Here is a 115,476-nt window from a genome sequence, read left to right as displayed (position 1 = left end):
TGTTATACAGCCCGGGAGTGTCTGTTTTTCGACGGAATATTACCGTTCTTGAAATTTAGCTTGTGTGTGTTAGGTACAGGGTGTTTATGTTTCAGGATATTCTCCACAGAGTAATGACGCCTACTCAGGGACATTTATATAATAACTAGCTGATCCCGCAAACGTTGTTTTGTATAAAAAATTGATATTTTAATTTACAAATAAAAAATAAGGGTTGATCGTAGAGGGGTGAAAATTAATGGTTGTATATATTCTTGTATGCTGTATCATAAAAAAATAAAAACAAAAAAATTCGTTAAAAAAATAAAATTTTTTTTTTAAGTGTGAACAACCTTTATCACTTAGGGGTATAGAAAATAGATAGAAGCCGATTCTCAGACCTACTGAATACGCATATAAAATTTGGTAAAAAATCAGTCAAGCCGTTTCAGAGGAGTTCAAGTTCGAACACCGTGACACGAGAATTTTATATATTAGATAAATTTTATTTCATAATCTAGTGAGTCCATACAATATAAGTAAGTCTAATGACTTCAATGATTCAAATTTAAATTCTAGGCTATTAAGGGTTAATACCCTTAATAGCCTAGAATTTAAATTTTGATACCAATCTTTTAAACCGAATGTTCACATTACTAATTTTTTTTATAGGTTGGCTGTACGTATTTTACTGTTGTATAATATTCTTTCCAAAGAAATTAAAAAAAAATCTGTTTTTCCCTTCATCTAGACCCTTCAGCAAACACAGTAATATTAAAAAAATCACTTTCGTAAATGAGGCTATTAAGGGTTAAAATAATTTACTTATAGACTATATTAGTTATAGATTAGTATAGCATACAGATAACTATGACATATTTTAAAAAAAGTCGCTTTATATAAAAACTTATTTAAGATATTTTTTTTAATAGTTGTGGATATTTTGTTATTCACACTCTTCTGCTGGTGTATCCAGTGGTTACCAAAACCACTTCTGTGTAAATCACGCTATTATGATTGCTTTCAAAGTATTATGTGTTATGGAATAATATAGTTTGATAATTCTGCTATAAATACCGTTTTAATGCAGCAGAAGAAAGCTATTTGAGCTATTTATAATTCAAGACAGTGTCTTCAAATTAAAAAAAAACAATTAAAATATTGACTGTTGTTTTTCGAAACGTGTCGTCTTCGTATATATCAGTGATTCCCAAAGTGGTCTATATCGACCCCTAGGGGTCTATGACAACATGCATGGGGTCTACGTCAAAAAAGAAAAAAAATTTGGGTGTCCACGATAGTGGATCACAACACATACATTCAATTAATAAATGTATAAATTAACATGTGTTTTTATTTTAAGTTTTTAACACTAAACTTCACTACAGTTAATTTTGAGTAGTTTTAATATAAATGTATAAATTATCATTTGTTTTTACTTTAAGTTTTTAACACTAAACTTCACTGTAGTTAGAAATTTACAGGAAATCAATATCAGGTAAGTAGGGGGTCTACCCAACACGGAAAAACATGGCAAGGGGTCTACGACACAAAAAAGTTTGAGGAACTCTGGTATACATATAGATGTCCACTGACATTGGCCTTCCCCAAAGATATCTATGTGCGATATACCACAATCGCCACATTTGGCAGGCAGGTTGGCGATCGCAGTGTGGTATTATGGTACGCAGAGGACGATGCTGTTCATCCTCTGGAAACTTGTGAGCAATCCTTATCAGCCAATGGATGCCCACTGAAAGACATAGGTCTTCCCCAAAGATATCTATGGGCGATATACCACAATCGCCACGCTTGGTAAGCGGATTGGGGATCGCAGTGTAGTATTATGGTACGCAGAGGACGTTGCTGTTCATCCTATGGAAACTTGTGAGCAATCCTTTTCACCCAATGGATGTCCACTGAAAGACATAGGTCTTCCCCAAAAGATATCTATGGGCGATATACCACAATCGCCACACTTGGCAGGCGGGTTGGCGATCGCAGTGTGGTATTATGGTACGCAGAGAACGCTGCTGTTCATCTTCTAGAAACTTGTGAGCAATCCTTATCAGCCAATGGATGTCCACTGCAAGGGATAGGCCACCATCTATAATCGCCACGAGGTCCTGTCCTGCTCTTCCTGCATCCTGCGACCTTATGTCAAAGACCAGCAGGTGTGAGGGGTGGTCGTCTGTACAGGTCCCTTGTCCCGTAATAGATAATTCGATGTAAAGAAAAACACTTGCCTGATAGTTAAACTTATATAATATCACAGAACAATAAATCTCAATCTGAGTTACAAATATTTCCTTTGTTGAACAAGTTGAGCGGTTGGAGCGACACGTCCGCTCGGTGGCGCGGCGCGTCAGAGAGTGGGCGAGTTGTATCGAGTGTAAGAAGAGGCATGCAAACAGAGAGAGAGAACGCATGTTCATAGATAATAAATTTGGGTGCGTTCAAATGAAGTCGGTGATCCAATAACTAAAGATACATACCCTCACCACATTGTTAAATGAATTTATCCTCAAATAACACTGTCCGCTGTGATAATGACACTTAAATAGCTGCTCATTCTTCCATTCAGTCTCCTGCAGCAGGTATTGGTACTTAGCATATGCTGAATTAATTGTCTGGCATAAACCTTCTTCAGTCATAACTGGTATCCATTGGATCTGATAGAAGAATATATTTTGGTACTCTTTTTTTACGTACAACCTGACGATGGAAATATGTAGTAGGGATGGAACTAGTAAATACTGGATTGTTATGAGCGTTGTTGAAATATATTAACACGTTGAGTGCCAAGTGGTTTCATAGCGACTTCCCCGTCAGGCGACACGCGCAATACTGGCCAAAATAGAATATTCTCGATGGAAATTTCAATACGTATTTGCTCCATTGTTTTTTAATTTAGTATTCATTTCATTATTACCTTATTTTAATAAAATCCATTAAAATTTACTGTAAAATGTAAAATTTTTACATTTATAATCAGTCACCGGTGACTGACGCGACCTAAACGGAAATATCGATGTCAGTCATCGGTGACTGACGCGTCCTAGACAGAAAGGTCGGTGTCAGTCACCGGTCGCTGACTGGGCCTAAACAGAAAGGTTCGTGTCAGTCACCGGTGACTGGCTTGGCCTAAAAGCTACGATCGGCGTCAGTCACTGGTGACTGGCATGACCCAAACGGAAAGATAGGTGTCAGTCATCGGTGACTGGCGTGGCACTAAACGTGTTAAGAGACTTAGTAAACACTGTAACATTGAAAGAAGTGAGAAAAAAAATTGTTTTCGTAAATATTAAACGTAATTATAATAACAAAGGCACGGACGTCAATATCTGTGGAATAAAGATATTAACAAAAGACAGAGAGGGAGGCAGTATTTTCAAGTGACGAAAAAATATCAACCGGATCATCACATGAAAATTCGTATTTTCGGAATACGAAGGACAATGTTTTAGCATTTACAAGATATTTTTTGAGATCTCTAATTATTTTGTAAGCTAGGCCTTTTTTAGGACCTATTCGCCGCATTAAAAAAGTTTTCCAATTAACCATTATGGTTTTAAAATAGTTTTAAGTGTATATTTATGGGTTTATGGCTATAATCTTTGACTCAATTTAGCTATTCAGTCAACCTTTAAGGCATATCTGTTCATAGATCTAGATGAAAGTAGGTTTACATAACATAAAATATTCGAAAGAGAAAGAAAGATGGAACTGTAGTGTGAAAGAACGGAGAGAAAGATATTATAAAGTATGGAAGAAGATAATAGAAATAAAAAAAACAAATGTGAAATAAAATAAAGAATTATAAATCCCTGTTCCCACATAAATAGGGGTGGAACGAAAGGTCCGTAACAACGGATGCCATTAGAAAAAACAACATACTGTAAGCTTTCCGATAAATAATGCAAATATATAATTTATTCATTAATTTCCAAAAAACTTAAAGAAATATCTAAAAAAAGAAGTGTAATAATATTGCTACATAAAAAGCCGCCATATGTGAAAGTTCCCGCGGACGTTGTCACAACGCTTAACCGTTTGTTTGTTCGTCTCGCTCACTCGTACGGCGTGCACTATACGCGCTCTTGCTTGCGCCTTGGCAGGTTGCCAAGGCGCAGCACGTGCGCCCGCGGCCGTTGCAGTTCTCGGGGAGTCGGATTTGAACTAGGGAACGATGCGCAATCGCTCGTAGGCGCATTATTCATTTTCCGGGCACAAATTATGTTAATTATTCAATAAACGTTTTTCCACATCACAGAAGTTATTATATATATTATGCCCGTCATACTTATGAGTCGACATATTCCATAGTGATTGGCCCAGAGTCAATCTAATAAGTATTTACTCTATCATTTCAAATTTTTTTACTGGGAAGTGTGCCTGTTAAACAATAACCTAAGAATAAGGTATAATATATTATTTTCAGCGATCCTGCAAGTCTTTGTCTAAAATCTAGAATTTTCTAGGATATTTCTTACTATTCTTTCGTAATTTAAAAACGAATAGGATAGATCATTGAACTTTCCGCCATGACACTTTTGGGAAAAGGATAGACGCATAAACATCATTACAAATAATTATGGCGCAATATGCAAAATGTTTTTTTTTTTCAATTTAATAAATGGAATTCTTAATATTTGCGTTTTAACGACATGGAGCCAATAACTGGATCGGAGCCAACGACTGTAGCTTTTACTTTAGGATTACTGTAAAACATATGGCAACACTTTTAGAAATTAATTAAGATGGCGGCAATGGTTATTTGACACAGTTAACTTGCAGTGAAATTTTATTTCTCACCTATTAACGCACGCATTTTATCGCATGGGAACGCAATAAATACAGTAAATATATCCGAAGAGCCAATATATATACTATAAAATGTATATTTTTCAATTCGAACATTATATAGAAACTAACCTCTTTGTTAATCTGTGACGTCGTGACAGCTAACGTCATGCTGGGATCCATCATTATTACAACCCACGCATTATTTGTGCGCATGGGAACGTAATAAAAACAGTAAATATATCCGAAGAGCCAATATACATACTATAAAATGTATATTTTTCAATTCGAACATTATATAGAAACCAACCTCTTTGTTAATCTGTGACGTCGTGACAGCTAACGTCATGTTGGGAATGACAGCTCGCGCCAATTTCAACAGATCAACACCGTTGACGGAATCGTCGTTCTGGTAGCGCCAGAAATTCTGCAGGTTCGTTCTGAACGAAACATCGGCGACTTGCTCCACGAATCCGTAGTAGTATTGAAAGCGTTCGGAATCCGAATCCTCGGTCACGTTCCATATTCTGGTGATGAAACTTTTAATTAAGAGTATAAATTATGACAGCTGATGCTCACTGCAAGGCAGGTCCCCCTTTCTCTTTACTAAATCCAAGTTAACCCTTTTACTGGAAGATATAAATCAATGCTCTCCAGCCACTTCCCAACCTTCAATATGTCATCAATCCACCCAATGAGCTAACAACTCACTCCGCGACGGAGGAGAGTTTTAGTCAGTACGAGTCTGACACAGCCTGGGCCCTCCATTCCCAGGCATCCTATGCAGGATTTCCCCCCTCCATCTAGAAATTGTTAATATAAATAGTCGCTCTAACTATGTTTGAGAAAACCTTGTAACTAAAACTTAAAATAAATACATTTAAAAACTTTTAAGTTAAACGGTTTTTTGATACCCGTATTGTGGTGGTTGTGGAAAAATATGTACCTAGTCCGCCATATTGGAATGGCGTCCATCTTGAATTTTAAATTTTCTCATAATCATCATGTTTTACTAGTGTAGCCCTTTCATTTGATACCCATATTAAGGGGTTAAGGAAAAATATGTAATCCGCCAATTTGCATCGGCGGCCATCTTAGATTTATAATGTTATTGATTTTATTATATTGTATTGTTATCTATAATTAAATGTGTGTACCAAATTTCAGATCAATCTGACAACGGGAAGGTGCTTAAATTTCAATTTCTAATTTTGACCTAAATAAATTCCGTACGGGTCGAACTAAATAAAACCGTTTTAAAAACTACTCACTACGCGATTTTTCGGATATGCCAGGTTAAATTTAGAACATACATTTCGATTTCAAAAACAAACTTCCTGTTGTATAAACTCTTGAAGTTATTTTCAAGTACCTTTCCATTCTTTTATAAGCGACGCTATATATATAATGTCCAATATAAAGTTATTTCTTGCAGTTGACAAGACTTATACACGAAACTCTTTTCGTCAAATGCGTATCGATTTTGAGGAAGGACTATACCTTGTTGAGAGCATTCACACACAACTTTAAATAAAAAACTTTAAATATTTTTCCAAAAAATCGTGGAAAAGATATAATGAAATCGAATATACATGTACAAGTATTTATAAAAAGAACACCACACCAAAAACAAATTCAAATTAAGAATTAAAATTATTTTTGCAACAATCTCCGCATTATTATATTACCAGCGTGCATCTTTATTAAAATTAGAAAAAATCAATATATATATAATATGTGCACAAAGTTGGAACAATTCTTTCGTTAACAAAGTCAAAATAACAGAGATCCGGTTCTCTTTTTTCTTCACTCCGTTTTAATGTCACCAAATATTTTTCAATGTATTGGCGCGAAAATAAAAATGACAGATTCCAAATTCAAAAGTAATATTTTGTTTGTTTTAATTTATAATAACATTTATGGCCAGATAAATTCTCAGAAAATCGAGTACACAAAACATAAATAAAATCGCTAAAATTTTAATAAACTGTTCATTTACATATTAATTTTTTTTTCGCGATTCGTGCTACACTAAAAATGTAGATTAAAAAAGGGACTATCAAAAAATTATGAGCATGTAAAAAAAATTGTGACCTATTTTGTTTTAAAAAAAAGTTATTGTTGAAAAACATTAAAAAGGTATTTAATAATGTCTACCTTTCAATTTCTCGTCTTGCAAGTTCGGGGTGGACTCGCTCGAGGAAGCAGGCAGTTATTGCTGGGAAGGTTGTCCACCAGGCCCGATAGTCATGTTGCAGGGAAACCACCACTGGTTCCGACTTATATCGCAAGAACTGGTTTAAACCACAGTAAACAGCCCCGCCAAAGGCACTTACGGTTAACAAAAACCACAGCAACCTGAAGTAGATCGTTAAAATAAACAGACCTTTCTAAACACATTTCGTACAAGTTTTAAAAAAGTGAATAACCTTTTCTGTTTAGATCTATTTGGTTTAAAATTCAATTGGATTGTAGTTAAAAGACTAATGAATATAGTCCTGGGATCTTTACCGCCAGGCTAATATTCAAGATAGTTAATAGGTTTTTATATTTATAAAATCTTACGTTAACTAACTGGCCGGATATAATTTAAGGGCTAAAAAAAAGAAAAATATCAAACAGACGTCAAAGATTTGTCTTGCAAAATTATGAGCGTGTTGGAAGATTAAAATCAAATCATATACCTTTCTATATAGTGAAAATTGGCAGTGACAGTATGTTTCAATCCGTGTAGACTTGTCTCCTTGCAGAACTGGACGTATGCTGAACGGGCAGCGGTCATGGAGGACTTCTTCGACGCCATCGTTGACTTCATACGGGTGCGCCAGCTTAATATTGCGGTAGGTTTGTCTAGATTCTTGTGCGTGGCTCTCGTGGTCTCGTTTTGGTCTGACACGACCGCCTCACGTGGGTCAGACACCGCCCGTCGACTGCCTCCGTGACCCATCACGAATGTTCCACTGAATCCTTTGTATAGTCAACTGTAATTGTTTTAAATATCACTTGTAAATAGATTAGTGATATAAATATGTTTGTGAAAATTATGCATGACTCTAATGGGTCTCGTTTTGGTCAGACACGACCGCCTCACGTGGGTGAGACACGGCCCGTCCACTGCCTCCGTGACCCATCACGAATGTTCCACTGAATCGTTTGTATAGTAAACTGTAATTGTTTTAAAATTGTGAATAGAATAGGTGGAGTGATTTAAATATCTGTTTGTGTAAATTATGCATGGCTCTAATGGGGCAATAGGTCTCGTTTTGGTCAGACACGACCGCCTCAAGTGGGTCAGACACTGTCGGTTGACTGTCGCCGTGACCCATTACTAATATGCCACGAAAACTATTTTGATTTCGGGAACTGTTGTGTTTTCATATAAATTTTAATGGAGATATCAAAGCCTTCCGATATAACCTAACAATATGTGTATGTATTATTTTCCTCGTCTATTGGTCTCGTTCCATCTTCGTACTTTTGGAGCAATGTTTTAATTTTCAATAACTTTTTCATTTACTTTTTTGTCATTTTTACCCTCTCTCTGTCATCCTTCACAATTTCTTTCATTTTTTCCTATTTCTCATATGTGTATCTAAATCAATTAACTAAGGTATATGATGGGTGACGTAATTAGGCAAAACAAAACCGTGTAACAATAAGTGTGGCGTGGGATAGGCGATGCTTGAATGTAATGTGGGTGAATGCTGTATGTTGAATGCATGCTGATTGATAAAAATTGTGAAGGATGAGAGAGGGAATGTGAAAATAGGAGGGATTATATCCCTGTCTCGAAAACGAGATGCAGGGAGGAGTGTTTTTAAAACATATAAGAAATTACAGGTAGAATAGTTATATTGTGAGAGCGGAGTACCGTCAGGGTATGTCATATAGAGCTGATATCACCACCGTTCTTTCAATGATAATGTATCTAACCTTAAACTTTTTTGACCACGTCACGCTTGTCTATCGACTGCCGAGATTGATCACGTCCCTGCCACAAAACCCTGGGTATTTTATTTAGAGTTCAGTTGAAAAAGCTCGCGTTTGATTTTCTACATATATCTGTGAACAATTTTCAAGCATGAACATCTGATATAGATATGCAAATTGTTAATCTAAATGTTAATTTAGTTTTATTTATTATACCAATTATTAAGTGACAGTTTGATGTGACTGACATTGACATCACTTACCTTATGTTTAATTGTATTGTAGACGAAATTTTCTGATTATTGAAACGCGTATGTGTCGAATAATCGTGGTGGTATCAACTAGATTGACCGTGGAATTGTATTTGATCGCAGATCGACATCGTATATACAGGATGATTTGTCATAGGAGTGAAAGATTTTAATGAATTGAATTTATAGTGGCATACATATGACATTTATATATTGAATATACATGGCATTGTTTATCAGGTCAGTTACTATACAGGGTGATTTTTTTGGCATTTTTTTTAAATCCGTTACCGTAAGGCAGGGACGTTACAATCTCAGTTTATTTCCTTTCTTTCTTTACAGTATCTTTGATGCTTTATCTTTCCTTTTATATATAAAACTCCCATTCCTTTAACATTCTTGTCTCCTTTGATATACAGACTATAAGGTTTTATGGGTGAATGTATAGGTTATTTTTTAGTAAATTTCTTGTAACCTTTGACGTAGTATATGTACAATCACTCATTATAAAGTGATCACTCTGAAATATGTTACATTAATTAATTTTTTCTATTCTAATGCGACGGGTCAGTAACTTTTTGCAGCACAAAATCTGCAGGGACATATAGTAAATAATAATTAATTTTAAAAGTAAAACGAATTTTGTAAATGCTTTTTATTCAAAACTTTCATTCAATGCTTTTTTATTACACCGCGTCTACCGTCTTTTCGTCACCCTGGATTGTTCTTCTACTATACTAAGTACATTGTTAAGGTAACCTCAAAAAACTGTTAGGTGTTTGTAGCGGGGAATACGAGATTCAAGTTGATTGATGTCAATATCATGATGTCAATATTGTGATGTCAATATTGTGATGTCAATATCGTGATGTCAATATTGTGATGTCAATATCATGATGTCAATATTGTGATGTCAATATCGTGATGTCAATATTGTGATGTCAATATCATGATGTCAAAATAATGATGTCAATATCATTATGTCAATATTGTGATGTCAATATCGTGATGTCAATATCTTGGTGTCAATATCACTATGTCAATATTGTGATGTCAATATCACGATGTCATTAATAATCGTACTTTTCTGGCATTGTGATCACGTACACATGTGGTCACCACACTAAAATACCACACTGTGATCGCCAACTCGCCTCCCAACTGTGGCGAGTATAGTATATCCCCCCCAAAGATATTATGGGAAGCCTATGCCATGCAATGGGCTGAAATGTCAATAAGAGATATATGTTGACTCTTATAAATCTTGTACACTTACGAATCACCCTGTAGATATGTAATGGTTGCATTTATTCACAATCGATGGAATCCATTACAGTCCATTAAGAAAACTTTAAGCATTTACGTCGACCCCAAACAATGGGGTCCATTTTTGATATCTTTGCAATTATATGCTTTTGTAACATTAATATTAAGTAAATTTTTTATGTTGTTGTAATGGAATAGGCGTTTGTCTTCCATCTCACCTGATGGAAAGTGTAGATGAAGACGAAGGTGGTACACGCCAATCCAAAAGAAACTGTTCACTCTACTCTTAAAGGTTCCAGAGTTCAATTCATCAGGAAAAACAGACCCAGGCAGATTGTTCTATATCTTGGCGACTCTCACCAAAAACGAGCTGTCAAACTGTTTATTTCGACTTTTGGGTATGTCAACAACGTGTGGATGAAACTTTTGCCTGCGCCTAGTAGTTCGATAAAGGTATGGAGATGGCTCAATCAGTTCCAAAAGAGCCTTCGAGCACTCTCCTATGTTTATCCTATAAAAAACAGATAAGCTGTTAACTCGAAGATGCTCAAGGGTGTGTAGTCTGCTATTTGAGAGATTTTCGTTGTTAATTAGTCTACGGGCGCTTTGGTCAATTGAGTGCAAAACTTCCAGATGATATTTGGCAACGTTTTGACCCTTTTTATTTATTTATATATATATATATTTATATATGTATGTATAATTCGCTATACATACCTGTAAGGACAGTGGTGGGGCTGACAATGGAACCGCTGCATATTTGCTTGTACGGCCTGAATCGCTTGGTATAGATGGTGACCGTCCATGGTGGTGATGATGGAGTTTTCGAATCACCCGTTATGATGATATCATTTTCACTCGGCATTAAACCACACTCTGATATAAACGATATAGGTTTTGTATTATTTTAATTTCACTGTCATATCTACTGTTTATTTATATATATATATATATATATATATATATATATATATATATATATATATATATATATATGTTCCATATTTATTAGCGTCCGTGCCCTTGATATTACAATTACTTTTTTTTATTAGTATAGCACCTGTGACTCTCTGTACAGGACATCGCGTCATTTACAATAGAACAAAACACTACTCATCACACCACAACACACGTTCCCAGGGCCGCCAGCTTCCTAACCGCGAACAGCGTGGACGAACCGAGGTTGGATCCGGATCCATCCTCGGCTCGCCTGCGGTCCACGCTGCCGCACCAAGCCGCATACACAACATCAACACTACACAGCTCTACTCGGGTAGAGCGGTTCACTTGCGAACGTCATCGTACAACTGGAACGCGTCTGTGCAGCTTCTGTTTTGTTTTTAAGTTCACGGACCCTTCCGCACCGTGAACTCAGTTCTGATGAAGCCGTAAAAGCCTTCGGGCTAACAGCATCAACAAACGAAACCAAGCAAGCGGTTTGCAAAGTATCATCATATGGTGATTTGTAAAAAATTTAAACAGATGAATGTATACCTCATTTGCTGTCGATTACTGTATGGTACACTCTTTATATATCAATGGTTACAATAATAAAAACTTTATAATATAATAGTAACAGAGCGGAGGGGCCGCTCCGTGAACTCAGTCCAGATGAAGGTGTGAAAGCCTCTGGGCTGTCAACATCTCCTTCACCCGAAACCAAGCAATCTTAGAGTATTTCTTAACTTAAATCTTAAGTTATTAAATCATTGAGTCGCTCTAAGCTACTAACACTAGGCTATGAATGCTTTATACCAGGGGTGTTCAAACTGCGGCTCGCGAGCCACATGCGGCCCTTTGAACGAATATTTTTGGCTATAGTATTGTCGAATTATTTCAATATTTAAATTTATATAACCCATGTCAGCTGCAAGGAAATCGAAACAAATTACTGGTGTTAATAATTATTATTATTATTGCAGCACAAAATTAGCGAAATACAAACACCGATCGTAATTAACTAACCGGCGTTTAAAGTATTCTTAGGAGTGCTGTCATATACGTGTGCATATATCTAACTTCAATACACGTATTTAGTATTTTTTCATATAATTTTATTAAAAATGATTTTTGTAAAAAAAAACGTTCTTTTGCGCGTTTTAAATGCGTATTTAATTGCGGCACGCAACAATTTTAAATGTCATCAAATAGCTCCCTCTATCAAAGAAGCCGCCATCTTATGAGAAGTACAACAAACTCAGTGGAGTTTGTAGTTTTTTTATGATTACATAGTAAAAACAAATAATTTCTAAAAATATTTATTATGAATATAGTCTGAAATACTGTAAAATATCTTTTAACACAGCCTTTGGTTGATAAATTTGTGTAATTTACTTAGAAATAAATTTATCGCGTCGGTGGCTTGGTAAAATCGTATACATTATATAATACGAATGAATGAGACGCTTTATGGAGCCTGAAAGCCTTATATAATGTTGACGAGGATCACCATTTGTCTTTCATCATTTCCGAGCAGCTGACATGGGTTATATTAATTTAAATATTGAAATAATTAGACAATCGGAGACAAAAATAATCGTTCAAAGAGCCGCAGTTTGACCACCCCTTGTAAAAATAGTCATTAACACGTTCACTGCGGCTTGAGGCTGATTCAGCCTCATGGTAGACTTTGCACTGGTGCGGCGCGTAAAACTCGTGTTATCTCTCTAGTGCGGCGGCTGTTTACACTCAACCGTATGAGGTATGACAAAGACAAATATAGCTTTCTTTATGTCTGCGAAGCATTGACTCAATATTGTAAAAAAAATGATTGAAACATGAGGCAGAAAAGGCCTCAACCGCACTACTAGGAAGTTCAGCTTGAGGCTGATTCGACCTCAGCCGCACCAGATGAAAGTTCTTCAAAATTGGGCCCGCAGTGAACGTGTTAAGTGTTACTGACTTTTGACTCTCCCCAGATCGCAGCGCTGTTGAGTATAGTGTACGTGGCTTATCAGTACCGAAACACCATCTTCAAGTTTCCGTGCGAGGAAGAAGACGTCGGAGACCATCGGACTCGGCTGTCCAGATCTCGTTCCAGGTATATACTGTATTTTATTTGATATATAATTTTAAAGGTTAGGTTAGGTTAGGTTAAGTTAGGTTAGGTATTTTTGAAGGTTATATATCCAGGTTTGATGACAAACTCGCCTGATACAATGCGTCGATGTGGTCGAAGATGAAGGATGAAAACTCGATAAGTGCCTGTTCACCCTAGGAAGTCGGTATATAGTTCCATACTTGTGCTGTGAGGATCAGAAAGAAGAAAACGCTTGGTACGCTTAGTGTACACTGTGTGGCAGCATCAAATTCTTCTACCAGAGCGTTTTGTTTTTTATATGGCCCCCGCTATTGGGGGCCTCTCGTACCCCTAACTTTTTGGGATTAGGGACTTTATTGTTCAATATTTTTTTTTCAGTCTTTTCTTTATTTATCACTCTCTTTAACGCGTCACAATATCTTTCATTCTTTACTTTTGTCCTTCACAATATCTTTCGTTTTGCTCTTTTATACCTTCTTTCTTTCGTCGCCTTTCTTCCATCATCTTCTTACTCTGAGGTGGCTAGGTACATTTTATTTATTTTTATTCTTTAATTTTATCTTACATTTAATTTATTTACACATTTATTTTACTTTATTAATTCTTTATTACACATTTCTTTTTTTATTTCATATTATTAGTTGACAATTTATTTTGTGCAGAGTTTATTAAGTGGCTTATTATATACAGTTTTGTTTCTTTCAACCGTATCCAGTGGCGTACCTAGAACTTTTGCCGCCCGGGGCGATCTCCAGTTTGCCGCCCTTTCTATTATATGTCAATCAAATATTGGTTTTTGATTTTAAAAAATATTGATATATCACTTCAAAGTAATCATATAAACTTTTCAAAAGAAATGATTATAAACTGACATCAAAAAATTTTAGTTAGGAAAAATTGCCGAACAAAGTCGTAAAGATCTTTTTACGAATTCAACGAATTTTAATGAATACAATAAAATATTATTATTTTCTTGTTCTTGAATTAGAATCCAAAATTTACACTAAAATGCATTTATATACACCGAGGAATAATATTCGATATCATAAAGTTAGTAATAATTTATATAAATCAAATATTAAACTTATAATAATCATTTATTATTCAAGAAAGAAAATAAATTAAACAACTATAAGTAAATATAAAAAATGCCGCCCCAAGGTAAGTGCCGCCCGGTGCGGACCGCACCCCCCCCCCCCTAGGTACGCCACTGACCGTATCACTCGCCACCCCACGAGCGAGAGCGTGTTACGTATTGACGGAGTAGTAGGCATCGCAGCTGGTGATGTAGTGGAACAGCTGGTTTAGAATTGACGGTTCTTGATCCTGGAACTGAAGAAACAGCATCTGGTTCATGCAACGTGTCGAGCGTCAGCTGAAAATGTTGCTACTATTTTTCCAATTTTTTTTACAATATTACTTGTTTGTATTTATTTCTTTTTAAGTTTTATCAAAGAGGTTTTAATGTTAACAGTGTAGACTATGTTGAGACATTGCTATTATAGAGATATTGTAGAGGATATTCCTATAAAGATATAAAATAATAAAAATGTAAGAGTAATAATAATAATAGAATATAAGAAAATGTAACAAGTAATGAGGAATGAATGAAAGGATACAGAGCGAAAGAGAAAGACAGTAGAATTGTGGAAAGAACGGAAAGACAATGTGACGCGTGAAAGGAGAGAAAGCAAATTAAACAAAAAAAAATGTCTGCGAAAAAAATTAAATAAATGTTAACAAAAAGTCCCTGTCCCGCATCAGATAGGGGGTACAAGAGGCTCCCAATAGCGGGGCCATATTAAAAAAAAAACTAGAGACAGGTCTAAATTACCACATGGCTGAATTTACAATGACTTCAAGGCTGATGCTTGGTTGCAACATCTTTGGTACATATTTGCCAGATAAAGTTGAATAATTATTTAGTTTTTCTATTGTTATATAGTGTATATATGTAATTGTTAGATCTTCATCCACTTTTCTTATCTGTTGTCATACGTCATAAACATTCTGAATGATGTACACGCGTTAAATAAGCAATTTGTTGGGCGTGGACCAGATCGTGATCCACCTGGTAGCAGAATGTCCCACATTTGGAGGGCTCCGGTACGAGACCGAATGCCGGATAGGAAAAAAACATTGAGGAGGCCACACTCGCCTCCATTATAATGGAAAAGGATGCAAGAGAGTCCGTCCTCAAATTTTTCAGGAAAGTTGCACAATACGTAAATAATAGGAATAAAACGTAATTAAACATAAAATATTGTAAGTCTTATTATACATTTAATCTTATTAAGATAGATTTATTGAAATTAAAATAAAAAAATGTAAAATTGATGTACATGAGAAAAATAAACTAAATAATGCTGTGATACTGCAATAGAAAATACAACTGAAGTGTTTGAGGATGGATGAAAGGAATGGAATGATTGAGAAAGGAAGATGGAATTATGGAATGATAGAAGGAAGAAAAAAAGATATTGTGAACTGTGGAAGTGTTAAGGTTCAAGGCATTCACATATCTATTACAATGGGGATAGGGTACAAATTTGATTTAAATATTGATTATTATTAACAGATCATATTCAAGATCGCGGTCCAGACCGAGATCGACGACCAGCTGGGAGGAAACGAAGCGTCGCGGCAGAAAGCCACAGCGACGCTGCCACAACTGTAGTGACCGTGAATGACTGGCAACATTGCGTCACTTGCAGAAGAAAAAAAGTTATTCATTTTTGACAGTTATCAGTATGTCATTTTTGACACATCCGTTTTTGACAGTGCGAAATTTTTGACATGCATATATTGTAACGGTTTGTTTTAAGAAATATTTAAATTTTTGTTTCGTTTTATTTATTTAATCGTTTTATCTATTTATTTATTTTTAACACTTCTTATACAAAGTATGTATAACGGCGAACTTAATGCCGAGGACATTTTCTATCTGTGATCCGTTAAGACGGTGCAGAGATTAGTAAAAAAAGAAGTTGAGAAGGGAAATAAACATTAAGATAGAAAAAAACACCTTATATAAATATATTAATGGCTGCTACTTACTATAATTATGTATAAACAAGTACATATAAACATATCCTATTATAATTTTCGTACTGAAAATGGTATATAAATTCCAACTCAATTCTACGACAATTGTTTAAATTTTACATTAAATTATCGACAGAAATATATCAAGTGCAGAACGAGCTTTTTACTTTGTTTTTTACTTGAGCTCCCTAAATCCAATTCCCAAAAGAATATTATCATAAAACCTCTGCCAAATATAGCCAGAAGTCCATAATTTTTTATACTCCTTCCCCAAATTACCTTTGTTTTTAGAAAAAAATAAAAAATAATGAGAAATTAACTTAATACCAACATGTTAAATAAACTTCCAAAAATTACCGAAAAATGTTTTTTGGTAGTTTTTCGATATATTGGCAATATATCTAAGAGGACAGGTGCCTGCCACTGAAAAAGATCAGAATAAAAATATTAACAATTCATCTAAAATTTATTGTTATAACAGATTCGCTTAAAACACTAGATCATATGTTCGCAGTTATTTAAAATTACACACTCCATTTTTCAACATTTTTAACTATTTATTCTGAACAGAAAAAATAATTAAGTAAGGTAGGTATATATCATAAAATAGTGGTATTTCATAAAGCCCTTTTTGTCTTTTTACTCGCAACCATCACAATAAGCTCTAGAAACCTCATGTCTTCCTTTTATAAAGATCTATATATATATATATATATATATATATATATATCATTCATCGCAGAACATATATCTCATATAAATGTGACATCAATTCTGATGGCTGTCAAGGTATCAACCCAATTTAGTCACTTCGCTCATGAAGTCCACTTCTAGATATTGATCTGACCAATAAATTTCTTATAACAGCCTCTTTATAAAATAAATTTGAACATTTTTACAAAACAATGCATTATTCTAATAAACAGGGTGATTCAACAAATGTGCTATAAATTTAGGGCTCTTATACCCATTTCCAAACATTCTGTATAAAGCGATCACACTGTAATATCTATGTTTTCTTTTACACCAATGTGACAGGACTGGTTGTACAAAGTCTGTAGAAACAGATAATAAACAAATAATTAATTTTAGCTTTAACTTACTATATTATCATTGTTATTTAGATATAGGGTGTTCAATTCATTAAATGTCAACAAAGAACTATACATTCATCACTTTTTGATTTAGAAATAATCACTCTGTATATGAAGATGATTGATGACAAGAAAGTTATGTTATAATACACTGAAATAGTCTAGATCTGCTACGGGTAGAGTTATAAGGGTCAGTGCCACTGTTGGGAACCTATATTAATAAGGTAAAAATATAAAAGTAACCCATTTGATGGAATGACCAAATAATAACATTTGCAGGAGATCTCTGGATGTTTGCAGCAAAAGATATGTCATCTTGGTAATCGTTAGGTAAGGTCTATGAGAGTCTATCAGCTGATATATGTAATGGTGATGAGACATATACAAACATATATGACTAAGAAATATGATGATACATGTGCTAGCTTGGTACGGATTGAGATAATGATTCTGTGCAGTCACAAGTATGTTGCCAACTTTTCTCCGTCAATGTAGATACTGGGATTGTCTTAGAACAGAACATACACTTCCAATCCAATTCGTTGCTATGTGAAATTTTAAAATGATTCTCTATCTGTTTTACTATATTTTGCCCAGTGTATGTCATTTGACAAAATTCACATATAATTGTCACAGTTTCCTCAATTCCGACATCAGGCAACAATGAAATGTTCAATTGGCATTGCGGTGAGATTATTTCTTCTAATTGTAAATCATATAGAGCACTAGAATCTTCCGGAACATTCTGGTACATGTATCTAACAAAACTGTGTTCGCTTAGATTCCTTCTAAAGTATGCAGGGATTTCAATATTCGAAGGCATGTTCTGCGTGATGTGTTTCAAAGTTTTATACGCACTTCTTATTAATGGCCTCCATTTTATGCATTTTCCCGTTGAGTTGTACTGTTTAAACCTATGTAACAATGAACTCTTTGATATTTTCATCAGATTAGATTGCTCCAACTTGACTTGCCATTCAATATCGAGTTTTGAATCTGGTGGTGGCATAAGAAGCTTTTTATTAACAAGATTCATTTTAACTTTGTGGTTATTATCATATTTTAATACTAAACATTGATTGTTGGACCATTTGAATTTTATTTCGAATTTAATTCCAGTCCAATTCAATATAGACCCTAAAGACAACCAATTGGAGTTGTTATTCAATGTACTTGCACTTTCAAGGTTAAATATATTGTCATTCACAGGGTATCTTAATATAAAATTGTTTAACTGAGATCTGGTCGCTTCAACTTCCATCACCAAATTCTCTTCATCAATTGTATCAGTTGATTGCGATTGGTTTTGTTTTTGTGGAATCTTTTTTATAACATTTGGCGCTAGCTCCTGTGCAATGCCTAGTATACAGCGCAAATACATCTTGAGATTAACGTAATGTGTTTTAATTATATCTTTTATAACATCATCACCCTTTTCTTTAAGATCAGTAACGGCTTTGTCAAAGACGTTCCACTCTGGCCAGTCTTTAAGATATTTCTTCACAACATTCAGATATATATCAACTTCTAAGTCATGTAGCTTTTTCAAGTCCATGTCGAATTCAATTTGAAGTATATTGAGTATCTGGGAATTGGTTAAAACTGTGGTTTTTTTGCCATCATTAGTGATGAGACTTTTGAGTAATTCAATGAGCGGTCCATCTGAAACAAAAATAATTTACAAATTATTATTTCATTTTTGAAGATTGTTGATCTTGACGGAATCAACTGCAAGATCTGCAATATCCTATCCTCAGCACCCCTTAGTACAGTAATAAATGAGAGTTCAATTATTAATTTGACTAGATTTGATAAGCGGGTAAGTGAGCAACACCGTGGTATTTAACTATATACTTTCCTCACAACAAGTAGTTCGACGAAGAAATTTAGTTGTCTGCCAAAGTACCTTAGGACACTTTTATAGCATACTGCTGATCCCGCAAACGTTGTTTTGCAAAAAAAATATTTTTAATTTTCAATTTAAAAATAAGCGTTGATCGTACAGGGGTGAAAATTTAGGGTTGTATGTATTTTTGTATGTTGTATCATAAAAAAAAACAAAGTTTCGTCAAAAAAATAAAAAAAAATATTTTAAGGGTGAATAACCCTTATCACTTAGGGGTATGAAAAATAGATAGTAGCCGATTCTCAGACCTACTAAATACGCATAAATAATTTGGTAAAATACGGTCAAGCCGTTTCAGAGGAGTTCAAGTTCGAACACCGTGACAGGAGAATTTTATATATTAGATTGTACAGAGCCGGGTTTAATCTTTCGTTGGACAAGGATTGACTTATTAGTGCTTAATTCAATATATTTACCGTTGGACAAGGATTGACTTATTAGTGCTTAATTCAATATATTTACAAATAACACGTGAATAAGTTAAAGTTTTTACGTATATATTTTCTTTTAATACATACCAGAATGTTTTTTCATTTTCTCCAACTGCACTAAGACTGCATCGTTTGAACATTTATCCCCCATTTCAGCAAAAAATAATTTAACATAACTTCAGCAATGTTATATTTATAAATATCGTTCGTTTATGACATGTGGACTCGCACTGTTACTGACGTCTGTCATCTAAACTTTACGGGAGTGCATTGTCGATATATGAAAGTATCGATTTTTTTTAGGAATTAGCCAATCGATATTTTTAATCGTAAATTATCGGTAAATGGACCAACTGAGAACTAAACAAAAAGAATTTTGTAAGAAAGATAGTAAGGCGTTGGAAATAAGTATACAGCATTAGATAGAACTTGTGCTTGAAACAATTTTTTTTATACTGTCTGCACACAACAAAATTTAAAAATAAGACTTAATATAATTTAGGATGAATCGTCGTAATTTTAAGTCTGACCGACTATCTAAGAACATCTCTAGTAAAGTGCATCTGATATCTATATCTGACAAGTATTGATTTGACTAAGAAACCATTATATTAATCTTACTGTATTAATAATAGTTAAAAACAAAATTAATTATTCTATAAAGTAACAATAGTAATATATATACTAACAATAGTACTATATCTATTCGTTGTTTTTTCACATTTCAGTATTTTGACAATTTTATTCAGTAATTCCGATCCTCGGAGTAAAAATATCGATATATCGATATTTTGCTCTGCTTTTATCGATATGGCCAATATATGTTTTCTGTTTCGTTACTGCTACAAGCTTCCGTCATCTTAACATTTATCTTAGCAGACATCGCACCATATATAATTGTTTTCGGTGTATAAAAACTTTTAATATTTATTTTCATTTAAAGGGTAATAGTAAATTTTATTATTAAGAATGATTTGATGCCTCAGCCATGATAGGCTGCTATGTCTTCCATAGGGTCCCTCGCGGACTACGAGGATTATAATGTCCACGGTCAAGGTGAACAGAGCTTAAAAATCTTACACATAAATTTAATTGATGTAATTGATACGCTTACAATTACTAAACAAACCAGGTATATGCCTGGAATTTATGTAGGAAATCGAATCAGAATATTTAACACCCTCTGTGTTTGGCACTAATCGGTGTAACATAACTCCTGAAGATGCCCCGTGGAGGGGTGAAACACGTGTTGAGTGATTTAACGGTGGCGGTTGTGTAATTCGCATTGTTTGCCGCATACGCATTTATCAGCGGGCTGGCGAGCGGTGCACTTTGTTGCACGACTACCACTGCATGTGCGGAAGTGTCTGAATATTGGTCCTTTTCTTACATCGAATCAGAAATTACGGGATCTGTTAGACGAACTATATTATAGCCTAGTAATAATTTGAAGTGGTGACCACTTTGACCAGATGCTGCTGACGTCTTAAGATTATGAAGTAGATATGGACCGGTAAGCGCATATGACTTCCACACAAGATGGACAAAACTTATTAAGGATTCCTACATCTAGCATTTTCCGATATCAGAAAGCCTATGTCGAACAATACATATCTATAGCTATAATGATGATGATAAATGAAAAGACAATTTCTTATATCTATTTATTGATGGCTAAATTACATATATATATTGAATATCTCTTTGGAATGTTTATTCAATACAGTTAATATTTAACCCTTAAATGCATGGCTTATATTTATACTTTAAATAAAAACTTTTAAGTTAAACGGTTTTTTTACACCCATATTGTGGTGGTTGTGGAAAAATATGTACCTAGTCCGCCATATTGGAACGGCGTCCATCTAGAATTTTAAATTTTGTCATAATCATCGTGTTTTACTAGTGTAGCCCTTTCATTTGATACCCATATTGAGGGGGTTAAGGAAAAATATGTAATCTGCCATTTTGTATCGGCGGCCATCTTAGATTTATAATGTTATTGATTTTATTATATTGTGACAATAATCTAAATTAAATGTGTGTACCAAATTTCAGATCAATCTGACAACGGGAAGGTGCTTGAATTTCAATTTCTAATTTTGATCCAAATAAATTCCGTACGGGTCGAACCAAATAAAACCGTTTAAAAATATTAACCTTCCAGATAAGTAAGTACACTAAAATGCAGGGAAAATAGAAAAAAAATGTATATAATATTTTTAATACCTATTTTTTTTAAATTTTATGTTGTAGATATACAACACTGTGCATTTACTTTTAAGTTTAGTATTCATTTTACGTGTAAGTTATTTTGCAGTTTTACATCATTATGCATTTAAGGGTTAAAATTAGTGAACTTTGTTGTCACATTACTCCTGGTCACATATTGGTCATGTACCCTAGGTGAGCCAGTAGGTTTTGATGAGATGCTGGTATTTGGAGATGGCTGTGAAGCCGGTGAGGGCGTGGGTGTTGCACAGGTTGTTATCATTAGAAGGTGGACTGGTGGACGCGACTCCTCGTAAATAGAACCGCAGCGTATTGTCAACCAGCGTTGGGAATGTCAGCCCACCCCCACTGTCACCGCGGCACAGTAGAAGACCTTCGAGAGTAAGAGAAATCTCCTATTATAATTTGATATATTATCTTTTATATTATTTCTTATATTATCTCTTATACACCTATCCCCCGATTTACACGGTAGATACGTTCCTGAGAAAAACGTGTAAATCGAAAATTTAAAATTTTCTAGTCAAAACCGTGTAAAACGAAAAACTTGCAGAAAATGCATAATTTTGATTTTTTTTTAATATTTTAAGTTGTACACATAAATAAAAATAAAATGCATTGACAAGTTAAAATATTTAATATATTACGGAAATACTGTTTTTTTTTTATTTAATTACAATACATTAAACAGAAGAACAAACAATAAAACCAATGATGTTTTATTATCCTTTATCACTGTCAGAAATTACTCCCATTCTGTTTTCCTCCGCGGAATCAAAGGTTCGAATTCACTTTTATCACTCGAAGTTATTTGTGTCGATTCGATGTTTGAAGCAGAAATATTTACATCATGAGAGATGGTAATAAAATCGGTTATTAAAACAAAAAAAAAACTTATTTGGAAAACCGTGTAAAAGCGAAAACATGTAAAATAAGTACCGTGTAAATCGGGGGATAGGTGTATTACCAGGTATTTAATTAGATTTAATATCTAATATTGTAAGCGTAAACTATATATTATCTATCCAATAGATTCAGGCGTTACCTCGCGGAAGTTCATCCTAACTAAGAAAGGTACTAATATATAGCTACTTCCGCTATGCAGCAGTAGTCGTGCAATGAAATGCAACCAGAGGACTTGATGTTTGGCACTGGTCGGTGTAACATTGCTCCTCCCCCTGTCACTTCAGACGTGAAATTATACGAGCAAGAACCGTGACCTTGGTTCCTTGGACCTTTTCATATCTTCACTCTGTTTTAGGCACTAATCGGTGTAATATTACTCCTGAGGATGGAGGAGGGGTGAAACACGTGTAGAGTAGATTAATGGTGGTAGTTGTGTTTGGCATTGTTTACCGCATGCGCATTTATCAGACTGGCGGCCGGTGCACTTTGTTGCACGACTAACACAGCATGTGCGGATGTAGCTATATATTAGTTCCTTTCTTAATACGCTATATTATCCGCTATTTTATTTGCTATATTATCTGCTATTTTATCTATTGTTGCACCTGCTATTTTATCCGTTATATATTCTGCTGTCATTTACGATTCATAATTTTTTTTTATCACAGTGTTATCATTTATGTGTGTATATATACACTACATATACATACACACACACACACACACTATATATATATATATATATATAAATATATATATATATATATATATATATATATATATATGTATGTGTGTTTTCATAGCTAATTAGTATTTTTTTCTAAACATACCTTCTGTGTCGCCGGCACAGATCTTGTCGTGTGTTATGTACTGTTTGAATGCGGGTTGCGTTTGTTGAACGCATTCCACATAAGACACGTATGGAAGGTCGATCACCTTCAGCTCCGGGGATTCTGAACCTTTGAGTCCTGTTGTAAGACCCCAGCCGGCAGCCTGAGAATTTTTTTATTAAATTAAGTCCACCGAGTTGCCAGAATTTTTAACACAAGGAAGATTTGATATAGACGTAAATTCTTTGAAAGAATTAATGTATATATGCTCTTTTGCTGTCAAGTAACGTTTAGTATATTTTATACAAAAATAAATGATTTTATAACTAGTATATAACCTAATGATAATATAGTTAAAAAACGTTATCAAAATACTGATTGCTATATATATTAAAAAGTAAATATTTGTTTACTATATACTCCTGAAGATTTTGTTCCATCAAAGTTTATAGACCCGATGAAGATAAAATACCTTTCACAAAACTCTTACTTAGTATTTATTAATTTTTTTATTCAATTTTATTTATGACTACTCTAGTTCGCAAGGTGTTAGATTTGTGGAGAAGAAGCAGGAAGAAACTTCACAATAACACATATTTTAATAAAGTTTAACATATATTTATACATATGAAATATACCAGATATAGCCTAATTGAAATCAAAATATTCAAGCGACATCACTTCCAATGATATTTATAATTTAAACAGGTGGATTTAAATAGAAAAAAAAATGTAACATGTGATCATTTTACACAGATTAAATATATCATAATAAATAAATCAATCATCTACATGTATATATGTATGAAGGGGCTGAATGAAATGAAACCTTTGCCTCCTTTTTTTTTAATTTACGCGCTTTTTTCATGACAGATGGCAATGGGTAGTTGTCAAAATTTTTTTCAAATAAAATTAATAGTAATGATTATCTATATTTTCTCGTCTTCATACAAATTATATATACACCAATAACTCGCTTTGCGTCGTGGTTACGTTCCAAAAAATACGACGCAAATTGAATTAAGATTTTTTATAGCAAAACATGTAAAGATCGAAGATAGGTTCCAGGGTTACGAAATTACAAATTTTTATAAGGAAAATTGAACAAAGTAAACATTTAAAAAACAAATATAATATAACTCTGCCAATAATTAAATTGGAAAAACATTTACCTTATTTGTAACCAGAAATAACACGTAAAATTTATATACACTTATTATTCTCTTCAAAAAAAAGGACAACGTACTACATTACAACACACTATTTAATTGAAACTGAACTCTAAAATTAGCAAAACAAAGTGAAAATAAAACTGTATTCAAATTGCATTGTTTTCAGTTAGAAAGGAAATCCCCGAGTTTTGTCGCCATGGCGCAATTAGAAACAACGCAACCTCGAAAATCTAACGACGCACAGTGAAAATTAGTTCGAATTAAGCAGCGACGCAACTTCGAAAAAAAACGCAAAACGATATGATGCAAAGCGAGGTATTGGTGTATATATAATATATATGTATATTATACACATTTCACAAGCGCTTTAAGAGCCTTATTAGACATGAACAATATTTATTTTAACTGCTTGAAACAAAAAAAAATGTTATATAATTTTTTTTTGCTCCCACTACTGGGGTTCTGTATTTCATTTTTTTTGGCCCCCACTACTGGAGTTCTCTCGTTCTCTCTCTTATTTTTGGAATAGAGACGTTTTTTTATCTTTTAATGATTCTTTTAACTTTCTTTTATCTTTTATTTCCATACTCTTCTGTCATACTTCACATGATCTATCTTTCTTCTCACATTCTACAATTTCTATCTCTCTTCTCGTTACTCGTTCGTTCATTCATCGACTCACTCCCTTCGCTTCGTTCCTTAAATATCACAGATTATATTTATCTCATTTATTTACTTCTTATATACTTATCTACCATTTTATATTTTTAATTTGCTAATTATTTCTATATATCACAGATTTTTAATATGTGTTTTTCATTTATGTTCTATCGACCTGTATATGTTTTGTTAATTTTTATTACCTTCTATACTATCCTCTTACATTCAAGGAACGCTTGCATATTGCTGTTATCTGGCATAAGTAAGAAGAAATATTCCATCATTAGGCCATACCTTTCCCATGTTTTCTTTAATTTCTCCTGTTTTTAGAGATCCCTTGTTCACCGTGCCATGTGATAGACAAGGACCTGATATTTCAGATAAATGACTCTTCAGGATTTTAAATTATTATTTAATAACTACTTACTTCACAATATCTTTACTAAAATACTGATCGAAGTTAGTTAGATGTTTTTATTTATTATTGTATTATATTTATAATATGTATTAAACCTTTTTTATTATAAGTATATATGTTATATTCGTAAGTATGTTTAAATATGTATGTCTATGTATGTTTATGTTCGTTTGTTTATGAATATGTATTTTTTGTACACGTAAACTACCCTTTATAAGTACTTTTACCTTTTCCATACTATGTTTGTCTGTAAGAGATTGCCTTGTGTGATAAGACCGCCCATTGTACTTTTCTGTATATCATTGTAAAACTTATTAAATGTATCTTATCGTGTACAATAAAAAATATTAAATAAAATAAATCTTTTATGCCTTCGTTTCGTCCTTCACATGTTCAATCTTTGCAAATCTTCTTCCATACATCACCTTTCTTCTCTCGTCTACATTCTTCCCTGATCACAATTTTATACGACACATGATAAATTTAGATTAAAAAATTATTACCTTTCCCATGTTACCGCTAATGAGTTGGTTCTCGGCGAAGTCCTGTCGGAAGTCCAGGCAGACCGGACGCACATACGTCTGGTACTGGAAGGGTCCAGACACCACCACCACGGCAATGTCATCTCTGTAGTTCAGCTCGCGGCCGTAATAATATTTTGATATAGCAATTTCCTTCACCTGAAACATGAATAATTGATATAGTTCGTTCGCGTTAAGAATTTGTATTGGATATGGATCGCGTTAAGAATGCATTTTTGATAATGTTGTCCGTGGACCGTGAACATTGTCCATTTACGTCAAGAACTAGTTGATTTAGTTCGTTTGCGTTACGAATGCATAGTAGATGGATGATAGACGGTAGTCCGCGTTAAGAATAAACATTTGATATTAATAAGTTGCGTCTCCAACAAAATTAGTGGTCATGGATAGCATTACTTCACGTTAAGAATGAACCATGAGCATTGTTCATTTGCGTTAAGAAATAGATATATGATTTAGTTAGTTCGCGCTACGAGTGCATAGTGTATATAGGTAGTATTCGTTAAGAATATATATTAGATATAGTGAATTTGCGCTATGAATAGAGAGTGGACATCCACTAACCATATGTATAGTTCATTCGCGTTAAGGACGCATCGAATCACAATAATCCTACTGCGAAGCCTCACCTTTTCGTCTAATCAAACTGTTGAACACTAAAATAGCGTACAAAAGCATTACTTCAACTGGTTAATCTAATTTAAATTTCTTTTTAATGAAATATTGAGACGGTATAAAGTCTATATAATGTGATCAAAAAGGAAATTTCATTTCAAACTCCCGGGCGTTAAGAATACACGTAATTTATTTTTTATAGGTCGGTAGGACTGTATATAATATTTGCGAAGCGTCTTGTCAAAAGCTGGAATATTTGGTTCAGACCAAAGCATTTTGAAAGATGTTTTGTGTCTCAACGCCTTGTCTTTAGTCGATGTCATACTACAGGTTCTACGCGACTTTTTTTGACAAAAACTCTAATGATTTAGTTCCGCAACCACCGTATTCGCCCGATTTGACTCCGTAAATTATAGCTTCGAAAAAGCATTGGCAAAAGTGCGTTCTATATGACGTTGATTACTTTGTAGGTGATGAAATTGATTTGTAAGAATAAATAAGGAATTTACATTTTATAAACAATATGATATTATTTTTTGATCGCAGTATTGTGAACAGTATTTGTGAATTACCCTTTATAAGTACGAGTACTATTATCTTTTCCATACTATGGTTGTCTGTAAGAGATTGCCTTGTGTGATAAGACCGCCCATTGTACTTTCCTGTATATTATTGTATCTGTATATTATGTATCTTATCGTGTACAATAAAGAATATTAAATAAATAAATCTAATATATAAAATTCTCGTGTCACGGTGTTCGAACTTGAACTCCTCTGAAACAGCTTGACTAATTTTTACCAAATTTAATATGCGTATTCAGTAGGTCTGAGAATCGGCTATTATTTATTTTCTATACCCCTAAGTGATAAAGGTTGTTCACACTTAAAATTTTTTTTTTAATTTTTTTTTAACGAAATTTTTTGTTTTTATTTTTTTATGATACAGCATACAAGAATACATACAACCATAAATTTTCACTCCTCTACGATCAACCCTTATTTTTTATTTGTAAATTAAAATATCAATTTTTGCAAAACAACGTTTGCGGGATCAGCTAGTAAAAAATAAATATTATATGACAGTCACGTCTCTTTATAAGGATATTAATAGATATAAGAAAATTTGCAACGTTGAGTGCATTACAAATAAAGATAAACTTTATACCTTTCTCTATGGGGATATGAAATTAGTAACTATTTGGTTGCAAGTGTATTGTATATATATATACACTATGTAAAATATTCTTCTTATCAGCCGTTGATCTACAGCAAGGTAATGACTTCCCTCAAAAATCGCCTGCGTCTTTGGATCTTAACTATGTCGTCAGATCTACCAGTTCTCGGCTGCACGAGCGGTGTGCCATACCTACTGCCACTTTACACAAACAATTCTTTGAGTTACGTCGATGATCCTGGTTTGTCTGTGCATCTTCAAACTTCTAATTTGATATCGCATTGAATCCAGCATATTTCTTTCCATTGACCTCGAGTCTTCTTATATCTCATCATAGGTGATCAAATCTCGGATCCATAAGTCATCACCGGTAACACACAAAGCCAAAGATCTTCGTTTCGATTTAGAAGATACCTGAACACTGCCCATAGGAGTTGGATTCGAGTGGTATCTTTCTTGAAGTTGGACTTAAAGGTTGATGGTTTGTTTCAGATAAGATTAGGTGATGAGAGAAAGATTCATAGGCTAATGATGATGAATAGAGGTATGTATTAGTTTATGTATGCAGCAATTTGATCAACTATAAAACAAGTGAACAATTAAAAAAATTATGGTGATTAAAAAGCTTACATCGGATTTCTGGGCGTATTGTTCATCACCAGGATGTTCCCAATCACGATAGAGTTTACCAACAGCCACCGCGTAGTTCTTCACGTCGTGAAGTCTCTTCCTCTTCTCGTCCCAAAAACAATGTGCAGCTGAAATGGCACTTATTTAATTAATTACACCTACATTACACACCTATCCCCCGATTTAAACGGTAGATACGTTCCTGAGAAAAACGTGTAAATCGAAAATTAAACATTTTCAAGTCAAAACCGTGTAAATCGAAAAGCTTGCAGAAAATGCATAATTTTGCTATTTAACAGTTGTGATTTTATTTTTCAATATTTTTAGGTGTTCACAGAAATAAAAATAAAATGCATTGACAAGTTAAAATATTTAATATGTTACAGAAACACTGTCATTATATTTAATTACAATACATTAAAAAGAAGAACTAAAACGAAATTACTCTCATTCTTTTTTTCGGAATCGAAGGTTCGAATTCACTTTTATCACTCGAAGTTATTTGTGCCGATTCGATGTTTGAAGCAGAAATATTTACATTATGAGAGATGGTAATAAAATCGGTTATTAAAACAAAAAAAAAACTTTTTTGGAAAATCGTGTAAAAGCGAAAACGTGTAAAACTAGTACCGTGTAAATCGGGGGATAGGTGTATTGTAATGCCTTGTCCCGTAAATATGATCGGAGAGCAAGAGGTCCGGAACAGCGGAGGTCATTAAAAAAACTAAGTACAGTACCCGGCGATAGATATTGCACATCGACCTTTGGAAAGAGACATTCGAAGTTCCATAGTACCTATGTGAAGTTTTGTCAGTCGTGCAACAGAGATAATGCTCTACGAAGTAATATTGTGTGGAATTTGATTTTTTGACTCATTTACATGATTGATATTATAATGTACACATCAAAAATTGTTAAATTACATTTAAAAATAGCAACTGTTGAATTTCTGGCCGGCTCCGAGTCGATGGTATCTTATAATGTTAAAATAAATACATTTAAAAAACTTTTAAGTTAAACGGTTTTTTGATACCCATATTGTGGTAGTTGTGAAAAAATATGTACCTAGTCCGCCATATTGGAACGGCGTCCATCTTGAATTTTAAATTTTGACATAATCATCGTGTTTTACTAGTGTAGCCCTTTCATTTGATACCCGTATTGAGGGGGTCAAGGAAAAATACGTAATCCGCCATTTTGTATCGGCGGCCATCTTAGATTTATAATGTTATTGATTTTATTATATTGTATTGTCATCTAAATTAAACGTGTGTACCAAATTTCAGATCAATCTGACAACGGGAAGGTGCTTAAAATTCAATTTCTAATTATGATCCAAACAAATAAATTCCGTACGGGTAGAACTAAATAAAACCGTTTAATAATAATAATAATCGACAATTCAATAGCTTATGTAAATGACTATTTGATTAAAGATATTTTAAATTTAGAATAACAGAACAAAGCATTTTAATATGAACTAAATAAAAGTCAACCAGAGAACAATGTAGAGGTCTATGCTCGGAATTTCACCTGAAATTGAAAACAGAAAGAGATCCACAGAATTAGGAAAAGAAGAAAAAGAAAGAGGACGCCCATTAGGTTGACTGACATAGTTATGGTTGCACTATAAAACCGGTTATTGTGGAATTTCAAGAGTAGTTGCCATGATGATAAGCCTAGACGTGATGATATGATTTATTGAATCATTGAATAATACATCACCTGAAACAACAACGGAGTTGCTGATCAACGAACCACCGCATATCTGATCGTGTGTTCCGTTTATTTTGTTCTTGTAATATATGCCCGCGTGCCATGGTACATCACCGAATTTTGCTACTTCTCCTCCCAGAACTAAAGGCGCCCCCTTTGGTGTTAGAGTACCGCATTCTGTGAAGAATTATTTATCTATTTATAACAGGGCTTTTTAAACTATGGGTCGCTTCTGTAAACAAGTAATTAAAAAAGTAATTCACATAAATAAAAGTTAAACAAAGTGATAGACATGTAAATATACAATGAGAAATTGTAATAACTTTGAATATTGTAAATAAATAAAATATAAACCTACTGTGATAACAATGTGTAACGAAAACAATGTAAATAAACAGAAATAAAATTATAGAGATTAAGAAAAGAGGAAAGAATGAAAGTTGAATAGAGCGAACGAGAAAGAAAGATGAATTGTTGTATGAAAGAGAGAAAATAGACTGAAAGAAAATGAAAATGTAAAGAAAGAAAGAAGAGAAAGAAAATAAAAATGAATGAGAAAAAATATAAATTGTAAAATAAGTCCCTGTCCCACCATAAGATAGGGGTACGAGAGGCCCACAATAGCGGGGGTCATAAAAAAAAAAAAACTATGGGTCGCGACCCCAAATGGGGTCGCTTAGCAAAATTCTGGGGTCAAGAGATTTTAATGTCAAATATTTATATATACCATTTTATAACATCACTAGAGTTGACAAATACACTGTACTTGCAGTGTCTAGACACGCGCATTCGTTTAAGGTTTTAAACTAATATAAATACAATTTCTATAATTTTTTTGTGCAATTTTTAAATTTAGACTTTTGTATGTTTCATAACCAATTCCAAAACTATATATTTTTTCATATGTATCTTGTTACCTAATAAATAAATTATCAAAAAATATTAGTTTATATTTCTTTTATATTTGTATGGGGTCGTCAAGAAACTCGCGATCATAGGGGGTCGTGAATGAGAAAAGTTTTAGAAGCCCTGATAACATAGATAGCCAAAATATATTCAAGACAAGAAAACAGTGATATATGTGTGTTCGATCTTGGCATATATATCACTCTTTTATATCTTTAACTCAGGTCGATGCGGTTCATAGAGAGAATAAGGCAGCTAACATTAAACATATATCATTTATATCTTCGTCTCTTTCAGCTCAGACTTAGAACTCGGTGAGACGGAATGAAACGTGCGAAATATTCCTATTAAGCATTCCATGTCTTTCTCATAAAGCACAACAAATCTAAGCGCGCGCGCGTGTTGTCGTTCCGAGATCCGTAGTTTACATTTTTAATACAAAATTGCAATAGCTATCCGTCTCTCTGTTTTACATGTAAATTACTACATAAGCCCATCTCTTTCTAACTCTGAACGAGCTGTTCGTCACGCAAATTGAGTCTTAAGTATAAAGAAATAGAGATACAATTGCAACACGCGCGCACTGGAGAGTGTTTATATCTTTTGCAAAGATATATCTCAAATATCTTTCGTGTATATAGCTCGCGAGTTACCAATCTCTAGTATATACAGGTTCTCTAACTGAAGTAAGCTGCATGAAATATACACGTAAATTGCTATATATATATATATATATACATATATAAAGAAATTTATATATATATATATATAAATTTCTTTATAAATCCGAGATTTCTTTATATATATATATATATAGAAATCTCGGATTTATGAGGCCTGACATACATATATGTGTAAACTTATTGACAGAAGCTATTGACCCCTTCCAATAGAAAAAATAAATTAATGTAACATATTTTAGAGAGACAATTTTGTATGCAATGATTAATTTTTTATAGAATTTTTTTATAACAAAACTGTATATTTATCCTTTAAAATTTTTCGATTACGAATCATCCTATATATTTAAATCTAATATATAAAATTTCCATGTCACAATGTTAGTTACCGTACTCCTCCGAAACGGCTTGACTGATTTTTACCAAATTTTATATGCGTATTCAGTAGGTCTGAGAATCGGCTACTATCTATTTTCCATACCCCTAGTGATAAGAGTGGTCCACCCCTTATTTTTTTTTATTTTTTAGACAATTTTTTTGTTTTTATTTTTTTATGATACAACATACAAAAATACATACAACCCTAATTTTTCACCCCTTTACGATTAACCCTTATTTTTTATTTGATAATTAAAAACTTTTTTTGATAATTTTTTTTTGCAAAACAACGTTTGCGGGATACACACTAGTATGCATATAAAAAGAGAATAAGGAGTAAATATGTTTCACTATATGTGTCAAATCATCTTACCAGGTACGCATGTAGGATATACATTCCATTTTCCACCTTTGCAGACCATGTATGGCAGTTCCAGGGGGGTGTAATAGTTGGGCTCCTTGCATTTAGGCTGTATAACAGTTCCTTCCACCTCATGGTCCTCGCAGATCCTGGTCGTCTCCGTACCCTCAACTATGCAGTTGTAGTCCAAGCTCTCGTGTCGATCCAAATAGCATGTCTCTGTTGAATAAATCAAAATTGGTTTAAGAGAATTTTCGTTTACCTCTTTAGTAAGAAAAGGACCAATGTTTAACCACTTCTGCACATGCAGTGGTAGTCGTGCAACAAAGTGCACCGCCCGCCAGCCCGATGATAAATGCGTATGCGGCAAATAATGCGAATTACACAACTGTTTTTATTTTAAAAAAGCACAAAGTGTTTTGTGCTTTTTAAAAGATAATAATAAATTTATATAAATTTTTACGTGCTGTTACTGGTTACAAAAAAGGTAAATATTATTCCAATTTATTTATTCACAGAGTTATATTATTTTTGTTTTTTAAATCTTTACTTTGTTCAATTTTCTTTTTAAAAAGTGGTATTTTCGTAACCCTGGAACCTATCTTCGATCTTTACATGGTTCGCTATAGAAAATCTTAATTCACTTTGCGGCGTTTCAATTTGCGTCGTGTTTTTTTGGAACGTAACCGCGACGCAAAGTGAAGTATTTGTGTATATTATCGATGCTAATATTTAATCTAGCGCCATCTAGTAGCATCTTTGGCAATAGTATCCTTTACCTTCTTTTTTATAAACCATTGCTAAATCACTCAACACGTGTTTCACCCCTCCTCGGGGCATCGTCAGTTATGTAGCACCGATTAGTTAGGACTCTGTGTTTGGCATTGTTTAGCATACGCAGCATAAGCATTTATCAGCGGGCTGGCGGGCGGTGCACTTTATTGCACGACTACTACTGCATGTGCGGAAGTGACTATATATTGGTCCTTTTCTTACTTAGGATGGACTTCTGCAAAATAACACCTAAATCTATTACATATTCAATAGATCGTCTCAGGTAAACGTAAGAGTACAACAACTTCACGAATCGAACGTGTTACTGGTGTTTGGGCGGGCATAACATAAGCATTTGACTTAGTTTTTAAACGGTTTTATTTAGTTCGACCCGTACGGAATTTATTCGGATCAAAATTAGAAATTGAAATTTAAGCACCTTCCCGTTGTCAGATTGATCTGAAATTTGGTACACACATTTAATTTAGATGACAATACAATATAATAAAATCAATAACATTATAAATCTAAGATGGCCGCCGATACAAAATGACGGATTACGTATTTTTCCTTAACCCCCTCAATATGGGTATCAAATGAAAGGGCTACACTAGTAAAACACGATGATTATGTCAAAATTTAAAATTCAAGATGGGCGCCGTTCCAATATGGTGGACTAGGTACATATTTTTCCACAACCACCACAATATGGGTATCAAAAAACCGTTTAACTTAAAAGTTTTTTAAATGTATTTACTGTCTCCATACAATGGTTGTCTCACTTATTTATTATACATGTACATGTTATGGTTGCTTGTTAAATGCTATTTAAAATATTCACTCACGTAAACATCTTGGCTGTTTCTCGACCGACCATTCTCCCTTCCAGCAGAACACTTTCGGATTGCCCACAATCGCGAATCTCGGATAGCAAGAGTAGTCCAGGAACACCAATGATGCTTCTCCATTCTCCACTTTCCCACCAGCCACGTGGTACACTCCGTTCTCTGGTTGTCCTGGCAAGATGCACCTGAGAAACGTGAAGATGTTAATCCTATCTAGGCCAAAAATGGTTCATCATCAACTGATGGCCCATAAAAGTAGACTAGCAAAAAGTGCCATTGAAATGAACAAAAAGGAAACACAGTAAATAAATAGATAAAAAATGATAAAATAGAACCAAAGTGATACATAAAATTGTGATAGAAAATAATTATAGGACATAAGTAATAAAAATGTAAAATAAAAATGCAAATTGAAAATGTAAAAAGAAAAAGGGAAAGAATGATAGATGAACAGAGCAAAAGGGTAAGAAAGCAGAAATGTAGCATGAAAGATAGATAATAGACCGAAAGAGAAAGTAAAGTATGAAAGAAGAGAGAGAAAATAAAAAATTATGTGAAAAATTAAATTGCCAATAAAGTCCCTGTCCCACTATAAATAGGGGTACGAGAGGCCCCCAACAGCGGAGGCCATAAAAAAAGGTAGACTAACGGAAATATAGCAAACGTATTGGCACAGAGGTGATGACACCCAAGCATATGGCTGATGATGTATTGTACCTTTTAATAGTTTCTTACTTTAATTGAACTATTAATAATTCCTGGTATTTTCATTATGACGGAACTATCAAAAATACCATAGGTCTATTACCTTGACATAGGTCAGGTAAATTTTCGGCGTGGAGGGCCGTGGCCTCTTTCTGTGAGACCGTCATGGTCCAGAAGGAGGCTGCCTAACGGCAGAGGACAGATCCCGCTCGGAGTCGACGCCATCAGCGCAGGGACGCGCCTCGCGATGGCCTTCCGGTGAATGGTACTCCCCTACCATAAACGGGGCCTTCGGAGTCGCGGGAGTTTCGGGTGGGGGCCCTAAACTCTCACTAGCTTCGGCGTCTCTGAGGCGGACGATGGTTCGACGTGGTCTCGAACCATCGTGATAGCACCACGAGGGTTTCGGGGGTAGCGTATACACGCATACCACGGGACGGGCTATCGAAAATAGCACGGCGCGAGGGAAGACCGCGTGGCGATCCCTGACCGGGAGATACCGTGGTCCCCCGTATAGCGCAGAGGGCGATCTCCGGGGGGGGGGGTTTAGTGGGTAGGAATCCCACATACCCCTCCTCCCCCCAGAGGTGGGGCATCTTGAACGTCCGAAAGATTCCCCCCCCCCCAAACCAAAAAAAAGGGTCTTCACCTGACTAGTCGTACTTTTGATGATGCTGATAGAATCACTACATTCATCATCTTTTTAACCACTGGACAGCCTTCTCCATAGTTATCCAACAAGACTGGTTTAAAGTGGTCTAAGATGAGCTGGTTTGTAGTCTTCCCTTCAGAACCATACGCCTCCAGCAGCTTTCGGCATTTAATTCTACTATACACATGATATAATAAAGATATATCTAATATTGGAGAATGCTATTTTAGTGTTATATAAAAAAATTACTTAGCATGAGATGTTATTTCCTCGTTCCCATGTTCAAAATAGTTAAAGCTTGGTTTCGTTGTCGTTGTTGTTGTTCTTTTGGTCGTTGTTGTTGTTCTTTTGGTCGTTGTTGTTGTTCTTTTTGTTGTTGTTGTTGTTGGTGATTCTGTGGTAGTTGTTGTTGTTCTTGGTTTCTTTGTTGTTTCATGCACACGATCATTGAGGTGCGAGCCACAAAGCGATTTTGATTCGTCCGACCCATCTGGACAATTTTTGACCTTGAATCGAAAATGTTACGTTTAACTTCAATACAATCTAATATATAAAATTCTCGTGTCATGGTGTTCGAACTTGAACTCCTCCGAAACGGCTTGACCGATTTTTACCAAATTTTGCCTGCGTATTCAGTATGTCTGAGAATCGGCTGCTATCTATTTTCCATACCCCTTAGTGATAAGGGTGGTCCACCCCTAAATTTTATTTTTAATTTTTTAGACAATTTTTTTGGTTTTTATTTTATTATGATACAGCATACAAAAATACATACAAACCTAAATTTTCACCCCTCTACGATCAACCCTTATCTTACATTTGTTAATTAAAAACTTTATTTTTTTTTTGCAAAACAACGTTTGCGGGATCAGCTAGTCTTAATATATTTTTTAAGTTACTGTTGAGTTAGGGCAGAAGCTAGAGGAACTTAATTAAGGCTGCCATCCAAGGATTCATCTCAAGGATATACCCTCTGTAATCTGTTCCTAATTAGTTGATTATATTGTCCCCAAAGTTCCCAAATGTTAGGTTATACCAATGGGTAAAGTATTCCTCCCAGAAGGAAAGGACCTGTTTACGGATGGTATTGGCTCTATCATCTCAGCAGTATTTAGTAGTGTATATACCTGACTCTTCAAGCAGGTGATGAATTTCACTTTCACTTATCACCAAGAACGCACGATCAACTCTCGTGACGCCAGGCTGGCTTGCACAATTTCCTGATTTTGGTACAGGAGTTGTTGGCACATTTTTCAATTTATATAAGATAGAGTTAGATCAGTGATTCCCAAAGTGGTCTATATGAACCCCTAGGGGTCTATGAAAACCGGAAAGGGGTCTACGTCAGCGAAAAAAAATTTGGGGGTCCATGAAATGAAAATAGGGGTCCACGATAGTGGATCTCAACACATACACTGATAGTATCTATTTACTTACATCACACTATCTTATAATATCAAAACATTTACATTATTTATAAAAGTACCTATGAATTAAAAAAAATATTATACATGTTTATAAAATTGTGTAAGTTGTAGGATGTTGGTATTCGCTTTGTGGTCGCAATACATTTTGTACTTGTAAAAACCTGAGTCGCAGTTTCAGAGCTTCGCTACCTTGCACTGACTTGTTCAATTCGTCACTCTATAAATACGAATGTGGGACAAACAAATAAATTTATAGGAAATCAATATCAGGTAAGTAGGGGTCTACCCAACACGGAAAAACATGGCAAGGGGTCTACGACACCAAAAAGTTTGGGGAACTCTGAGTTAGAGTCTATTTTATAATTCTCTAATGTATGAATACTAAATTAGTTATTTTTTATTTAAGTTAAATTAAAATACTTACACCGTTGCAGGTCAGAGTCAACTCGATGCAGTCACCGGACGTGCATTTAAACTGTTTTCCGTCTACGCATTTATCGATTTCATTTTCTTCATCCATATTTGATAATGGTGTAACCCTAAAAAGAAATTTATATTTATAAATGAAATTATTCTTGGGAGCAGGACTATTTTGTTGCGGTGTGTGATGATTGGATTGTGGAAACCCTGCGATAGGATCTGTAAGGACGTCTTCAGGACGCCTTACGAGGTTTCTGAAGGAATTGCCGGGGGGTGTGGCGAGAGGAGTTCGCTATGAGGGGGTAGGGGTGGGAGGAGGCCTTCGTGAAGTATGCCTTTGATCATGCCTGGAGGAACTCTTGGACGGTTTCTAGTTGGAGGTCACTGTGGAGGTCGATGTTACGTTGGAACCACCTGGCGCCTGTTGAGAGCTGGGTGAAGCGGTTCTATAACGTCTGTAAGGGTCTGTAAGGGGGGGGGGTCTGTAAGGAGGGGGGCCTGTAAGGGAAAGGGGTCTGTAAGGGGGTAGTGGTCTGTAAGGGGGGATAGGTCTGTAAGGGGGAGGTGTCTGTAAGGGGGGAGGGGTATGTAAGGCCCCCCTCTCTGTAAGGGTATGTGCGCCGGGGCATGGACGAAGACTACGCTTGCGAAAGTGAACACAGATACATCTTGCATCCCCCTCCCCCTTATATTTTATTTTCGTTCTCATATTTTGTCCTTCTCAATGTGTTCCGCTTATCTTTCTAAAAGATCACATTTTATATCATTGCTTTTCATATTTTATATTCCTTTCTCATTTGACCTTCACCTACAGAATACTTCTAATTTACATTTACATTTTTATCTCTTTAATTTTAGTTATTTTACTTTACATTTTTCTCTATATTTTTATTTTATCATTTTACTAATCAAACAGTTTGTGTTGCAGGTGATGATATGAATCTGAGAGGTGATGGCTTACGATTTGCCACATAATAAGGCACAAGATTGTCCAGAGGTCTGTGTAGAGAGTTACGTTCTCTCTCTGCAGTAAAACCAAGGTTACTAGATATAGCTAAAGCAGTCGTAGAGTACGACATTCTGAATGGCGTTCAGGAACTGGAAGGCAAAGGGTAGGTCTAACATAGTCAAAGTAGACTGATTCTCGTGGTGAAACTTGGTGAGGAATCGGCTATGACTTACAGAGGGCATCTATAAGCTTTCATTATGGTGATTATTATGAACTTTTCAAAATAAATAAATAAATAATAGAATGCTTACTTTATATTCTCCTTGATGAAGTCCTCGTGTTTTATAATTTCGGTGAAGGTGATAAAATTGTAAAGATCGCATTCAAGGTCTGTCTGGGCAGTTGGGGCCGTAGAGAGTATACCACGAAGGTAATACCTTATCTTGTTTCTATCTGGCTCCGGAAAAGCTAGACCTTCGCCTCCGTCGCCGCGGCATAACAACGTCCCTGTGAACACCGTTTTACATAAACAACATACTAACATATCTAAATGGTTTTGTAATTTAATTAGTTGCACGCGTGTTTTAAAATAGAACCTTCAAGCCTTATCATGGGTGGACAGGGTATATAAGTGACATAACAATTTTAAAAAGTCCTTACAAATATGAAAACAATAATCAACCAATGAAATAACAGAATTTTTCGACCAATCACAACGCGAGAAATATTGTAGAGCGTTGTCTCTTTCGCACGATGTAAATTAGAGCGCCCTAGCGTGGATTCCCCCTGTACAATGTGACGTTAATTAAGATGTATTGTATCTCGTGCAACATATATAACCATACACCCTGTATCTCTGAAATATGACATACCATTTTGATATCCGGCGCAGATTTTATCAGATGTGATGTATTCGCGAAACTCTGGTGGCGATTGCGATATGCAAGTAACTATTGAAATATACGGTATATTAACTTTAGAAGCTCTGATTGGTAGCGACTTATTACCATTTTCCAATACTCTCCAACCCCCCATCTGAGAAATAAATGAAAAGTGAAATAATTTTCATTTAAGGCTTTATTGCAAACTTCAGTCCAAGAACAGTCAGAGGATTATCGAATTAGTGACTACAGACCTATTGGAATTTTATAGGCAGGCCTATGACCCGTAGCATACATTTGGACCTTCGAGCAGATTGTCTTAATTGTAAGCAGATATTATAAAAATACACGAATTGGACCTTCGGGCAGATTAGCTTAATTGTCAGCACATATTACACATACTACAGAAATTTTACCTTCAAGCAGTTCGTCCTAATTGTAAGCAGATATTACAAAAATACACGAATTGGACCTTCGAGCAAATTGTCTTTATTATGACTATAGATAACAAAATACAAAAATTTAACCTTCGAGCAGATTGTCTTAATTGTCAGCACATATTATACATACTACAGAAATTTTACCTTCAAGCAGATCGTCCTAATTGTAAGGAGATATTACAAAAATACACGAATTGGACCATCGAGCAAATTGTCTTTATTATGACTATAGATAACAAAACACAAAAATTGAAACTTCGAGCAGATAATCTCAATTGTAAGCATATATTACACATACTACAGAAATTGCACCTTGAAGCAGATCATCCTAATTGTAAGGAGATATTACAAAAATACACGAATTGGACCTTCGAGCAGATCGCCCTAATTGTATGCAGATATTGTCTTTATTGTAAGCATATTTTACACGTTCTACGCAAATTGGACCTCCTAGCAAATTGTATTAATTGTAAGCAGATATAACACATAATACACAAATTGGTCCTTCAAGCAGAATGTCTTAGTTTTAAGCAGATATTAGACATACGGCACAAATTGGACCTCCTAGAAAATAGTATTAATTGTAAGCAGATATAACACATACTACACAAATTGGGCCTTCAAGCAGAATATCTTACTTTTAAGCAGATATTAGACATACGTTACAAATTAGACTTCCTATCAAATTGTATTAATTGTAAACAGATATTATAAAAATGCACAAATTGGACTTTCGAGCAGAATGTCTGAATAGTAAAATAAAGTTGTTACAAAAATACATAAATTGTAGTTTCAAATAGATAGTCTTCATTGTAAGCAGATATTATACATACTACACGAATTGGACCTTTAAGTATAATGTCTTAATTATAATCAGATATTACCAAAAAAAATACACAAATTGGACACAAAAAAATACACGTATTTAATTTTCATTTGTTTAATTTTATTTTTAAGTTTCACTGCTTTTTCTAGTATTTTGACTGAAAAACTTAAAAATAAAATTTTTGTAATTGCAAAAGCGAGTTTCACTTGTATCTACGTGTTGGTTGTACGATCATCGGAAATAATTTGTAACAATTACCTACAGTGTTACATTCTCCCGCAATAGAACTTTGTTATAAGTTCAAATGTTACTTACCGTGCCCAAATTACCATGTTCCAACTGATGCCTGTTAAAATTTAAGTCGAAGTCCAGGCAAACCGGTGCAACGTTAGATGCAAACTCAAACGGTGATGACACAATCATCACCGCAATATCTTCCGCGAAATTAGCCGCACCACCTTGAAACCGTGGTGGAATATGTATTGTTTTTACCTGTAATGAACATTTTTCAATTAATATAGTACACTTACTATATTAAAAAGTTTTATTTAGTTCGACCCGTACGGAATTTATTTATTTATTTGGGTCAAAATTAGAAATTGAAATTTAAGCACCTTCCGTTGTCAGATTGATCTGAAATTTGGTACACACATTTAATTTAAATGACAATACGATATAATAAAATCAATAACATTATAAATCTAAGATGGCCGCCGATACAAAATGGCGGATTACATATTTTTCCTTAACCCCCTCAATATGGGTATCAAATGAAAGGGCTACACTAGTAAAACACGATGATTATGTCAAAATTTAAAATTCAAGATGGACGCCGTTCCAATATGGCGGACTAGGTACATATTTTTCCACAACCACCACAATATAGGTATCAAAAAACCGTTTAACTTAAAAGTTTTTTAAATGTATTTATTTTTAGCACCGTATCAATCCTTTCAACCTATATTTCTAGTGACATTATATAGAGTTGAAGGTTAAACCTAAATAAACTAAAACAGATTAATAATGTACGTATTTAAAGTTATAAGTATTAAGTAGTATATATATATATTTAAATAAATATATATATATATATATATATATATATATATATATACTACTACTAGACTGGTCTAGGTACATATTTTTCCACAACCACCACAATATGGGTATCAAAAAACCGTTTAACTTAAAAGTTTTTTAAGAGTATTTTTTATTATATTTAAAGGTAAAGGGCGTTAGGTCTTCCATTATATAATCGAGATATTCAATGTCGTCTTAAGTGGCAGCTGTGAAAATAAGCCCCAGTAGAGGGTAAGACTTTCCAGTCAATGTATCGGAAAGCTTACTGGATGCAGGTAGAGTAAAATCAGTCATTTTGGTGATCTTTGGCCTTGGTTATGTATATATGTATATGTAAATATTTTTGTACATATATATATATATATATATATTTATGTGTATAGTAATGTATGTATTTGTATACACGTACGCCCTAAACTGCCCTCTCCTTCATGTCTCTCATCATCCAAAGGTTGTCTGGTAGAGATCACCTCGAGCGAAAACACCACCTTTTGCACCATATGATTTGTTTCTTTTTTCCCTCTATTTATCGTATATTATATATAAATAAATAAACCTTTAAGTTCTATGGCTTGTTTGGGCGTTCAGCTAACATATTCGGTCTCCTTTGTATATTTGAGACGTCACAATATATAAGTGTATTGTATTTAATATATTCTAGCGTAATATTAAAGAACGAATTATTATGGGCGGTCTTATCACACGAGGCAATTTCTTACAGACCATAGCATGGAAACAGTAGAAATAAAAATATCTTATAGATTCAGGTGTTACTTTGCGGAAGTCCATTCTAACTAAGAAAGGAACTAATTTATAGCTACTTCCGCTATGCAGCAGTAGTCGTGCAATAAAGTGCACCGCCCGTCAGTCCGCTGATAAATGCGCATGCGGTAAACAATGCGAAACACAACTACCACCGGTAATTTACTCTACACGTGTTTTACCCCTCCACGGGGCATACTCTGGAGATGTTACACCGACCAGTGCCAAACACCGAGTGACTCGAGTTGACTTCTTTTGTTTCGCATGTGCACTTTATTGCACGACTACTGCTGCATAGCGGAAGTAGCTATATATTAGTACCTTTCTTAGTAGAAGTATGAGTAATGGGTAGTTAACGCGTACATATATAAAAAATACATTTATAAATACATTAAAGTATATAATTATAAGATAATTATTACTTTTTATTTATTTTAATTAATGTTTTATTTATAGAGCCTTTTAATATGTATTTTTGATTAAAGATTAGATATAGTGTAATTTTGGACCGGGCTATATATTGCGAAAACAGTTTTTACTATGTTATATAAAAAATGTATATATAATACGATATAAAAAAGATATATACAATATATTGGCTAATTTATTAATTATAAATTATTAATTTATATATACATTTTTATCTATCTCTATATATATGTAGATATATTTTTTTATACTTCGCTGTTCTTTTAAATATTCTTCTATATTTTTTTTCTTTCATGTGCCACATTATCTATCATTCCTTTTCATATTTTATTTTCCTTTTTGACATCGCCTCCTGATATATATCTTTTGCAAAGATATATATGTTTCTTGTCTATAGCTCGCGTGCTACCCATCTCTAATAGCAACTAACTTACTTGTTTGTAACATGCTAAGTAATAACTTACATCTCTCTTTTGTGCTTGGGTATCGCGTGGATGATCCCATGGTTTGTAGAGTTTCCCAGCTGCGACGGCGTAGTCAGAAGCTGGAAGTTTCTTTTCTATGTCGCTCCAGAAGCAATGTGCGGCTTTGGAATATTAACATTTATACGATATTATACACATACAAGTTAGACCAGTGATTCCCAAAGTGGACTATATCGACCCCTAAGGGTCAATGACAACCTGCAAGGGGTCTACGTCAGCGAAAAAAAAATTGGGGGTCCACGATAGTGCAATCTCCTAACGAAAAAAAGAAACAGACTGGACATCATTAGCCGAGGAGATTTAAGATTAACAAAGCATCAGGTTTCATCCTTCTCACTAAAAATATTGACTTATTCCTTATGTTATTTCATTTATAGTTTATTTAATGTTATGTATATTTTACATAACAGATACAAAATTTTATTTTGAGTAGTTTTAATTAAAATTCAATTAATAAATGTATAAATTAACATGTGTTTTTACTTTAAGTTTTTAACGCTAAACTTCACTACAGTTATAAATTTACAGGAAATCAATATCAGGTAAGTAGGGGATCTACCCAATACGGAGAAACATGGCAAGGGGACTACGACACAAAAAAGTTCGGGGAACTCTGAGGTAGACGGTGGTAGCACAGCAGTAGAGGGCGTTGCGATCGTAGGTTAGATTTCGAATGTATTCATAATTTTGTATAGAATTGCCACAGTTTTTATATGATGAGCAGCAACGACCTCTGCTTACAATAATACCACATTGCGATCAACAACCCTTCTGTTACAAAGCACATGTCACAGAACCCTCTAAACAATAAACACGGAACCCTAGGATCAAGAAGTGCTGTAAACACGCGTGACTTTAAAGTTATTTATAGATATTTGTGTACGGTTCTCGGAAATTTTAACCGAGTACTATCTCGAACTTACTAGAACCATTTCCGTAGTATAAATAGGTGTACTCCCCATGTCGACAGTTCAGTGTTGTTTTTCGAGTTATAAGATTAAGATCTACGATCAGTGATACAAAGTGACTATTTGGCAAGTTATTTGGACAGTGATTTCTTGAGCGATTTGGAAGCTAAGTTTGGACTAAGCGAAAGTATACTTGTGTTAAAGTAGGGTGACCATCTGATTTGTGAATAAAGGACTCCTTGTGAAGCAATAATGTTTCATTTCGAGTCAGAACACACAGTACGCAACAATATCTTCCTATGGAGGTCTATGTCAAGAATTGGACATCCTATGACTTTAAAAATTCATAATATGTTCACGCCCATATATTAGCGGAACCGGAAAGCAACGGTTTCTTAAGTTAAGTTCACACAACTACATTTTTAACAAGCTTTTATTTCTAATCAACAATATGTTCACCTTAGTCATCTACCTTTTGCCGTCTAGTATACAAAATCAATGCAGAAGCGGTGACAAATTAATCGGTTTTTCTGTAAAATATGTCGACAGAAACAACATTACTTCGGTCCCCCTAATATATGTCGAAACTTAGTAGTTTTGACGTCGAAAGATGGCGCTAGTTGTTTGTAAACCTATAAAAGGGGCACCGCAAATACATATACATACATATATATACGTATACATACATATATATATATATATACACACACACATATATATATATATATATATACACATATATATATATATAATTCGCAATACATACCTGCAAGGACAGTGGTGGGGCTGACAATGGAACCGCTGCATACTTGCTTGTACGGCTTGAATCGCTTGGTATAGATGGTGGCCGTCCATGGCGGTGATGATGGAGTTTTCGAATCACCAGTTATGATGATATCATTTCCACTCGGCATTAAACCACACTCTGATATAAACGATATAAGTTTTATATTATTTTAATTTCACTGTCATATCTACTGTTTATTTGAGGAGTTCTACATTCTTCCACTTTGGATAGAAACTGCCTGCATTCAACAACTCCTGGCAGCCGTGACTACGGTGAAAGGAGAGAGTGGGGCAAACCCACGCCACGTGTACCAGCTCATGGTGCTTTGTTACTTGAAAACCTTTACATATGAACAATTCTTCTAGTTATCAATGGCTCTAGTTCTTCTGTTGATCTATGTATTGAGTTTTACACAGCCCATCGCAACATACATAGGAAAAAGACTTCTACCATCAGATATTATGGTATTTTGAAAATGTTGCGTAGCTTTTCCAAACCCACACGGGTGCTACTAAAGTTAATGTCACGGAATATCCATAGAAGTTGATATTTCAGGAGCTCTCATTATATATATCTAACCCGTAAGCACTCGGACAGACATGTTAATATGCAATTGACGGGTTAACAAAACTTAAACTTAGATAACTTGACAGTATAATTTGTAGATATACAACATATATATATATGTATATATATATATATGTGTATATATATAATTCATGTGTTCAAATGAAAGACGTCTTTATCGGCTATAAACATTTTGTAAAAGCCTCGATCACATGTCCAGAAAAGACGGTGATAGTTTTGATCATCAGAAAAGTGGATGGATGTAGACCATGAAGCCGCAGTCCTGGAATAAGGGCAAATATGGATCACATATTACATACCTGGACTACAAGTTGCAACATAATCCCATGAACCCTCAATGCATCTCATCAGAGGCAGAATTACAGGACTGTAGTAATAAGGCGCGAGGCACGAGGGCTTCACCACTGACCCTGAAGTCTGGACGGCGTTGCAAGACCCCAATTCTTCGCCTGATGAGTTTTCTTTCGGACAACGATAGCTTACACCTGGTGATGGTTTCAAAACGCATACTCCTGCAGCAACAATGGCAATCAGTTTTTATCTTGGAGATTTCGTATATAATGTTGTATATATTTTCAATAAACATAGGCATAATCATTGCATTGCCATCATCAGTATACCAGCCAATACACCTACAGCATAGCAAAGGCCTTCACCAAAGATCGCGACGATATTCATTAAAATAATTACAAAATTAATTATAAGTAAGTACATGAGAGAGGTCATATATCTTAATTTATATAAAAAGTCTAGAGTGAAATAAACTAAAGGACTGTTCCATGTGGAACACTATCACGGACTGCTTCATCATAGTCCACTACAGAGCATAGGCCATCCCCAAAGATCACAACGATTTTCGTCAAAAAAATACAATACTAATTATAAATAAGTACATTAGAGGGGCCACATATCTTAATTTAAATAAAACTGTAGTGTGACATAAACTAAAGGACTGTTCCATGTGGAAAACTATCACGGACTGCTTCATAATCGTCCACTGCTGAGCATAGGCCATCCTCAAAGATCACGACGATTTTTGTCAAAAAAATTCAATACTAATTGTAAATATGTACATAAGAGAGGCCATATATCTTAATGTAAATAAAAACTGTAGTGTGAAATAAACTATAGGACTGTTCCATGTGGAACATTATTAAAGACTGCTTCATCATCATACACTGCAAGTCATAGGCCTTCTTCAAAAGATTACGACGATTTTCGTCAAAAAAATACAATACTAATTGTAAATATGTACATTAGAGGGGCCATATATCTTAATTTAAATAAAAACTGTAGTGTGAAATAAACAATAGGACTATTCCATGTGGAACACTATCACGGACTGCTTCATAATCGTCCACTGCAGAGCATAGGCCATCCTCAAAGATCACGACAATTTTCTTCAAAAAAATACAATACTAATTATAAATAAGTACATTAGAGGGGCCATATATCTTAATTTAAATAAAAACACAAATCACACCTGATTAAAAAACTTAACGAAATATATATCAAATTCACAATAATCATTTTATATAATTAAATAAACAAAAAGAGAATTTAAAATATTAAATAAAAAGTAAACATACAAGATTATAAATAAACGAATTATCAAAATAAAATAATATATTGTATAATAAAATCTTATTACAGCATTAAATAGTTTTTAACAATCTTAATATATATAAATCTCGTGTCACAATGTTTATACTCAATGGACTTCTAAACCACTTAACCGATTATAATAAAATTCGCACACCATGTGCAGTTCGATCTAACTTGAGAGATAGGATAGTTTAAATCTCAAATTATAGTCGCAATTTTAATTTATTGCTAATTATTGTCTGTTATTATTTGACAGTCACAATTATCTGTTAACTCCAAATGATTCTAACAGATGTCGATACCTTTCGACTGGGTTGAGTAAGTAATCAATAGATGGCGCTGCTATGGTAAATCTACGAACGTGTCATATAAGCTACATTTTAACAGCATAATTACCACGTGTTGTTGACGCTATAAAATTAATTAAATTTATTTTGTAGTGAACGAAATACCGTATAATTCAATTATTTCCACTTTTTAAATTTTCACAGCAACGCGTGGCCGGTTCAGCTAGTATATTATATATGTGCAATAATTTAAAATCTTATATAAATAGTAGCTGATCCCGCAAACTTTGGTTTGCAAAAGAAATTGATATTTTAATTTACAAATAAAAAATAAGGGTTGATCGTATAGGGGTGAAAATTTATGGTTGTATGTATTCTTGTATGCTGTATCATAAAAAAAAATTCAAGAGTTTTTAGTTGAGAGATATGTGTGGAACTTGATTTGTTGACTCATTAACATGGTTCATTTTATATATTAGATTATAATAATCTAATATATAAAATTCTCGTGTCACGGTGTTCGAACTTGAACTCCTCCGAAACGGCTTGACCGATTTTTACCAAATTTTACATGCGTATTCAGTAGGTCTGAGAATCGGCTACTATCTATTTTCCATAAAATTCCCTAAATGATAAGGGTGGTCCACCCCTAAATTTTTTAGACAATTTTTTTGGTTTTTATTTTATTATGATACAGCATACAAAAATACATACAAACCTAAATTTTCACCCCTCTACGATCAACCCTTACCTTACATTTGTTAATAAAAAACTTTATTTTTTTTTGCAAAACAACGTTTGCGGGATCAGCTAGTGTATGTATAAAAATTGTTAAATTTCATTTTAAAATAGCAACTGTTGATTTTCTGGCCTTCTCCGAGTCGTTGGTAGTTCACTGCTTATGTTAAAATAATCGACGATATAAAATCGCATGTAAACGACTACATGAATTAAGATATTTTATCTAATAGATTCAGGCGTTACTTTGTTAAAGTCCATCCTAAGTAAAAAAGGGACTAATATATATCTACCTCCGCTATGCAGCAGTAGTCGTGCAATAAAGTGCACCGTCCGTTAGTCCGCTGATAAATGCGCGCGCGGTAAACAATGCGAAACACAACTACCACTGTTAATTTACTCTACACGTGTTTCACCCCTCCACGGGGCATCCTCTGGAGATGTTACACCGACCAGTGCCAAACACCGAGTGACTCGAGTTGACTTCTTTTGTTTCGCATTGTTCACTGCACGCGCATTTATGGTTGGCGGGCGGTGCACTTTATTGCACGACTACTGCTGCATAGCGGAAGTAGCTATTTATTAGTCTCTTTCTTAGTAGATGTATAAGTAATGGGTAGTTGTAGATAAAAATACATATATAAACACATATATAGCATATAATTATAATAAATACGATATAATAGTAGTGGTATGTATAAGTAATAAAGTAAAGAAATAAATAATATATCGTCATGTTTGTTCGTAGATTAATTACATTCTTGAGAGTATACGAAGTGATGGTCTTACTTACGTTGGCATTGAGGCATGGCTGAAGACCAGACGCCTTCTACACAGTCGACAGTAGCATTACCAGATGGAGAATACCCTGGACTGCATGTCACAGTCAAGGTGAACCTGGACAGGAGTGTTCCAGGTGATGCACTCTCAAGTTGTTCCACTTCATACGTGCCTTCCTTTGGGTAGTCGGGAAGAACACATCTGCCTGTCTCTTGACTTCTATAACGACACAAAATGTACCTTTATACTCCAGGATTGCAGAAGCTATATACCAGAGCTAATCGTAATTACAGCTGTATGTCAGTGTTCACAGCTGGACATAGGAATTCTTTGTATGTCATATGTTTGCAGGTCTATGGTCCACCACAGCTGGATATAGAAATTCGTTGGATGTCATCATCAAGTTTATGGTCCATTACCAAAATCATAAAATCCATGCGGTTATTTTACATGTGTCAAATCAGGCGCCACCGGTCAAGCTGCTGATCATCTATTAAGTGACATTATTGACAGGACAATTTAGAATGTACCACAAGGTTGACAGATGCAGGATATACCTATATATAAATATATGTATATATATACGCATATATGTATATGTGTATATATATAGATATATATATATATACGCAGTGGCGTAGCTAGGAAGAATGATGAATAAAATGAAATGTTAAAAGAAAAATGAAAACCGTAATTTAAAATAAATAACATAAAAAGAATATCTAATTTTACAATTTTTGTGCTAAAAAAGTTGTTAAATAATATGAACATTAAAAAAAAGTAAACGGTTACACATTATAATATATACAGTGTAAGTCTTTCATTCACAAAACACATAAAGTGTTTTTAAAACAGGCCCTAAATCACAAAAACACATATCTGTGTTTCAAACTAGTCGACACTATTGATTTTGAAAATGTGATTAATGACTTTGCAGGCCAAAAAGCGAGGAATGTTCGTTTTTAAATTTATTCAATAAATTTTATTAAGATCTAATGTTATTTTATATATATTTAGTATTATTTTGAACCAAAAAAAAATATATATATTAACTACATTCTGTTCTGAATTTTAAAATTATTTAGACTCTTTGGGGGGGGGGGGGACCAAGCCCCAATCTTCCCCAGGCCCCAAATACCGTAGCTACGCCACTGTATATATGTTAGTGCGTGTTTGTGCGCGTGTGCATGTGCATGTGCATGTGCGTGCGTGCGCGCTTTTATGTGTGTGCGCGCGCGCGTGTGTGTGTGTGTGCGAAGAATGAAATATTTTGTGAAGGATGTTAGAAGTAAGAGAAAAAATTTGTGAGAAAAGAAATAGGCAACATATCTAAAAAAAAAAAATATGAAAAATAACTCAAGAATCTTCACAAAATGCAACGTTATCCTTTGCAGTTACATAAAAAACATTGAATTTTATTAGATGTTTTTAATATGAAACTAATCATTTTATATTCGAATTTAAGTTTATCTATATCTTAATAGAACTTTTAAAATCACTGTAATATAATAATTTTTGTTACCTATTTAATACTGAAAAATAATTTTTACAAGTCTTATATACTGACTGCAAATGTGTGTATTTACATTGTAAATTATCTGCATTTGCAATTGTATCTCTATTACTTTATACTTAAGACTCAATTTGCGTGAACGGCTCGTTCAGAGTTAGAAAGAGATGGGCTTTTGTAGTAATTTACATGTAAAACAGAGACAGATAGCTATTGCAATTTTGCATTAAAAATGTAAACTACGGATTTTCGGAACGACATCACGCGCCTTTAGCTTTGTTGTGCTTTATGACAAAGACATGAAATGCTTAATAGGAATATTTCACACGGTCTATTCTGCCTCACCGAGTTCTATATCTGAGCTGAAATAGCCGAAGATATAAATGATATATGTTTAGTGTTAGCTGCCTTATTCTCTCTCTGAGCCGCATCGACCAGAGTGATATATATATCTGTGTTTGGCACTAATACGGTGTAACATAACTCCTGAAGATGTCCCGTGGAGGGGTGAAATACGTGTTGAGTGATTTGGTGGTGGCGGTTGTGTGATTCGCATTGTTTGCCGCATGCGCATTTATCAGCGGGCTGGCGGGCGGTGCACTTTGTTGCATGGCTGCCGCTGCATGTGCGGAAGTGGCTAAATATTGGTCCTTTTCTTACATTTTACCTATCTTTAGAAGAAAAATTAAATGAAAAATATATCCCAAAAATAAGATAAAACTAGAGGTATGTAATTATAAGGATCTTTAAAAAGAAACTTACGTGTTAGTATTTGTCTCCTTGCATGTTTCGTCACTTCCGTCCGGACATTTCTTGTTAATATTACTTACGACACCATTCACAAAAGACTCATCACTGCTTTGCTTCGACTCCCTGCACACAAATTATTTCAAAATTTCTCATCATATTTACATCACATATGTTATAACACAGAGTTCCCCAAACTTTTTTGTGTCGTAGACCCCTTGCCATGTTTTTCCGTGTTGGGTATACCCCCTACTTACCTGATATTGATTTCCTGTAAATTTCTAACTGTAGTGAAGTTTAGTGTTAAAAACTTAAAGTAAAAACAAATGATAATTTATACATTTATATTAAAACTACTCAAAATTAAATTTTGTATATGTTATGTAAAATATATGTAACATATTAATAATTTTTTACTTCATAGGTACTTTTATAAATAATGTAAATGTTTATATATTATAAGATAGTATGATGTAAGTAAATAGGTACTATCAGTGTATGTGTTGAGATCCACTATCGTGGACCCCCATTTTCATTTCATGGACTACCAAATTTTTTTCGCTGACGTAGACCCATTGCAAGTTGTCATAGACCCCTAGGGGTCGATATAGACCACTTTGGGAATCACTGATTTACAACAATATGATATCAAGAGATTTTGTTGAAAAGGTCACAGAAGTTCAACAGTTTGGACCCATGGATATGTTCATTTTTGATTTCTTTAATTGAATCAGATAAAAGATAATCCTTAAAGGATAAAATAGTGTATTCAACATTGGAACTTTTAATAGAACTCTTATTGATCATGAATTTATTTTTGCACCTGCTTTGCAAGGGGTTTTAATTGTGGAGAAGAAGCAGGAAGAAACTCCACAACAACACATGTATTAATAAAGTTTAACACAGATGTATACATATACACTTTATATATAGACTGAATGAAATCAAAACAATCAGGCGACATCGCTGCCAAGGATTCTTGTCATTTAAATATTTGTTAGTAAGACTTTTCTAGGAATTTCTCTTTTTTAAGAATTTTACTAAAAAAATATTTTTCCGTTAATTACAAATGAACTAGAGAATTATTGCAGTCGAAATTCTAGTACAGACAGTTTTTCACGGTGCCTTGTAAATACAGTGTAAATGTACCATAATTATTTGAATTTATTATAATTATTGTTATTCTACAAAATATCATTAATATATTTTAAAGGCCACTGTAAGAATAAGTACTTATTTAAACAGTTTTCTCAAGTAGATTCGGGTCCCTACCCATAAATAGTTTAGACGTCTCTTTTTTGAAAAATAAATATATTTTCATAATCCTCACCTCTACCCCCCAAAAGCCTTAATCCATAGGAGATGATGATTATTGAAATATAGAATCATATCATCCAGGAATACTGTTGAGTCTACATAAGTTAAAACATCACCATTTATTGTTATATTATTATGGAAGTGATTAACCCTTAACTTGACAGATTTTTTTAATATTACATTAATGTTCATACAATTTGACTTTTAATATCCAAGGATACCAACAGAAAAAACTGAAGAAGCGTTTAAAAATTAAGAAATTACCTAAATAGATCAATTTGCGTTCAAAATTGATGCCACTATTTTTTTTTTATACCGATGTATATCTAGAGATACATCATCAAGAAAAGCGTTAAACAAAATTTCATGGCTTTAGTTATTTGAGGTGAGATGGAATGGTGATCATTGTGATGTTGTGATTAGCGTCATCGTTTATGGATCTCGACCTGATGATGAGAAAACTTACACAAGATTCTCTTCTATAAAGTCCTGATGCCTGATGATCTCCGTGTACCCAGCTGGTGAATTAAGATTGCAATTGGTGCTGTTGGAAGGGGCCACGGATAGCACGCCACGAAGATAGTATCGGCTTACACCGCGATCTGTTTCTGGGAAAGCTAAACCGCTGCCTGAATCACCTCGACACGCTGCAGTACCTGTGATACAACGAAACTTATTTGCAGATTTTGTAGTCAATCGCATTTGTAGTGTTGGTGTGATTGTAGCATTCTCTAATGGTTATTCATATATTAACACGTTCACTGCGGCTTGAGGTCGATTCAGCCTCATGGTAGACTTTGCACTGGTGCGGCGGCTGTTTACACTCAACCGTATGAGATATGACAAAAACCAATATAGTTTTCTTTATGTCTGCGAAGCATTGACTCAATATTGTAAAAAAAATGATTGAAACATGAGGCAGAAAAGGCCTCAACCGCACTACTAGGAAGTTCAGCTTGAGGCTGATTCGACCTCAGCCGCACCAGCTGAAAGTTCTTCAAAATTGGGCCCGCAGTGAACGTGTTAAAGTGCCTTTGGGTCCTATAGTTGCATCGCACATTGGGCCAGGACAAATATCAAACGTCGGATTTCGATACAAACGACTTTAGAAGTAACTTTTTTTTTTGTTAGGATTTCTTACTGGCGCCCAAACTTTGCAAGGATATTGGCAGGTCGCAAACTGCGTCTAGTTTAAGACGTTTTTCTAAAGTAACAAAACTGGAGGACTCCCGAATGAGTTTTATAGCTAATATACAAGATATATTTAATGGAATCAGGTATTACCTTGCGGAAGTCCATCCTAAGTAAAAAAAGGACCAATATTTAGCCACTTCCGCACATGCAGTGGTAGTCGTGCAACAAAGTGCACCGATTAGTGACAAACACAGAAGGGACTTTGTGTTTGGCACTAATCGGTGTAACATAACTCCTGAAGATGCCCCATGGAAGGATGAAACACGTGTTGAGTGGTTTGACGGTGGCTGTTGTGTAATTCGCATTGTATGTCGCATACGCATTTATCAGCGGGCTCGCGGGCGGTGCACTTTGTTGCACGACTACCACTGCATGTGCGGAGTTGCTAAATATTGGTCCTTTTCTTACTTATATACAAGATATGTAACTTTGTCAGTATTTATATTATATGAAAATTATAAGTTAATGTATATATATCCACGTACTTAAATTTTAAGCTAAGTTTATTGTACATTACCCGGCGATAAATATTGCACATCGACCTTTAGAAAGAGACAATCGGTTAATTTAGGCTTCGTAGAGCGTTATCTCTGTCGCACGAAATACAACGACTGACGTCACATAGGTGGTGTGAGAGAGAGAGAGAGAGTGCTCTACGAAGCCGAAAAAGCTGATTGTCTCTATTCATATTGATAAATAAAAAAAAATATCAAAATACGCTGTTTTTTTTTGTTTGTAAATTAAGGAAATCTTTTAAATATGAGTTCTGTTAAAATCCATTTTAATGTATTTCACACTATTGTTAAAGGTTTAAATAAATGTTTGTTCTAATTTTTGGAAAAATATAAGTTTTTTTAATACATAAAAAAAAATTAAACGCCCCACCATGCATGTTTAAATAACCTTATCTATATTTTATTTTTTATTATATTAGTAATACGTATGTTTATGTGTATATATGTATGTATATATCTGTATGTACACCCAAAACTGCATTCTTCGTATCTCTAAACATCATCCAAAGGTTGTCTAGTAGAGATCGCCACGATTTTCGAGTTATTATCTATGGTGTACAATAAAGTGTAAATAAAATTAATAAGATAATTAATAAAAATCAAAAAATTTAAAATTATATTCCGTTATTATGTTCCGTATGGAATTCATGCAGCTTACTTCAGCTAGAAAACCTGTATAAACTAGAGATGGGTAGCCCGCGAGCTATATACAGGAAAGATATATGAGATATATCTTTGCAAAGGATATAAGCACTCTCTAGCCCACGCGTTGCAATTGTATCTCTATTTCTTTATACTTAAGACTCAATTTGCGTGAACGGCTCGTTCAGAATTAGAAAGAGATGGGCTTATATAGCTATTTACACGTAAAACAGAGAGACGGATAGCTATTGCATGTTTGTATTAAAAATGTAAACTACGGATTTTCGGAACGACATAACGCGAGCGTTTAGCTTTGTTGTGCTTTATGACAAAGACATGGAATGCTTAATAGGAATATTTCACACGTTTCATTCCGCCTCACCGAGTTCTAAGTCTGAGCAGAAAGAGACGAAGATATTAATGATATATGTTCAGTGTTAGCTGCCTTATTCTCTCTGAGCCGCATCGACCTGAGTTAAAGATATAAAAGAGTGATATATATCCCAAGATCGAAAACATATAAATCAGTCTCTTCTTGTCAGGGATACATTTTGCCCATATGTAGTATATATCTCAAATAAAATATAATTTAATTGATACTGATAAAACGGTTTGAGAGTTCTTTTTTGGTGAGAGTCGCCAAGGTTTGGAACGACCCACCTGGGTCTGTTTCTCCTGATGAGTTAAACTCTGGAGCCTTTAAGAGTAGAGTGAACAGGTTTCTTTTGGATGGGCGTGTACCACCTTCGTCTTCATCTACACTTTCCATCATGAGATGGAAGATATACGCCTGTTATATACAACTATATAAAAAAATGTTTAACTTACCGTTGGTATAACCTGCACAGATCTTATCGCTGGTGATGAAGGCCCTGAACATTTTCGGGAGTAATGACAGACAGTCGGAAACGCGGATGTACGGCATCTCCACAATCCTGAGGATCTCTGATGATCTGTCAGATTCCGTCCAACCCCATCCGGCGATCTGTTTGAACAGAGAATTAAAACCTTTATCATCATATTATTATAACAAGATATATAATTTTGTAATGCGGTTTATATTTAAATTAAATTCACAAAATAATAAGAAAAGGACCAATATTTAGCCACTTCCGCACATGCAGTGGTAGTCGTGCAACAAAGTGCGTCGATTAGTGCCAAACACAGAAGGGTCTCTGTGTTTGGCACTAATCGGTGTAACATAACTCCTGAAGATGCCCCGCGGAGAGGTGAAACACGTGTTGAGTAATTTGGCGGTGGCGGTTGTGTCATTTGCATTGTTTGCCGCATACTCATTTATCAGCGGGCTGGCGGGCGGTGCACTTTGTTGCACGACTACCACTGCATGTGCGGAAGTGGCTAAATATTGGTCCTTTTCTTACTTAGGATGGACTTCCGCGAGGTAACGCCTGATTCCATTAAATCACAAAATAGTGATACAGTTAAAAACTTTGGCATTGATTTCGATGAACTGTCTTCGTGTGTTCACACAGGTTTTTGCGACGTCTTTTTTATATAGATACAATACAAATGAGAGGTCTTTGAGATCATCAGAGAATCTGGAATTAAAAATACCAGTGCATTCTTCCTCGTTTTTGACCAAATCTTTCACCACAAAGACCGTTCAGTTGGAATGATTTACCGCTGAATATAAGACGCGCTGACTCACTGCCTATTTTTAAGAAAATATTTAAAAACTATTTACTAGACCTGTGATTATTTATCTGTTAATTCATTTCTTTCTCTTTCTCTGTTTCTTTATTCTTCTCGAGTCAAGTGCGATTCAAATCAGGTTGTTGTTTTTATATATTATTTTATTATGTATGTTTGTATATATGTATGTTTTGTAAGCATTAACAATCCATTATTTATACTTCTACATTTTCCGTTCTATGTTTATCTGTGAGATCACCTCGTGTGATAATACCGCCCGTTGTACTTTTCTGTTTATTATTATAAAACTATTTAAACGTATACCATAGTGTACATTGAAGAATATTAAATAATAAATAAATAAAAATAAATACATCGATGACACAATTCATTATTAAACATGGCGATATATATGTCACATATAAATATATTTCGTTAAATATAAAAGAAGTAAATTTTAAATACAGTAATACCCCGCTTTACGCGAGGGATACGTTCCAAAAAAAATCGCGTTAACTGAAATTCGCGTATAACGAGGTTTATGATTAAACATAGTCAAAAATTATTACAAAAAAATACAAATCATTTTAATCAATCACTTTAATTCTAGGAACACTATGCAATACATACTCTTATTTTTTACGAAAAAATACATCTATTGTCTTTTGGGTAACGTTTTGTTTACGTTCTTGTAAAATACGTTCATAACACCCAACACTGTTTTTAATTGTTCGACAGATGGTCAAGACGCCATAGAGAAGTTGATGACTACATTATATTTATACGCACTCTTTCGCGTAATTCGAGGCATTTGAGCGCGAAATTTGCAATTCGCGTTATAGTGATACCGCGTATAACGGGGTCGCGTAAAGCGGGGTATTACTGATAGATAATATTTTTAAGAGAAGTTTAAATTAAACTCACCATACCATAGCTGTACTCCCTCAACTGCTGCTTATTAAAGGCGAAGTTGAAATCGACGCACACCGGTCTGACGTATATATTGAAAATAAAATACTTTGACAATGTCAACACAGCGATGTCTGATTGCAAGCGTGATGCAGATCCTTGAAAACGAGCCGGTGTGGCGATCGCTGACACCTGAAAAGATTTATATTTACTCACCGTCGATTCACCAGGAGATGGGGTTGAAAAGAGACTATCTATATAGAGACTATCTATATAGATACTATTTATATAAAGACTATCTATATAGGGAATATCTATAAAGAGACTATCTATATAGATACTATATATGAAGAAACTATCTATACATCCTACCTACAAAGAGACAATCTATATAAAAACTATCTATAAAGGGACTTTCTATAAAGAGACTAAAAGATAGTATCTATAAAAAGACTATGTATAAAAGACTATCTGTATAGATAGTATCTACAAAGAGACTATCTACATAGATACTATTTATATAGATACTACCTACAAAGACTCTTTCTATATATAAATAGTATCTATATAGATACTATTTATATAAGGACTAACTATAAAGAGATTATCTATAAAGATACTATTTATAAAGAGAGTATCTAAAAAGATAGTATCTATAAAAAGACTATGTATAAAAGACTATCTGTATAGATAGTATCTACAAAGAGACTATCTACATAGATACTACCTATAAAGACTCTTTCTATAAATAGACTATCTATATAGATACTTTTTATATAAGGACTAACTATAAAAAGACAATCTATATAGGGAATATCTATAAAGGGATTAACTAAAAAGAGAGTATCTATAAAGATACTATTTATAAAGAGACTATCTAAAAAGACAGTATCTATAAAAAGACTATGTATAAAAGACTATCTGTATAGATAGTATCTACAAAGAGACTATCTACATAGATACTACCTATAAAGACTCTTTCTATAAATAGACTATCTATATAGATACTTTTTATATAAGGACTAACTATAAAGAGACTATCTATAAAGATACCATCTATGAAGACTATTTATATAGGTACTATCTACAAAGAGACTGCCTATATAGATACTATCTATAAAGGGTACTTAAGAACATGGATTTTAGTTCCTAAACAAAATTTAGATTTTATTTTTGTTATTTAGTGCAAATATTATTTTCTGCAAAGTATGTCGCAGAAACCACATTACTTTCCGGGCCCCTGCATATATATATATATATATATATATATATATATATATATATATATATATATATATATATACACAATAGTAGAGAAAATTAATCCGAAACAATTGGGAAGAACAAAACAGGAGTATGTAATGTCTATCTGCTCACGATAGGTGGAGCATAAGAGAAATAAAAAAAAAAACAACAAGTCCTATTGAAAATTGACAAAAAAGTTGACGCAAATGACAAGCTGTGGACATGTTATTGAAATGATAATGTAATATTCCCACTTTTAATTGCGAAGCTATTGCCTTATAAATGAAATATAAGGTTTAATGGAATGTGGCGTTACCTCGCGGAAGTCCATCCTAAGTAAGAAAAGGACCAATATTTGATTCAGAGTGCTCTCTGTGTTTGGCACTAATAGGTGTAACATAACTCCTGAAGATGCCCAGTGGAGGAGTTAAACACGTGTTGAGTGATTTAACGATGGTAGTTGTGTAATTCGCATTGTTTGCCGCATGCGGGCGGTGCACTTTGTTGCACGACTCCCACTGCATGTGCGGAAGTGGCTAAATATTGGTCCTTTTCTTAAATATAAGGGGCGCTTACGTCAATTTTTTGTGCGAACTCTTCATCGAGTGGGCTTGCCCACGGCTGGTACTGTTTTCCGGCTGCAACTGCGTAATCCGAAGCCGGGTTGACTCTGCCAAATGCATCATCCCAAACACAATGAGCGGCTGCAAAATGTGAACACTTTTAATATAGAAAATGCATACACCAACATCTGACTTGCGACGTTGTTTTAATTTTTTGAATCAGTTGTTTTTTTTGAATCAGTCGTTACCTTGCGGAAGTCCATCCTAAGTAAGAAAAGGACCAATATTTAGCCACTTCCGTACATGCAGTGGTAGTCGTGCAATAAAGTGTACCGCCCGCCAGCCCGCTGATAAATGCGCATGCGGCAAACAATGTGAATCACACAACTGTCACCGTTAATGCACTCAACGTGTTTCATCCCTCCACAGGGCATCTTCAGGAGTTATGTTACACCGACTAGTGCCTCTGTGTTTGGCATGTGCGGAAGTGGCAAAATATTGGTCCTTTTCTTACTTAAAATAGTCTGTAAAAAAATTATTGAAAATGTTATGCCTGCCTAGACAGGGGTTGTTGTGGTTGTGCGGAACACATGCAGTGATAGTCGTGCAACAAAATGCACCGCCCGCCAGCCCGCCGATAAATGCGTATGCGGCAAACAATGCGAATCACACAACCGCCACAACCAAATTACTCAACACGTGTTTCACCCCTCAACGGGGCATCTTCAGGAGTTATGTTACACCGATTAGTGCCAAACACAGAGTGAGCTCAGTCCGTGGCCGGTGCACTTTGTTGCACGACTACCACTGCATGTGCGGAAGTGGCTTAATATTGGTCCTTTTCTTACTTATTAATAATTATTTAATGACAATGATATCTTTGTGTTGCCGCTATATACTAGTAAAATTACGTGAGTTAATCATTCATTTTGTATGCATCTATATTAACAGATATAGATATAACAATTTATTTATCAACCTTTATTGAATATTTTCTTGTATATAATTTGCCGTACAGGCGGCCATGTTTTTAAAAATTGAAAAAGAATTGAATGCAGTTATATTTGGAACAAAGTAGGAGGTAAGGTTTGTACTTGTTTTGATAATTAGTTTCGTTTTCAAAATTATATATAAAATTAAAATTATCAGCGTGTTACCGGTGATGACAGCTGTGGGACTGATGATGGAGCCGCCACAGAACAGTTGGTAAGGGTTGCTCGACTTTTTGTAAATGCCCACAAACCAGGGTACTTCACCACGGTACGCTGATGCAGCATTAGCTATCAGTTCCTCTCCTTTCGGTGTAATTGTACCGCATTCTGGTGAAGAAAAAAGAAAATTCAGAATTTTAATAACTTCAGTATGTGTCAAGTTTAGCTATCAATTCCTCTCCTCTCGGTGTAATTGTACCGCATTCTGGTGAAGAAAAAAGAAATTCAGAATTTTAACAACTTCAGTATGTGTCAAGTTTAGCTATCAGTTCCTCTCCTCTCGGTGTGATAGTACCGCATTCTGGTGAAGAAAAAAGGAAATTCAGAATTTTAACAACTTCAGTATGTGTCAAGTTTAGCTATCAGTTCCTCTCCTCTCGGTGTGATAGTAACGCATTCTGGTGAAGAAAAAAGGAAATTTAGAATTTTAACAACTTCAGTATGTGTCAAGTTTAGCTATCAGTTCCTCTCCTCTCGGTGTGATAGTACCGCATTCTGGTGAAGGAAAAAGGAAATTCAGAATTTTAACAACTTCGGTACGTGTCGAGTTTATACGGCCTTTATACGTACCAATAAATTTAAACCTATCTCTGAAATTACATTTCACTGTAATTAAACTGATTAAAATGCATTGCATTAGAATAATGCCGTGTGTGTATTTATTCAGAAGATGTGCAATAAACATGACAAAAAATGACCTTGAGGTAATATCACGAACTCCGAAGTCAAAGTGTGTTTTCGTTCTACCCTCGCACGTGTTTATATGGATTTAAATAAAGAATTATATTTCTGTGGAATTCCCCTTTTTAGATGACGTAATGTTGGAACAAAAACAAACATCTGTTTATCAGATTCCTAAGAACGCTCCACGAGATTATTGTACGACAGTTTTTATTTATTAAATTACCAAAACATGCACAGGTGTATGTACGAGTATATATACTTAAATGTGTCCGGCAGGTTGTAACAAATACAGATAGTATATAAAGGTTTATTGCAGTGGCGTAGCTAGGGGGTGGCTAGCGGGGCGGTCGCATCAGGCACCACAAGTAGGGGGGGGGGCACCAAAGTTGAAAATAATTTTTTTGAATTTTTTTTTGAACGATGAATAATGAAATGTTAAAAGAAAAATGATAACCATAAATTAAAGTAAATAACATAAAAAGAATATCAAATTTTACTATTTTTATGCTAAAAAAGTTTTTAAATAATATGAACATTAAAAAAAATAAACGGTTACAAATTATAATATACACAGTATATAAGCCTTTCATTCACAAAACACATAAAGTGTTTTTTAAAAGGGCCCTAAATGACAAAATAATAAATTATTACATTATTGCAAGATTATTTAATGATAAATAGATTAAATAATCTTGCAATAATGTCAATAGAACATGAACTAGTCGACACTATTGATTTTGAAAATGTGATTATTGACTTTGCAGGCCAAAAAGCGAGGAATGTTCGTTTTTAAATTTTCCCAATTAATTTTATTAAGATGCAATGTTATTTTATATATATTTATTATTATTTTGAACCAAAAAAAATTATATATTAACTACATTTTGTTCTGAATTTTGAAATTATTTAGACTCTTTAGGGGGGGGGGGGGGAGCACCAAGCCCCAATCTGCCCCAGGCCCCAAATACCATAGCTACGCCACTGGTTTATTGTCACCCTACCTCTTTCAAGTCAGATCCCTGATAAAATAATCGCGCTGTGAAATAAATTTTTATTTATAAAAATAAATGTCAATATATTGAAACAGTGAAATAAAAACATAAGATAAATAAAATGCAAGTTGTGATCGGTATAGACGCCTGTGGTCAAAACCAACCATCTGAGCTCCCCATCCTCAGACAGAGACCTGGATATCAGAAGGTGTTATACGACGCCTTTCTCCAAACCACAATATGGCCTTGGCGATGGATTTGGTGTGATCTACCGCAATTCTGGACATGCTAAATCTCACGTATTCATCACAGGGACTCCAACCCTGGTCTGGGGAGTTGAGGCACTAGTTCCATCATCATTGAAACTACGGTAGTACGCAAAGGTGTTGATGAAGACTTTTGGTACTTGGATTTTAGTCGGTTGGATTTCAGCATAATCCTTTCGTTGCATCCATAGTGGAGGGGTATCCCATTCAGGATTTCCCCCGGATTTTTTTTAAAAAAAGAACCTTTCGGCTCTCGTACCGGAGTGGTTTAATTTGAGACTCCAGATGCAAATAGGGAACCGGAAAGTAATGTCGCTTTCTTAAGTTAAATTCACACGACTACATTCTTAACAAGTTTTTATTTCTAATCAACAATATATTCACTTTCGTCATCAACCTTTTGCCGTCTAGTATACAAAATCAATGCCGGAGCGGTAACAAATCAAACGGTTTTTCTGTAAAATATATGATGCAAAATATATAATATATGATGGAACATACCTGGTCTGCAAACAGCGATGTAATCCCATGTTCCATTGACGCAATGCATAAATGAGAGGATCCCAGTGTGGTAGTAATTTGGCGCCCGACACTCCGGTTTCACAACGGTTCCAGGTGGAACATATTCATCGCACACATTTGTTCCGGAATCTTCTTTGATACACTGGTATGTCACACTAGGGTGTTGTTTTAGTCGACAATAACCTAGAATGTTCGAGAATGTGTTGAGTGTGAGTGGGTAGACCCAGGTATCGCTGGATCGATCGCGTTGAGGCAGACTTGCGCGAATTGAATGTCAGCCAATGGCAGACGATGGCGCAAGATAGAGGAAAGTGGAAGTCTCTCGCTTCGGAGGCCAAGACCCACTTTGGGTCACTGAGCTAGCGGAGTAGTAGTAGTAGTATATTCGAGATATCACAAACCAGGTGATAAGATTTACACATGTTATTTTAGACCCTAGTTTTGGTTTTTTTTATCAGCATATATATACTCACGTATACACTTCGGCATTTCCTTCGACCAGTAACCTTCGAAGCAGAACAGGCCACTCTCGCCGTTCACTCGATATCCAGTGTCACATGTCACGTTTATATACACGTTCGAATACTTCTCACCCGGCATAACGTCCAAGTTTTTACCTGCCGTGTATTTACCATTCTCAGGGTACTCTGGAAGTACGCATATGTTTTCCTTCACCGGACTGCAAATGATAAGGCTTTTAAGGTTATTTACAGCCCGAGACAGATATGTGAATACCTGAAGGGGAAGGTTAAGTTATGGGAATTGCTCATTCAACCAAAAGTAAGTAAAACATTAATCCCTAGTGTTGTCTCGCTCGCACAGTAGAACTGTACGTGTTGTCTCGCTCGCACAGTAGACCTGTGCGTGTTGTCTCGCTCGCACAGTAGACCTTTGCGTGTTGTCTCGCTCGCACAGTAGAACTGTGCGTGTTGTCTCGCTCGCACAGTAGAACTATGCGTGTTGTCTCGCTCGCACAGTAGACCTGTGCGTGTTGTCTCGCTCGCAAAGTAGACCTGTGCGTGTTGTCTCGCTCGCACAGTAGACCTGTGCGGGTTCACTCACCCACTAGTTATACTACGCAAACACTACACACCTCACGCTTCAGACACTCGCAACTCTGCAAGCACAAACTCAAACTCTGCATCAACCACTCTACTGACGACCGCTCATCGCACAAAAAAACACGTGCGATGATCAAAAACCAAATACAACGCTATTCACCGTTCGTCACTTAAACAGCGAACAGCGTGGACGATCCGAGGTAAGATTAGTATTCTTGATTAGATTGCCGAGTGGTCCACGCTGCCGTCCAAGCCTTCACTGCACACTCGGTACACGAACAGTAACACTGACTCGACCGTGAAAACCTCTCCTCTATTTACTCATTATCCATCCGAGTGTCTAATGAAGGTTCGGAAACCCGAATGCTTTAGTTTAGTATAGCTCACGGACCCTTCCGACCCGTGAACTTATTTTCGATGAAGCTGTAAAAGCTGCAAGGCTATCAGCAAAAACTTTACAGATACAACACACAAAAATATGGTAATTGGGAGTTTAAGGTGGGGGCCCTTAACTCTCACTAGCTTCGGCGACTCTGAGGCGGGCGATGGTTCGACGTGGTCTCGAACCATGATAGCACCACGAGGGTTTCGGGGGTAGCGTATACACGCATACCCCGGGACGGGCTATCAATAAATAGCACGCGTGGGAAGACCGCGTGGCGATCCCTGACCGGGGGATACCGCAGTCCCCCGTATAGCGTAGAAGGCGATCACCGGTGGGGTTTTAGTGGGTAGTAATCCCACATACCCCTGTCCTCCTCCCGGAGGCGGGGCACCTTGGACGTCCGGAAGATTCCTCCTCCCGAAACCAAAAAAAAAGGTCAGGTAAATTTGGTATATTTGAGGTGACCAGACGAGCTATAACTTCTTCACCTGACTAATCGTACTTTTGATGATGCTGATAGAATCACTACATTCATCATCTTTTTAGCTACTGGACAGCCTACTCCATAGTTATCCAATAAGACTGGTCTAAAGTCGCCTGAGACGAGAGTCTGCCGCGCGCTGGTCTGTGATCTTCCCTTCAGGTCCATAGGTCTCCGGCAGCTTTCGGAATTTAATTCCACTATATACATAACATAATAAAGGTAAAACAAAAACAGTAAAACAAAAGAGGCCATTACAGCCTTTTTTGCTTAGAGGGGAGAAGGGTTAAGGGTCAATGAGGCTGTATGTCCATCTTTACCCACGTGCCAATCCTCAGGGGTGTGCCAGCTACTTCCATACGGAATCCCGAGTAAAGCTCTCTCCATGCTAAGCGATTGTCAGCCCGGAGTAAGTGACCACGTTTTATTCCATCACTCGTAAACACGTGATTAGTATACGACGTGAAGAGTTATACGTGGTAATCCAAACGTAACAAAATTTACATCATCAGTGTAGTTCACCTGGATTTGCAGAGTTTATCATCTTCGTCGCTTCCGTCTAGACAGTCGATGTTTCCGTCGCATGTTTTGTCTCTATCGATCCATGATCCGTCATTGCATTTCCAACTGGAATAAAGAAATATAATAACTATATATATATATATATGTGTGTGTGTGTTTTTTTTTTTTTCGAAGAGGTTTAAAAATACGTTTACGTATCATAGGGCCTGATGGTGGTGCCCCGTATGTCGGACTCGATCTAGGCGTCAACACCGACTAAAAACAATCCTCTTTCTTCGGTATCCCTGTTCAGGCCAGCTTCCTTCGCTCCTGCTCTATTTTTCGCAAGTCCTTCAGCACAGTCGTACAATACGCGCTCGTAAGATCCCAGGCCAAAGGCGAGGATAGCATTGTAGCTATCAGTTTCAGGATAGATTTTGCATCCTACACCTTCTTCCCAAGACTCTCTTCTGTGTGTGTGTTTTTGTGTGTAGGTCGCGGGTTCGATTCCACGTTGTGCATTCATTATATAGGATTGGCACAGCTCAAGTTTCCAGAGGATGTGCGGCGTACCCTACGTACCATAATATAACATTGCGATCGCCAGCCAGCCTGCCAAGGGTGGCGATTACTGTATATCTCCCAAAAGATACTACGGGGAGGTATATATATATATATATATATATATATATATATATATATATATATATATATACATACATACATATATATATATGTATACATATATATATATATATATGTATATATATTATAACAGATTTACTTACTTAAGATTATCTTCAATAAATTGTCTATTTTCTGAGATATCGGTAAACACGTATATCCCTTCGGCCGAAGATCCGGGCCACTGGGAGACCACGCCCCTCAGATAATATCTCTGGTCACCATCAGACGTGTCAGAGAAATCCATACCACCAGTGATCTTCATTTTCTTTTCTGAAAAAACGATTTTATAATTTTTCACACTTGACAGTACAGGCATCGGCGACCATTCGAGATTCATGTCCCAACGGTTCCAAGATATGCTCCTCCCCCTGCCACTTTAGACATGAAAATTATACGGCACTAATCGGTGTAACATTACTCCTGAGGATGCCTCGTGGAGGGGTGAAACACGTGTTGAGTGATTTAACAGTGGTAGTTGTGTAATTCGCATTGTTTGCCGCATGCGCATTTATCAGCGGGCTGGCGGGCAGTGCACTTTATTGCACGACTACTGCTGCATAGCGGAAGTAGCTATATATTGGTTCTTTTCTTACATTTCATTTCTTGACTGGTTCTATAAATCTGGAATTTTGAATCTTAGAGAGATATACCATAATTGCATCGATTTGCAGTGGGATTAGCGATTGCAGTGTGTTTATAATTAATCCAATCCAAACCAAACCAAATCCAAAGTAGCTCAGCGATAGAGATCAATGGGTTCACCATTGATCTCTATCGCTGAGCTACCAATGATACATTTTTTTATGGCCCCCGCTATTGGGAGCCTCTCGTACCCCCTATCTGGTGTGGGACAGGGACTTTTTGGTTTAATTTATTCATCTTATATTTATCTTAAGATCTTTCATTCGGTTTTCTTCCTCATTTCTTCTTTCATTCTCTTTCGCTCTGTGACCTTTCATTCCTCTCTCGTTACACATTAACATTTTGTAATTTTATTTCTGTTCATTTACATTGTTATTTCGCTTAACATTAATATCACATTATATCACATTAACATTTCTTATTTTCAATTTACATTTGTATTAATTTTCTTTAACTTTTATTTTTGTTAATTACTTTTATAATTATTTCTTTGCAGTATGAGAGGAAATCGTCTTTGATCTCTTTTTCGCTTATCATGGAGGCTATGGTTTCCGCCCTGATTTTAACGCCAGACCGGCACTTGAATTCGAGCCGGAGTCCCCCGAATGCGGGACACTGGGCCACAAGGTGGATCACGGTCTGGTCCACGCCCGGTTCACAGAAGCACGACGGGTCCTCCTTGAGCTTGAACCTGTGGAGGTACTCAGAGAACCCCCCGTGCCCCGTGAAGAGCTGGGCCGAGACCGCGTCCACCTCGACACTGCGGAGCACGCGGTAGGCTGAAATGACGTCCGGGAAAAATGTCCTCGTTACTGAAGCCGTTCGATGATACATTATAAACAGATAAATAGATTAAAAACGTAAATAAAAACAAAACTGTGATAGAAATAATTATAGAATAAGTAATAATGTGTAAAATAAATGTAAAATAAAAATATAAATCAAAAAATGTAAAAAGGAAAAGGGAAGAATGATAGACGAACAGAGCAAAAGGGTAAGAAAGAAGAAATGTGGTATAAAAGAATGGAATGAAAGATCATGTGAAGAATGGAAGCAGAGAACGGAAATAATAACAAAAAAAGTAAGTGAAAAAAAAATTGCACAAAAAAGACCCTGTCCCACCACAAGATAGGGGTACGAGAGGACCCCAATAGCGGGGGTCATAAAAAAAAAGATGATACATTATCATAATCATTCCACTCACAAGACGTCCACGTCTGGACAAGAGATCAACATCCAGTATCTTCGGGACCTTAAAAATGGAGAAGAACTTACTGTTACCGTAGATGCTACAAATCTTATCACTGTTCGCAGTCTTCGAGGCATTTGCAGCGAGCTTGATACATTCGCGGAAGCCCACGCGTGGGAGTTCCACAGTCACGAAGGTTTGCGACGGTTTATTATCTGGAACCTCCATCACAGCCTTCACCTGTATTTTAGAAGAAATGAAGCTGTAAAATAAATACTTACTATTTCGAATTGGCTTCGATTATAGTACCTTCGAACATCTAAGATATTAACAGAATAAAAATTATATTTTATTAATGGCCTCTGTTATTGGGGACCTCTTGTTCCCCTATCTAGTGTGGGACAGGGACTTTAATTTTTTTTTATTTCAGACACTTCTATTTATTTCCATTCTCTTCTTGCATATTTCTTATTATCTCTCCTTCTTCTTCATTCTTTCTACAGATTTCCCACTCTTTCATTTCCATTCCGTTATCCTTACATTCGTCCTCAGCCACTACATCCTAATTCTAGTTTACAATTTTATTTTATTTATAATTTTTATTACAATTTCGCACCATTTTTATTTTACAAATTAATTAATTCTTCTACTATTTTGGTGCTTTCTTTATAATTCAATTTCTTTCAATATCTGAATCATCTATATTGTTTTATTTTTATTTATAGTTTATTTAATTACGTATTGGCAGTAGCTGAGAAAAATATATATATTTATGTATATAGAACACGTGTGCGGTGTGGCGTGGGCAAGCCGCCCACTAGTTGGACCAACGACATAGCAAAAGTCGCGGTAAGTCACTAAATGTGGGCATCGTAGAACTGGTCATATAGCAATCATTCGGAGAACCATCTTCTCGAAGTCATCGTCTATCAGCTAAGAAAGAAGCAGCAGAAAGAATACTACGTCTTTAAGATAATACTCAAAAAGGACATGCCAAGAAACTCATCCGTATTGTAGATGCCACTTGAACCTTCATATATTTCGCCAGTGGCTTCCATGCAGCAGAAAGAATACTACGTCTTTATGAAAATAGTCGAAAAGGACATGCCAAAAAACTCATCCGTATTGTAAATGCCACTTGAACCTTCATATATTTCGCCAGTGGCTTCCATGCAGCAGAAAGAATACTACGTCTTTATGAAAATAGTCGAAAAGGACATGCCAAGAAACTCATCCGTATTGTAGATGCCACTTGAACCTTCATATATTTCGCCAGTGGCTTCCATGCAGCAGAAAGAATACTACGTCTTTATGAAAATAGTCAAAAAGGTTATGCCAAGAAACTCATCCGTATTGTAGATGCCACTTGAACCTTCATATATTTCGCCAGTGGTTTCCACGCAGCAGAAAGAATACTACGTCTTTATGTAAATAGTCAAAAAGGTCATGCCAAGAAACTCATCCGTATTGTAGATGCCACTTGAACCTTCATATATTTTGCCAGTGGTTTCCACGCAGCAGAAAGAATACTACGTCTTTATGTAAATAGTCAAAAAGGACATGCCAAAAAACTCATCCGTATTGTAGATGCCACTTGAACCTTCATAAATTTCGCCAGTGGCTTCCATGCAGCAGAAAGAATACTACGTCTTTATGAAAATAGTCAAAAAGGACATGCCAAGAAACTCATTCGTATTGAAGATGCCACTTGAACCTTCATATATTTCGCCAGTGGCTTCCATGCAGCAGAAAGAATACTACGTCTTTATGAAAATAGTCAAAAAGGACATGCCAAGTTACTCATCCGTATTGAAGATGCCACTTGAACCTTCATATATTTCGCCAGTGGTTTCCACGCAGCAGAAAGAATACTACGTCTTTATGTAAATAGTCAAAAAGGACATGCCAAGTTACTCATCCGTATTGAAGATGCCACTTGAACCTTCATATATTTCGCCAGCAACTTCCATATCGAGGATGACACTATTGTTCGCGTTCCAGCAAGGGCAGTGCAGAGACCTCTGGTACTCCCGACCACCGAGTAGTTCTCGCTTCGCAAATGGACATATCTCTACATTCCCTCTACGCCTACACGGTAAAGTCACTTTTCGTTATAGCTGGAATACAATCTTCTTTAGTCGATAGCCGCCTATTGCAAGGAATAGATCGCCACTCTGACCAGTTCTACGCTGCCTGTATCCAGCTACATCCAGTGACTTTAACTGATGTTTTGGACCTCTGTCTTATAACCTCATTCTAAAGCTAGCAGTACATCTTCAATTACATCATCATCATCATCTTGGTGAAATACGACAGACCTCAAGAATTAACTGAAGTGTTGTACAATAACATATGCGCCGCGCGACTGTGGTAACTTTCCGTGGTATTATTCCTACATTCATTCCGTGATGATGTTCCGTATGGAACTTTCACACAGTGTACTTCATCCAATAGTCTCTGATTTATTAAAAACCGATTGTATCTCGAAGAATCGCTCGTTGTAAATGGCAATGGCAATGAGCCGGTGGACGCGGCATCGATTGGACCCATACTACATATACCCACGATAAAGGGAAGTCGCTGACTGAAAAGAAAATGGTAATTAACTTTTATATATCTTTTAAACACCTGTCCACGCCACTGTAAAAGCTACCTTTTATTTACCCAAATTTAAAGTTTTTACATCTAAAACCAAACATCCTGTATAGCGTCTGTTCGACACATGACTAGATACCAACCCTACTGCTGATCTGCGTGGCCGTGGGCATCAATCTGTCGAAATCCACGCAGAGAGGCTGCACACGAGAAGTATACTCCAGGATTGAGGTCAAATGTAAAACCGCCAAGTCTTGACCATACGAAGTCTCTGGACCCTTGAACTGATTCGGTACTGATATTCTGTTCACCTGAGAAGAGTCCATAACTTTCAGATATCGTTAACGAAATGTTATAAAGAATATTAGTGATAATATTGTGATATATACATAAGTGAAAACAATAAAAATAAGTAATTGGAAATATTTAATGAAATCAGGCGTTCCCTCGCTGAAGTCTATCCTAAGTAAGAAAAGAACCAATATTTAGCCACTTCCGCACATGCAGTGGTAGTCGTGCAACAAAGTGCACCGCCCGCCAGCGCGCTGATAAATGCGTATGCACAACAATGCGAATCACACAACCGCCACCGCCAAATTACTCAACACGTGTTTCGCCCCTCCACGAGGCATCTTCAGGAGCTATGTTACACCGATTAGTGCCAAACACAGAGTCTCTGTCTCTCGGACTCCGCATACGCATTTATCAGCGGGCTGGCGGGCGGTGCACTTTGTTGCACGACTACCACTGCATGTGCGGAAGCGGCTAAATATTGGTCCTTTTCTTACTAAGTAATTGGGATATAACAAAATGTCAAATAAGTTGATAAATAATTAAATTGGTCAACTAAATGGAGAGGGAGGAGGAATTTCGCTGCGATCAGAAAAGATCCGCTGAAGAACCTCGTCTGAAGTTGCAGTAACAGCGGGTGAAAGGTCCCCGAGTGGCGACAAGGAGCCGGTAGACGCGGGTGGTGGGTAAGCCCCCCCCCCCGCTAAGTAAACCCCTGACATGTGGGACCTTAAGGTTCTATAGTTGGAACCACTAGGTAGACCGATGACATACTTAAGGTCGCAATAATTCACTGCTGGCAGTGCAAGATCGGTGATCGTGTCGATTTGGGAGTGACCTATGCAATAGGTGTCGATCAGCTAAAAAGAAGAAAGTACCAATCTAGAAGGAACTGTGAATGATAAGAGACAAGGAATGAAATGTAAACGAATGGATAAGAATGGAAGACATTGTGACGAATGAATGAGAGGTGCTGAGAAGTATGTATCACTGTTCCTGTGAATCCAAGACATAGGTTGTACGATAGATATATAGTATAACATATGTAACTCAAAAATATAGTTCATATAAAACCTATTTTTGCCAACAAACTATGTATAGCTTTGCGATATTGTATGTAAAAACGTGTGAAAACCAGACATGTATTTCTAATTAAGATAATTTATCTATTAGATTAATTAATTCTAATAGAGCATGGTAAGGTGCGGTGGAGAAATATCTTTCTGGTGAGCAGGGGCGGCTTAACCTATAGTGCAGGGTGTGCAATACACAGGGGCGCTGTACCCTGAGACAGCTAAGAGCATCGTCTTGGACCATCATGGTACAACAATGATATGACAGAAACGGCCAGCCAGCGCGGTGGCGGCAGTTATCAAACGCGAGCGACCTATAAGCGATTTCTTTTTCGAACAATTTGTTTTAACTCAAAATAAACCTTATTTCACGTATTAGATTAATACTGTGGACTGTACCTACCTATAAAATAGCTTGTTGGAAAATAAAAACACTATCTTGTTATGACGGCAAAGTTAATAGTTATAGCTGGAAGAAGTGGGGGGGAAGCCTAGGGGGCGCCAGGGTTTAGGTTACATTAACCACAGATAACTAAAAGTTCAAACTAGATAACCTAGGTTATAGATTACATAGTTAATGAATATATTATGATAATAATTAATTTGTTTATTACATATATATATAGTTTATACGTATCTGTCAAATATATTAGGGTGACAAGAAAGTAATGTCGCTTTCTTATGTTAAATTCACACGACAACATTTTTAACATGTTTAAAGTTTAGAAGCGGCCAGATGGCGCGGCGTCGACGAGCGGCTTCTTTTTTTACCATTTTGTTCAACTTAAAACCAATCTTATTACACTTAATTAAAGTTTATACTCGCGTAAGGCGGTATTGCTATCAAAAGCACGTGACGAAATTTGGAATATGAAAAAACTTTCTCGTTACGACGAAGTTGATGGTTACAGCCGCGGGTGAGGAGGGGTGTCAGGCCTAAGGGGCGCTAAGGTTTTATTGCACACGGGCGCTGCACGAGCTAGTGCCGCACCTGGGTATGCCTTGTTAAGCAACCCTGGTGGTTAGAAATCCTTGTGGTTCCATCACGGTATTTCGAGACCACGTAGATCGTTTACCCAGAAGTATTTGAAGCTAGTGGAAGTTCAGGGCCCCCACCCTGGGAAAGGTAGCTTAATCCTATTCTAGTTTTTAACGTATTTGAGTTTTTTCATGAATCATTCTAGGATAAAGATGTCCACTATTGTACATTGGAAAGGTTTTGATCTTAAACTGGTATATTACATATTGTTTTATGATATAAATACATTTAAAAAACTTTTAAGTCAAACGGTTTTTTGATACCCATATTGTGGTGGTTGTGGAAAAATCCGCCATATTACATACCTAGTCCGCCATATTGGAACAGCGTTTATCTTGAATTTTAAATTTTGACATAACCATCGTATTTTACTAGTGTAGCCCTTTCATTTGATACCCATATTGAGGGGGTTAAGGAAAAATACGTAATCCGCCATTTTGTATCGCCGGCCATCTTAGATTTATAATGTTATTGATTTTATAATATTGTATTGTCATCTAAATTAAATGTGTGTACCAAATTTCCGATCAATCTGACAACGGGAAGATGCTTAAATTCTAATTTTGAACTAAATAAATTCCGTACGGGTCGAAATAAATAAAACCGTTTAAAAACAAAGAAGGCAGAGGTGAAAAGTTTCTCGAGTGGCGACCACGTTCTGAACCACTAGGTCCTGAGCGTTTTTTGGTGGAGGCTGTCCTGGTGAGACAGCGAGGTTCTGGCGTAAAGGGTTGTCACTAGAAAGACAAAGGTGCTATAAACGTTTATAGTACTTACTTTACTTTTCTGTACATATGTATTATCAGGATCATCGAAAACAAGATGTCGTTTTCCCACCAGCACTACGAAGTTCGAAGATGATGCAACTGTTCTGCTTTTACTCCAGAAACAAGAGGCACCTGGAAAATATGAATACTTTTTTATTTAATGGAATCAGGCGTTACCTTGCGGAAGTCCATCCTAAGTAAGAAAAGGAGCAATATTTAGCCACTTCCGCACATGCAGTGGTAGTCGTGCAATAAAGTGCACCGCTTCGCCAGCCCGCTGATAAATGCGTATGAGTTTAAATTAAATTAATAAATGTATAAATTAACATGTGTTTTTACTTTATGTTTTTAACACTAAACTTCACTACAGTTAGAAATTTACAGGAAATCAATATCAGGTAAGTAGGGGGTCTACCCAACACGGAAAAACATGGCAAGGAGTCTACGACACAAAAAAGTTTGGAACTCTGGTCTAGATCTATGGTACATGCTTGCATGGAAGAAACCTATTCACTCCTGGCTCCAAGACTCCCAAGTTCTAATTGTCTGGAAGGCTCCTTGGCTGTTCATACCATAAAAGTATTAGCAAAACGCATAGTGCATGTTGAAGAGTTTTAACCGTGTATGTATGTAAATCCTTGTGTCTTGTTGTCTGATGAAGAAAGGAGGTGATGGAAGCAAGTGATGTAACTCCGACACTTCATGATGTTGACGATAATAGTGTTTCTTTTGCAATAATTTTTCTGTTACTAATACTAATTTTTAGATAGATAATCAACAATGTTAAGTATTATACCAATAAATTCCTTTTATAAATGAAAAAAAATTTTTTTTTACTTGAAATTATGATCCTTTTGCTGACAACAGCTCCGCCGCAAACGAACTGGTAGCTACCATCAACGTGGTTAGAGTACACGGCCGCGAACCATGGCATCTCCGATTCTTCATCTCTACCACAACCTGAAATATGTGTGTTTTTAACTATATAGCAGAGGTTTGAAGACTTTTTTTGTCGCTGCATCTGCAGTTATTAGACATGCATTGTGATAGAGGGTGGTAAATAGTAAAGCAACAAAGTTACCGAAAAAACTACCAAAAAAATTTACCGAAATAAACTACCAAAAAAAGTACCAACAAATTTTACCTAGATTCGAAGGTTTTTTGTCGCTGCGTCTGCGTTTATTGAACATGCATTATGATAGAGGGTGATAAATAGTAAAGCAACAGAGTTACCGAAAAAAGCTACCAAAAAAATTTATCGAAAAAAATTACCAAAAAATCTGCCAAAAACTACCGACAAAATTTTACCAAAAACTACCAACAAAATTTTTACCAAAAAAACTACCGACAAAATTTTACCAAAAACTACCAACAAAATTTATACCAAAAAAACTAGCAAAAAATTTATCAAAAATCTTCCAACAATATTTTTACCAAAAAGAATGTATCAGTTCAACACAGTACTCGGTTATAATGTCCTAAATCCAATACCATTAATGCTAATACATTTATATCTGTATACAAGGGTATAAAATCTAGAAGAGTAATTTTATGTTAAAACGAGAAGTGATAGTTCAACGTTAAGGACTCACAATCTTAGATCTCGAGTTCAATTCCCGCGATATCTAATATATAAAATTCTCGTGTCACGGTGTTCGAACTTGAACTCCTCCGAAACGGCTTGACTGATTTTTACCAAATTTAATATGCGTATTCAGTAGGTCTGAGAATCGACTACTATCTATTTTCTATACCCCTAAGTGATAAAGGTTGTTCACACTTTAAAATTTTTTTTTACTTTTTTAACGAAATTTTTTGTTTTTATTTTTTTATGATACAGCAAACAAGAATACATACAACCATAAATTTTCACCCCTCTACGATCAACTCTTATTTTTTATTAGTAAATTAAAATATCAATTTTTTTTTTGCAAAACAACGTTTGCGGGATCAGCTAGTAATCATATATAATTCATACTTCGTGCTTTAATTATATTTTTCCACTTCTCAACATTTTTGATGGGCAGTAACGTCTTCTGTATACCATAATACCACACTGCGACCACCAATCCCCCTGCCAAGCGTAGACATGATATATCCCCCCATAGGAGTAGACCTAGTAGTGGGCAAAACAACGACGAATGGTAAACACGGTAGACAAGGTAGACAATCGACCTTAATGTCGTCGGATGACGCTAAGGTTGGAAAACTATGGAGTAGACTTATTTACATCTATAAAAGCTCTACGGCTGAATTGACAATGAAATAAAAAGAAAGTACACCTATCCCCCGATTTACACGGTAGATACGTTCCTGAGAAAAACGTGTAAATCGAAAATTAAATATTTTCAAGTCTAACCCTGTAAATCGAAAAGCTTGCAGAAAATGCATAATTTTGCTATTTAAAAGTTGTGATTTTTTTACAATTTTTTTAGGCGTACAGAAATAAAAATAAAATGCATTGACAAGTTAAAATACTTAATATATTACGGAAACACTCTTTAATTACAATACATTAAACAGAAGAACAAAAAATAAAACTAAAGGCGTTTTATTATCCTTTATCACTGTCAGAAATTACTCTCATTCTTTTTTTCGGAATCGAAGGTTCGAATTCACTTTCATCACTCAAAGTTATTTGTGCCTATTCGATTATTGAAGCAGAAATATTTACATTATGAGAGATGGTAATAAAATCGGTTATTAAAACAAAAAAAAAATAACTTTTTTGGAAAACCGTGTAAAAGCGAAAACGTGTAAAACAAGTACCGTGTAAATCGGGGGATAGGTGTATATGTCATTACACCCGTATCTACCTGGGTTATGATATGCTTTTCGCAATCCGCCTTTTGGAAATCTAAGAGAGAAGCTAATGCCCAGCTGTGGGCATCTTTGACAGGTAGTTTTCTTCTTTCTTTTCAGCTAATAGATAACTGCAAGGTTAACCTCCTCCAAATATATCTTTGGGGGGATATACCTTAATCGCCACAATGAGTAGAGGGGTTGGCGATTGCAGTGTGGTATTATGGTATGCAGAGGACGCTGCTGTCAATCTTCAAAAAATTAATTTACTGCGTGTGAATTATATAAGATTGCATCCAGGGAAATGAACTCTAGACTTACAATTGCAAATCTCAATACTCTATCACTGGGTTACCACTGCTCTACACCTGTTCTTAGGGGGCGACTGCTCATCCCCTAACCTCGAACAGCGTGGGCGAACCGAGGTTGGATCCGGATCCATCCTCGGCTCGCCTGCGGTCCACGCTGCCGTACCAAGCCGCATACACAACATCAACACTGCACAGCTCTACTCGGGTAGAGCGGTTCACTTGCGAACGTCATCGTACAACTGGAACGCGTCTGTCCAGCTTCTGTTTTATTTTTAAGTTCACATACCCTTCCGCTGAACTCAGTTCAGATGAAGCCGTAAAAGCCTTCGGGCTGGAAAACCAGGCAGCAAGTACCAGTTCCAACCAGCAAATTAAAATTCAATCATACCTGGTTTGCATACAGCAACGTAGTTCCAAACGCCATCAACGCATTTCATGTTGGGCAGTTTCCCCTGTGCCTGATACTGTGGACCACGGCATGATGGTATGACAACCGTACCAGATGGTTCGTACTCCTGGCATGGGCGTGTACCATCAGTATCGTCTGAACTCAAACAGTCGTAGTTCACCGCTGACTGTACAGGAAGCTTACATCTTTCTGAAAATTAAAAAAAATGTTTTTATTTGAAACAAGACTACAAGTTTAAAATGTAATACTACTAACTGTATCTTTTTTATCTGTAGTCACCATATATACCTCAACCCTAGAGATGGGTATAGCACGAGCTGAAGACAAGACATATATATATATATATGAAAATAATGTGAAAGTCAATATAAGTCATCCTATTTAGGAGAAGGTGTCCACTTCTGTAATAAAATCAATGAAGTAATTTTAACAGTACATATTATATATTATATATATATATATATATATATATATATATATATATATATATATATATACCTGGCATTAGTGTCATGATGTTTCTCACGTAACAATAGACGATATATAACAGGAAAATAGATATAAAATTATCCTCAAATATAAGAACTTTGCATATAGTCTTTATATATATACATTTTTAAATATATAACATATAAATGTTTTGACGTTTCTATGATGTTCCATTTAAAACCATAAACGCTCCGTAATATTTATGGAGGGATGTACCATAATCAGGCAGGTGAATTGATGATCTAAGTGCTGGTGATAATGGCGGGATATCTCGCCATCTGGTCATTTCGGGGAACCACTTGACACGCGGAACGCGGGGTGGGGCTTCGCGTACACCCGCTGTCCGTAACAGGGGATTAACCATAATCGCCACGATTGGCAGGAGAGTTGGTGTTCTGAATGCTGGTGACGCTGGTGGGAGAGATCGCCATCTGGTCATTTCGAGGGACCACTTGAGATGCGGGACGCGGGGTGGGGCTTCGCGTATGCCCGCTGTCCGTAACAGGGTATATCCATAATCGCCACGATTGGCAGGAGATTTGGTGTTCTGAATGCTGGTGATGATAGTGGGAGATATCGCCACCAGGTCATTTCGAAGGACCACTTGAGACGCGGGATGCGGGGTGGGGCTTCGCGTGTGCCCGCTGTCAGTAACAGGGGATTAACCATAATCGCCACGATTGGCAGGAGACTTAGCGTTCTGAATGTTGGTGACTCTGGTGGGTAAAATCGCCATCTGGTCATTTCGGGGAAAAACTTAAAATGTGGGACGCGGAGTGGGGCTTCGCGTATGCCGCTGTTCGTAACAGGGGATTAACCATAGTCCACACGTTTTGCAGGAGAGTTGGTGTTCTGAATGCTGGTGACGCTGATGGGTAAGATCGCCATCTGGTCATTTCGGGGAATCACTTGAGACGTGGGACGCAGGGTGGGGCTTCGCGTATGCCCGCTGTACATAACAGGGGATTAACCATAATCGCCACGATTGGCAGAAGAGTTGGTGTTCTGAATGCTGGTGACGCTGATGGGCAAGATCGACATCTGGTCATTTCAGAGTAGTTCTTGAGACGCGAGACACGCGATGGGGCTTCTCGTGTGCTCTCTGTCCGTAACAGGGGGATTAACCATAATCACCACAATCGGCAGGTGAATTGGCGATTTGAGCATGGTATTATGGTACAAAACGCTGATGCCTATCCTCTGGAAACTTATTTGTAAACATTGGTAGTCCCAAATACCCAAAGTGTGAATTATATGAAATTGTATCCTAGGAATCACTGTTCAAATGTGCTTCACAAAGCCTATTTAAAATAATAAATATATGTCTCATTTGTTTGAGTTTCTTCTCGACTTCTGGAACAGATTCTTCTGGATATCAACATTTCCACCTTGGCAGTTGTCTGTTTAAATACGTATTTAACACGTTCACTGCGGGCCCAATTTTGAAGAACTTTCAGCTAGTGCGGCTGGGGTCGAATCAGCCTCAAGCTGAACTTCCTAGTAGTGCGGTAGAGGCCTTTTCTGCCTCATGTTCATCAATATTTTTTACAATATTGAGTCAATGCTTCGCAGACATAAAGAAAGCTATATTTGTCTTTGACATACCTCATACGGTTGAGTGTAAACAGCCGCCGCACTAGAGAGAAAACACGAGTTTTACGCGCCGCACCAGTGCAAAGTCTACCATGAGGCTGAATCGACCTCAAGCCGCAGTGAACGTGTTAAATGTACATTATATACAAGTCTTCACGGAGATAAATCATAAATATAAATAAATGTTTAACTGTCTCAATACTCACTTATACAAGATGGCAAGGTGTCTGACCAGGAGCCCTCGTAGCAGTACAGGGTACCAGCTCCGGAAATGTCGTAGCCATTGTTGCAGGAGAAGTTTAGTAAGGCGTAAGGAAGACTTTGACCTGGGCGTATGTCTGTATTCCTGACACCAATGTATCTCCCGTTGGCAGGGTATGGAGGCGCTACACATTTGCTAAAAACAAACAGATTCGATAATAAACTCGATGACTCGGTGTTTAGCACTAATCTGTGTAACAACTCCTGAAGATGCCCCGTGGAGGGGTGAAACACGTGTTGAGTGAATTTACGGTGGCGGTTGTGTAGTTGGCATTGTCTGTCGCATGCGCATTTACGAGCGGGCTGGCGGGCGGTGCACTTTCATGCACGACAACCACTGCATGTGCGGAGGTGGCTAGATATTGGTCCTTTCTTATTTAGGATGGACTTCCGCAATGTAACGCCTGAATCCATTAAATATTTAAGATTCGATAATTTTTACTAGAGTTAATATATATTATATGTCTTATTGACATCAAGCTATATCTACGATCTTCGCCTTCGATATGACTACAAAAGATACTCAATGGGAATATATATATTTTTTGGACCAATACATATATTACATCATTGTGATCGGCGCATTGAAGAGGGGAATCCCACTCAAGAGCGCTCGGTATTTACGTCGGACCAATGAGAGCGCTTATATTTCTCGCCTTGTGATTGGCTCATATTGTTTCGTTTAAGAATTAGTGTAAATATGGTCTAAGTTTGATTAATATATTCGCAGGATACGTTTTAGAGGGCGGCTTCGAGCCCCCTAATCATGATCAGCGTAGACGAGAGATCCAGATCCTCACTTACATTGCCGAGTGGACCACGCTGTTGTTCCAAACCGCACACACAACACTAGTGTTGTAGTGTGTAGTATACTACACGCTTCTACACGCATAGAGCTACCACCTTCGAGCACCTGGACTTAGAGTGCCAAGTAAGATTCTGGTAAACGGACCCTTCAGCTCCGTGAAATCAATTCAGATGAAGCTGTAAAAGCCTTCAGGCTAACTTCAATAGATATAGTGGACAATATATCCACGTCGGCTTTGGACTTCGCGTTGTCATTACACACAAGAACCAACACGCATATTGAAGCAGTCAGGAGACGAATATATTATTTCCAAGGTGTGCTTCTGTGTGGTGGTGACCACGAACAGGGAGAAGGGGGAGGCTTAAAGATGGCCGCAATCTTAACTATGTCATTGGTCTACCAAATGGGAGAAAATACCCACGCTGGGTACAGAAATAAATAAATAATGTGAATTGAAAGTCAATTACTCACTTCCTATATCGGCATTCTGGAAGCATGTCGCCTTGGCCATTACTACTGAAATATAAACTTATATAATCTGTGGTTCAATTCTTACTTCTATTATAATTAGTACTAAAATATATTTTTGTATTATAAAATATCATAAACATAAAAATTAAAGCTAAAAAATGTGATAATTAGCTAAACCTGTGATATTTCAGAAAGGAGATGAGGGAATGGAAGGATGGAGAATAAGAGACGATGCTTAAAAGGAGATTGAGGAGAATGAGGAATTGTAGAATGAAAGAAGAGAAATGTTAGATCATAAGACGAATAAAAGGGGAATAAAAAAATAATGGTTTTTAATTAAAAAAAAAAACATAAATGCCCTGTTAAAAAATCAGATGGGGGAGTACGAGAGATCTCCTCTAACTTTGGTCATTATAAATATATAATTCAAGCAATAAATTCCGTATCAACTCACCCGCAATGCGTCTGCCTTTTAGATCTTATTAAAAAACTGCAAACAGAAAAACTATAAATTAGTTTTAATAAGTTTTAAAAAATATATACTGATAAATAGAATTGTAGTGTTTGTTTGTAATATTAAAATAAACGCACGCATATGAATATATATATATATATATATATATATATATATATATATATATATATATATATATATATATATATATATTCACTACTCGCTTGGCTTCGTAGTGTTATCTCTATCGCACAATATACGACTGACAAAATGTCACATAGGTAGTGTGGGACAGAGATAGTGCTCTACGAAGCCGAAATTAGCCGATTGTCTCTTTCCAAAAGTCGATGTGCAATATTTATCGCCGGATATTGTACATTACTTATTTTTATTAGAAGATTTATGATTTGTCCATGAAATTTTATGGTGTTTATATACATATATATATGAATATACACCATGAACTGTCCTCTCCTATACGTCTCTCATCTCCATCCAAAGGTTGTCTAGTAGAGATCGCCTCGAGCGATAAAACCATCTCCGGTACCTCTAATTGTTTCTTTTTCTGTTATTATCTATAGCGTGTAATTATAAATAAATTAAATACATAAATGTATCGAAGTATTCTGTAGTTTCCTGAACACTGCTTAGACGAATCGGAACCTACTTATCAAGGCTGTATTAAATGTATATAAAGTAACTAGCTGATACCGCAAACGTTGTTTTGCAAAAAAAAATTGATATTTTAATTTACAAATAAAAAATAAGGGTTGATCGTAGAGGAGTGAAAATTTATGGTTGTATGTATTCTTGTATGCTGTATCATAAAAAAATAAAAACAAAAAATTTCGTTAAAAAAATATTTTTTTTTTTTAAGTGTGAACAACCTTTATCACTTAGGGGTATAGAAAATAGATAGTGGCCGATTCTCAGACCTACTGAATACGCATATTAAATTTGGTAAAAATCAGTCAAGCCGTTTCAGAGGAGTTCAAGTTCGAACACCGTGACACGAGAATTTTATATATTAGATAATATTTATAAAGGTAATACATACGGGTCATTTTGTGTGTGACAGACTCTCTCGTCTCTACCGTCTGGGCAGTCGAATATACCATCGCATATAGTATTAGTGTTCACACACATACCATCCCCACATGAAAAGGCACCGAGGCTGAAATTTCACAAGCGAATAAGTTAAGTGTGGAAGGCTATACAGATGGATAGCTCGCGAGCTAAACACAAGAAAGATATATATCTTTGCAAAAGATATAATATTCAATGGAATCAGGCGTTACCTCGCGCAAGTCCATTCTAAGTAAGAAAAGGATCAATATTTAGCCACTTCCGCACATGCAGTGGTAGTCGTGCAATAAAGTGCACGGCCCGCCAGCCCGCTGATAAATGCGTATGCGGCAAACAAAGCGAATCACACAACCGCCACCGCCAAATCACTCAACACGTGTTTCACCCCTCCACAGGGCATCTTCAGGAGTTATGTTACACCGATTAGTGCCAAACAGAGAGTTTCTGTGGCGTGTGTGGCGTCTGTATCAGCGGGCTGGCGGGCGGTGCACTTTATTGCACGACTACCACTGCATGTGCGGAAGTGGCTAAATAAAAGATATAATCACTCTCCAGCGCGCACACGTTGCAATTGTATCTCTATGTCTTTATACTTAAGACTCAATTTGCGTGACGAACGGCTCGTTCAGAGATAGAAAGAGATGGACTTATATAGCTATTTACACGTAAAACAGAGATACGGATAGATATTGCATGTTTGCATGTACAGCACTATCTCTGTCCCGCGCTACCTATGTGTCGTTTTGTCAGCCGTTGTATTTCGTGCGACAGAGATAACGCTCTACGAAGCCGAAATTAACCGATTGTCTCTTTCCAAAGGTCGATGTGCAGAGTACTGTACGTAATAATGACTGTTTAAAATGTGTATAGATTAAAAATAGACAAAAATGATTGGTATATTCTAGAGATGGGTAGCTCGCGGGCTAAACACAAGAAAGATATATATCTTTGCAAAAGATATAATCACTCTCCATCGCGCATTGCAATTGTATCTCTGTCTTTATATTTAAGACTTAGTTTGCGTGACAAACGGCTCGTTCAGAGTTAGAAAGAGATGGGCTTATGTAGCTATTTACACGTAAAACAGAGATACGGATAGCTATTGCATGTTTGTATTAAAAATGTAAACTACGGATTTTCGGAACATCACGCACGTGCGTTTAGCTTTGTTGAGCTGTATGACAAAGACATGAAATGCTTAATAGGAACATTTCACATGTTTTATTCCGTCTTAGTTCTAAGTCTGAGGTGAAAGAGTCGAAGATATAAAACTACTAAGTTAGCTATCTTTATAAACAGCCTTCGATATCATTTGGGGCAAGAGCCTTTATAAACCATCTAAATAATTCATTGTATTCACAGATTATTACTTATAATAGAGTATTATTAAGTACACGGCCTTGAAGGTTGCGCGCAGGAGGAAACATTTTTAAATTAAGACCTCTTTTGGTGTTTAAAGCCGTAAGCCAGGTGTTTCCTAGCGCAATCACGTCTCTCTTCAACCTTTTTAAACGGTTTTATTTAGTTCGACCCGTACGGAATATTTATTTGTTTATTTATTTGGGTCAAAATTAGAAATTGAAATTTAAGCACCTTCCCGTTGTCAGATTGATCTGAAATTTGGTACACACATTTAATTTAGCTGACAATACAATATAATAAAATCAATAACATTATAAATCTAAGATGGCCGCCGATACAAAATGGCGGATTACATATTTTTCCTTAACCCCCTTAATATGGGTATCAAATGAAAGGGCTGCACTAGTAAAACACGATGATTATGTCAAAATTTTAAATTAAAGATGGACGCCGTTCCAATATGGCGGACTAGGTACATATTTTTCCACAACCACCACAATATGGGTATCAAAAACCGTTTAACTTAAAAGTTTTTTAAATGTATTTATTTAGTTTTGATGTAGTCTGATCTTTCTACAATATTATGATATAAATATGATAAAGGAACGTATAGTAGAAACATTATATATATGGTAATTTTTAATTCAATTTTTGTGATACTAGTGTACCTATATAAATAAATATAAGATTGTATCCCGGGAATCCCGCGACCAACGATCGCAAACCAAAGGTTTCGATTAGTGATGATGCTGTTAGCCCGAAGGCTTTTACGGCTTCATCTGAACTGAGTTCACGGAGCGGAAGGGTCCGTGAACTTGAAAATAAACCAGAAGCTAGACAGACGCGTTCCAGTTGCACGATGACGTTCGCAAGTGAACCGCTCTACCCGAGTAGAGCTGTGTAGTGTTGATGTTGTGTATGCGGCTTGGTACGGCAGCGTGGACCGCAGGCGAGCCGAGGATGGATCCGGATCCTACTACGGTTCGTCCACGCTGTTCGCGGCTAGGAAGTTGGCTGCCCTGAGAACGTGTGTTGTGGTGTGGTGAGTAGTGTTTTGTTCTATTGTGAATGACGCGATGTCCTGTGCGGAATGTCGCAGGTGATGTGATCGCTGGTGCTGTGTGATTAGCTCTTGCAATGTTGTGAGTTTCTGCAGCGGGTATGGTGTGATGGACCGCCGGACTCCCACTACATAATCATTTATTTATAACAGTTAAAGAGTAAGAGTCAACTCTATCTCTATAAATGAGTTATCTGAATGTTGTTAACACGTTCACTGCGGCTTGAGGTCGATTCAGCCTCATGGTAGACTTTGCACTGGTGCGGCGCGTAAAACTCGTGTTTTCTCTCTAGTGCGGCGGCTGTTTACACTCAACCGTATGAGGTATGACAAAGACAAATATAGCTTTCTTTATGTCTGCGAAGCATTGACTCAATATTGTAAAAAAATATTGATGAACATGAGGCAGAAAAGGCCTCAGCCGCACTACTAGGAAGTTCAGCTTGAGGCTGATTCGACCTCAGCCGCACCAGCTGAAAGTTCTTCAAAATTGGGCCCGCAGTGAACGTGTTAAACATTTACGTGATTTTAAAACATAAACTACTTACCCGCATTCGTAATTTCTCTTTCTTTCTGTCACTGGAAAAACTTTGTTCGTAACTAAAACAAAAAGTTTTATTATTAAACATAAAATTAGTTTATTCAACATTGGAACTTTTAACAGAACTCTTATTTTAATTGAACTCTTAATGATGGTCAACTTTTTTTATCTATGTTATCTTTGATTCTACTTTGCTTCGCAAGGTGTTATAGTTGTGGAGAAGAAGCAGGAAGAAACTCCACAACAACACATGTTTAATAAAGTTTAACACAGATGTATACATGTACACTTTATATATAGCCAGAATGAAATCAAAACAATCAGGCGACATCGCTGCCAAGGATTCTTGTCATTTAAATATTCGTTTATTGAATAAAAAGCCTTTACCGTTAGTTTAATGGTAGTGTAATAATTTTTTGCGAAATTTTATTAAAAAATCGGATTCAGTTTATTACAAATGAATTAGACTTTTTGCAGTCGAAATGCAGTCTCGCAAACCACATGCGTCTCTTTGAACGATTATTTTCAACTCCGATTGATTGTCGAATTATTTCAATATTTAAATTTATATAAACCACGTCAACTGCTGGGATATCGAATTTTCTGGTGTTTATTATTATTATACCGTCACAACATTAGCGAAATTCAAAAACCGATCGTAATTAACTAACCGGCGTCTTAAGTATCATTAGGAGTGCTGTCATATACGTGTGCATATATCTAACTTCAATACATATATTTTGTACTTTTGTCATATAATTTTTGTAAAAAAAAAAAAACGTTTGCGTGTTTAAATGCGTATTTAATCGAGAAAAATTTCAAATTTCGAACAATGGTTCGAACTGTCAATGAGCTTGGCCACCCCTGATATATACTCTCGTCTAAAAGACTCCAAATGTTTTCGATTCAGTTTCTATAAAATATTTTGTTCCTCACAAAAAATAAACTACTAATGCACCATGAAAACTTTATGATTACTGTTATTTTAAAGTAAAAACAAGTTTGAGTTTGTTTTTTTCTCACATATAGATATATATGTTTATACTGTGTGCATTGTTCGTTAAAAATCCTATTGTTGTTTGAAGAATTTAAAATTAATAATATAGCTTGAAATTTATACGCCCTATTATTATTAAGAATATTTTAAATGACCACAGAAAACCCGTCTGAGTTTGTTATGATCGCGTTTGAAATCATTGTAGCTTGAATGTGATTTTTATTTCGATTTATAAATAAAATCTAGGCTATATTCAATTTAATTAATATAACCTTAAATAAAATTAAATTCATCACGTACATATGTGATTGTTTTAAATTATATCATATAAAGGTAAATATATCACATATATATTAACCAACATAATTATAGTACAAAATTATACATTTTTCAATGTATTACGTATTTAATATAAAATTAAGAGTATATGTAACAAGGATATAAGCTTTAAAATACACAATAATGGATATTCCATAATTTTATTTCGCAGCGAATTAAATGTATTCATTTTCCTTATAGGTTAGATATCACTCACCTAATAATAATACGAAAATCACTTTGATAAACATTTTTATAGTAATTTTAATCACGTTTTATGTATACACAGATTATTTATGGCACCATTTTTGAAACAATTAGCTATGAAAACTTTTTGGGAATTTAAAGAATTAAACAAAAGATTTTCAATGCGTCCTTGTTTACGGTTTAAACGAGAATGAAGTTAAGCTGGTATTTCCGAGACGTCAGAATCCGAAACAAGACTTGACCTTAAATGACATATACTAAATTATCTTTTGGCGCGCAAATTTTTTTTTAATTACATTCAATATATATGCACTGCGTTCTATGAGCCATGTAAATACTCTTATATATTGATATTAAATCATATTCTCTATAATGGCATCCTTTGTCTTAAGATACGCGTTCTTTTATAATTAGGGCCCATAACAGTCATGTTAGTTTTTGGTCACTTTTATATCTTTAATACAATAGTAAAGCAATTTATTCCCAAGCTTTATCTATCATGTTAAAGAAACCACACCAAAATAGAATTTGTTAAAAAGTTTTTGTTTAATAAATTTATTAAATTTAGTACAAGTAAATTTATTAACATTATACATGAGTGTATTGTAATACAATACAATTGCCCACAAGAGTTACATTTATGAATTCCAAAGTAGGGTATAACATATATTGTTTTAATGATACATATAAAAATTATGTCTGAGTTATTTAAAATTGAGTATTCTTGAGCTGGCAACACTATCTAATTTTAGGATTAAAAATACCTTACTCCTTTATACTGGCAACACAGGACATCCACAAGGTGAATAACCTTGTTAAGGATGCCAAAAGATGATAGATGCAGACTGGTTCTAACTGGTTTTATCAGGAATCCAGAGGAGGAAAATATGTCTAATGGGTGTCTTTAGGTTGAAATGGTGTTGAATAAATGGTTTTTATTCTAAATGATATAAAATACTAATGAAGTTTTGCATGACTATTCCATATGGAATACTTATGGAATGCTTGTATTGTTATATAGATAGCTATTTGCAAGAATCAAAACACTACAGTTGAATAATATATGAGTGGCTGTGGTTTTTATATCGACCGTTGTCTTATTGTACTTCCATCATTAGGAGACTTCTTTTTAAAAATGACTTATATTGTGGAACTTGTTAAAAGCCAATTTTGGGACTCTGCGAGTCTAAGATAGAACTCTAGTGGGCAGCAATTCCTTTGGGCACTAAGAACTGGCTCTATCATCATCCAATGTCCTTCACATTGTTGAGTTGCTTTTCTGACACAGGAAGTTGTATGTTTACACCATCTTCCAAACAGTTACTCACCACAAAGAGATCTAAGAATTACATCTCTTGCTTAGTAAGAGCATTAATCTGGAATAAGTCATTAGCTGTGTTTATAACTAGACAAGTTTTTGTTTCATTAATGGTAGTGTGCCATGACTCTCAACCTGTTGCTTTGTAATTTGGCAATAGTATATAGGTTCATATGTGTTAAATACATTCATATACAACACAATAAGTTTATGGAATTAAATGTATTATTTAAATAAGAAAAGGACCAATATTTACCCACTTCCGCACATGCAGTGGTAGTCGTGCAACAAAGTGCACCGCCCGCCAGCCCGCTGATAAATGCACATGCGGCAAACAATGCGAATTACACAACTGCCACCGCTAAATCATTCAACACGTGTTTGACCCCTCCACGGGTCATCCTGAGGATGACCCGGTGTGTTTGGCACTGATTAGTGCCAAACACAGAGTTTTGACTCTGTGTCTGGCACGACTTGCACGACTACCACTGCATGTGCGGGAGTGGCTAAATATTGGTCCCTTTCTTACATAGGGATCCGCCTCTGAGAAAAATTTCAGCAAACTTCAAAGGGCGTTACCACCTTGTCAAAAATTCCATCACTCACTTAGTGGCGGTACGGCCACCGTCCAAACTTCACACATTAAAAGGCGGTACCGCCCCATAAAAAATTAAAGTACCAACGTTGGGGCGGTACCGCCCCTGTCGAAAATTCCAGCTCTCGAAGGCTATATTGCAGTTGTAAATATTCCAGCACTCAGTGGCGGTGCCGCCCCGTTGAAAAACTCCATAAAATGACGGCATCGGTACGTGGTAAATAAATGTACTTGGGACGGTACTGTCACCGTATAAAAATTATTCAAATAAAAATATTTTTCATAGTAAAATTATATTTGATACTTAACAAAATATGAGATGTTGAGATATATATGTATAAAATATTTATGTGTTGGCATATTAGGGAATGCATTTTGGTGTTATATGAATTTAAATATACAGAGAGAGTAGATTACTACACGTACAGTACCCGGCGATAAATAATGCACATCGAACTATGGAAAGAGACAATCAGCTAATTTCGGCTTCGTAGAGCACTATCTCTGTCCCACACTATTTAAGTCACATTTTGTCAGTCGTATTTCGTGCGACAGAGATAACGCTCTACGAAGCCGAAATTAGCCGATTGTCTCTTTCTATATATATAAATAAATAATGTTGGTAATTGGTATACCACGTATTTATTATTTAACTTATAATTCCGTCAAATATATTATTTTAATTTTTAATATGCGAACAAAAATAGCATAGAAACTTTTTAATTTGTAATATATATGCATTTTTTTTTATTTTATAGTTTATTATTGTCTATATATGTTCAGCGTTTCCCTATTAGATAGTTTAGAATGAGGAGGTCAGTATATAAAAGAAAATAAAACATGTAGCCTATCGGATTGTTCAGGTTCAGGTCAAGTGGCAGACTATATAGTGCTAACAGATGGCCGCTGGTGTTTTAACATCCTAGAGTAGATATTTAAACCATAGGTAAGACCGACATGGCCCACTAGTGGACAGACATTGTTAAAGTCATATAACGCTTGATGCAGGCTAGTTTGAACTTGTCCCTTTGGATATCTTTTGGAGAGATTTATGCCCAGCTGTGGACTTAAGTCTTAGTGGATGATGAAATAATAAAATGAATATATCCCAATATCCAATCATTGTAGATATCATAATTAAAATCAATCATCTTCATCGAATTCATAATCGTCATCGGTCGGTGTTTTGGTGATATTTTCCGTTTCCGTGGTGATGAAACTTGGCGGGCAGCAAACCTGGTCGTCAGCACAGTTCCTGAAATGTAAATTGATCATTGTTACACCAATACCTCGCTTTGCGTCGTTTCGTTTTGAGTTTTTTTCGAAGTTGCGTCGCCGCTTAATTAGTATTAATTTTTTTATTAATTAGTATTAAATATTGCACATCGACTTTTGGAAAGAGACAATCGGCTAGTTTCGGCTCCGTACAGCACTATCTCTGTCCCACACTACCTATGTAATGTTTTGTCAGACTTACGGCAGAATAAAATAAAAATATTTATCAAAAGAAATAAATGATATTTGTTGTAACAGCTCCCAATAGATACCGGACTGTTTGTATTTCGTGCGACAGAGATAACGCCCTACGAAGCCGAAATTAATCGATTGTCTCTTTCCAAAGGTCGATGTGCAATAATATCGCCGAGTACTGTACATGATTATGACTTTTCAAAAGGTGTATAGATATGTGCCATCTAAAAAGACGTGTGAAGCTTCGTAACTGTCAAAAATGATTGATATATTCGAGAGATGGGTAGCTCGCGGGCTAAAGACAAGAAAGGTATATATCAGTGATTCCCAAAGTGGTCTGTATCGACCCCTAGGGGTCTATGACAACCTGCAAGGGGTCTACGTCAGCGAAAAAAAATTTGGGGGTCCATGAAATGAAAATGGGGGTTCACGATAGTGGATCTCAACACACACTGATAGTCCCTTTTTGCTTACATCATACTATCTTATAATGTCAAAACATTTACATTATTTATAAAAGTACCTATGTAGTAAAAAAATTATTGTACATGTTTATAAAATTGTGTAAGTTGTAGAATTATTAAATTAACATGTGTTTTTACTTTAAGTTTTTAACACTAAACTTCACTACAGTTAGAAATTTACAGGAAATCAATATCAGGTAAGTAGGGGGTCTACCCAACACGGAAAAACATGGCAAGGGGTCTACGACACAAAAAAGTTTGGGGAACTCTGGTATATATCTTTGCAAAAGATATAATCAACAGTCCGCGCGTTGCGCAGTACAAAATTTGCACAGATAGATAATAAACAATAATTAATTTTAATGTATAATAATATGAATATTTTTAAAACGTTTTTCCTTAACTTATTATTATTACGTTATTTTTTATTTCCAAAGCTATAGATAAATTCGCATTTTTAAAGGTTTTACAACTACACCAATACCTCACTTTGCGTTATGGTTACGTTCCAAAAAAACACGACGCAAATTGAATTAAGATTTTCTATAGCAGACCATGTAGAGAATGAATATAGGTTTCAGGGTCATGAAAATATTACTATTTAAAAAGAAAATTGAACGAAGTAAACATTTAAAAAACAAAAACAATATAACTCTGCCAATAAATAAATTGGAATGATCTACCTTTTTTATCACCAGAAACAACACGTAAAAATTTATATACATTTATTACAACACACTGCGTAATTGAAACTGAACTCTAAAATTAGCAAAACAAAGTGAAAATAAATAATAAATAACAAAAGTGTTGCTATCTTATAAAAAAAATTACATAAATTTATAATTCTCTTTTAAAAAAAGCACAACACACTACGTAATTGAAACTGAACTCTAAAATTAGCAAAAGGAAAAGTGAAAATAAAATTGTATTAAAATTGCGTTGATTTTTAGTTAAAGAGAATCCCCGAGTTTTGATGGCATGGCGCAATTATAAACAAAAGTGTTGCCATCTTTTAGAAAAAAAAAGAACATTTTCAAAAAAATTAAAGACTCGAACCAAAAACAACGCAACCTCGAAAATCTAACGACGAACAGGGAAATTTAGTACTAATTAAGCAGCGACGCAACTTCAAAAAAAACGCAAAACGAAACGACACAAAGCGAGGTATTGGTGTATAACTAATCACCCTGTATTATCAGTGTCTGTGAAGAGTTGCCTGTGGCCATACCTTACGTAAGTTCGTGGAACATACAGGGTGAAGTCAATAGAGAAAGTACCGTAGTCACAACGCCCTCTTTCCACGCAGATACCAATGTCGCCCCTAGCGGTGACGCATGCCTTCGCTGTTGTAGTTTCTAAAAAACAATAATAAGATATTTATCACGCACAAAAATAACAAGATTATATTAAAATGAAATGAGATTATCTGAATTACTTATTAAATAATGTGATGACAGTCCAAATATTCGATACAAAGGAGACCGCTGGGAATAAATAACAAAACACAATTGAGTTAATCGGGGCTGACGGTGAGATATCAAGTATGGTTCGCTTTATTGCATCTCTCACTGCAGTCCACAGGTGGTGAGATAAAATAAAGTATATCCTACAATAGCCGATCATCTTAAGGTGGATTTACTGCCCATTTACCCCGCCCCCCACCCCCTGTACTACAAGATTTTCCGCTGGGAACAAAGAACAAAACGCAATTGAGTGAGTCGGGGCTGACGGTGAGATATCAAGTATAGTTCGCTTTATTGCATCTCTCACTGTAGCCCACAGGTGGTGAGATAAAATAAAGTATAGACTACAATAGCGGATCGTCTTAAGGTGGATTCACTTTCTATTTACCCCCCCCCCCCTGTACTATAAGATTATATTTCTTTTTCTAACCTTGGATATGTACATACACAAGAATATATATGAAGGGATAATCTTTCGGGGAGGAAAAATCCTCGCGCATTATTAAAGTGTGACGTCATTGAAGTTAATTTTAAAGTGACATTAATTGTAAAAAATGATATCACTCAAATGGCCACCTCCCTACTTGATGCATAATTGCGTATTTTACGCCATTTTGAATTGATGCTCACAATACGTCTGGGTCCACATCCGATTTCTTCTTCAATATTAGTTTTTAAGGCTTGTTACATGCGTGGTTTGTTGCAGTAAACGCGGGATTTTAAAATACTGCTTGATTATTCTAGCACACAGCACGACGATGTATTTTAAACTGCGTTAAAACAACAGACTGAAAATTTGTCAAATAAGCTGTGATAATAAATCCAGGTTTATTTATCTGTGTATCGCTCTATCTCTTATTGAAAACTAATTCTCTATATATCTACATCATAAATGTCAAAGCGCAGTGACATTTGGCGCCATTTTGTAAAAATTAAATCGCGTTCAAATTATGACATTACTGTTGCGCGCCATCTGTTATTTCGATAATGTACCGTCATAATATAATTTTCATAAGGAAAGAATGTTTATGTCTCATCTCTGTTGCACATTTATCTCGGGATCTTTTCGATATGTTATTTCCAGCCAGTGCTATAGGTAAATACTTTAAAATTGATTTTATGAGTTTTTATATTTGTTTGAATTTAGAATTTGGAACATAATCAAAGAAGTCGTCATTAAAGTAATAATTGTAGATAATGTATCTGGCTACACATAAAACATGATTGAATAAACGTAAATTGTAAAAGAATATGAGGAAAGTACGCGTGTGGTGGTGAAATGAAATAAACGGATGCAATTGAGAAAATCCTAATTTATTGTTCACACAACCACTATACAAAGGTAGGCGCGTCGGAGCGAGATTTTCAGCGGGCTTGCGCGTGCGCTGATGTGCGGCCGAACCCAGAGTGCGGGGATCCGGGCTGCTGGCTTACGTCACATCGTTGATGCGCTCGGGCGCACATGTTGCCGCCGCGAACAGGACAGTCCGACGTAGTGGGACTGTCCGCCATACGCGTATTATCAAATTAAAAATGATAATTGTTAAACAGTTTTATTTAGTTCGACCCGTACGGAATTTGTTTATTTGGGTCAAAATTAGAAATTGAAATTTAAGCGCCTTCCCGTTGTCACATTGATCTGGAATTTGGTATACACATTTAATTTAGATGACGATACAATATAATAAAATCAATAACATTATAAGTCTAAGATGGCCGCCGATACAAAATGGCGGATTACATAATTTTCCTTAACCCCCTCAACATGGGTATTAAATGAAAGGGCTACACTAGTAAAACACGATGATTATGTCAAAATTAAAAATTCAAAATGGACGCCGTTCCATTATGGCGGACTAGGTACATATTTTTCCACAACCACCAAAATATGGGTATCAATAAACCGTTTAACTTAAAAGTTTTTGAAATGTATTTATTTTATATGTTAGACTTCATATGCCGTCTTTATAAACCACGAACAAAAATATATTTTAATTGTTTTACGTAAATATTTTTTTCCATACGTTAAATTTTGCGACACAAAAACAGAGTGTATCTATGCCTCTTAATATACTATCTAGTCTTATCATAGTATTTTGTAATTAAAAATCAATTACGTAACGATGTCGTTCTGATATTAATTACTATGCATTAAAAATCATTTAAATACGTTCCGGGAAAGGAAATATACTGTTTTATATATGTACTGGACATATACTGCCCAATATAGATTTCACGAATTAGAAACGTCAGATATCAGAGGGCGTCTAAACCTCTTTTAATAGTAATTTAAACCATAATATAAATATATAAACAAACATAATATAAATATATAAACCATAGTTTTTGATCCCTGTTTAGTAATGTTTTTATTCTTATTTGTTTTTTCACTGTTTGACTATAAATCATTAAATGTTCTCAGTGAGATAGTTATAAGGTAACAACTGTAACTAATTTTATATTTCTACGCTTCTAAGTTTGTATTTTCTTACTGCCTTTTGTTACTGTTTATCTCCAATAAAGTAAATATATAAATAAGTAAATAAATGTTGCAAACCTTTCAGGAAGCTTTGTTTCGGGCAGCTATATACTAATATGATACGGGATCAGAAACATACTGTATATACCGGTATAACGTGAAAATGAAACTTATCACATCGATTAACTTTGTACCGTACCCGGCGATAATTATTGCACGTCGACTTTTGGATAGAGACAATCGCCTAATTTCGGCTTCGTAGTGCACTATCTCTGTCGCACACCACCTATCCAGCAACTCAGTACAGACCAAGAGACGTTCTGAAGACGTTCTCCTCACGCCCATCAGAGGGTTCCCACAGAACACTCGCAACACTGCAAGCGCAAACCACTCAGCACCATCAGCAACCACTGCACCTGCAACACTTTACACAGGTCGTCGCGTTCTACATAACAAAACATCACCCACCACGCCACAACACCCGTTTTTAGTGAGCGGCCGTCCGCTCCCTACCCGCGAACAGCGTGGGCAAACCGTGGTTGGATCCGGATCCCTCCTCGGCTCGCCTGTGGTCCACGCTGCCGTCCCAACCCGCAAGCACACTCCAGCAACACACCCCGTCAAAGCTCTACCGCGAAGAGTCTTAACAACTTGCAAGCGTCCCCGTGCAACTGGTAGGCGCCCCACCAGCTTTTAGTTTCTAGTTTAAATCTAGTTCACGGACCCTTCCGCTCCGTGAACTCGGTACCGATGAAGATGTAAAAGCCTTAGGGCTAACGGCATTAACATCTTCAGAAACAATACAACAATAGACACTACCTATGTGACGTTTTGTAAGTTGTGCGACAGAGATAACGCTCTACGAATCCGAAATTAACCGACTGTCTCTTTCTAAAGGTCGATGTGCAATATTTATCGCCAGGTATCGTAAGCGTGTGTTTACATGCATTCATTTTCTCGGTACGTATGATTTTTTTATCTCTTATGTCGTTTAATAATGTTTAGATGACATTGTTAATGTCGTTGTATGACGCTAGATCAGTGATTCCTAAAGTGGTCTGTATCGACCCCTAGGGGTCTATGACAACCTGCAAGGGGTCTACGATAGCGAAAAAATATTTGGGGGTCCATGAAATGAAAATGGGGGTCCACGATAGTGGATCTCAACACATACAATGATAGTACCTATTTACTTACATCATACTATCTTTTAATATCAAAACATTTACATTATTTATAAAAGTCCCTATGAAGTAAAAAAAATATTATTTATGTTTATAAAATTGTGTAAGTTGTAGGATGTCGGTATTCGCTTTGTGGTCGCAATACATTTTGAACTTGTAAAAACCTAATAAATATATAAATTAACATGTGTTTTTACTTTAAGTTTTTAACACTAAACTTCACTACAGTTAGAAATTTACAGGAAATCAATATCAGGTAAGTAGGGGACTACCCAACACGGAAAAACATGGCAAGGGGTCTACGACACAAAAAAGTTTTGGGAACTCTGCGCTAGATGCTCCTATATGTTAAATTTCCAACAGTACACGCAGAAATAATAACTCAGTATGATTAATATTCCATGAGAAGAGAACATCATGCTTTATTTGTTACTAATTCACAGAATGTATTGATTAATAGCGGATTTGAAGTTTTTAAAGGTCCATTCAGAGTTATGGAAGGTGATATCACGTGGTTTAAAAAAACTAGCGGATTTTAGTCACAAATCCCACTAGGTTATAAAAGAGTTTGTAGCGTTATTTAGAACGCGCCCAAATTTATTATCTATGAACGCATCCGTTTTTGCATGCCCCTTACATTCGATACAACTCGCCCACTCTCTGACGCGCCGCGGTACCGAGCGGACGTGTCGCTTTAACCGCTCAAGTTGTTCAACAAAGGAAATACTTGTAACTCAGATTGAGATTTATTGTTCTGTGATATTATATAACTTCAACTATTAGGCAAGTGTTTTTCTTTACATCGAATTATCTTTTACGGGACGAGGGGCCTGTACTAACGACCAACCCTCAAGTTTAAAAATATTAAACCTATACCTAACTGTGTATCTCAACTCCAGATCTCGAAGGTTTAATGCCATCACTCTTAAATATACGAAGATTCCAAAAACACTCTGGAAAGCCCACCAGGAATTATTAGGACAATTATCCTATTTTTTAGACTTTAGTAGCACAGCCAAATATCATTGGCGAATATAAAGCTCAACGAATCCGCTGGCTTGGTCACTTGGAGCGAATGGGATCGGATCGGAGCGTGAAGGTAGCGTACCTGGAAAAACCGAGGGGTCGAAGACCAGTGGGTAGACCCAGGTATCGCTGGATCGATCGCGTTGAGGCAGACTTGCGCGAATTGAATGTCAACCAATGGCAGACGATGGCGCAAGATAGAGAACAGTGGAAGTCTCTCGCTTCGGAGGCCAAGACCCACTTTGGGTCACTGAGCTAGCGGAGTAGTAGTATTATCCTATTTTTTTACCGCATTCATACCTGTTTCTTAAACTGATAGTGAAATTTATTATCCCAATTAAATCAATAAATTTGAATGAATTTTTTTGTCTTAATTGACAATTACCTTTCCTTATTGACTTATATATAAAAGAAGTGATGCCGGACGGTTTTGAATTCAGTATTAGAAATATAAACATAAACTTTAAATACTCGACAATGGATGTTGCGTATTTGAATAACTTACCTATTTTATTTGTTGTTACATTTGCCTCACCATTCGCTATTGTTTGACCGGAAACCTCTGCCCCCTCTATCGCCAATACGACGAATATACTTGAAACAATAATATAAATTAATATATACATATATAGTAAATAATTTGTAAGTATATGCTACAATAAAAAACAAGAAAAACGACATGAGTTTATCTGCAAATTTTTTTATTTAATGGAATCAGGCGTTACCTCGGGGAAGTCTAAAATAGTAATAGAATAAATAATAATAAATTTTTCAAGTAAGAAAAGGACCAATATTTTACTTAATTTTTTTTATTATGTAATATTATCACTCTGTGTTTGGCACTAATCGGTGTAGCATAACTCCTGAAGATGCCCCGTGGGGGGGTGAAACACGTGTTGAGTGATTCGGCGGTGGCGGTTGTGTGATTCGCATTGTTTGCCGCATACGCATTTATCAGCGGGCTGGCGGGCGGTGCACTTTGTTGCACGACTACCACTGCATGTGCGGAAGTGGCTAAATATTGGTCCTTTTCTTACTTGCAATATTTTAAATTATTATTTTGACATCTCAAATACCAACTGTTTTACCGACCAGCGACCGCAACGGACGCCATCTTAACACTATTGTTAACAGCGCCATCTATGAAGTGTCAAGGTTAAACAGCCACTGCTTTACCGACATTAAATAAGTTGATATGTTTCTTTACATATTTACTTTTATAAATATATTATAGCTTATTTGCGGTCAAATAACATATGGTATAGACTATATTAAAATGGTTTTACATATAATAAATAACGTATATATAGTATGAAAAAGCGTCTTCGAAATTAAAAAAAAATATATATATAAATTGATTATTGTTCATCATATAGTTATAAATACAGTAGACGGATTACTGCAGATTAATATGCAAACTAAGCAAGATATAACTTATAACTTAGATTTCTATTTGACGAGTGAAAAAACAGAGTGAACTGTTTGAAAGATGGTGTAAACACTATGTCATGTAATAAGTTCTAACTTAGCTGGCTGCTCGCTGCTCACCACGGTTCTAGCCTAGACTCACAGAGTCTCAAAATCTACTAGTAATAAGTTCAACAAATAGTGTTTAACATCGTTTTTAATAACAAGATAAACCTCCGAATGATTAAACTTGACTTGGGGACATTTTACTTTCAGAAATCATTGACATGTCAAATATAAAAAAAAATATATTGCTTACTTCAAAATCATTAGTTTATACAGGTTGTTCGTAATAAGATATATAAGATTTTTTTCTTATAAATGACCTATACATTCATCCCTTTAAATATACAAATAAAATAAAATTAATATATTCAAAATTGGAACTTTAAAAAATCTTTTATTGATTATCGACTATTTTTTTTAATCTATGTTATTTGAGAATCTACTCTGTTTCGCATGGTGTTATAGTTGTGAAAAAGAAACGGGAAGAAACTCGGCAACAAATATTTTAATAAAGTTTAACATATATTTATACATATGCACTTAATCAGATATAGCCTAAATCAAATCAATGATATCAAGTGACATCACTGCCAAGGATTCTAGTCATTAAAATATTTACTTATTTAATAATATGCCTTTTTCAATCAATTAATTTTGAATTTTATACATTGTAGCCGAGTAATGTTTTGCGGAATATTATTATAAAAAATGTAACATGCGAACGTTTATATGTATAATGGTATTAATTAAAATACATAGAAATACAAAAGATTTATTATAAAATGTTGTTTATGCCTAAAATCAACAATACGAGAATTTCTTTTAGTAATGTTGTATTTAAATAAAATGAATATTTTTATTTATAAATAAAAATTATTGTAGATTATTTAACTGTTCAATATAAAAAAATGTTACTGAATAAACGTAAGCATAAAACGTAATTAATTATATAGTAAATAATAGTAATTAATTATAGTAATATACATGTAAAATCTGCAAAACCTTGAATTTACTGTAAATTAATGTATGTAAAACTTATCCCAAAAAATGTTTATTCATTAATAATAAATATAGTTATGAAAATATAACAAAAAAGCCTTTTCATTACTCTACTTAATGATTTTACAAATATAACCAAACATCCTGTATATTAAGAAATGTCAAAATAAATTCGTTATTCGAATATCATTCATTATTTTTAAAAAATTCGAATACAGAATGATGTAATAAAAACTGTCAAAATGATCTCGTCTTTATATATAGATACTAAAAATAAAGATCACTTTTGCAGAATATTTATAATAGTATTAAAAATAAATACATCATTCATTTATTTTAAATATAGACGCCAACTGCAAAACACAAGTTTATATTAGTTTCGTATAATACGAAATTAAATATGTCTGCCTATTGTAGACGTATATAGCTCTGGCAATTATTATGCTGGCTTATATCTAAACATTAATATATAAATATAATAATATAACGAAGCCCAAGATCTTAGGCATATCAAAATGAGAAAACAAGGACCCCATTATTGGCCCAGATCGATTTAATGGTTTAGGAATTTAATATTACGTTGGGAAATATATTATATAAAGAAACTTAGTAAATACTGTGACATTTATAATCTCTAAAAAAATCGGAAATTAAAAAAAATCTATTAACAAAGAGAAGAAAAGATACATGTAATAAACTGCTCTATTAATAAAAACAAAAAAACGAAAAATTAAATTAAACAGCTAACTAAATTATAAAGCAAGCCCCGAACAGTATTTTGTATTTAAAATAAAATTAAATATGTTATGCCATTGTTATTTATATCAAAACGTAAATAAATTAGAAAAAAACGTATTAAATGGCAGCCAAATAAAATAAAACACGAAACATTTATATTTAATTATCTATATAAATTATTTACTTTCGTTACAATGATATTACAGATAAAAAAATATTTATTATATTAAGAGCTGTCAAAATTCGAATTGAATTTATTTTGACAGATGCGTTTAAAAAAAAGTTTTTACTCACACAAAAGCGAAGACGTGCATCGTATCTGGTAAACAAACCGAACTGTTTAATAACAATAACGATTATTGAGATGTTTATACGTCATTTTAATGCTCTCCGATATTATACAACTGTTCTACCGCTATAATAGCTTTATAAATTTATCGAACTTAACCTCAAATTTTCAAGACATTTTAAAACATTTTTTTTCCAAATTTAAAATATCTTTAATCAAGTAAGTATTTATGTACGGTTTGGAAAAGTCGATTATTTTAATATTTTAAATATAAGGCCACAATTGGAGACAAGGGATGGCCAAAAACTCAACAGTTGCCATTTTAAAATGAAATTTAACAATGTTTGTTATGTACATTATAATATCAATCGTGTAAATGAGTCAACAAACAATGTTCCACACATTTCGATCAACTAAAACAGTAAATCCCAAAGTGGTCTATATCGATCCAAGAGGTCTATGAAATGAAAATGGGGGTCCACGATAGTGGATCTCAACATATACACTGATAGTACCTATTTACTTACATCATACTATCTTATAATATCAAAACATTTACATTTTTTATAAAAGTACCTATGAAGTAAAAAAATTATTGCTTATGTTATTTTATTTATATTTTATTTTATGTTTATTCAATGTTACATATATTTTACATAACAGATACAAAATTTTGTTTTAAGTAGTTTTAATTTAAATTTAATTAATAAATGTATAAATTAACATGTGTTTTTACTTTATGTTTTTAACACTAAACTTCACTACAGTTAGAAATTTACAGGAAATCAATATCAGGTAAGTAGGGGGTCTACCCAACACGGAAAAACATGACAAGGGGTCTACGACACAAAAAAGTTTGGGGAACTCTGAATTAAAAACTCTTAAATGCTATAACAAGATTTATTTAATAACTAGACTTGCCCGCAACTTCGTCCTCGTGGAATTTAACAAAAAATATGTATTTTATTTAGTTTTTTCTTTTCGTTTAAGAGTTTTTATAAAATAAAAGTAGCGTAAGTTACTCCTTATTACATCAGCTAGGTACCTGCCAGTATAAGTCCAGTCAAATTCGATCCAGCCATTTCAGGGATTAGTCGAAACAGACAGGCCGACAAAAGTTACAAAAATATATTGATGTATGTACAATATGTATATTCGTATGCATGTAATAAAAAGCGGTTTTAAAATTAAAAAGAGACACTCAAATTTTATTTCTTTGTATAGATATACTTTTAAATTAAAACTAAGAAAAGAAATACCTAAGAAATACTGTCAAATTTCATTATTAACTATTTACATTTTGAATATATATGTTACTAATTTCTTATGTTTATCACGTGTCTGTCAATATTTTTAATATACACCAATATCTCGCTTTGTGTCGTCTCGTTTTGCGTTTTTTCGGAGTTGCGTCGCTGCCTAATTAGTATTAACTTATCGTACGTTTTTCCTATTACGATATATTTTATATTCACGGTTAATAAACAAGGTTTATTGTAACAACACACGCACAGGCACACACACACACCCGCACACGCACCCGCACTCGCACACGCACACGCACCCGCACTCGCACACGCACACGCACACGCACACGAATACGTATACGCATACACATACGCACACGCACACACACACACACACACACACACACACACACAACTCAGCAAAATGGGAGGTCATCATGGGGGCACTTAGCTCACTGAATGTACCTCTATACTTACGTAAAATAGTCGCTAGTTACTTCTCTGATAGAGTCCTCATATACACTACGGAAATCGGGACGGAGGAGTACAAAGTCACCGGAGGCGTCCCACAGGGGTCAGTACTAGGGCCACTTTTGTGGAACGCTATGTACGATAGACTCCTAAAGAAACATCTACCCAGCGAAACTAAACTCGTCGCATTCGCTGATGATCTAGCAGTCGTTATAGTAGCGAAACACGTGGAGGAAGTGAAGTGGGCATTTGAAAGATCCTTCCAAGTAATCACCCTGTGGATGAGGTCAGTCGGACTAGAACTGGCTGAGCAGAAGACGGAAGCAGTGCTCATTACTGGCAGGAGAGTTGCGGAGACCATCACACTCAATGTCGGCAGCTGTGAAATCGCAACTCAACCAGCTTTACGGTACCTTGGAGTAATGATCGACCATAGGCTAAACTTCAAAAATCAGGCTGAGAGAGCAGCAGCGAAAGCGTCTCTGGTGACAGCTAAACTCTGCCGACTCATGCCTAATGTCGGAGGTCCCAAGCAAAACAGAAGGAAGTTATTAGCGTCGGTGACTACGTCAGTGCTTATGTACGGAGTACCCATATGGTCCGACGCACTGAGCAAACAGGAGTCCCGACGGAAAATCGCCTCTGTTTATAGAGTCAGCACTCTACGGGTAGCTAGCGCCTTTCGTACAGTATCGGAGGATGCAGCATGCGTGATAGCAGGTATGGTTCCTGTTGCGCTTCTTGCAGACGAAAGAACTGATCTGTACCGTAGCAAAAAAAGCAAATCAGACCCAACTTCAGCTGAACTTAGAATTCGGGGAAGACTGAAAAGCTTGCAACAGTGGCAATCGTCCTGGGATAAGTCGACGAAAGGAAAATGGACGCGTAAGCTTATACCAAACCTAGAGTCATGGGTGAACCGAGATCATGGAGAGTTGAACTACTACCTGACTCAGATGATATCCGGCCACGGCTGTTACCGAGCGTATCTCCATAGGTTCAAATACGAAGATTCCCCTGACTGTCCTAATTGTGTCGGAATGATTGAAGATGCAGAGCATGTCTTTTTCGTCTGCCCCCGATTTAACGAAGCCAGGAGGTCTTGGGAAGAAGGTGTAGGATGCAAAATCTATCCTGAAACTCTGATAGCTACAATGCTATCCTCGCCTTCGGCCTGGGAACTTACGAGCGCGTACTGTACGACGGTGCTAAAGGAGTTGCGTAAAATAGAGCAAGAGCGGAGGAAGTTGGCCTGAACAGCCACTCTATCAGAGAAAGCTGCGGCTAAATCCCCCCCGCGAAGTAATGCCTAACGGCCATGCCGTGGGGACCAGGGATACCGAAGAGAGAGGATTGTTTTTAGTCGGTATTGATCTAGATCGAGTCCGACATACGGGGCACCAACATCAGGCCCTATGATACGTAAAGGTATTTTTAAACCTCTATAAAAAAAAAAAAAAAAAAAACACACACACACACACACACACTCACACACACACGTATATATATTTGTGTGTGTGTGTGTGTGTAATTTATAAGGATATAATCACCATGCTTGGCAGGCGGGTTGACAATCGCAGTGTGGTGTTACGCAGTGCAGTCCATCCTCTGGCAGATGATGCTCTTACAACGAACTACACTCATGGGAGGAAATGTGGTGGGATCATCTTTCACCAAGCCCACGCGGCTTATCTATTATATTATGGGAACCGGAAAGTAATGTCGTTTCTGTCGATATACAGAAAAACCGATTGATCTTTGTCACAGACAGCGTCTGAATTCAAATCGGCGTTCGAATTTCAAATCGAACGCGCGAAAATTATTTATCATAAAAAGTATTGTGAACGTAGTGGCCAGCAATATGGAACGTGGACGACATATATATATAATATATATGTTAGGGGGACCGGAAAGTAATGTCGTTTCTGTTGACATATTTTATATAAAAACCGATTGATTTGTTACCTCTCCGGCATTGATTTGTATACTAGACAGCAAAAGGTTGACAACGAAGGTGAATATATTGTTGATTAGAAATAAAAACTCGTTAAAAATGTAGTCGTGTGAATTTAACTTAAAGCGACATTACTTTCCGGTCACCCTAATATATTTAACAGATATATAAACAATACATATAATATACAAATTAATTATTATCATAATATATTCATTATCCATGTAATCTATAACCTAGGTTATCTAATTTGAACTTTTACTTATCTGTGGTTAATGTAATACATGGCATTGTAGACCAAAACATTGCAATATCGTTTCAAACAGATCGCTACCAGCGATCTCCACCTCCCAATGGTGTGGAAGTTCTTTCAGATCTGCTATAAAACCTTCTTTGAGTTAACCTCTATTCACTCTAACTCAAGAACGACTCTATTAGCGTGTTCAAACTGAAAACAAATACGTGCGATGCAATAATGCCAAGCACCACATCACAAAGCTATGAGTAAATGGTGACGTCCGCCGAATACACACAAACTAGTGTAGAACTTCCTTCGTACATTAGGCATGCAAACTGAAATATAATATCTCAATTGAAATTTCAAATGAAGCTCTAAAAGCCAGGGTCGGCTCTAGCTCGTGTAGCGCCCGTGTGCAATGAAACCCTGGCGCCCTCTAGGCCTGACTCCTCCCCCTCCCCTGCGGCTATAAATACTTTGCCGCTGTAACAAGAAAGTGTTTTCATTTTTCAACAAGCTATTTTATAAGTAGGTATAGCTCATAGCAAGGTTTCTTAAACTATGGGTCGCGACCCCATTTGGGGTCAGCGAAATGCTGGGGTCGAGAGATTTTAATGTCAAATATTTATATATACCATTTTATAACATCACTAGGGTATACAGTGGATTTGTATGTTTCAAAACGGATTCGAAAACTATTTATTTTTATATGTATATTTATATTGTTACCTAATAAATAAATCAATAATAAATAGAAATAAAAAGAATAAGAAAAGAATAAAATATATGAAAAGAATAAATAAGATAATAAATAGAATCTGCATAAACAAAGAAGACAATAAAACGGCATGTATAGAAGAGAAAATACCAAACCTTGGAAATAACACAAAGAAAAATACGTACTTCCGCCATGTTTGTTTAGCCTGTCTTTTTTCCAAATATATATAATTTGTCATGCGAACAAGCGGTCGAGTCAACTTGACGTGAACAAGAAATGTTATTTATTCTATGAACAAATTAATTTTTAATCTGTATTCTTTTTAATTGATTTATGACAGCTGAGAGACGTCAAATGCAACGCATAGACCTCCCTCTATTTTAAGATCGCCACAATGACCAAATTTGAATTTATGATAATATATAATTAACTATTCTAAACTATGTAAATACCTTTAATTAAGATATGCTGGATTAAATAATATAAATTTGTAAAGCATTTTTGCTTTACAAATTTATGTATATATGTACATGTGACTTTAAAAAGAGACAATCGGCTAATTTCGGCTTCGTAGAGCGTTATCTCTGTCGCACGAAATACAAACAGTTCGGTATGTATTAGGAGCTATTACAACAAGTATCATTTCCTTCCTTAGATAATTATTTTTATTCTTTGTATAAAATACACCAATTTTTCTATAAGTGGTGGCTTTTGGTTGGGGTAGAATAAAATAAAAAGAATATCTGGCGGCGAGGCGTACTCGGCGATGGAAGGTGGGATATGGATCCTTCCTCGGATATTTATATATTCCTTCTGCTTAAAGCATCCTTTAACAGTTGACGGCTAAAAAAGTGTTATTTACGTTTCTCTCTATCTGTCACAACATCTGAGTTTTACATTATTATAATAGATTTCATTTATATATATTTTTTGGGTAAAATATTAGTTACATAATTTTTTAGTACCGCCATATGAATGGTTAAGTATTGTGCCTTTGTCAATTTTTTTTACTTTTTTTTATGGCATAACGCTATGTTATCTGGTATAATATAAATAATATTAATCACAACAAAATTAAATAGAATTGTGGCGAGCAGCCACATACTCAAGTAAATATTATTTAATATTTATAATGATAACATTTAGGTATATAAGTTAGGAACCGGTGTGGCAATCCGAAAAAAGGCGGAAATGACAGATGGTCATGCAAAAATGTCGAACATATAAAACTGTATAATAAAATGTGAAATAAATACCAATTGCACACAGAAGTTTATATAATTAAAAGTGACGCTCTCAGAAGTATATTCAATCAAGTCTCTTGAAGTAAGGACAACCATATCCATACAGTTTGTAATAATATGACGCAAATAATTAATAACAAAAGGAAAACAATGAAAAACATAAATAAGAAAAAACAGACAAGTGTTGCTCCAAAAATTAAAGTTATTTTTCTTTTTGCGGAACGAACTATTCTTTCTTAAATTACGTCTATTAGGATCTAGTTCTTGAGTGACCAAATTATCAAAAAAGTAAATCAAGTTTTGTTTTATATTAATTATAATAAATTGCAAAGTTCAGTATCAACCGTATTGAAAAAAAAGTTTTTGTAAATTAATATATAATTTTCATCTGGCAATAAATGTCATATGTCAAATGACATTTGCTATATACGGCGAAGACAATAAACAGACATATATTAAAAAAATATTTAGCGAATTAAAATGTAAGTAACAATTTAAATTTTATTTTGCAACAATTAGGCTGAATGTGCTTTTATTTTTTTATTTATTTCCTACAGATCACCTTTGAAAATTTTTACTTTAATAAAAAAACTTACCCGTTATATTTAACCTAAATAAATTTAAATTTATATATATAATCACTCGTATAATTGTGAAAAAATTAGTGCCCTAGGTCGGTATAATTTTAATCTAATTATATAATAACAAAGACATTTTTAGATTCCTTTTATCTACAATTGGATACAAAATTAAAGATCGCAAAACAAATTCACAATTTTAATTAAACTTTATTTACAATGACTTAGGATTTTCTTTATGCGATATAGGTATTTCTTTTGGAAGATGTCCAAATAACCTAAATATAACAATTTTGAAACTTCCAATGTTATACAGAAATGGTTATAGGTAATTTGTCATCAAAAAGATTTTCCATATACTTCCAATCAGCCTATATAAGTGTATCACTTTGCAATACGTAACATTAATTATTTTTTCTATTGGAATGTAATCCAATAACTTTTAGCTGTACCGAGTCTGCAGGGATAGATGGTGAACAATAATTAATTTTAATATATCTTTTTCTTCTTCTTCCTTCCCTTTTCCCTTATCAATTTGCACCAGGCCACTCTATCCTGGGTTGTCTCTGCATCAAGTTGAAGGGTTTCCAGTTCCTTTCCGATATTAGACCACCACCTAGCTTTTGGACGCCCTCTCCCTCTTGGGAATTCTGGTAGGCTTAAGGCAGTTTTTACTACGTGGTCATCGCAATCTATTTTCCTGTAATTTGCTGAGGAACTTGATTTTAATATGTACTAATAGATATTTTAAAAACTGTTTTTTTCTGAATTACAAAATTTAATTACATTATTTATTGTAATATACTTTAATTGACAGTAAATGAGCTTCAAATTTTTTTCAACTAATAAAATCACATTATATAATAGTTTCAGATGGCATTGTTTATGAAACAAGACTTCTCCCCTCCACTTCTCTCCAGAAGATGGGTTGCTGTGAAATTAAGACCAAATATGGTAAGGATACATTACTTTTGTTGACGGAATTAGAATTATTAATTAATTTTCTATTTATTTATCTGTAATTACAACTAATGAAGAACTAGCTTGAGATTTTCTTATGCAATTGTACCAGGAGTGGAAGTAACATAGCCCAGTGGTTTATCAAGTTGAAGTAGCATGCAGTAGGTGACAAAGTCTTGAAGACCAAGGACCAGCAAATGCGACATAAGATGTTCAACCATAAGATAAATGGACAGTCTTGTCAAAGTCGTTGGAAGGTGGATGCTTAGTGCTTTCTACAGGTCCTATTGGAAACATGATGGAAGCCTTATTCGGCTAGCTATTTCAATGTAAAACACTTGTATACTAGAGATATATATACACCAATATCTAGCTTTGCGTCGTTTCGTTTTGCGTTTTTTTCGAAGTTGCGTCGCTGCTTAATTAGTACTAATTTTCACTGCGCGTCGTTAGATTTTCGAGGTTGCGTTGTTTTGGGTTCAAGGCTTTAATTTTTTTTTTAAATTTTCTAAAAATTGGCAACACTTTTGTTTCTGATTGCGCCATGCCATCAAAACTCGGGGATTTCCTTTCTAACTAAAATTAACACAATTTTAATACAGTTTTATTTTCACTTTGTTTTGCTAATTTTAGAGTTCAGTTTCAATTACAAGTATGTTGTGCTTTTTTTAAAAGAAAATAATAAATCTATATAAATTTTTACATGTTGTTTCTGGTTACAAAAAAGGTATACATTTTTCCAATATATTAATTGGCAGAGTTACATTATTTTTGTTTTTTAAATGTTTACTTTATTCAATTTTTTTAAAGTAGTATTTTCGTAACCCTGGAACCTATCTTCGATCTTCACATAGTTTGCTATAAAAAATCTTAATTCACTTTGCGGCGTTTCAATTTGCGTCGTGTTTTTTTGGAACGTAACCGCGACGCAGAGTGAGGTATTGGTGTACTTAGTTTCAACATGTAGAGAACAAAGTCCAATGTGGTCTAGAGATATGCTGGGTACGGTGCTTGGGAAAGAAGTCCTGTGTAGTATGTTTAGAAAGGTCACTTTGCAATGCATCAACATTCAATATGACCGACCAGTCTCCCCCTATTTCATGGAATCAGGCGTTACCTCGCGGAAGTCCATCCTGAGTAAGAAAAGGACCAATATTTAGCAACTTCCGCACGCTGTGGTAGTCTTGCAACAAAGTGCACCGCCCGCCAGCCCACTGATAAATGCGTATGCGGCAAACAATGCGAATCACACAACCGCCACCATCAAATTACTCAACACGTGTTTCACCCCTCCACGGGGCATCTTCAGGAGTTATGTTACACGGTGTATTGGTCCTTTTCTTACTCAGTCTCCCCCTACCTAACCAAATGTAAAGTTATCCTACCAATGCTGCTCTAGAAGCCATTATGATGATGATGGTTATAGGTTCACAGTCTATCTTTTCCGACCATCAGTTGTATGAAGTTTTTTCTTTATGGCTCCCGCTATTGGGAGCCTCTCTGGCCTATCTGGTGTGGGACAGGGACTTTTTGTTTTAATTTATTTATTTTTTCACAATCTTTTTTATTTTCTTACTCTTCATTTATACATCTTGAGATCTTTCATTCGGTTTTCTTCCACATTTCTTCTTACATTCTCTTTCGCTCTGTGACCTTTCATTCCTTTCTCGTTACACATTAACATTTTGTAATTTCATTTCTGTTTATTTACATTGTTTTTTCGCTTAACATTAATATCACATTGTATGAAGTTTTAAATTTTTACACAAAACTTATTGAAGTTTTTTTATGAATTTCAGTTGATATACAGTCGTGATCACATTATATCGATCCTGGAGAGTGGTCTGCTGTTCAGGGAGGACTGTGTGGAGGTGGAACAGGAGGCGCCGTCGGAGCTGGCGATTTGGACAGCAGCAGGAGGAGACTGGAGCAAGTGGATGACTCGGGGGGAACTGGTGACCTCGGGTGCGCTTATCCTTGCCTGTCTCTTCATCAGTCCGCCTCGAAGGTGAGAAATAAAATATTGAATGCTTTGGAATAACTATAACTTATGGATCTAAGATGTAGTCACTTACAATGGGACGCATAAGAAGGCAAAAGTTCAACAAGAGAGCAATAGAAAGGTTTATGATTAGAGTTTTGACGCGAAATACATTTAGAAATGAGATCTGTAAAAAAAATAATAGAGATTTATAAATATACACTGTCAGATATGATACTGCGATCTTCGGAATTCTTTATTTATTGTTCCAAATCAATATTATTCCCCTCAAAGTATTCACCATCTGATAAAACACTTGCCAACTCTTTTACACTACTCAGACCGAATAGTCTTTTTCCGGTATAGCTTTTGTGATCTTCAATTCAGTTTTTATCTTCTCGACCATGTCAAAATGGTGTCCCGGCATTGGCCTTTTGAGTTTGCTGATGCTAGAAGTTATAGAGTCAAATCAGGCGAATATGGTGGTTGCAGATCGATATCACCTGTGTTTTTGACAAAACAGTTGCGAAGAACCTGCAGTATGACATCGACCTTACAAATTACGACCTTACAAAACATCCTTAAAAATGGTTTAGCCTTGGTCAAATGATATTACACTTTATACAAACAGACAGCAAATGTCCTACCAACCTAAGAAATAAAGTTACCAAAAAAAATTACCAATCTTACAAATGCTTTTTTTTATTATTAAATGTTGTCGAGCTAATTAGCAAATGGGGAAAATCCTCCTGGACACCTGGGAATATTGCCCAGGTAGTGTCGGACTCTAACCGACTAAAAACCCCATTTGCTAATCTCTCCACTTGTCAAGTTGGTCCATCGACATGAAGGTCGATGCCTTTTTTCTAGATCCTTCTATTTGTCTCCAGGTCAAGGTGTTCTCTCAAATCTTACTACAATATCTTACTACTAGTATTATCATAGTCCTTTTCCTATAGTCCTTTTATTTTCCTTCTTTTTTTGTTATTATTATTATATTTATTGGTTTTTTTTCTTACCAATGCTCGGTAGTTTTAAATGACAACTTCTCTTTACTTTTTAGATCAGAGTAATATATATGATAACTTTTAATATATATTTAACTTTGGTGTACTGCTTATGTACAATTAATTCAAATATCAATGGTTTAAGAAATAATAATATAATGATAATACGGTAAGAAAAAAAGTATCAAAGTTCAGATTGCTACATATTAAAATAGATTTTTGTTTATTATATATCCCTTCATACTTTGAATTGCTAGAAGTCATTTATATATCGCATTTGAATAAAACAAAAAAACGTAACATTTGCTAGAGTGATCACTTTATAGTTTTTACATGAATGCCTTATTGAACTCAAAAGAGGTTTGTGAAAAGTGACTGTCCGAGTTCTTCGCAAATAAGGAGGGGGGCTTCTACGAGGGAGGTATTATGAAGTTGCCGTCTAGATGGAAACAGATTATCGAACAAAACGGTGCATATTTGAACTAAATCCGATCACTGTAACACTTTTTATAAAGCATTGAATAAAGAGCAAAAAAGCGGAAGGGAGATATTTGACAACCTGTTACTAAAGTCACTATAAAAGTTTTCAGCGATCGTCGCTATTGCGGGCAGCTGCGTACGCACTAGTGGGCGTGGGAGTGCGGCAAGTGCATCGTGGTCGATGCAGAGGGGAGCTTCGCCCCTTACTAGAACGCATGCGTGACTATATGACACTCGCACGCCGGGCTGCAGCCATGTGCAGGGAATACTCGGCTCTTCATGCACAGATGTAAGTATACATCTTTAACTGAGGTTTTTGGAGGGGAGCCCTAAAACTTAGTCAACCTGTGGAGGGTGCTATGGATGGTTCCTCATTGAACTCTGTCTTCGCTACCTTAATAGATGGTTTTATACTAAGCGACCATTTCCTGCCAGTTCGACCCCTTGGTATCAAGTGCCACTTGGACATCAGAGTAAGTTTGATAAAAATATATAAATAAAGACAATGATTCAATTAATTCATTTATATTTTTTTGAAATAGCAGCGGGCAGGTCACATGGCACGTTATACAGATGTCTCAGGGGATTTAGTTCTGGAATGTAGTCACGAACTGGCAAGCGAAATACCTCCGACCGCGAGGATTGGAGACCTTGTTAAAGTCTTTAAAAACACCGAATGTTTCCAGCTGGTCTTATTGGAAAAATTTTCCTGGGAAAGACCTTTTTTTTGTTTCGGTGGGGGAAATCTGGTGTTCAAGATGACCTGCCACTGGGGGGAGGACAGGGGTACGTGGGATTCCTACCCACTAAAACCCCCCCGGTGATCGCCCTCTGCGCTATACGGGGGGCCGCGGTATCTCCCGGTCAGGGATCGCCACGCGGTCTTCCCTCGCGCTGTGCTATTTTCGATAGCCGGTCTCGGGGTATGCGTGTATACGCTACCCCAGAAACCCTCGTGGTGCTATCGCGATGGTTCGAGACCACGTCGAACCATCGTCCGCCTCAGATCCTGGGAAAGACCTATATCAAGCTGTGGATGTTGTGAAACTAAAATGATTTATTGATATATAACATGTATATATTATATTATAGTATTTCAAAGACCTAGTCCGTGTTTGGATTCAATTGAAATTTCTAACCGAATATATTAATTTATTATTTAAATAAGTTTCATTGTCATTATTTTTTAAACATACCATGCCCACTGGTGGACATGGGCCTCTTTCATAGATTTTCAATATGAATAGGGAAATTAGTATTTTAGCGGTTGCTTCTCAATAAATATTTAACAACATATTATTTATGTGTTGTAAATTAAAATGTTATACTAAAAGTGTGGATTTGAGAGTATATATATATATATATATATATATATAATAAAGTTCCACAAGATATCTCAGACTTGTCGTCTCTTAGTTTTAAATCTAAAATTAGAAGTATAGTACTAAATCAGAGTTCCCCAAACTTTTTTGTGTCGTAGACCCCTTGCGATGTTTTTCCTCGTTGGGTAGACCCCCTACATACCTAAGCTCTGAGACTGCGACTCTCAGGTTTTTACAAGTTCAAAATGTATTGCGACCACAAAGCGAATACCAACATCATACAACTTACACAATTTTATAAACATATATAATAAATTTTTCACTTCTTAGGTACTTTTATAAATAATGTAAATGTTTTGATATTATAAGATAGTATGATGTAAGTAAATAGGTACTATCAGTGTATGTGTTGAGGTCCACTATCGTGGACCCCCAATTTTTTTTTCGCTGACGTAGACCCCTAGGGGTCGATATAGACCACTTTGGGAATCACTGTACTAAATAAATCTTATAATAGCATTCAAGGGTTTTTGGTTAACCCAAATGCTAGGATTATGGTTTGCTGACACAACAACATTGTTAAATTTTACTGAAATCAAGCAACTGTTGTTTCTGGACTTGTATTGTTAAGATACCAACTTGAATAAAGATATCTTGAATAAACAGCTGGTGATGATGTCTTCACCAGTGACTCGCTGTCTTCGGTGATCGAGTCAATGCATGCGATGCTGTGCCGGCAGCAGAGCGAGCTGGCGGTTCTGATGGCGCGAGCTTCCTCAGCGATCCTCGGCAACTCCCCGTGGTTGAAGGACGATGTACCATGGGACGCAGTGTCACGTGACAACACCGAGAACTTGATGGTGAGGGGTTACCTTCTCTTATTTCCACAATGGTATAGAAGGGTCCACCTCGGTCTACCATGTACCCTGGGGATCTCCAGATAAGGGTTCAAATCGTCAGAAGAACTTTAGGAAGCTATATAGGAATGTCACTTATTTCAAAATTTCTCTCCAAGATTGAATCACAGCGAAGATTCCTAGAAGAAAGCAGCGGATTGGAATTGAAGTGGCAATAAGCTTGCCTTGGCTTGGTTCTGGACTTCACCAACTATTGTTAAGGTAGTCGGAGAATGCTGGATCGGTTCTTCCAGCTGGTACTATTGGAAATGTGCCCAACAGTGGACATTCTATAGTATAGTGAGCTATGTCATAATCAATTTTCTTTTTATTTTTCAGAAAATACACCACGCCTTCCTTGTAGTTCAATCAACATTACTAAAGCATATCGCAATGGCTCACTTCCTACCTCCCATAAATGCTAAGAAGATCTACAAGAACCACAACGAAAGGATCTATTGGATCCACACAACGCTATTAAAGCACTTGACAGAAGAATTTCAAGAAAATTACTCAGCATTAGAAAGAATGTACCGTTTACTCAAGAACTACGGCTCGAACAACGAACCAAAGAAACCAGGAACTGTTATCAGAGACAGTTGGTTATACTCAGAAGTTCACACAGACATTGCCCGGACGAACATGGAACTGAAGCTGGCACTTTCTAAATGCAACAGCATTGACACATTCCTCGATGCCTGTTCACTAGATAAACAGGAGCTGAACGTGGACCTGCTTGACAAAGACATCGGCGACCTGATTGACAATCTCACCAAGTGCCTAACGACCGCACAAAACTCACAGATAAGATTAAAGAAGTTAAATAGAAAACTTGAAGGAGGTGATACAACCTCCTTCGATGACAATAGCGCACATAGTGTAGAAAATGTGGAAATTTTGAAAATAGAAGATAAAGAACCGGAGACAAAAGATGAAGTATACTACTTTATTAAAACAGAAGACGATAATGTCACACAAACAGCAGAAGACGTTACAACTGGACCAGGAAGGAAAGAGAAGGAGAATACTAAAATAGTTCTAAACGAGCTGAAGAGGAAGTTATTGAAAAGAGAGGATCTGATGAGGGAGAGAGAACGCCAGGCGCTTGCTAAAACGATGCCAGAGTTAAAATCAATCCCCGAGTTTCCACGACAGATAAAACTAGAAGATATATCGCAACATAAAAGTAATGCATCCAAATTGAAATCAAAAATTAAACCGAGAAAACAAAGAACAAAGAAACGTTTTCTATGGAGACATAGAAAAATATCACAAACAATTTTCAATAGAATAGTGAAGGGTATTTTGAAAGAGGACTTCTATTCAAGGGACATTGAAATAACAGGATACATTTGTGAAGTGAACACCATTTTATTGACAGTTACAAAGCATTATAATTTGTTAATTGTTACAAAATGGCATAAGAAAGTAAGCGAAGTCGTGAAAGAATTAGATGTTAAAAACGAAACGAAAGATATAGTTCCAAGGTACGAGGAACCTTCATCATCAGGCACGGATTCAGAATCAGACATCAATGATCATCAGGATATACTCAGGAAGCTACGATGGCATAGGACAAACAGGAAACCGGAAACAATATCTATGGCAACGGATGCAGATGAGAGTTTAAAACCCATGGAATATAGATTGGGAACAGGTTTAGCAATGGCATCTGTTCTTCAAATAAATCAACATGC

General features: G+C 35.5%; 4 protein-coding genes and 1 long non-coding RNA gene across 5 annotated transcripts in view; 2 read left to right on the top strand and 3 right to left on the bottom strand.

The window, feature by feature from the left end:
* Positions 1–7,562: 7,562 nt before the first annotated feature.
* Positions 7,563–16,075, top strand: LOC137926240 (uncharacterized). Its single transcript, XM_068769824.1, has 3 exons — positions 7,563–7,622; positions 13,148–13,269; positions 15,848–16,075. Exons 1-3 carry the CDS (start codon positions 7,563–7,565, stop codon positions 15,957–15,959), a joined length of 294 nt encoding a protein of 97 aa, XP_068625925.1. The 3' UTR covers positions 15,960–16,075.
* A 1,403-nt stretch (positions 16,076–17,478) lies between these two features.
* Positions 17,479–19,964, bottom strand: LOC137926321 (uncharacterized). Its single transcript, XM_068769923.1, has 2 exons — positions 19,833–19,964; positions 17,479–19,070 (listed from the first exon to the last, which is right to left on the bottom strand). The coding sequence occupies exons 1-2, from the start codon at positions 19,894–19,896 to the stop codon at positions 17,830–17,832; spliced, it is 1,305 nt and encodes a 434-aa protein (XP_068626024.1). The 5' UTR covers positions 19,897–19,964; the 3' UTR covers positions 17,479–17,829.
* A 1,431-nt stretch (positions 19,965–21,395) lies between these two features.
* Positions 21,396–81,219, bottom strand: LOC137926135 (uncharacterized). Its single transcript, XM_068769665.1, has 33 exons — positions 81,161–81,219; positions 79,827–80,017; positions 77,518–77,727; positions 74,854–74,976; positions 74,027–74,148; positions 70,990–71,157; positions 68,338–68,491; positions 66,522–66,690; positions 65,755–65,859; positions 63,779–63,984; positions 63,285–63,488; positions 60,788–60,949; positions 59,644–59,771; positions 57,838–58,014; positions 56,089–56,245; positions 53,376–53,565; positions 51,608–51,718; positions 49,349–49,554; positions 46,225–46,437; positions 45,317–45,475; positions 43,622–43,743; positions 41,202–41,378; positions 39,612–39,774; positions 39,051–39,246; positions 37,795–37,909; positions 36,193–36,449; positions 34,587–34,771; positions 32,980–33,186; positions 30,652–30,819; positions 28,927–29,054; positions 26,467–26,643; positions 23,714–23,876; positions 21,396–22,350 (listed from the first exon to the last, which is right to left on the bottom strand). The coding sequence occupies exons 1-33, from the start codon at positions 81,184–81,186 to the stop codon at positions 22,148–22,150; spliced, it is 5,442 nt and encodes a 1,813-aa protein (XP_068625766.1). The 5' UTR covers positions 81,187–81,219; the 3' UTR covers positions 21,396–22,147.
* A 389-nt stretch (positions 81,220–81,608) lies between these two features.
* On the bottom strand, positions 81,609–87,338 carry LOC137926392 (uncharacterized). Its single transcript, XR_011107707.1, has 4 exons — positions 87,196–87,338; positions 85,671–85,722; positions 82,672–82,788; positions 81,609–81,650 (listed from the first exon to the last, which is right to left on the bottom strand). It is a non-coding gene; the product is annotated as an uncharacterized lncRNA (long non-coding RNA).
* Positions 87,339–108,006: 20,668 nt separating this feature from the next.
* LOC137926291 (uncharacterized) overlaps positions 108,007–115,476 on the top strand; it is a 7,601-nt gene continuing 131 nt past the window's right edge. The window contains exons 1-5 of the mRNA XM_068769890.1: positions 108,007–108,087; positions 109,893–110,101; positions 111,665–111,850; positions 113,572–113,743; positions 114,119–115,476. The exon at positions 114,119–115,476 is cut by the window's right edge and continues 131 nt beyond it. Coding sequence (XP_068625991.1) covers positions 108,007–108,087; positions 109,893–110,101; positions 111,665–111,850; positions 113,572–113,743; positions 114,119–115,476 — 2,006 coding nt within the window. The remainder of the gene's footprint in view (positions 108,088–109,892; positions 110,102–111,664; positions 111,851–113,571; positions 113,744–114,118) is intronic.

Source organism: Battus philenor, unplaced genomic scaffold, assembly GCF_028537555.1.
Source record: "Battus philenor isolate CCGP_79_NKW_IND1 unplaced genomic scaffold, ilBatPhil1.0.hap1 SCAF_29, whole genome shotgun sequence".
Classification (NCBI taxonomy): domain Eukaryota; kingdom Metazoa; phylum Arthropoda; class Insecta; order Lepidoptera; family Papilionidae; genus Battus; species Battus philenor.
The sequence above is the reverse complement of the archived record's forward strand: the minus strand, read 5'-3'. Positions and strand labels throughout refer to the sequence as shown.

What these genes read in the sequence shown, in the direction of transcription:
- LOC137926135 (XM_068769665.1), bottom strand. Translation starts at nt 81,186, where the DNA reads ATGCTTCCAGAATGCCGATATAGGAA. An exon ending in CCAGAATGCCGATATAGGAA is followed by an intron (nt 80,018 to 81,160) that starts GTGAGTAATTGA and finishes GTTTGTTTTTAG; the next exon opens with CAAATGTGTAGCGCCTCCAT. An exon ending in CCCCACCACTGTCCTTGCAG is followed by an intron (nt 43,744 to 45,316) that starts GTATGTATTGCG and finishes AATATTCCAAAG; the next exon opens with CCGCACATTGCTTCTGGAGC.
- LOC137926321 (XM_068769923.1), bottom strand. Translation starts at nt 19,896, where the DNA reads ATGGGGGATAAATGTTCAAACGATGCAGTCTTAGTGCAGTTGGAGAAA. An exon ending in GAAAATGAAAAAACATTCTG is followed by an intron (nt 19,071 to 19,832) that starts GTATGTATTAAA and finishes TTTTTGTTTCAG; the next exon opens with ATGGACCGCTCATTGAATTA.
- LOC137926240 (XM_068769824.1), top strand. Translation starts at nt 7,563, where the DNA reads ATGGAGGACTTCTTCGACGCCATCGTTGACTTCATACGGGTGCGCCAG. An exon ending in TGCGCCAGCTTAATATTGCG is followed by an intron (nt 7,623 to 13,147) that starts GTAGGTTTGTCT and finishes GACTCTCCCCAG; the next exon opens with ATCGCAGCGCTGTTGAGTAT. An exon ending in CTGTCCAGATCTCGTTCCAG is followed by an intron (nt 13,270 to 15,847) that starts GTATATACTGTA and finishes TATTATTAACAG; the next exon opens with ATCATATTCAAGATCGCGGT.